The 144,179-nt window shown below is 40.7% G+C and overlaps 1 protein-coding gene and 2 long non-coding RNA genes across 3 annotated transcripts; 1 reads left to right on the plus strand and 2 right to left on the minus strand.

The window, feature by feature from the left end:
• The first annotated feature begins 21,253 nt into the window (after positions 1 to 21,253).
• LOC109261160 (uncharacterized) lies at positions 21,254 to 38,569 on the plus strand. Its single transcript, XR_008421463.1, has 2 exons — positions 21,254 to 21,369; positions 38,246 to 38,569. It is a non-coding gene; the product is annotated as an uncharacterized LOC109261160 (long non-coding RNA).
• Positions 38,570 to 55,507: 16,938 nt separating this feature from the next.
• Positions 55,508 to 98,163, minus strand: LOC128776414 (uncharacterized). The gene is made up of 3 exons (XR_008421462.1): positions 97,799 to 98,163; positions 66,167 to 66,229; positions 55,508 to 57,286 (listed from the first exon to the last, which is right to left on the minus strand). It is a non-coding gene; the product is annotated as an uncharacterized LOC128776414 (long non-coding RNA).
• Positions 98,164 to 119,813: 21,650 nt separating this feature from the next.
• On the minus strand, positions 119,814 to 131,417 carry LOC109261159 (transport and Golgi organization protein 1 homolog). Its single transcript, XM_053900663.1, has 14 exons — positions 131,333 to 131,417; positions 131,017 to 131,094; positions 129,953 to 130,025; positions 129,650 to 129,788; positions 127,832 to 127,933; positions 127,102 to 127,162; positions 126,959 to 126,994; positions 126,808 to 126,875; positions 126,590 to 126,684; positions 125,506 to 125,588; positions 123,900 to 124,050; positions 123,226 to 123,299; positions 121,529 to 121,667; positions 119,814 to 119,985 (listed from the first exon to the last, which is right to left on the minus strand). The coding sequence occupies exons 3-14, from the start codon at positions 129,975 to 129,977 to the stop codon at positions 119,969 to 119,971; spliced, it is 990 nt and encodes a 329-aa protein (XP_053756638.1). The 5' UTR covers positions 129,978 to 130,025; positions 131,017 to 131,094; positions 131,333 to 131,417; the 3' UTR covers positions 119,814 to 119,968.
• Between the last annotated feature and the right edge of the window lie 12,762 nt (positions 131,418 to 144,179).

A 144,179-nucleotide genomic window follows, 5' to 3' on the forward strand; every position in this document is an offset into this window, starting at 1 on the left:
CAAAATAGTTGTCCCATAAGGCAGTGAGATTTAAGAGATTTTGGTTTATTTCCCTACAGTCTTATGTTTTCCTACATGCATTCTGTCTTCTGTAGTTCATCTGTGGCCTCAGATGAACATTTTAGTGTGAGGCTGCATCTGTGAGTCTATATGTAATGGAAAATGATTGTCTTCAGATCTCTGAATATACACATTCTCATAATTTTCTTTTCTTTGGTAGGTCCTGGATTTTAATAGAAGTCCCTGGGCTGAGGTGTTAACAGTCTTCATTTAATGAATTTCCATGAACATCTTTTTTTTTTTTGATGATCATTGCGTGGAGATATCATCTTAATTGAAACTGTGAGAAGGGTGAGTGGACACTTCCCAGACATTTTGCAGATGCTTTATGTATTTAATGTCTTCTTCTCATCATGTTGTTCAAAACAAATATTTTTTCACAGATGACACAGCTGAGGTTCTGTGTAGGGGCCACTGAGAACTGGTATTAGGGCTGAGCCAGCAAGAACACAGGCAAAGCCTCAGAATATTGTGAGAGAAATTTGAGGAGATGGAAAGCTATGGTCCGGGTGATGACAGGGGTGCAGCAGGGGCGGCTTCTGGCCAACCCTCAACTGTAGGTTGACCCAGGGTGAAGGCCAGTGCAGGTACTCAGCTGATCTAGATCCTGCCTCCACTTTATTGTCACTGATGGATATGAACTTGGGAAGACAAACATTTCCATAAGACCAAGTTAAATTTCCCATATCTCCAGGACTTTTTTTTCACAAATATCCAGATCCTTCAGAAAACCCAAGGAGATAATAACCTTTTTAGGTGATTACCTTGGTGCACTTTGACAAAAATGATATTTCACAGGTGAACACAGCCTTGTGCACTGAGAGTGATCCCACACAGCAGCTCCATGTGGACCTCATGCTCCCTGCTGAGGCTATGACCAGGAATGGCCTGCAACTATGTCTCACTGACCCCAGCACCCTCTGCACCTCCTCAGACTCTGCTTACTGTCCTCACTTCCCTTTTATTCCTGTGTGATTCAGATTTCCCCCTTTCCTTCACTGGTGCTTTCATTATGGTGATCACAAGGTCTGTGTCATATAATGCATGTGCCCCATTTCACACAGGACACCTGAGGCACCTAAAGTTAGGAGTGTACCTCATCCTTCACAGAGCCCACAACATTGTCTGTAAAATACACACCAGTATCTCTGATACCTCTGCCTTTGTTTAACATCCTCTTTCTTTTTGACAAGAGAAACCTATAGCTTACCGCATTACAGGGAAATGACACAGCCCATTGTATGTAAGTCCTGAGAAACTTGAGATATGGTACAGTGTCCTTAGCCAGGTTTGCAGGTGGATTGCCAAGACTCAGAACCATCTCTACATCATTCCCACCAAGTCTTTCATGAAGAAGATGCATGTGCTTTACCAGTCACTCATCCAGGTCAGGTCATCTTACCAAATGGAGTAGGCAGAGGAGCTGGTGGAGGAGGGGGAGGTGGCCCACAGCCCATGGCTGGTAATGAAGGGCGGTCCATGTGGTAGGACATGCAAGGCGATTGTGGGTATACATGGCTCTCTTGTATACAAATGGCCCACAGAACAGAAATTAAAGGTATAACGTTTCAGAGGCTGTGTCATCCCCCTCTTTCTGAATAGTAGGGTTAGGATTGTATTGTTTTAGTAAAGTATATAGAGGCTTAGCTTTAAGAGAGAAGTTAGGAATCCAGTTTTGACAGTAGACAGTCCATGAAAGCTTTGTAATTGGCCCTTAGTTTTAGGCGGTGAGAAACTGAGGATGCCTTGATCTGCCTGGATCTGGATGTGGGCCTTGTTCTGAGAACAGGTGAGCTAAATAACCTGAGTTTGAGCAAACTGCAATTTTTCTTTGGAGACTTTATGGGCCTTTGAAAGCCAAAAGTTTTCACAGGTGGATGCTGTCTTCCTCTGAAGAGGCACGAGGGGGGAAGCAGAGAAGCAAATCATCTACACGTTGTAACAAAGTACAGCCTGCAGAACACTTTCCATCATCCAAACCTTAAAGGCTTGTGAGAAATATGAAGCACTCTGTGAATCCCAGGGAGGTTACAGTCCAGGTGTATTATCATTCTCTACAAGTGAAGGCAAAAAGATACTGGCTATACTTATCACCTGGAATGCTAAAAACCATACCACATATATCAAGTACAGTGAAAACTTTTGCTTTCAGTGGGAGTGGATGTTGGTAGAGTAGAAGGTTTGGGAAGAAGGGGATATCGAGGGATAACAGTGCTCTTTATTGCTTGGAGGTCCTGGACAAAGTACTATCCTCCGCAGTTGAATTTTCTCACAGGTATTACAGAGGTGTTACATGGACTACTGAAGGGGATGATGAGGCCATGAGCCTTGTAACATTCTATCATGGTGTTGATGCCTTCAAGGCCTTCTTAATTTATAGGGTATTGATTAATTCTAGGGAGAAGTTTTGCAGGATTGATTTGAATCTTGACAGGAGGTACACTGTGGATTCTGCCAAGATCAGTTGAAGATTTTGCCCATAAAGAGGATGGTAGCTGATCCAATAGGAATAAATGATCAGTACCTCCAGACTCAGCTATAGTGCCAGCAGAGACAAGGCATAGAAAAGGTGCCAAAAGATCATTTATTTCCCCTTTTTGCTATTTTGGTTACTGTTGTCAAATTCTAGAATTATTTTTCCCTTTTGGGCAAAAGAAGTTCCAGCATGATATTTTTCTGAGAAATCTCTGTCCAGTTAATAAATAGTGGCCAAAGAACTAAGAAGAATAGGGTGTGTGTCTCTCAGAGGGCCTGGATCAAAGGGAATAGGTTCATAGACAGGAACCTGTTGAGATTTAATAGATCCCCACTGATTGAACTATTTTTGTACTCTGAGGCTGGGGCTGCTTTATAGCCCTGGGGTTAGTTCCAGCTTCATTAAAGACAGAGATATATTCATTCCCAATCTGGAGAGTAGTTTCTCCAAACAGATTAAGAGGGAGACTTGGGAAGTGCTCACTTGTTCCTTGGAATCCCACCATTGGGAATTGGGAGTAAATTGCAAAGGTTGGCAAGAGGGCTGAAGGGCCTTGAAGCTCTTAAATTTATAACCATCTTTTTTGCAGTGTCCTAGTTCTTGCAGTAACAGCAGGAACTAGGCTTCTAGTTTTAGGGGGCCTTTATGTACTGGAGTTGAGCACTGAAAATTTAGCAGTCCTTCCACTAGGTGAGTCATCTAGGGTCTGGGCAAACTGGTTGTTCAGGTTAATTAAACCTGGAGTGGATATAGTTTCCCATTCCATCTTGGTCCTTTTAACTAAAAGGGAAAGATCCCAGACTAGCACATTAATAAACATAGATCTAAAGGAGGAGCAGAGTTTGCATTAAGGACAATTTGGAGTCAAAAGTGATAATCATGAACAGATTCATGAGGCTTTTTTTGTATAAGACTGAATTTTGTTCCAACCTTCAGGCTTAGGAAAAGCCATTAAAATTGCTCATTGGAGGGGCATCTGGGTGGCTGTCGGTTAAGTGTCCAACTCTTGATTTTGGTTCAGGTCATCTCACGTTTGTGGGATCAAGCCCCACATTGAGCCCTGTGCTGAGAGCACAGAGCCTGCTTGGGATTCTCTGTCTCCCTCTCTCTTCCCCTCCTCCAGTCACACACTCTCTCTCTCTAATAAAAAAAATTAAAAAATTAATAAAAGCATTTCTCAACAAAGAATTCCAGGAAGTTTTTGAGGATCTTGCCAAAAGATAGCAGTCCTGTTTCTCTAAATCTTTTTTTTTTTTTTTTTCCTTCCTGGCCTTCACTGGTATTTATTTTTCTCTACTTGTATCAAAGCAGCATGACATTCTCAGTGTTGAGGGTGGTACAGGGAGGGAAGGGAGTTTCTTTTGTTTTTTGTTTTTTGTTTTTTTAATTTACATCCAAGTTAGTTAGCATATGGTGCAATAATGATTTCAGGAATAGAATCCAGTGATTCATCCCCTACATGTAACACCCAGTGATCATCCCAACATGTGTCCTCCTTAATGCTCCTTGCCCATTTAGCCCATCCCCCAATCTAAAACCCCTTCAGCAACCCTCAGTTTCTTCTCTGTATTTAAGAGTCTCTTATGGTTGGCCCCCCTCACTGTTTTTATATTATTTTTGCTTCTCTTCCCTTATGTTCATCTGTTTTGTATCTTAAATTCCATATGAGTGAAGACATACGATATTTGTCTTTTTCTGACTAATTTCACTTAGCATAATACACTATAGTTCTATCCACATTGTTTCAAATGGTAAGATTTCATTCTTTTTGATCACCAAGTAATATTCCATTGTATATATATACCACATCTTCTTTATCCATTCATTGGTTAATGGACTTTTGGGCTCTTTCCATACCTTGGCTATTGTTGATGCTTCTATAAACATTGGGGTGCATGTGCCCCTTGCAAACAGCACACCTGTATTCTTTAAATAAATACCTAGTAGTGGAATTGCTGGGTCATAGGGTAGTTCTATTTTTAATTTGTTGAGGAACCTCCATACTGTTTTCCAGAGTGGCTGCACCAGTTTGCATTCCCACCAGCAGTGCAAAGGGGTTCCCTTTTCTCCACATACTTGCCAACATCTGTTACTGCCTGAGTTAATTTTAGCCATTTTGATAGGTGTGAGGGGGTATCTCATTGTGGTTTTGATTTGTATTTCACTGATGATGAGTGATGTTGAGCATTTTTTCATGTGTCTGTTAGCCATGTGGATGTCTTCTTTGGAAAAGTGTCTATTCATGTCTTTTGCCCATTTCTTCAATGGATTATTTGTTATTTGGGTGTTGAGTTTGATAAGTTCTTTATGGATATTGGATACTAACCCTTTATCTGATATGTCATTTGCAAATATCTTCTACCATTCATCAATTGCCTTTTAGTTTTGCTGATTGTTTCCTTAGCCATGTAGAAGGTTTTTATATTGTTGAGGTCCCAATAGTTCATTTTTGGTTTTGTTTCCCTTGCCTCCAGAGACATGTCAAGTAAGAAGTTGCTGTGGCCAAGGTCAAAGAGGTTTTTGACTGCTTTCTCTTCTAGGATTTTGATGGCTTCCTGTCTTACGTTTACATCTTTCATCCATTTTGAGTTGTTTTTTTTTTTTCCTGTGGTGTAAGAAAGTGGTCCAGTTTCATCTTTTGCATGTTGCTGTCCAATTTTTTCAACACCATTTGCTGAAGAGACTTTTTTCCGTTGGATACTCTTTCCTGCTTTGCCAAAGATTAGTTGGCCATATGTTTGTGGGTCCATTTCTGGGTTCTCCATTCTGCTCCACTGATCTTTGTGTCTGCTTGTGTGCCAGTACCATCCTGTCTTGATGATTACAGCTTTGTAATATATCTTGAAGTCCAGAATTGTGGTACCTCCACTCTTGTTTTTTTTTTTTTTTTTTTTTCAGGATTGCTTTGGCTATTTGGGGTCTTTTCTGGTTCCATACAAATTGTAGGATTGTTCTAGCTCTGTTAAGAATGCTGGTGTTATTTTGATAGGGATTGCATTGAATATATTTCTTTGGGTAATATCAACATTTTAACAATATTTGCTCTTCTAATCCATGAGCATGGAATATTTTTCCTTTGTGTGTGTGTGTGTGTGTGTGTGTGTGTGTGTGTCTTCTTTAATTTCTTTCATAAGCTTTCTATAGTTTTCAGTGTATAGGTTTTTCACACCTTTGGTTAGGTTTATCCCTAGGGATTTAATGGTTTTTGGTGCAATTGTAAATGGGATCGATTCCTTGATTTCTCTTTCTGTTGCTTCATTATTGGTGTATAGAAATCCAACCGATTTCTGTGCATTGATTTTATATCCTACGACTTTGCTGAATTCATGGATCAGTTCTAGCAGTTTTTTTTGGTGGAATCTTTTGGATTTTCCACATAAAGTATCATATCGACTGAAAAGACTGAAATTTTAACTTCCTCCTTGCTGATTTGGATGCCTTTTATTTCTTTGTGTTGTCTAATTGCTGAGGCTAGGATTTCCAACACTATGCCGAATAACAGTGGTGAGCGTGGACATCCTTGTCATGTTCCTGACCTTAGGGGGAAAGGCCTCAGTTTTTCCTCATTGAGGATGATATTTATAAGTGGGTCTTTTGTGTCTTGCTTTTATGATCTTGAGGTATGATCCTTCTATCCCTTCTTTCTTGAGGGTTTTTATCAAGAAAGGATGCTGTATTTTGTCAGATGCTTTCTCTGCATCTATTGACAGGATCATGTTTTATTCTTTGTTTTATTAATGTGATGTATCACATAGATTGATTTGCAGATATTGAACCCTGCATCCCAGGTATAAATCCCACGTGATCGTGGTGAATAATTCTTTTAATGTATTGTTGGATCTGGTTGGCTAGTATCTTGTTGAGAATTTTTGCATCCATGTTCATCAGGGAAATTGGTCTGTAGTTCTCCTTTTAAGTTGGATCTTTGTCTGGTTTCGGAATCACGGTAATTCTGACCTCGTAGAATGAGTTTGGTAGCTTGCCTTCCATTTCTACTTTTTGGAAAAGCTTCAAAAAAATAGGTGTTAACCTTTATTTAAATATTTGATACAGTTCCCCTGGAAAGCCATCCGGCCCTGGACTCTCTCTCTCTCTCTCTCTCTCTCTCTCTTTTTTTTTTTTTATTAATAATCCACTTTCTTCACTGGTGATGGGTCTGTTCATATTTTCTGTTTCTTCCTGTTTCACTTTTGGTAGCTTGTATGTTTCTAGGAATTTCTCCATTTCTTCCAGATTGCCCAATTAAATGGCATATAATTGCTCATAATATTCTCTTAAGATTGTTTTTTTATTTCTGCAGTGTTGGTGGTGATCTCTCCTCTTTCATTCTTGATTTTATTTATTTGGGTCCTTTCCTTTTTTCTTTTTCATCGATATGGCTAGGGGTTTATCAATTTTGTTAATTCTTTCAAAGAACCAGCTCCTGGTTTCATTGATCTGTTCTGTTTTCTTGATTTTGATATCGTTGATGTCTGTTCTAATCTTTATTATTTCCCTTCTTCTGCCTGTTTTGGGCTTTATTTTCTGTTCTTTCTCCAGGTCTTTAAGGTGTAAGGTTAGGTTGTGTATTCAAGACCTTTCTTCCTTCTTTAGGAAGGCCTGGATTGCTATATACTTTCATGACTGCCTTAGCTACATCCCAGAGGTTTTGGGCTGTCGTGTTATCATTTTCATTGGCTTCCATGTGCTTTTTAATTTCCTTTTTAATTTCTTGGTTAGCCCATTTATTCTTTAGTAGGATGTTCTTTAATCCAAGTATTTGTGGTCTTTCCAAATTTTATCTTGTGGTTGATTTTGAGATTCATAGCATTGTGATCTGAAATTATGCACACTATGATCTTGATCGTTTTGTACTTATTGAGGGCTTATTTGTGACTCAGTATGTGTTCTGTTCTGGAGAATGTTCCATATGCAGTCAAGAAGAATGTATATTCTTCTGCTTTAGGAAGAAATGTTCTGAATATATCTGTTAAGTCCATCTGGTCCAGTGCGTCATTCACAGGCACTGTTTCCTTGTTGATTTTCTGTTTAGATTATCTGTCCATTGCTGTAAGTGGGGTGTTGAAGTCCTCTACTATCATGGTATTATTATCAAAGAATTTCTTATGTTTGTGATTCATTGATTTATGTATTTGGGTGCTTCATGTTGGGGGCATATATGTTTACATTTGTGAGTTCTTCTTGGTGGGCAAACCCCTTAATTATGATATAATGCCCTTCTTCATCCCTTGCTATCGTCTTTATTTTAAAATATAGTTTATCTGATATCAGTATGGCTACTCTGGCTTTCTTTTGGTGACCATTAGCATGATAGATCATTCTCCCTTCCCTTACTTTCAATCTGAGGTGTCTTTCGGTGTAAAATGGGTCTCTTTTAAACACCATATAGATGGATCTTGTTTTCTTATCCATTCTCATACCCCACGTCTTTTGATTGGAGCATTTAGTCCATTGACATTTAGAATGAGTACTAAAATATATGAATTTAATGCCATTGTGTAGAGTTGGAGTTTCTGGTGGTGTTCTCTGGTCCTTTCTTGTCTTTGTTGCTTTTGGTCTTTTTTGTTTTGTTTCACCTTTTCTCCCCTCAGAGAGTCCCCCTTAATATTTCTTGCAAGGCTGGTTTAGTGGTCACAAACTCCTTCAGTTTTTGTTTGTCTGTGAAACACTATTTCTCCTTTATTTTGAATGATAGCCTTGCTGGATAAAGAATTCTTGGCTGCATATTTTTCAGTTCACATTGATTATATTCTGCCACTCTTTTCTGGCCTGCCAAATTTCTGTGTATAGGTCTGCTGCCAACCTGATCTGTCTTCCCTTGTAGGTTAAGGACTTTTTTCCCTTGTTGCTTTCATACTTCTTCCTTTCCTGTGTATTTTCTGAATTTGACTATGATATGCCTTGTTGATGGTCGGTCTTTGTTGAATCTAATGGGAGTTTTCTTTGCTTCTTGGATTTTGATGTCTGTGTCTTTCCCCAGGTTAGGAAAGTTTTCCACTATAATTTTCTCACATAAACCTTTTACCACTTTTTCTCTCTCTTCATCTTCTGGGACTCCTTGATTCAGAAGTTATTCTTTTTTTTTTTTTTTTTTAACTCACTGAGTTCTCTACTTCTTATTTTGTGCTCTTCTGCCTTTGTTTCCCTATTTTTTCTGCTTAATTATTCTCCAAAAATTTTGCTGATATATTGCTGATTTACTGCTCTGCTTTGTCCATTTTTTCTGCTGTGGCATCCATTCAAGATTGCATGTCAGTTATAGTAGTTTTAATTTCATCCTAATTAGATTTTACTCCCTTTATCTCTGCAGGAAGGGAAAGGGATTCTATTTTTTTCTCAACCCATGCTGGTATTCTTATTATTCTGGTTCTAAATTCTAGTTCAGACATCTTGCCATATCTGTGTTGATTAAACCCTGGCTGTTATTTCTTCCTGTTCTTTCTTTTGGGTTGAATTCCTTCACTTTGTCATTTTGGAGGAAGGAAAAAAAATAATAAATTAAATTTAAAAATTAAAAAAAAAACAAAAATCAAGTAAAGGTAGCCAGATCCTAGGTGTGTTTTGGTCTGGTGGTTGAAAGAAGCTTGATAGAATAGAGAAAAAAGGAAATAAATGAAAAAAATAAAAAAAATAAAAAAGGTAAAAAAAAGTTTAAAAATTAAAAACAAATGTATACGATAAAGTAGAATAAAATGAAATGAAGAAAATGAAAGAGAATAAAGATATTTACAAAAAAATTTAAAAACGTAAGAAGAATCAGTTTTTTTAAAAAGGAAAATAAAAACAATTTTTTTCCTTTGTGTATGCAAGAAAAAGAAAAGAAAGGAGAAAAAGAAAAAAAAAATCAAATAGATGAACCAGCACACAGAATGAAATCCTAATCAAGTTACATCCAGTTTCCCCTAGAACTCAAACTATGAAGCAATCTATAGTCCATACTCTTTAAGCAGGCAGAGAGATTTTTGGTAGTTCTCTAGGGCATGTGCTTAGAGGGTACAGTTGGGAAGGGCTTGTTATAATGGCTCCATTCTCCACTAGGTGGTGCTGTTTAACTTACTTGGGTGGATTGTTGTGAGTGCATGTATGCACATGCGTGGGAGCGGTGAGAGTGGCATTACCCAGCTTCCTAGTTTCTGGCACAGGAACTCTGTGTTCTCACCCACCCATATTCAAGCACGCCCTCCTTTGTCTCAGGCCTCTATCCACTCCCTGCTTCTACACTGTCCGTGTCCAAGCTGTCGGTCTGCCAGGTGGCACCTCCCTCTTGAATTTTATCTTAGATGGGGCTGTGTTTTCAAACCCCTCACTTCTGAGAAGTCAGCAGCTTGGACCTGCTCTGACCATCTGGGGAAGGATCTCGCTGAGCACTGACCAGGTGCTAGCTTGCCCTAGAAAATGTTCATGTGATCCTTGCAGTGGCAAAGGTTCAGAGATTATGGCAAATCACAACACATAGCTGGCACCAGGTTTCACTGCACTCTGGCATCTTTGTTCTAATACCAGCAAACATGGCTGCTCTCTGGGGTCTGCTGAGACCATTGCCTTTGAGGAGGCTATATGATCTCTACCAAATACCCTCCAAGCAGGGGAACCGCTTCTCCCCATGTGGCCCACAGACTCCTCAGACCTTGCTGTCTGCTCATGGGGATTCACCTTTCCCACCAGAGCATCGCCAGGTATTGAGTTCTGGAATTTCCAGCTCTGTGCTCCCCTATTTATAGAGTCCTAATGGGATAGAAACCCTTTCCTTTCTCTCTATCAATGGTTTTGGGGAACATATTTCTTGTTCAGTCCCTCATGGGTGTTTCCACTCTTTCTTTCCAACTGCTTTTGGGGAGTGTTTTTCCTGTACTTTCCCAGTGCACCACACTCTCCCCCAGTTTTTCTGTCCTCTCTCCTCCAAAATAGCTCCCTACCCTCCACAGCTTCTCTCTCCCCCACTTCACCTCTCTGCAGTGCATATCTGCCAAATTCTGTGGCTCAAATTATGCACATTGTTGTGTTAATCCTCAGATCAATTTTCTAGGTGTGCACAATGGTTTGGTGCTGATCTAGATGCATTTCAGGGATGAGAGAAGCTGAGAACTTCCATGCTGCTCTGCTGTCTTGGCCCCACCCAAAGAAGTTTCTCTGTTTCTCTAAATCTTGTTCAGGATGTTCCCAGTGGGTGAATTTCTTGCTATATTTGGCCTAGCTCTCAGTAACAAGCATGTGAACCAATGTTAAAAATCTGAGAAACCAGGTTGGTAAGTTGGAATGAATATGTTAAATTCTTCAGCAAACATATAGGGGTCCTCAGTCATTTTAGGAAATGATTTAACTCTGACTCGAAATTCAGCTTTAGTATTTAGTCATAAAATACTTGGGGTCTGTTTATTTTGATGAATTCCCAATAGTTTATATTTGCTTTTGATTCCTTTTCCTTAGGAGATGTATCTAGAAAAATGTTGCTGTAACTGATGTCAGAGAATTACTGACTGTTTACTTCTAGGATTCGTATGGATTTAGGGCTTTAATCAATTTTGAGTTAATTTTTGTGTATAGTGTTAGAAAGAGTCCAATTTAATTCTTTTAGATGTAGCTGTCTAGTTTTCCCAGCAGAATATATTGAAAAGACTGTCTTTTCCCTATTGTATATCCTTGTCTCCTTTGCTATAGATTAACTGATCATCTATATGTGGGTTTATTTCCAGAGTCTCTGTTCTGTTCCACTGATCTATGTATATGTTTTTGATCTAGTGCCATGATGTTTTGATTACTACAGCTTTATAGTGTATCTTCAAATCTGAGATTGTGCTATTTCCAGCTTTGTTTTTCTTTCTCATTATTGCTTTGCCTATTTGAGGTCTTTGGTTGTTCCATACATATTTTAGGATTATTCTAGTTTTGCAAAAAAAAAAATACTTTTGTTATTGAGATAGGGACTGCATTCAATCTATAGACTGTTTTGGGTAATATGGACATCCCAACAATGCTAATTATTCCAATACAGGAGCATGGAATATCATTCCATTTGTGTTATCTTCAATTTCATTAGTGTTTTATAGTTTTCAGAATACAGGTCTTTCACCTCTCATAAAGAGCTTTTGCACAGAAAAGGATACCATCAGCAAAGAGCACAACCTACTGAATGGGAGAAGGTATTTGCAAATCACATATCTGATAGGAGTTAATATCTAAACTATAAAAAGAACTCATACAACTCAACACCAAAAAAAACAAAATAGTGCAAAAAAATGGACATTTCTAAAAGACATTTTTCCAAAGAAGTCATACAGATGGCCAGTAGACACATGCAAAGATAAGATGCTCAACATCACTTATCATCAGGGAAATGCAAATCAAACTGTAATGTGATATTACCTCATGCCTGTTAGAATGGCTAAAATCAAGAACACAAAAAACAAGTGTTGGTGAGGATGTGGGCAAAGAAGAACCTCATGCACTGTTGTTGGGAATGTGAATTGGTACAGCCACTGGGGATAACAGTATGGTATTTACACAAAAAATTAAAAATAGAAATATCATATGGCCCAATACTACTACTATTGATATTTACAGGGAAAAGGAAAACACTAACTAGAAAAGATACACACACCCTTATGTTTATTGCAGCACTTTTTACAATAGCCAAGATATGAAACCGATCTTAGTGCCCATTAGTAGATGAATGGATAAGGAAAAAGTGGTATACGTTTATGATGGAATATCATACAGCTTTGAAAAGCATGAGATCATGCCATGTGAGGCAACATAGAAGAACCCAGAGGGCATTATCCTAAGTGAAATAAGTCATGCCCAGAAGGACAAATACCATATGATTCCACTCATAAATGGAATCTTAAAAAAATGAATAGGAAAATAAGCAGAATCAGAACTATAAATATAGAGAATAAAAGGATGGTTATTGGACAGCTGAGGGGGGGGATACAAAATGGAAGAAGGGGAGAGGGAGATACAGGCCTCCAGGTGTGAATTGAGTAAGTCATGGGAATAAAAAGCAAAGCATAAGGAATACAGTCAGTGATACTGTAATGGTGATATAATGGGACAGGTGGTAGCTATGTGGTAGAGCCTCTCCCTAAGGAATGTGGTGGAGGCCTTCTCAGAACAAAGGAAGGCAATGTGACCCAGTGAACTCCCAGACACATATGCATAGCTCTGACAGGACTCTGTAACTTGGACTGGGTCCAATCAGACTATATGTGTCACCGTATATGGGAGACAAAGAAAGAGAAATTGCATAAAAGGCTACACCCCACTGCACTCAGGGCTCAGTTTTCTAGGTATGAACCCTTTGAGCCTATGCAAGCACGATGAATAAAGTTGCTTCCTGGACAAAGAAAGCCTCAGTGTCCCATCTCTCTGTGTGAGAATCCTGCTATATTTCTTGGGGGCTTGCTTCAGGGATTTGGGGATGGTGCATTTCCACCTCCTTTGTTGCTGGGGTATGAACCTTGGAGCACCAGAAGAAGTGACCTCACCTGGCACCAGCAGACCACTTGATCTGTAGGAGACTAGCCCCTCCCAGCACACTGGGGCCAGGGCCCCAGATGCACAATGGAACCTGGTGAGGCCCAGGAACCAATTCAGGGAATATCACTGGTCAGACTGGTAAAAACCCAGGTTTGTTTTGGTAGACCTTCCCCTAAGCAGAAGAAGGGGAGCCTGACCACCACCCAGAGTTGCCTGAGTAGTTCCATAAGGAATAAGAAATCAAGCCATAACTCTAAGGTGCTGGATATCAGGTTGGAGTCACTCTATGACTGTGTGTGAATGAGATGGACAGTGGAAAGGTTCCGACCTGACCAAGGGGCTGAAGCAGGTGTTCAATCCCAATCTACGGTTCCATGGTGAGTGACTTCATACAGCTTAAGGTGGCATCAGACTTCCTCGTGAGTCTTATCCCGGTCAGGGCTTGATACTGGACCTATCAATGCTAAGAGGCACCTGAAATATCTCCTAGAGGATGGAGATTCCTGGCCTCCTGAGGGAGGTATTCAGTCAGTACTATCTTAAAGTTAGATCTATATTGGGAAAGAGAAGGTAAATGGTCAAAATTTCCTCATGTAGATTTGTAAGTTAGGTGCCAACCTTCTGGCCCTTTTAGGGGGCCAAGAAAAGCAAGTTCTTCCAGACTTTCCCCTTGAGAGCTCTTCTCAGGAAAAGCCACCTGTTAGACCCTCATGTCCTCCTTATCCAGGATTGTCAGAGATGAAAAGTTTCAGGTTACCAAAGCTCTTGATATCTGTGTTAACAATTACTCATGAAAACCTTGAGACACACGAAATTAACCATCATTTCAAGTCATCCCTTTGCTAACAAATTGCAACAGAGAAAACAGGAGCTTCTTTGACCTTTAGCAAATGTTGGTAAACTTTCACATTTCATGCTGACAATTCAAAATATATGTCTATCTTAATTAAACCAACAAACTTAAATTAGTTTAAATATTGAGTATGTTCCACCTTTTAAGTATGACACTTAAAAGTCAACCAATTTGTTCCCCATTGTCAATTTGTACCTGGGACACTGGTGAGGAATCTGAAGTGGGCAGTGTAAGTCCAAGGGCGTGCTCTTTGACCTTTGATAGTAAAGGAAGCAGGAGGAGCCAATGGTGCCAGAGGCACTGAGGATGGTACAGGAACCAGATGTGCAGGCAGTACCCAAGGTGGTGCAGAAACAGGAGGAGGGGGAGGGGAAGGCAGGGATGGGAGGTCATCTTTCTGCTGCCTGGAAGGCTGGAGGCAGGTAAAAGCCCAGAGGGCAGAGAAAGAGCTTTTCTGGTCCTAAAGCCTGTTATTTCAGACAGATGACCAGATGCGTGTTTTTTCCCCACACTCAAGGGGAATTGGGCAGTACATATCTGGACAGTGAAGACAGGGAACTTCCCTGAAACAAAAGGAGTTTTGGCAGCTGCTTGGGAATATTAATTTTTTTTAAATTTTTTAATGTTTATTATTTGAGAGAGACAGAGACAGAGAGCAAGCAAGGGAGGGGCAGAGAGAGAGGGAGACACAGAATTAGAAGCAGGCTCTAGGCTCTGAGCTGCCAGCCAGAGCCTGATGTAGGGCTCAAACAGACGAACTGTGAACTGCGAGATCATGACCTGAGCTGAAGTTGGCCATTTAACTGAGCCACCCAGGCGCCCCAGGAATATTCTTTAAAGTCCCTGTCCCAAGGTAGATTCACCAGAGACAATTGGCTCCAATTATAGCCATTAACCTGGGAAGTGAATGAAGGAGAAACTCCCACATACAGCTAGAGGAACCTGAGCCTATAAGGAGGAACAAAGAGTGTCACCATCCCCTTTGTTAGGGATGGCCTGTGTTTCCTCAAGCAAGATGGATTTATTCAGAGGAGTCCTGTTTAAACAATCATCCAGTATATCAGGAGGGAGTTTATCAGCCTGGTTAGTGGCCAAATATATTCATCAAGAGGCCCTTAGATCAGGGTCCTGATTGGGGGCCATTCAGGCCTGGACAGAGGGTACCTCAGTCCATTTGCCCTGTTCCTGCAGAAGAGATCTAATGGAAAAGCTATACTTAAGCTTAATGTCCCATTAATGGGCCATTTTCCCTCATATCCTAAGGAATAATGAGACCTTGCAGTGTTACAAAAGACCAGCCAAAGGAGAGTCCCTGGGAACCAAAGAAGCAGCCTAGAGAAGATCCATTACCAAAAATCCACACCATCACCCCTACCCCCAACTCCTGGGTGGCGTCCCACACAGGGTATGTCTTTGACACTAGGAACCTGTGACATACCATAGTTTTCATTTGGGTTCCCTCTTGGGTTGTGGATTCTGTGGGACTGGACAAATTTTTGATGACATATATCTACCATTATAGTATCATACCTACTAGTTTCATTGCCCTAAATATCCTCTGTGCTGCACCTATTCATCCCTCCCCCTCCCTCTCCCCTAAGCCCTGACAGCCACTGACCTTTTTACTGTCTCCATTATCTTGCCTTTTCTAGAATGTCATATAGTTGGAATAATAGTGTATGTAGCCTTCTAAGATTTGCTTCTTCCACCTAATAACATCTGTTTAGGTTTTTCTCCATGTCTTTTCATAGCTTGATACCTTATTTCATTATAGCCCTGAATAATATTCCATTGTCTGAATGTACCACGGTTTTCTTATCCATTCACCTACTGATGAATACCTTGGTTACTTCCTACTGTTGGAAATTATTATTAAAGCCACTCTAAATATCAGGGTTTTGTGGGTAAAAGTTTTCAACTTTTTGGATAAATACCGAGGAGCACAATTAATGGATCATAGGCTAAGAGTTTTGTAAGAATCACCCAACTGTCTCCAAAGTGGCTGTACCATTTTGCATTCCCTCCAGGAATGAGTGAGTTTCTGTTCCACATCCACAACATTTTGTATAGTGAGCATTCTAGATTCTGGCCATTCTAACTGGTGTACTGGTATCTCACTGTTGTTTTAATTTTCATCTACCTTGTGACATATGATGTAGAACATGTTTTCATATGCTTATTTTCTATGTGTATATCTTTCTGTTGTGGCATCTGTTAGTCATTGCCCTATTTTTCAATCAGGTTGCTTGTTTTCTTACTGTTGAGTTTGAAGAGTACTTAGCATATTTTAGGTAACAGTCCTTTACAAGTGTGTCCTTTACAAATATTTTCTACCAGTCTGTGGCTTCTCTTTTTGTTCTTTTGATGAAGATTACTTCTTATTTGTTTTTGCTCCTTAATATTTTATTTGAAGCATTACAGGCCAAAACATAATACTAGGTTTGAGAAAAGAAAGCAAAACTGAGAATTTGCCCTGAAAACATCTGATGTACTTTAGCTTACTCTGTATAACAGTAAAGCTATAGATGCAACTATGTGATCATTCCTGGCATAAACACATACTGAGTCGAGTGTTGATGTAGGGGAGTTTGGATGCAAATTGTCTGATAAAAAATATATGTCAACTATAAATATGTTTTGAAATCCATTCCTAATTGTACAATACTATCATAAAAATGGTTCCTTTTTAAAAAAATTTTTTTGAGAGTGTGCATGAGCAGGGGGGAGAAGCAGAGCCAGAGGTAGAGAGAATCCCAAGCATGCTCTATGCCCAGTATGGAGTCCAGTGCGGGTCTTGATCCCATGACCCTGGGATCATGACCTGAGCCGAAATCAAGTCAGATGCTCAACCAAATGAGCCACTCAAGCAACCCCAAAATGGTTCTTGTTTAATGAAAAATATTTGAGAGCTTCAAAAATTTTCTCAGGGTGCTGAATCTCTTCATTATCTTTTTTTCTTAGAGGGCTTGTCACATCATTCCTCCTGTTCATTTTCTGTCTCTCAGATGTTTCTGATCTAACTCTCTGACACACTCCTTTGTCATTTTATGAGTGATTTTAATACTTTCCAGCATCAGTGCTCTTAGCATCTTGAAATCTTACACCTCATAGACCATTGACAGCAGAGGCCAGCATCAAGAATGTTGCAAGGAGGGTGAGGAATAGCCACTTGAATGAAATAGAGAGGAATACTCAAGAACATTACCAAAGGACAAACCCTTCTAAGGAAATGGTTAGTGTGTTTTCAGTTGTACAAGGTTTAGTTGGACCCTGGTGGAAGCATGACTTTGTCATTGCATTTATGTAGAGGTTACATGTGGGTTTAGAAAATGTGTGTGTTTCTCTGCTGACACATGACAAAGCCATCACAGTGATCAATGGTACATGCAGCAGGTTCCTTAGGAAACATCATTGTGTTGGTGGCCAGTGGTAGTTCACTCAGCATCATTCTACCCCTGGATCCTAATGAGGATCCGGATGATCCCTTCCCCATGGTTCAGTCAGAACCAACTGACGGTTTTAGGGATAAGATGAAATCTTCTGACCCCCCACAGCACCAGAGCCATGGTAGTTGCTGCTTCCTTCCCTTCTGAGATGGGCAAGGCCTGTCAGTACTTCTCTACTCACCTCTGAGGAGGAAGCCTGTTTGAGGGAGCAAGGGAGGATCTCATCAGCCCTCTTTGCTGCATAACATGTGGAATCAGCACCTGACCCTCCTTCTAAGTCATTGCCTTTTTGTTCTCTACTATAAGGGGCTTTCAGAATCATTAGTGGTCATTCTGAAGGGCATACCAAGTGGGAGAGGGCCTGGGGAGCCGACGAGGTGGCTGGGGGTGTCCTGAGCATCTTGATTTGGTAGGTGGTTCCACAGATGAATGCACATGTACAAATTTCATTGAGCCGTTTTACAGTATTGTGCAAATTAAATAGTGTATTTTATAAACTCAATTAAAAATATCATTTTAAAGTAATTTTGATAAGAAGAAAGAGTACTTAAAAGCAAGTGCTTCTAGCAGTGATGGTTGTAGAACCTTATGAATATACTGAAATCCACCATGATAAATTTCATGGTGTGCAAATATCTTTTTCTTTTCTTTTCTAAAAAAAAAAAAATAACTGAAGTTGAAAATATCTACATAAAAGTGCTCAATGAATTATCCTATGGTGGGTAAATATCTCAATGAAAATAACCAACCCAGAGTGAGTCTGTGATCCTTACAAGTTGTTCAGCTTGTCTGGAGCCTAAGATTATTCATCTTAAATTCAGCTTGTTGTCTTACTGTGACAGAGAAGGGGGAACAGATGTTGGATGACAATTATCATCTTGGCTCTAAATGGTCTGGAAGGTCTAGACCAAGGCCATCTCTCAGTGACCCCTGACAGTAGTGTGTGCATGACCCTTCTGAGAGTTTCTCTGGTGCAAACTGTTCCCCCTCCCAGGATACCCCCCATCACCTGGTGAAGTCCCATTTATCCTTCAGATGTCAGGGGAAGTAGGACTTCTTTAGGGGAGGTACCCTTGTTCTCCTAAAATAAGTAATTTCCTTCTAAAATGTATCTTTATGGCCTTATTTGGTCCTTCCCTTAATAACACTTATTCCAGTTTCTGGCTATATACTTACTACACGGTTATTAGACCAAAATTTTTTTTTTTTTTTTTTTGCTCTGCTATATCTGAGACCCATGAAGCTGGGCTGCATGTTCTGGCTCACCATGATGTACTTGCTTAGAAGAGAATAGGCTTATTCATCCATTAGTATTCATGGAGTGAATGAATGAATGAGTGAATGAATCAGAAACTTGGATACAGACAGGGATGCACAGGACCTTTTGCATGTTCCTTCCGTTGTTCCTTAGCACACATGGAAACTATGTCTTGGAGCTCTAGTTCAGAGTATCTCCACATTGACATTTTAGAAAATACTTCAAAGTATAAGAAATGTTGACTTTGTTCATGGCTGTGTGTGCCACCTGGCTACACGTTGGAGCGAGGCATATTTTTTTTAAGTTTACTGATTTATTTTGTGAGTGTGGAGAGGGGCACAGAGAGAGGGGGACAGAGAATCCCACGCAGACCCCATGCTCAGCATGGAACCTGATGTGGGGCTTGATCTCATGAATGTTGAAATCATGACCTGACCTGAAATCAAGAGTTGGATGCTCAATGGACTGAGCCACCCAGGCGCCCCTAGAGTGAGGCATATTAATTAACCTAAAAACTCAAGTTGAGGCAGTAATATAATAGGACATGTAGGAGGCAGTCTTCAACTTCAGATCAGAAGATTTTATTGACTTTGTTACAATTACAGTCCATGTGCCAAAAGAAATGCAGCCTGAATATTAGAATGAAACAGGTGATTATTCAACCCTGAGGCCTCAACACTAGCTGATGACATGGGACAAATTACTTCACCATTTGAGTCTATGTTACATTAGAAAAACTGGGGAAGTAACTGTGTGCTTTCTAATCCTTTATGAAGTGTAAGAGTCATGATGTGTGGAAATGACTCTGCACCTTGCACACAGTAACAGCTTAATCTGTGGTAACCTTCTTACTGTTATGAGAATGTGATTTACTGAGAGCAGGGACCCTGTTTGTTCTCTACAAGGTCCCTAAGACCTTGAATCATGTCTGACACATAGCAGGCACTTAACATTTGTTGAATGAATATTTGGCAGTCTTGGAGAGAAGGCAGAAGGAGGAATGGGACATATTTGTAAAATAGAATGATTTTTCTAGAAAAAGTTTACATTATCTTACAGCACCCCATTTCCATGTATATTTAGACAGTAGAGGGTCTTTTCTTCTTTTTCTTAAAACATGCTCATATAATGGGGAATAGGATGCAGAATTTGCCTGAAAGTTTCAGATGAAGCACCATAGCTCAGGGAGGACTAAACATGTACCCTCTTCCCTGACCAGAGGCAGTGAGATAAGAAACTCTGGGGAGCATGTGACTGTTGTATTTTATTTTTTAAAAATGATTATTTGTTTTTGAGAGAGAGGGAGACAGGGATAAAGTCAGAGTGCGAGTGGAGGAGAGACAGAAAGAGAGGGAGACCCAGAATCTGAAGCAGGCTCCAGGTTCTGAGCTGTAAGCACAGAGCCCAACACGGGGCTCAAACTCATGAACTGCGAGATTATGACCTGAGATAAAGTCGGATCCTTAACCCACTGAGCCACCCAGGTGTCCTGTGACTGTCATATTTCTTATATGGAGTGTCCATTTTTCATGGTTGGGGCCCAAAACAGAGGCAGGTGACAGGTATCTGGGCTCCCTGAGACAGTTATCCTACATACCAAAGGAAGATATGACTCTTCAAAATATGACACTTGAAGACCTGGGTCACCCAGACCTGCCAGCTGCTCAAAAACCAAGAAGGAGTCATTGATCCTCCAGGTACTGAATTGGGCTGATGAGGTCGAGCATGCCCTGGTGGAACATCCAGCAGTGGCTGAATCGGCTGTGGTGAGCAGGCCGGACCCAATTCGAAGGGAGGTAAGGAGGAGGACACAGAGGTCATTGTGTCTGTGTGTGAGCACCTGGAAGGCAGATGCAGGAAAAACATTTTCCAGGCCATATCTCCCCAACCTCCCACTTAGGGTGGAGGGAGGGCAGAATGCATGTGCATGTGCATTTACACTGTGTGGTCACCAGAGGGCACTGTGGCCCCAGCTATGTGTGACAGAAAATGATGCTTGTGAATGCTGCTCCTACTGCTGCTGCCAATAATTTCCTATTGATGAGCCCTTTTTATGTGACAGGTTATTTCCCCCTCACAACAGCCTAATTCATTAAGGATTCTGATACCCTTTTTTTAATAGTGAAGAAGCATAAAGAGATTAAATGACTTTCTTGATCACAAAGCCCTTAAGTGGTGGAGGTGGAATGGGAATCTGAGAGATCTGGCTTTAGAGCATGCATTCATTGATTCAACAAGTGTGTGTTGAGTACCTAGTATGTTTAAGGCCCTGTTCCCTGTAATAGGGACATAAATAACTTAAAAATGGTTAATTACCAACATTTATTTCATGCCCACAGAACTCTATCTACAATAATAGTAAAAATGGTAATAATAATGATAGGAATACAAATAATTTAAACTGGCTTCACATTTTACATGCATTATCTCAATGAATCTTGACATAAATGCAATGAGGGGTGAAGCTATGCTATCCCCATGTCACAGAGAAGGAAATGGAGGCTGAGAGGTTATTTTCTAAGGCAAAGAGTGGAAATTGGAAGTATGGAAACTGGTCCTGTTTTTTTTCCAAAGGCCCAACTCTCAACTTGTTTTTCCATTTATTTAATAAACATTTACTTTTTAAACTACGCAGTTGTTTGCCACTCACCCTGAGCCTCACTCTGGTTCTTCATTGCAGGTGATGAAGGCATTTATTGTCCTGACCCCGGAATTCCTCTCCCATGACCAGGACCAGCTCACCCAGGAGCTGCAGCAGTATGTGAAGTCAGTGACAGCCCCATATAAGTACCCGAGGAAGGTGAGTGAGGGCAGATGGATGGGATGTGCTCCCCTCCACTGGTTCCTGGGGCTCTGCTCGGGTGGCTGGGGTGAAGCTTATGTAGCCAATGGAATAAACATTTTCCTATGCAGAAGAAGCAATTCAACTTAGGGATTTGGAAGAATCAACTCAATCAGATGGAACCTCTGTCCTATGTCAGAAACATGGCTGACATGTCATCATAAAGAAAAAGATGAAACACATTCTCAGAGATATCAAGAAGATTATTTGTAAGGAGTTAAGATGGCAGAGCACCATGGAGATCCTGAGCTTGCCTTATCCCTGAAACACAGCTAGATCAGCATGAAACCATTTTAAACACCTAGGAAATTGACCTGAGGACCGACAACAATCAACATAACTTGAGCCACAGTGTTCAGCAGGTACATGGTGCAGAGAGGTGAACTGGGGGAGAGAAAAGACAGGGAGGGTAGGGAGATGTTTTTGCAGAGAGAGGACAGAGAAAGAGAAAGGGGGAAAGTGTGGTGCATTGGAATTTTGCAAGAAAAGCACTCCCCTGAAAGTAGCTGGAAAGAAAGGGAGAGAAAGAATAAAAATGCTCACAGGGGACTGAACAAGAAATCAATTCCCCAAAACCTTTGACAGGAAGAAAGGAGAGGGTTTCAATATCACCAGGATTCTATGAACAGTGGAGTGCAGAGTCTGAAGTTTTGTAACTCAGTGCCTGGCTGTGCTCTGGTGAGGAAGTAAGGCGACTCCCCACGAGCAGGGAGTGGGGCCTGAGAGGTCCATGGGCCACATGTGGAGAAGCGATTCCCCTGCTTGGAGTGCACTTGGTAGAGGCCATATGGCCTCCCCTCAGAGATCTTATGTGGACCCCAGAGAGCAGCCACATTTGCTGGTATTGGGACAAAGACACCAGAGTGAAACCTGGAACCAGCTGTGTTTTGTGACTTGCCATAACCTCTGAACCTCTGCTGCTGCACGATCACACACATGTTTTCTGGACAAGCCTTCCCCTGGCCGCTGCTCACTGAGACCCTCCCCCAGTGAGTCAGTGCTTGTCCAAGCCCAGCTGTCTCTGAAGTGTGGGGTTTTGAAACACAACCCCATCTGAGATAAAACTCTGGAGGAAGGTGCTGCTTGGCAGGCAGGCAGTGTGGACAGGAAAGGGTAGAGGTGGGGAGCAGACAGAGGCCGGAGACAATGAAGAGGTGCTTGATCGCAAGTTGGTGAGAGTGTGAAGTTCTTGTGCCAGAGATTAGGGAGCTGGGTGAAGCCATTTCCACTTCTCCCATGCACGTACATGCGTACACCCACACCAATAAGCTATAGTGGAGAACAAAGCCATTATACCACGCATTGCCCAACTGCCCCTTCAGGCACATCCCCTAGTAGACCAGCACAAGTCACTTCACTTGCTTAGTGTATGGACTATAGAGGGCTTCATAGTTTCAGTTCTAGGTGAAACTGGATGTAACTTCATTCAGGTTTTATTCTGTTTCCTGGTTCATTTATTTGTACATTTTCTTCTGTTTTGGCTTAAAATACAGACTTTTTTCTTCCTTTCTTTGGAAACAGAAAGGGAAAAACTTATTTTTGGTTTATTTTTTTATTTTTGACTTTTTACGATCTTTTATTCTATTTCACTTATTTTATTTTATTCTAATTACATACATTTTAATTTTTGCTTTTTTTTCTTTTCTTTCATACTTTTCTCTATTCTAGCAAGCTTCTGTCAACAAGCCAACCAAAACGCATCTAGGATATAGCATCCTTTATTTGAATTATTTTTTATTTTACTAATTTTTTTCTTCCTCTAAAATAACAAGATGAAGGATTCACCCCAAAAGAAAGAACAGGAAGAAATGATAGTCAGGGGTTTAATCAACACAGATATAAGCAAGATGTCTGAACTAGAATTTAGAACCATGACAATAGGAGTTCTACCTGGGGTGGAAAAAAGCATAAAATCTGTTTTTGAAGAGATAAATAAAATCTAGTCAGGATGAAATTAAAAATGCTGTAACTGACATGCAGTATTGAATGGATGTCACAACGACAAGGATGAATGAAGCAGAGCAGTGAATCAACAAAATAGAAGATAAATTTATGGAGAATAATGAAGCTGAGAAAAGGAGGCAAACAGGCAAAAGAGCATGCTACAAGAAGTAGTCTCAAAAAACAAAAAAAGGAATAACATCTGAAAAATAGGAGTCCCAGAAGATGAAGAGAGAGAAAAAGGGACAGAAAGTTGATGTGAACAAATTATAGTGGAAAACTTTCATAATCTGGAGAATGGCACAGGCATCAAAATCCAAAAAGCACAGAGAACTCCCATTAGATTCAACAAAAAACGACCACACCAAGGCATATCATAGTCAAATTCAGAAAATACACAGACAAGGGAAGAATTATGAAGGCAGCAAGAGAAAAAATGTCTTTAACATACAAGGGAAGACAGATCAGGTTTGCAGCAGACCTGTAAACTGAAACTTGGCAGGCCAGAAAGGAGTCACAGGATATTCTATGTGCTGAATGAGAGAAATATGCAGCCAAGAATTCTTTATCCAGCAAGGCTGTCATTCAAAATAAAAGGAGAGATAAAAGAGTTTCCCAGACATTCAAAAACAAAAGGAGTTCATGACCACTAAACCAGCCCTGCAAGAAATTTTAAGGGGGACTCTGGAGAAAAGAAAAAAAAAAAGAAAGAAAAAAAAGTAAAGACCAAAAGCAACAAACATTAGAAAGGACCAGAGAACATCACCAGAAATACCATATCTATAGGCACCACAATGGTACAAAATTCATCATTCAGTACTCAATCTAAATGTATGGACTGAACACTCCAATCAAAAGACATAGGACAGCACAGTGGCTAAGAAAACAAGTTCCATCTATATGCTGCTTACAAGAGACTCATTGTAGACCTAAAGATGCATGCAAATTGAAAGTAAGGGGATGGAGAATCATGCTATCATGCTAATGGTCATCAAAAGAAAGCCAGAGTAGCCATACTTATATCAGGCAAACTAGATTTTAAAATAAAGACTGTAACAATAGATTAGAAAGGGCATTATATCATAATTAAGGGGTCTATCCACCAAGAAGATCTAACAATTGTAAACATGTATGCCCCCAACATTAAAGAACTCAAATATATAGATCACTTAATCACAGACATAGGAAGGAAGAAAGGTCTCAAATACAAAACTTAACCACACACCTAAAGGAGCTGGAAAATATCAAATAAAGGCCAAATATGCAGAGGAAGGGAAATAATAAGATTAGGGCAGAAATCGATATCAAAATTAAAACAAAAACAGTAGAACAGTTCAATAAAACCAGAAGCCCGTCCTTTGAAATAATTAATAAAATTGATAACCCCCTAGCCAGAGTGATCAAAAAGAAAAAAGAAAGGACCCAAATAATTAAAATCATGAATAAAAGAGGAGATATCACGGCCAACATTGTAGAAATACAAACAGTAAGAAGAGCACGATGAGCAATTAAATGCCAACAGATTAGCCAATCAGGAAGAAATGGACAAATTTCTAGAAACATATAAACTACCAAAGCTGAAACAGGAGGAAATAGAAACTTTGAAGAGATCCAAAACCACTAAAGTAATTGAATCAGTAATCAAAAATCTCCCAACAAAGAGTCCAGGGCCAGATGACTTTCCAGAGAAATTCTACCAAACATTTAAAGAAGAGTTACCACCTATTGTTTTGAAGCTGTTCCAACAAATAGAAATGGATGGAAAACTTCCAAACTCATTTTATGAGGACAGTCTTACCTTTGTCCAAAAACCAGACAAATACTGCACTACAAAGGAGACCAATGTCCCTGGTGAACCTGGATGCAAAAATTCTCAACAAGATACTAGCCAACTGGATCAAGCAGTACTTTAAGAGAATTATTCACCACAATCAAATGGGATTTATTCCTAGGATGTAGGGCTGGTTCAGTATCCACAAATTAACCATTGTGATTCATCACATTAATAAAAGGACACGAACCACATGATCCTCTCAGTATAGGTAGAAAAAGCATGTGACAAAATACGGCGTCCTTTCTTGATAAAAACCCTCAAGAAAGGAGGGATAGAAGGACCTTACCTCAAGATCATAAAGGCCATATAAGAAAGACCCACAGCTAATATCATCCTCAATGGGGAAAAACTGAGAGCTTTCCCCCTAAGGTCCAGAATCAGACAAGGATGCCCATTCTCACACAAATATTCAACATAGTATTGGAGGTCCTAGCCTTAGCAATAAGACAATACAAAGAAATAAAAGGCATCCAAATGAGCAAGGAGGAAGTCAAACTTTCACTGTTCATAGATGACATAATACTTTATGTGGAAAAGCCAAAAACCTCCACCAAAAACTGCTAGAACTGCTACATGAATTCAGCCAAGTCGCAGGATACAAAATCAGTGTACAGAAGTCAGTTGCATTTTTATACACCAATAATGAAGCAGCATAAAGAGAAATCAAGGAATATATCCCACTTATAATTGCACCAAAACCCATAAAATACCTAGGGATAAACCTAACCAAAGGGGTGAAAAATTTCTAAACTGGAAAGTATAAAAAGTGTATGAAAGAAATTGAAGAAGACACAGAAAAGATGGAAAAACATTCATGCTCCTGGATTGGAAGAACAGATATTGTTAAAATGTCAATACTACCTAAAGCAATCTACATATTCAATGCAATTCCTATAAAAATAACACCAGCATTCCTCACAGAGCTAAAACAAACAATCCTAAAGAAAACCAAGTCTGGAGGCATCACAATTCCAGATTTCAAGATGTGTTACAAAGTTGTAATCATCAAGACAGTATGGTACTGGCACAAAACCAGACACTTAGATCACTGAAACAGAATAGAGAACCCAAAAATGGACTCACAAATGTATGGCCAACTAATCTTTTTTTTTTGCTGAAGATATTCTTTTTTTTTCAATATATGAAATTTATTGTCAAATTGGTTTCCATACAACACCATGCTCATCCCAAAAGGTGCCCTCCTCAATACCCATCACCCACCCTCCCCTCCCTCCCACCCCCCATCAACCCTCAGTTTGTTCTCAGTTTTTAAGAGTCTCTTATGCTTTGGCTCTCTCCCACTCTAACCTCTTTTTTTTTCTTCCCCTCCCCCATGGGTTTCTGTTAAGTTTCTCAGGATCCACATAAGAGTGAAAACGTATGGTATCTGTCTTTCTCTGTATGGCTTATTTCACTTAGCATCACACTCTCCAGTTCCATCCACATTGCTACAAAGGGCCATATTTCATTCTTTCTCATTGCCACGTAGTACTCCATTGTATATATAAACCACAATTTCTTTCTTTTTTTTTTTTTTCAAATTCATAAGTTATTTTATTTTTTTTCAATATATGAAATTTATTGTCAAATTGGTTTCCATACAACACCCAGTGCTCATCCCAAAAGGTGCCCTCCTCAATACCCATCACCCACCCTCCCCTCCCTCCCTCCGCCCATCAACCCTCAGTTTGTTCTCAGTTTTTAAGAGTCTCTTACGCTTTGGCTCTCTCCCACTCTAACCTCTTTTTTTTTTTTCCTTCCCCTCCCCCATGGGTTTCTGTTAAGTTTCTCAGGATCCACATAAGAGTGAAAACATATGGTATCTATCTTTCTCTGTATGGCTTATTTCACTTAGCATCACACTTTCCAATTCCATCCACGTTGCTACAAAAGGCCATATTTCATTCTTTCTCATTGCCACGTAGTATTCCATTGTGTATATAAACCACAATTTCTTTTTTTTTTAATTTTAATTTTTATTTTTTTTCAATATATGAAATTTATTGTCAAATTGGTTTCCATACAACACCCAGTGCTCATCCCAAAAGGTGCCCTCCTCAATACCCATCACCCACCCTCCCCTCCCTCCCACCCCCCATCAACCCTCAGTTTGTTCTCAGTTTTCAACAGTCTCCTATGCTTTGGCTCTCTCCCACTCTAACCTCTTTTTTTTTTCCTTCCCCTCCCCCATGGGTCTCCGTTAAGTTTCTCAGGATCCACATAAGAGTGAAACCATATGGTATCTGTCTTTCTCTGTATGGCTTATTTCACTTAGCATCACACTCTCCAGTTCCATCCACGTTGGTACAAAAGGCCATATTTCATTCTTTCTCATTACCACGTAGCTTTCCATTGTGTATATAAACCACAATTTCTTTATCCATTCATCAGTTGATGGACATTTAGGCTCTTTCCATGATTTGGCTATTGTTGAGAGTGCTGCTATAAACACTGGGGTACAAGTGCCCCTATGCATCAGGACTCCTGTATCCCTTGGGTAAATTCCTAGCAGTGCTGTTGCTGGGTCATAGGGTAGGTCTACTTTTAATTTTCTGAGGAACCTCCACACTGCTTTCCAGAGTGGCTGCACCAATTCGCATTCCCACCAACAGTGCAAGAGGGTTCCCGTTTCTCCACATCCTCTCCAGCATCTATAGTCTCCTGATTTGTTCATTTTGGCCACTCTGACTGGCGTGAGGTGATATCTGAGTGTGGTTTTGATTTGTATTTCCCTGATGAGGAGTGACGTTGAACATCTTTTCATGTGCCTGTTGGCCATCGGGATGTCTTCTTTAGAGAAGTGTCTATTCATGTTTTCTGCCCATTTCTTCACTGGGTTATTTGTTTTTCGAGTGTGGAGTTTGGTGAGCTCTTTATAGATTTTGGATAGTAGCCCTTTGTCCGATAGGTCATTTGCAAATATCTTTTCCCATTCCGTTGGTTGCCTTTTAGTTTTGTTGGTTGTTTCCTTTGCTGTGAAGAAGCTTTTTGTCTTAATAAGGTCACAGTAATTCATTTTTGCTTTTAATTCCCTTGCCTTTGGGGTTGTGTCGAGTAAGAGATTGCTACAGCTGAAGTCAGAGAGGTCTTTTCCTGGTTTCTCCTCTAGGGTTTTGATGGTTTCCTGTCTCACATTCAGGTCCTTTATCCATTTTGAGTTTATTTTTGTGAATGGTGTGAGAAAGTGGTCTAGTTTCAACCTTCTGCATGTTGCTGTCCAGTTCTCCCAGCACCATTTGTTAAAGAGACTGTCTTTTTTCCATTGGATGTTCTTTCCTGCTTTGTCAAAGATGAGTTGGCCATACGTTTGTGGGTCTAGTTCTGGGGTTTCTATTCTATTCCATTGGTCCATGTGTCTGTTTTTGTGCCAATACCACGCTGTCTTGATGATGACAGGTTTGTAGTAGAGGCTAAAGTCTGGGATTGTGATGCCTCCTGCTTTGGTCTTCTTCTTCAAAATTACTTTGGCTATTCGGGGCCTTTTGTGGTTTCATATGAATTTTAGGATTGCTTGTTCTAGTTTCGAGAAGAATGCTGGTGCAATTTTGATTGGGATTGCATTGAATGTGTAGATAGCTTTGGGTAGTATTGACATTTTGACAATATTTATTCTTCCAATCCATGAGCAGGGAATGTCTTTCCATTTCTTTATATCTTCTTCAATTACCCTCATAAGCTTTCTATAGTTTTCAGCATACAGATCTTTTACATTTTTGGTTAGATTTATTCCTAGGTATTTTATGCTTCTTGGTGCAATTGTGAATGGGATCAGTTTCTTTATTTGTCTTTCTGTTGCTTCATTGTTAGTGTATAAGAATGCAACTGATTTCTGTACATTGATTTTGTATCCTGCAACTTTGCTGAATTCATGGATCAGTTCTAGCAGACTTTTGGTGGAGTCTATAGGGTTTTCCACGTATAATATCATGTCATCTGCAAAAAGCGAAAGCTTGACTTCATCTTTGCCAATTTTGATGCCTTTGATTTCCTTTTGTTGTCTGATTGCTGATGCTAGAACTTCCAACACTATGTTAAACAACAGCGGTGAGAGTGGGCATCCCTGTCGTGTGCCTGATCTCAGGGAAAAAGCTCTCAGTGTTTCCCCATTGAGGATGATGTTAGCTGTGGGCTTTTCATAAATGGCTTTTATGATGTTTAAGTATGTTCCTTCTATCCGACTTTCTTAAGGGTTTTTATTAAGAAAGGGTGCTGGATTTTGTCAAAGGCCTTTTCTGCATCGATTGACAGGATCATATGGTTCATCGCTTTTTTTTTATTAATGTGATGTATCACGTTGATTGATTTGCGAATGTTGAACCAGCCCTGCATCCCAGGAATGAATCCCACTTGATCATGGTGCATAATTCTTTTTATATGCTGTTGAATTCGATTTGCTAGTATCTTATTGAGAATTTTTGCATCCATATTCATCAGGGATATTGACCTGTAGTTCTCTTTTTTTTACTGGGTCTCTGTCTGGTTTAGGAATCAAAGTAATACTGGCTTCATAGAATGAGTCTGGAAGTTTTCCTTCCCTTTCTATTTCTTGGAATAGCTTGAGAAGGATAGGCATTATCTCTGCTATCAACGTCTGGTAGAACTCCCCTGGGAAGCCATCTGGTCCTGGACTCTTATTTGTTGGGAGATTTTTGATAACCGATTCAATTTCTTTGCTGGTTATGGGTCTGTTCAAGCTTTCTATTTCCTCCTGATTGAGTTTTGGAAGCGTGTGGGTGTTTAGGAATTTGTCCATTTCTTCCAGGTTGTCCAATTTGTTGGCATATAATTTTTCATAGTATTCCCTGATAATTGTTTGTATCTCTGAGGGATTGGTTGTAATAATTCCATTTTCATTCATGATTTTATCTATTTGGGTCATCTCCCTTTTTCTTTTTGAGAAGCCTGGCTAGAGGTTTGTCAATTTTGTTTATTTTTTCAAAAAACCAACTCTTGGTTTCATTGATCTGCTCTACCGTTTTTTTAGATTCTATATTGAGCCACAATTTCTTTATCCATTCATCATTTGATGGACATGTAGGCTCTTTCCATAATTTGGCTTGTTGAGAGTGCTGGTATAAACATTGGGGTACAAGTGCCCCTATGCATCAGGACTCCTGTATCCCTTGGGTAAATTCCTAGCAGTGCTGTTACTGGGTCATAGGGTAGGTCTATTTTTAATTTTTTGAGGAACCTCCACACTGTTTTCCAGAGTGGCTGCACCAATTTGCATTCCCACCAACAGTGCAAGAGGGTTCCCGTTTCTCCACATCCTCTCCAGCATCTATAGTCTCCTGATTTGTTCATTTTGGCTACTCTGACTGGCATGAGGTGATATCTGAGTGTGGTTTTGATTTGTATTTCCCTGATGAGGAGCGACATTGAGCATCTTTTCATGTGCCTGTTGGCCATCGAGATGTCTTCTTTAGAGAAGTGTCTATTCATATTTTCTGCCCATTTCTTCACTGGGTTATTGTTTTTTCGAGTGTGGAGTTTGGTGATTTCTTTATAGATTTTGGATAGTAGCCCTTTGTCCGATATGTCATTTGCAAATATCTTTTCCCATTCCGTTGGTTGCCTTTTAGTTTTGTTGGTTGTTTCCTTTGCTGTGAAGAAGCTTTTTCTCTTCATAAGGTCCCAGTAATTCATTTTTGCTTTTAATTCCCTTGCCTTTGGGGATGTGTCAAGTAAGAGATTGCTACGGCTGAGGTCAGAGAGGTCTTTTCCTGGTTTCTTCTCTAGGGTTTTGATGGTTTCCTGTGTCACATTCAGGTCCTTTATCCATTTTGAGTTTATTTTTGTGAATGGTGTGAGAAAGTGGTCTAGTTTCAACCTTCTGCATGTTGCTGTCCAGTTCTCCCAGCACCATTTGTTAAAGAGACTGTCTTTTTTCCATTGGATGTTCTTTCCTGCTTTGTCAAAGATGAGTTGGCCATACGTTTGTGGGTCTAGTTCTGGGGTTTCTATTCTATTCCATTGGTCTATGTGTCTGTTTTGTGCCAATACCACGCTGTCTTGATGATGACAGGTTTGTAGTAGAGGCTAAAGTCTGGGATTGTGATGACTCCTGCTTTGGTCTTCTTCTTCAAAATTACTTTGGCTCTTCAGGGCCTATTGTGGTTCCATAAGAATTTAAGGATTGCTTGTTCTAGCTTTGAGAAGAATGCTGGTGTAGTTTTGATTGGGATTGCATTGAATGTGTAGATAGCTTTGGGTAGTATTGACACGGAATTCAGCACGGAATCTTTTTCCATTTCTTTATATCTTTTTCAATTTCCTTCATAAGCTTTCTGTAGTTTTCAGCATACAGATCTTTTACATTTTTGGTTAGATTTATTCCTAGGTATTTTATGCTTGTTGGTGCAATTGCGAATGGGATCAGTTTCTTTATTTGTCTTTCTGTTGCTTCATTATTAGCGTATAAGAATGCAACTGATTTCTGTATATTGATTTTGTATCCTGCAACTTTGCTGAATTCATGGATCAGTTCTAGCAGACTTTTGGTGGAGTCTATTGGATTTTCCATGTATAATATCATGTCATCTGCAAAAAGCGAAAGCTTGACTTCATCTTTGCCAATTTTGATGCCTTTGATTTCCTTTTGTTGTCTGATTGCTGATGCTAGAACTTCCAACACTATGTTAAACAACAGCGGTGAGAGTGGACATCCCTGTCGTGTTCCTGATCTCAGGGAAAAAGCTCTCAGTTTTTCCCCATTGAGGGTGATGTTAGCTGTGGGCTTTTCATAAATGGCTTTTATGATGTTTAAGTATGTTCCTTCTATTCCGACTTTCTTGAGAGTTTTTATTAAGAAAGGTTGCTGAATTTTGTCAAATGCCTTTTCTGCATCGATTGGCAGGATCATATGGTTCTTATCTTTTCTTTTATTAATGTGATGTATCACGTTGATTGATTTGCGAATGTTGAACCAGCCCTGCATCCCAGGAATGAATCCCACTTGATCATGGTGAATAATTCTTTTCACATGCTGTTGAATTCGATTTTCTAGTATCTTATTGAGAATTTTTGCATCCATATTCATCAGGGATATTGGCCTGTAGTTCTCTTTTTTTACTGGGTCTCTGGTTTAGGAATCAAAGTAATGTTGGCTTCATAGAATGAGTCTGGAAGTTTTCCTTCCCTTTCAATTTTTTGGAAAAGCTTGAGAAGGATAGGTATTATCTCTGCTTTAAACGTCTGGTAGAACTTCCCTGGGAAGCCATCTGGTCCTGGACTCTTATTCGTTGGGAGATTTTTGAGGACTGATTCAATTTCTTTGCTGGTTATGGGTCTGTTCAAGCTTTCTATTTCCTCCTGATTGAGTTTTGGAAGCGTGTGGGTGTTTAGGAATTTGTCCATTTCTTCCAGGTTGTCCAGTTTGTTGGCATATAATTTTTCCTAGTATTCCCTGATAATTGCTTGTATCTCTGAGGGATTGGTTGTAATAATTCCATTTTCATTCATGATTTTATCTATTTGGGTCATCTTCCTTTTCTTTTTGAGAAGCCTGGCTAGAGGTTTATCAGTTTTGTTTATTTTTTCAAAAAACCAACTCTTGGTTTTGTTGATCTGCTCTACAGTTTTTTTAGATTCTATATTGTCTATTTCTGCTCTGATCTTTATTATTTCTCTTCTTCTGCTGGGTTTAGGCTGTCTTTGCTGCTCTGCTTCTATTTCCTTTAGGTGTGGAATTAGATTTTGTATTTGGGATTTTTCTTGTTTCTTGAGATAGGCCTGGATTGCAACGTATTTTCCTCTCAGTACTGCCTTTGCTGCATCCCAAAGCATTTGGATTGTTGTATTTTCATTTTCATTTGTTTCCATATATTTTTAAATTTCTTCTCTAATTGCCTGGTTGACCCCTTCATTCTTTAGTAGGGTGTTCTTTAACCTCCATGCTTTTGGAGGTTTTCCAGTCTTTTTCCTGTGGTTGATTTCAAGCTTCATATCATTGTGGTCTGAAAGTATGCATGGTATGATGTCAATTCTTGTATACTTATGAAGGGCTGTTTTGTGACCCAGTATGTGATCTATCTTGGAGAATGTTCTTTGTGCACTCGAGGAGAAAGTATATTCTGTTGCTTTGGGATGCAGAGTTCTAAATATATCTGTCAAGTCCATCTGATCCAATGTATCATTCAGGGCCCTTGTTTCTTTATTGACCGTGTGTCTAGATGATCTATCCATTTCTGTAAGTGGAGTGTTAAAGTCCCCTGCAATTACCACATTCTTATCAATAAGGTTGCTTATGTTTGTAATTGTATTATATATTTGGGGGCTCCTGTATTCGGTGCATAGACATTTAGAATTGTTAGCTCTTCCTGATGGATAGACCCTGTGATTATTATATAATGCCCTTCTTCATCTCTTGTTACAGCCTTTAATTTAAAGTCTACTTTGTCTGATATAAGTGTGGCTACTCCAGCTTTCTTTTGACTTCCAGTGGCATGATAAATAGTTCTCCATCCCTTCACTCTCAATCTAAAGATGTCCTCAGGGCTAAAATGAGTCTCTTGTAGACAGCAAATAGATGGGTCTTGTTTTTTTATCCATTCTGATACCCTGTTTCTTTTGGTTGTCAAATTTAGTCCATTTACTTTCAGTGTTATTATAGAAAGATATGGGTTTAGAGTCATTGTGATGTCTGTAGGTTTCATGCTTGTAGCGATGTCTCTGGTACTTTGTCTCACAGGATCCCCCTTAGGATCTCTTGTGGGGCTGGTTTAGTGGTGACGAATTCCTTCAGTTTTTGTTTGTTTGGGAAGACCTTTATCTCTCCTTCTATTCTAAATGACAGACTTGCTGGATAAAAGATTCTTAGCTGCATATTTTTTTCTGTTCATCACATTGAATATCTCCTGCCGTTCTTTTCTGGCCTGCCAAGTTTCAGTAGAGAGATCGGTCACGAGTCTTATAGGTCTCTCTTTATATGTTAGAGCACGTTTATCCCTAGCTGCTTTCAGAATTTTCTCTTTATCCTTGTATTTTGCCAATTTCACTACGATATGTCATGCAGAAGATTGATTCAAGTTATGTCTGAAGGGAGTTCTCTGTGCCTCTTGGATTTCAATGCCTTTTTCCTTCCCCAGATCAGGGAAGTTCTCAGCTATTATTTCTTCAAGTACATCTTCAGCACCTTTCCCTCTCTCTTCCTCCTCTGGAATACTAATTATGCGTAGATTATTTCTCTTTAGTGCATCACTTAGTTCTCTAATTTTCCCCTCATACTCCTGGATTTTTTTATCTCTCTCTTTCTCAGCTTCTTCTTTTTCCATAATTTTATCTTCTAGTTCACCTATTCTCCCCTCTGCCTCTTCATTCCGACCTGTGGTCATCTCCATTTTATTTTGCAGCTCATTAATAGCATTTTTGAGCTCCTCCTGGCTGTTCCTTAGTCCCTTGATCTCTGTAGCAATAGATTCTCTGCTGTCCTTTATACTGTTTTCAAGCCCAGCGATTAATTTTATGACTATTATTCTAAATTCACTTTCTGTTATATTGTTTAAATCCTTTTTGATCAGTTCATTAGCTGTCATTATTTTGGGATGTTTTTTTGAGGGGAATTCTTCTGTTTCGTCATTTTGGATAGTCCCTGGAGTGGTGCAGAACTGCAGGGCACTTCCCCTGTGCTGTCTTCAATAACTTGCGTTGGTGGGCCGGGCTGCAGTCAGACCTGATGTCTGCCCCCAGCCCACTGCTGGGGCCACAGTCAGACTGGTGTGTGCCTTCTCTTTCCCTCTCCTAGGGGTCGGATTCACTGTGGGGTGGCATAGCCCATCTTGGTTACTTGCGTACTGCCAGTCTTGTGGTGCCGTGGACCTGGAGTATTAGCTGGGGTGGATTGGCAAGGTGCACAGGGGCAGGAGGGGCAGGCTCAGCTCGCTTTTCCTTTGGAGATCCACTTCGGGAGGGGCCCTGCAGCACCAGGAGGGAGTCAGACCCGCCGGAGGGATGAATCCACAGAAGCATAGCATTGGGTGTTTGCACGGTGCAAGCAAGTTTCCTGGCAAGAACTGGTTCCCTTTGGGATTTTGCCTGGGGGATGGGCGAGGGAGATGGCGCTGGCGAGCGCCTTTGTTCCCCACCAAGCTGTGCTTTGTTGTCCGGGGCTCAAAAACTCTCCCTCCCGTTGTCCTCCAGCCCTCCCGTTCTCTGAGCCGAGCTGTTAACTTATAACCTTCCAGATGTTAAGTCCCGCTTGCTGTCAGAACACACTCCGTCTGGCCCCTCTGCTTTTGCCAGCCAGACTTGGGGGCTCTGCTTTGCCGGCGGGCTGCCCCTCCGCCCTGGCTCCCTCCTGTCAGTCCATGTAGCGTGCACCACCTCTCTGCCCTTCCTACCCTCTTCCGTGGGCCTCTCGTCTATGCTTGGCTCTGGAGAATCCATTCTGCTAGTCTTCTGGCGATTTTCTGGGTTATTTAGGCAAGTGTGAGTGAAATCTAAGTGATCCGCAGGATGCGGTGAGCTCAGTGTCCTCCTACACTGCCATCTTCCCAGAAGCCCCTGGCTAACTAATCTTTAACAAAGCAAGAAAGATTATGTAATGGAAAAGACAGTCTCTTCAGCAAATGGTACTGGAAAAACTGGACAACGACCGGCAGATGACTGAACATGGACTACTTTCCTACCCCATATACAAAAGTAAACTCAAAATGGATGAAAGACCTAAACGTAAGGCAGGAAGCCATGAAAATCCTAGAGGGGAAAACCGACAACAATCTCTTTGACCTGCAGCAGCTTTTTACTTGTCATGTCTCTGGAGGCAAGGGAAACAAAACAAAAATGAACTCTTGGGACCTCATCAAGATTAAAAGTTTCTGCACAGCAGAGGAAACAATCAGCAAAACTAAAAGGCAACCAATGGATTGGGAGGAGATATTTCCAAATGACATATCCAATAAAGGGTTAGTGTCCAAAATTCATATAGAACTTGTCAAACTCAACACCTAAAAAGCAAATAATCCAGTGAGGAAATGGTCAAAAGACATGAAAGACACTTTTCCAAAAAAGACATCCAGATGCCTAACAGACACATGAAAATATGCTTAACATGACTCATCATGAGGGAAATACAAATGAAAATTACAATGAGATACTCCTTCACATCTGTCAGATAAAATTAACAACTCAGGCAATAACAGATGTTGTCAAGGATGCAGGGAAAGACGAACCCTTTTGCACTGCTTGTGGGAAGGCATACTGGTGCAGCCACCCTGGAAAAGAGTATGAATGTTCCTCAAAAAACTAAAAAAACAGAACTACAGTATGACTCAGCAATTCACTACTAGGTATTTATCCAAAGGGTACAGGAGGGCTGATTCAAAGGGGAACATGACCCCAGTGTTTATAGCAGCACTATCAACAATAGCCAAAGTATGAAAAGAGCCCAAATGTCTATTGACTGATGAATGGATAAATTAGATGTGGTGTGTGTGTGTGTGTGTGTGTGTGTGTGTGTGTATGTGTGTGTGTATGTGTGTGTATAATGGAATATTACTCATCAAAAAGAATGAAATATTGCCACTCGCAACAACGTAGATGAAACTACAGTGTATTATGCTAAATTAAGTCAGGGAAAGGCAAATATCATATGATTTCACTCATATGTGGAATTTAAGAAACAGAACATGTGAACATAAGGGAAGCAAAAATAATATAAAAACAGAGAGGGAGACAAACCATAAGAGACTTTTAAATACAGAGAACAGAGGGCCACTGGTGGGATGTTGGTGTAGGGATGGGCAAAATGACGAGGGACATTAAAGAGGACATTTTGGGGATGATCCTTGGGTGTTATATGTAAGTGATGAATCACTAAATTCTATTCCTGAAATTTAAAAGATTAGATTATTTGTAATCTTTCAAAATTTGAAAAAAATTGAAATCAACAACTGCCACACCTTTTAAAAACATTGTTTGTAATAAGATATACATTCTAAATTGTAACCCAGTACATATATAGATGCAGAGCAAACAAAAGTTAACAAATATTTACTCTAGCACACAATACATTTTAATAGTTTTTATTTACTTCATTTGTTTTCAGTGCCATATGCAACCTATGGAAATGTCCAGCAATAGAGAAGTGATTGAATTATTAATGGTATTTAATGTTGTCCTATAATTTAAAAAGACGATGCAGATCTTTTTGTTTGCAACATAAAAATATCACAACAATATCTTATTAAGAGTAAAAAGTAAGGTGTGAGTGAATAGACATAATATTATCCTATTTGCTGAAAAACAGTTTGAAAGGATACTTATGCCACAGGCTTAATGTCTCCTTCTTTTGTAATAGTTGCTGCATTTTCAGACTGTTTGCAATCTAGACATATGCCATACAGCTAATATTTATTGACATTGACTATATGTACCAGGTCCTGGACTCAAAGATTTACATTTTTATTATTTGATTTAATCCTCTTCAAACCTGAGATGGTGTAACCATCCATTTTATGGAGCAGAAATGGAGGTTCAGAGACTTCAAGTAAATTGTCTGAGGTTGGAGTTGATAAAAGGATGGAGTTGAAATTCAAACCCACGTGTATCTAACAATAGAGTTCATACTTTGAATGTTAGGCTATGCTGCCTCATAGAGAGGAGAACGGAGGATGCATACCAGTTAGGATGGGCTAGATGTTATTGTGGGTAACAAATAGCCCAAAGTCTTAACAACTTATAATAAAGGAAGTATCTTCCTTGCTCATGCCACATGTCCACCATGGTCCCCCTGGGACCAGGATAAAAGAGCACCCACCATAGCTAACTACCAGGTGACATAAGAGATGGACAGAGAGGTGGCCAGATGCAGTTGTTCCCAAGTGTTGTGTTCGAGGTGGCACACTTTACTCCCACTCACATTTCCTGGTCAGAGCATATCACAGGGCTGCATCCAGCTTAGTGGGTAAGAGGACAATGTGACATTCTTCATAGAGCCTAGCGAGGCCACCACATGGTACCAGCCTGTCTGGGGACTGCTCAGGGGCAAAGGAGGGGCATGGGTCATTGGTAGGAAATGATAGCAGGACTAAGTCAGGATAGGTTTGCTTCATCCTCAACCAGGTGGAATTTGTCCCAGAGTTCCCCAAAGTCATAACTGTTAAGATTAAAGAAGTGAACTTCAGAAAAAGGAGTTTGGTCAGATGTAATCAGCAAAACACTCAGAAACCACTCTGTAATCTTGACCAAATCCCTGGCTGCCTCAGTTTCCCCACTATGGAGAGGGTGAGGAGGGGAATGTAGAGCACTGTTTTGCAAGAGTGTCAGGACTTCCCATGTTCTAGCATTTTTGTTCTCTTAAATTAATATGTTATTGTCTTCCCTCCACATCCCTGGGTAAGTGCTCCAAATGTGGTCTGGTAATAAAACATTGACATCAACATCCGAGGCGACCTTGTGTTGTGCTTTTATTCTGTGAATAAACTGGCACTAAATGCTATCCCTCCATAATTCTTCCCAAGTTCCATTAGAGAAAACTCTGGTGCCAGGGGCCCTGGGTGACTCCTTATGCCCATTCAACAACTAGGACACAGAGGTCAGGGGGACATTCCTATGGCCCCAGGTGTCCATCTCTGTCTGGCTTGACCATGCCCTGCTGAGGATGAGGCCAGGGCCAGAGCTAGTAAGGTGGCCGGGGAAGGGGGAAAGGGCCGAGGGCAGCCCACTGTGGTGATTCCACTTGCTCGAAAGACCATGGCTCCCTGCTCCATCCACCATTCCATGGATCTGCTGCCACTGCCTCTGAATGCTGCGGCTGCTGCTGCTGCTTCCTGGCCCTAGCCTGCACCAGCACAGATGAGTGAGTGAAGGATCTGCCCTTTGGGGACTCAGGAGTCCTGCAGGACTCCTCCAGCTCTTTTCCGGGGTGCCCATTCCTGCATTCCTTCCATGGGGCCCAGGAGTTCTGTTTCCCCAGCCTTGCCTTGGGGCCCCCACTCACTCACCCTTCCCAGGGCCTAGGTATCTCTCAGCCTCACCAGGGTCTAGGAGCCCTCCCCACACTTTATAACCTCCTCCTGCCATCTGCAGCCTTCCCAGCTGCTGGCCTGTGGTCCTGTGAGCTGCCCTTCACTCCATCCATCCTTGGAGACCGAGATGGCATCCGAAGTGGGGGGCACTGGAGGATGGGAGAAAAATGGGCAGAGGGAGCTGAGCCTGAGGGTGGGGGAAGCACATATTGTCTTTTGCTCACCCACCCCAGGATCGCCCTTGAAGGGTTCCCTTTGCAGCTACTTCTGAGGTGCACAGACACACACATGCACAGAGGAAAAAACAGACACCACAAGCACACACAGGCATGGATACACAGATATGGAACACAGGCATGGAACCACCCACAGTGTCATCTGGGACTCAGGTATGGGGCCCATGGACAGGCTCACACACAGACTCGCACTGCAGACATAGCCAGTGTCACCCTGAGTGGAACACACACACACACACACACACACACACACACACTCAGGGTCACATGAATCAGCCCCATAAAGCAAACTCTACAAATAGTAGACACACACAGAAAACACACACACATACCCACAGGTATGATCAAGAACACCCAAAGGGGTCTCAAATTCACACATACAATCAATACACACACAAACACGAAACACAGATACACAGAGATGCTCCCACAGGGACTCATGTACCTGAGACACACAGATAATACAGTCACAGACACAGATTTGCACAGTGGATGTATGTTCATTCAGAGACACAGACATAGATACATGCATACAGATAAACACAAGAGTAAAACATGAAAACAACCAAGAAACAGGAAACTCTTGTTGATAGTCAATATACTCACAGAAACAGAAAGAACTCAGACTCACAGGTGCATAATGCAGGTTTATACCCACACACTCCACAATAACTCTAGCGCTCCAATGAAGGCCAGCACAGGCAGATGGAATGCACAGACCCTGGCATGACCTGTCCCATCGAAGTTGTCATGGAAGGGGGTGTTTTCCTGGTTCCAACCCTGTGCTGGGCATCTGCCCCATGCCAATGGCGCATGGAGGGTTGTACCCAGGCCTGGATTCCAGAAAATGGCCAGGGTAGGATGGCCATGAGGACAGGGGCAAAGGGTAGGGACAGGGTACACTTGGGGTGTTTCATGGGGCCAGGTCAAGTGAGGGACACAGGCGAGCCTCCTCAGGACCCCTCCTCCTGTTTCTCTACCACCTGGGGTGCAGCCTGCATATTAGACTCATATACCATCCTTGGTGCCTCTGACACCACCAGCTCCTTCTATCCTTGCGGTCAAGGAGCAAACAGCACCCGCTTGGACTTACACCACCTACTTCAAGTTTGCAGCTGCAGCCCCAGGTAAAATTTGACAATGGGGAACAAAATAATTTACTTTTTAGTGGCTCCACGTGGCATATATTTGGTATTTAAACTACATTTGTTGCTTTAATTCAGATGAACATGTCTTTGGAGTTGTCAGCATCAAATAGAAAACTTTTATTCTTCCAAGGTGTGCAGAAGGTCAAATCAGCTTGTGTTATTTCTGTTGCAATTTATTAGCAAAATGCTGACTTAAAATGATTCTTAATTTTGTCTGTCTCAAAGTTTTCTTGTGTAATTGTTAAGATAGGTTCAAAGTCTTCAACGTAAAAGGTTGCTTAAATGATAAATAGAATTGAACTCATTGGCCATCGAGGCCTTTTCCAAATGGGACTGAGTGCTGAAGCATTGATTACTGAATGTAGATTTGTGTTTTTGGCTTCTTATTGCGGAGAAGCCGAGGATATTTGGGTCTGTTGGAAATATGCTTTGTGCTTTATTAAGAGACCGTACTATGGAGGGGTACCTGGGTGGCTCAGTTGGTTAAGCGCCCAACTTCAGCTCAGGTCACAATCTCGCAGTTTGTGAGTTCGAATTCCTAGTCAGGCTCTGTGCTGACAGCTCAGAGCCTGGAGCCTGTTTCAGATTCTGTGTCTCCCTCTCTCTCTGCCCTTCCCCTGCTCCTGCTCACACTCTCTCTTTCTCTGTCTCTGTCAAAAATAAATAAACATTTAAAAATTTTGTTAAAAATACTTTACTATGGAAAACATGTTTTTGTACTTATAAAATGTAATTACAAATTTTAGATCTAGAAGAATTCTGGTATAACAGTTCACAATTGGTTACTACTCAGTTTTCACTGGAGTCTTAGGTTTCTAAGAGTTAAAATTCTTCTGCTAAATGTAATTAAGACTGAAGGGGGTGGGGTGGGGTGGGGCGCCTGGGTGGCTGTTGGTTGAGCATCCGACTTCAGGTCAGGTCATGATCTCACAGTTCGTGAATTCAAGCCCCGCGTCGGGCTCTGTGCTAACGGCTCAGAGCCTGGAGCCTGCTTCAGATTCTGTGTCTCCCTCTCTCTCTGCCCCATCCCCACTCATGCTCTGTCTCCCTCTGTCTTAAAAATAAATAAAACATTAAAAAATTTTTTTTAAAAGACTGACAGAAATAATGAAAGTAACTCTGCATGTAAAAAAGTAAGAGACGTGTAGAAAGATGTGAGGAATGGGAATACATTTTTGTTAAGGTAAAAGAAAGTAATTTTCTCCTAAAATGAGATTGGTTGTTTGGAAAGAAATGGCTTGAGACAAAATCTGAATGCAATAGAAAGTTGTAGAAGGTTTGTGAAGGGAAGACTTTGGACAGGAATTTTATATGTGGTCAGGATGGACTAAGATTGAAATGAATGGATTTTATTTATTTTGCATTTGAGAGAGAGTGTGTGTGCACACATGGGGGAGGGGCAGAGAGTGAATCTCAAGCAGGCTCCACACCCAGTGCATAGCCTGACTCAGGGTTCAATTCCATGACCTGAGCCAGAATCAAGAGTGGGATGCTCAACCAACTGAGCTACCCAGGCACCCCAAAATGAATGGATTTTAAAGGTACACTGTTAGAAGACTGAAATTCCACTTCCTCTCTTCTAAAAAAACACAACGTTTTCTTGGATTGCTAGTTTGCACTTGATAAGAAAATGTAAACAAAGTTTTTTTCTCTTTTCTTTTCCTTGCCCAGAAAACCAAAGTTTCTACATCTTGTCTTTATCAGGTCTTTGGTTTCTTAAGAAAGTTAAAACTTCACAATGTTGGGGCGCTTGGGTGGCTCAGTCGGTTAAGTGGCCGACTTCGGCTCAGGTCATGATCTCGCGGTCCGTGAGTTCAAGCCCCGCGTCGGGCTCTGTGCTGACAGCCCAGAGCCTGGAGCCTGTTTCAGATTCTGTGTCTCCCTCTCTCTGACCCTCCCCCATTCATGCTCTGTCTCTCTCTGTCTCAAAAATAAAATAAATATTAAAAAAAAAACAAAAAACAAAAAACAAAAAAACTTCACAATGTTAAAGGAGCTAAGTTTTACTAACAAGTATATTACACTATCTATTTGCCTTTGTAAATTTGGTTAAATAAATAATTAAATTTTAAGTTTTATAATGATCCACAATCCTATTTAGGCATGAACTTTAAAACTTTCCCAAGATTTGAATTGTAAATGAAGTCTTTCTGAGCAATCAGCACAAACAAATAATGACAAACCTTAGGTTGTACTGCTTGGGTAAATGCTATAACTGTTCATATAGAGATAGATATAGATATGAAATTCCTGAAGTTTTAATATCACTCAATATTTTGATTATCGAAGTATTCTGTGTCACAGAAATAACTGAATTTTCTTGTCGATTGCATTACGGTCTTTTGTCATTTGCAAAATGAGTTTCATCTTAAAGCAGATTCATAAAAAGGACTTTTTAAAAAAAAACAAATGCATGTTTTTGATATCTTTAAAATCATAAAACTGGGGCACTGGGTGACTCAGTCAGTTAAGCATCTGACTCTTGGTTTCGGCTCTGGTCATGATCTCACAGTTCCTGAGACTGAGCCCTATGTTGGGCTCTGCAGTTAAAGCATGGAGCCTGATTGGGATTCTCCCTCTCTCTCTCTGCCCCTTCCCCATTCGTGCTTTCTCTCTCTCTCTCAAACAAATAAGTAAACTTAAAAAAGTCATAAAGCTGAAATGGGTAAGAATTTCCAAAACTAATGAAAAGCTACAAACTGAACAAGAATTAGTAACGTGGAACTAAATGAACTGAAGAAGATGATTATAGTTTTTGTGAATCTTGTTTGAAACACTGTTTGTTTTCTGATGTTTGCTCTTCCAGATTAAGGAAAACTTTCTTTTAAGATGATTCTCTATAACTTACACACATGGTAAGACATTATTTTGTGAATAAATTGAAGCATCTAACTTACCTCACTAGCTGAACCTTCTGAAATTCAAAAGCTCTCAGTGAATACTCTTTCTTTCAAGGTCAATAAGAATCTTTTCTCCTTGTAACAGCACACTATTGGAAATAGTGATTATTTTACCAAAACTTTGACTGGAATTTCATATTTCAGAGAGACATACATAGATTCAGATATGACCATACAGCTTTAAGGAACTATCATTGGTTTTATGAAACATAAGCCAAGGGACACTGGGGTGGCACAGTCAGTTAAGTGTCCAACTTCAGCCCAGGTCATGATCTCACAGTTTGTGAGCTGGAGCCCCACATCAGACTCTGCACTGACAGCACAGAGCCTGCTAAGATCTTCTGTTTCCCTCTCTCTCTGACCCTCTCCGACTCATCCCTCCCATCTCTTTCTCTCAAAAATAAATAAACATTTTAAAAAATGAAACTTTGCTTACAGATACCTTGCTGATACCTTGCTTACAGATTTCCCAGCAGCCTTACCAGATGAGTAAAGAATATCACTTCCTGGCTGGTGCAGGAACCTCAGGATATTTGGGTGACCTTGAGAAGAGGAATTCACTACATCTACAGGTACGGCAGGCATGTCTGATGGCAAGTATTTGGCTTGGACTCTGGCCTAGAGCAGCTACTAAAAGTTCAATCAAGATTCTTTATAAAAATTCCAGCAAAGTTAATTTGTAAAGATCTATATGATCAGTCACTATTCTTGCTGAGCTCATGTAAATAATTAGTCCAAGTTTGTTAAAACTGAACTTGTTTTTCAAATGAATTAGTCTTGATTTGGCTATCTCTGGAATTAGGGTGATTTTAGAGAGAAAATTATGTTTCTTTGCAGGTGTTAAATTCTGGTTCTAATTGTCTTTGAATGTGTTTTGCCTAAGCTAGACAACTTGAGGTAAACTTCAGAGAAATTGCCACAGTAACTCGTACAGAGATTCTTCTTGCTTGTTATTCTATGGGGATAAAAACAGGACTCCATGGGCATATGATTATTTGAATAGCTGGAAAATGCGATCGATTCCCCTGCTATGGTAAACTCAGCCATCACCTTGACCAATTCTGTATGTCTGTGATGATAAAACCAGTGTGTGTCCCAGTCCATTGCTTAACTATGCTTGTGGAGATAATGGATGGCCCACTTCCCTTATGCCTGGATTGGATGATGCACTTGGGGATGCCCTTACCTTCTGAGACAAGTTTTTTCCCACTTGCTGCTGATTACTCATAATTAGGATATTGTTAAAGTTAGACATCAAACAAAGAGGGCTTCTTGATGGTTTTATCCCTTAGCCATATTTGCCCCAGGGGCCACCTCTTTTGATATGAAATTGCAAATAGAGGCTTTAGCCAAGCATAAACTAGCGATCTTTAAACAAACCAAGTTCAGTTTAAAAAGTGGCCCTCCAAAACCGAATGGCCCTTGATATTCTGACTACAGCCCAAGGAGGCACCTATGCTTCATTAAAGCAGAGTGCTCTGTATGTACGCCAGATTATCACACAAATATGACAGGGTTACCAACTGACATGTATACTCAAATTAAGGCTCTACAAAATACTTCCCTCTCTTTCAAGGACTGATTAAGCTCCTGGTTCACAGGAGGAATGTGGTCAACTATTAAGGGTCTCTTTGTTGGACTTCTCATTCTTATAGCCATACCAATCCCCATATGTTGCCTTTCCCAAAGTTTTCTTGGTGTCAAGACTCCATTACTACAATAACTTCATGTTGACAGATGGTCCTTACCACCCACAGAGATACTTCTTTAATGTCCACATTGGATTTCACTGCCTCCACTTTTCCTAACTCTGCTATACATTCCTGACTAATCAATGTTGAGTCATTAGGTAGGGATATCTTTAGGTCTCTATTTAGCAGGAAGATGCTACAGAAGATGAGGCCTTCCACCTTCAACAACCTTAAAGATTTAAGGGTCAGAATTGTTCAGGGGGCAAGTGGGTGCTTGGGTCTCTCAGTCAGTTAAGCCTCTGACCCTTGATTTCAGCTCAGGTCATGATCCCATGGTTTGTGGGTTCAACCCCACATCGGGCTTAGCAATATGAGAGTAGATGGTGCTTGGGATTCTCTCTCTTTCCCTCTCTCTCTGCCGCTCCCTTGCTCACTCTCTCTGTCTCTCAAAATAAAGAAACTTAAAAAATTGTTCAGGGTGGAAAATGAGGAGAACAAAGGTAAGAGAATCATAGTCAAAGTTAAATTTTCTCACAATTTTCAGCCCACTAATAAATACTTGAGACATGCAGAGTGTGACCCTGCTCAAGGCACTCATGGCTGCCTTAATGTTGATATTTTGCTAGAGACTGAAAGCAACCCTGTCTTCACGACAGCCAGACCTCCAGGATCCCATGAGTCGTCTTTAACATACACAGATCCCTTTAGAGACTTAGGTTATCTCTAACCTAACCAAATTTAAAAGTATACAATCAATCACTCCTCACCTTCCCAGTGCAGCTCTTTCTGCCAACTGGTCCTGTCCTCATGCTATAATTAAAACACCTGTTTGCACCATAAAACATCACAAGAATTCATTCATGACCATTGGGCTCGATGATCCTGCATCACAAGGAGATGGTGATGTTAATGTGAACAGGTGCTCAGGACATGGGTTCCTCTTGTCCTCAGCAGTTATGGACACAGGCATGGACATGAAAAGAAACCATTGTACTGAAGGAGACCAGCCCAGGGTTACACAGCTGGTAAGCAGCATAGCTGTATTTCAAGCTCTAGGCTCTTGGCCTTGCCCCCAGAGGCCACAAAGGACTCCCCCAATGGGAAGCTGACACTGGCTTTAGGAACACTACCTCGCTCCCCTCCATGAATGATCTAATTTGTTAGAGGCCCCCAATCTCTGTTCACTGCTCCTTCTTTCCCTGATCCCTGCTCCAGTTATAATTGGGGTGACCCTTGCCACCTGCTAGGCCCTCCCTGCCCAGAGCATCTGGTGCTGCCAACAATCTGGGTATTGTCCCAGGGTCCCCAGGAGAGAAGTTGATGACCTATTTCTCTTAAAATGTCCCCATTCCTGCAGATCTCAGGAGATCCCACGAGAGTCAGCTTGGATTATTCCCCCCGTGGGGTTCATAATGTAAAGTCCAACCTAATGGGTAGGAGGTTCACATTGATAAGTGACAGATCGACCACTATTTGAGGTATTAAAATGTCTAGGTCAATTAGAGATGATGTGGGGACCAGACAATTTTCTCACACCAATATTTCAGGATATTCCAGGTCTGGAGACATGTTTGATTACAATTTTATCATGCTTATATCATTCAGTCAAATATAACTCTTCTTCTTTGGGATTTCTTTATTCATATTTATAGAGGTGCTTCTCAATTACTAAACATATGGGTATTTCTAGTGAGCATTTTAACAGTGATATCTAGCACATTATATTACCAAAAGATGCTCTGTGTATTTCATTCCTCTGGAATTTATTGAAATTTCCCTATGGCCAAAATAAGTAGAGTGAATTTTTGTTACAGAATCCTATATGCCTAAAGTTAATGCATCCTCCACGGTGTTATATGTAGATGTGGACATATATATGGATATAGCTGTGGGGTTCAGATGGTTCCTATCAAGATCTGTGTTTTATGGATGTTCTGTCTGCTTTGAGCTATTTAGAGAGGGTTGACAACTTTCACTCTGCTTATGTATTTCATTGGAGTTCTGAACGGAAGGAGAGAGCTCCCAGAAGAGAGGACAGGGACCTGGGTTGGGAGGGACAAGAAACTAAAAGGTCTGCCAGTGTTCCAAAGAGCAACTGTTGTTGGGATGGCACGTGGTGGTACACCAGGTGAGAAGTCATGTTGGGTATCTGTTTTGATCTACCAGGTGCGAAGGCAGCTGATTGGGTGAGAGAGAGTATAAAGGTTCTAGGCTGTTAAGGCAACATTCAGACAGTTGAAGGTTTGAAGATAGATGGATCCTCCTCTGCTCCACCTACTACTTGTGTCCTGCTCACCTAGTGATTTGTCGACCTGCTGACCAACTAACCTGTCTAAACCCCCCTCCCTCCACTCTAGTACTTGATCTGATGTGGGTACTGTCCCTGAGTCCCTTCTTCTCCTGACACACCCCTTCCCCAATTCCACACTTTCTTAAATATCACCCCCAACCCCAATTACCACCCCGCCCCCATTCCTACCCCTACATCCTCCCTGGTGCCCCAGCGCCCCCTGAAATGACCAGGACATGAAGATGTAGAGGCTGTTTGTCTGTCTACTCATGCTCTGGTGTCCCAGTTACTCAAACACAAATGTGAGTAAACATGGAACATCAGTGGATTCTTCCATTCTTCCTTCCTATAAGGTTCATTCACACTGTGGTTAAACAACTATTTTTTCATGGGGTTCTTGATGGGAACTTCAGAAGAACTTCAATTCTTCCTGAAGACTGAGGACCACAGGACAGATTTCTCCACCAGCTTAAAGTAGTTGTGGCCACAACTGTCCACATCCATTTCTGGGTCCTGTCTGTGCTCCTTGGTCCAAAAAGATCAGCACTGACAGGATGGAAACCTGAAAACAGTATGTTTACAGTGTCAAAAGGGAAGGATTTATAAAGACACTAAAAGCCACTGAGATCTTAGTCTTAAATAGGGGCTTATATGATGTTTGAATTATATCTCATTAAAATTGTTTTCAAAAAGGTCAGAAACTCTTCTTTAATAGGAACCATGGGTATTAGATTGGCTCTTGGAAGCCCTGTCAAGATCCTGATTCAAGCCTTGTGCGTTTAGGGTCCATCTTAGATGTAATTTGTTTTCCTATCAGCACATTGTTCATATTTGTGAAGTTTGGTAGCCCTGGGAACAGTGTTTCTGAAGCATTAGTGTTTGTACTAAAGGGTTAAAAAGCGAAATGTCCTTTGTGCTCTGTGCTTCCTGGTTTGTTGACTTTTAAGAACTTCTGATCATCCCATTCTTTCTGGTTTTGGAGGCTGCCCCCAGGGAGCTCTGAGAAGCCCAGCAGAAACTAGCTGAATCTTGCTGGGACATTTACAATAGGAAAATACCTAGGAGTGATATTATCAGGAAGTGCAGGATTTGTCCTTTCTTTAGCCAATTATGTACTGAGCGTTGATTTACCCAAAGCAAAAAGTTTCTGAATGTCCTTAGGATTGTCCGAATATGAAGATGTGGATTCCAGTGTGAATGTTTAACTTACTCATGAAAGAGCAAACCTGTGGGGCACCTAGGTAGCTCAGTGTGTTAAGTGTGTGACTCTTAATTTTGGCTCACGTCATGATCTCATGGTTTGTGAGATTGAGTTCCATTGGGCTTTTCACTGACATCTCAGAGACTGCTTGGGACTCTTTATCTCCCTCTCTCTCTCTGCCCCTCTCCAACGTGCATGGTCCCTCTTTCTCTCAAAATATATAAACATTTTTTAAAACATCAAAAACTGTACCCCCAGGGGAGAGAGACAGGGAATAAGCATAGAAGTAAGTAGACTTCTTTTGATTGACAGGCACCAGATTCGTAGAGCTGGATCTGGAAAGCCTCAGTAGTCAGGAACAACCCTTGTATTGAGGCAGACTCATCCCCCCATGAATACCTCTAGTCAAAATAGATTCTATTCTGTTTCTTTTCAGACCACAAAGGAGGAAATTTCTTGGTCGTCTTTATTAGAATTTTCCTCCTCTACTTGGGCTGCATCTCATAGATCAGTTCAGCTCTCTTTCCCTACCTCATTTCTGAGTTTTGCAATAACTAACTTGTCGTGTATTTCCTATCTGCACCTGGTCATGACCATTGTCTTTGAGAACCTAGTTATGAGACTAGATAGCAACATGCAGAAAAATGAAACTGGACCACTTTCTTACACCATACACAAAAATAAACTCAACATGGATGAAATACCTAAATGTGAGACAGGAAACCATCAAAACCCTAGAGGAAAAAGCAGGAAAAAATCTCTTTGACCTCAGCCACAGCAATTTCTTACCTGACACATCTCCAAAGGCAAGGGAATTAAAAGCAAAAATGAACTATTGGGACCTCATCAAGATAAAAATCTTCTGCACTGCAAAGGGAACAGTCAACAAAACTAAAAGGCAACCAATGGAATGGGAGAAGATATTTACAAATGACATATCAGAAAAAGGGTTAGAATCCAAAACCCATAAAGAACTTACCAAACTTAACACCCAAAAAACAAATAACCCAGTGAAGAAATGGGCAGAAGACATGAATAGACTCTTTGCCAAAGAAGACATCCAGATGGCCAACTGACACATGAAAAAATGCTCCACATCACTCATAATCAGGGAAATACAAATCAAAACCACACTGAGATATCGTCTTATGCTGGTCAGAGTGGCTAAAATGAACAAATCAGGAGACTATAGATGCTAGCGAGGATGTGGAGAAACTGGAACCCTCTTGCACTGTTGGTGGGAATGCAAACTGGTGCAACTACTCTGGAAAACAGTGTGAAGTTTCCTCAAAAAATTAAAAATAGACCTACCCTATGACCCAGCAATAGCACTGCTAGGAATTTACCCAAGGGATACAGGAGTGCTGATGCATAGGGGCACATGTACCTAATGTTTATAGCAGCACTTTCAACAACAGCCAAATTATGGAAAAAGCCTAAATGTCCATCAATTAATGAATGGATAAAGAAGATGTGGTTTATATATACAATGGAATACTAATACTACTTGGCAATGAGAAAGAATGAAATCTGGCCATTTGCAGCAACATGGATGGAACTGGAGGGTATTATGCTAAGTGAAATAAGTCAGAGAAAGACATATCATATGTTTTCACTCATATGTGAGATCTTGAGAAACTTGTCAGAAGACCATGGGGGAGGGGAAGGGGAAAAAGTTACAGAGAGGGAAGGAGGCAAACCATAAGAGACTCTTGAATACACAGAACATACTGAGGGTTGATGGGTGGGGGAGAGGGGAAAGTGGGTGATGGGCATTGAGGAGGGCATTTTTTGGGATGAACACTGGTTCTTGTATGGAAGCCAATTTGACAATAATATTTTTTTAAAAGAAATATTAGCTGTCATTTCTGTTGTTTGTGCTTTAGCTCTATGCATATTTTATTCTTTTTTCTCATTTGATGGCTTTTATTTAACTGATGGTAGTCTGGAAAAAATCATGGCATCTGATGTGCTCTGTGTGTGAATTCAGCAAACATCCAACTCCGTGTAAGATTTAAGAAGAGCTTTTTAGAGAATAAAAGAGGCATATGTTAACACAAAGGTTTTGCTCATCCTGCCTGCCTTCCTTCCTACCTTCATTCCTTCTCTCCCTCCCTCCCCCATCCCTCATCTCCCTCCCTCCCCCATCCCTCATCTCCCTCCCTTTTTTTTTTTAAACGCTTCTTTATTTTTGAGACAGAGAGAGACAGAGCATGAATGGGGGAGGGTCAGAGAGAGGGAGACACAGAATCCAAAACAGGCTCCAGGCTCCGAGCTGTCAGTACAGAACCCGACATGGGCCCGAACTCATGGACCACGAGATCATGACCTGAGCTGAAGTCAGCCGCTTAACCAACTGAGCCACCCAGGCACCCCAGTTCCTTCTTTCTTTATTTCAGGATTTAAAAATAATCCTAGTTCCAAACTTCAGTGTGGATACCAGGTTAAAAAAAAAGACCAGGGAAATGACCATTTAGTGCATTTTTTAAATGTATTATCAATTGTCAAAATTGAATAGGTTGAATGTTCATTTAATGTAAACAGATTTTTGGGTCAAAAATAAGCTATTTATATTGTACTCTTTAACAGAAATTGTGAAGTATCATGAATTAAACAGGAAATTCTAACTTTTTTAAGTTTTTAATCCTGTGAGTTCATTATGCAAAATAAAATGATTATTGTAATTTCATTGGATTACTGTTTTGGTATTTACCAGGAATTATAGGTTTTTACTAATAATTTGTTTTGATGGCAAACTTAATTTGGTTTTTCCTCTCTTAGAGCCTTGAGAAAATCGAGGTAAGAATTTAAGCTTTAGTTTCTTCGTGATATTTTCTCAGTACTAGTGTTTGATGTGGGTTTTTTTATGTTTATTTTGAGCGAGAGAGAGTGCAAGCGGGGGAGGGACAGAGAGAGGGAGACACAGAGTCTGAAGTGGGCTCCAGGATCCCAGCTGTCACCACAGAGCCCAATGTGAGGGTAGAACCCACGAACCGCGAGACCATGACCTGAGCCAAAGTTGGGACACTCGGCCAACTGAGCCACGTAGGCACCACTTGATGTGCATTTTAATTCAACTAGGGATAAATATGGTGACTTTTGATGTCTAAATGACTTGTTAACTCTTAAAAAATCTTTCTCTTTCCTGTTTGGAGCCTAAGTGACAATGTGGAGGGAGTTAACCATCCCTTAATATAAGAGATCAGGAGGAGGAACACATCACCAGAGTAGAGGGAATGAAATGAGTGTAATTTTACATAGAAATGGTTAGTAAACAAGGCTGAAGTTTGGAGTTAGTACTTTGCCATGATCTGGCTCTTGGTGAAATGTGAAGATGAAAAAACACTCTTTGAGTCTATCAAGTGGCTTAAGCTTAGAGAAGAAGCCAGATATTGCCAGGCAGGGTGTGTTTCACAAGGGAGTTTAAACCAAGGTTTTGAGTCTGAGGTGGAGGGAGCTGTTAATGCCAGGGAAGAATGAGAAGTGAATATGATGCAAATGGGGGCAATGTATTCTGTATGGGCTCCATAGAATGTGGTGTTTCCTTGGTGCTGTTGAGAGCCAGGGTGGCTGCCTGACATTCAGCAAGCCCTCAAAGCCTGGTGTTCATCACTGTGAATGCAGTAGTGGTAGCGGTGAGAAGAGTGAACTCAGGGCATGAGAGCTCTCACAATGGGCCAACAGAAGTTTGCATTTTGGGGCCAGATGAGAGAATTAATCCCTATTAGAGGAGTCTGTTCTAGAGCTTACATGTGTTATCCACCTGTAATTGGGTGCTTCATGTGTGTTGAATAATATTCCTGTAAGGTTGGAGGGTAACATTCTCATGTTGGGATGAAAAAAGTTCGTCTTCTACGAATTGTCATTAATCCGGATCCTCCAGCCACTAAGTTTAAAGCTGAGATTGTACCCGTATGTTTGATTCCAAAGACCTTGTCCTCCAGGGCCCCCAGCCTCCGGTTCATGAAAGGCAATCTGTGAGCAGCAGGAAGTCATCCAAGGCCTTTGGGTAGTCAATCAGTCAGCAGTTTGAGATTTCCTTGTGTGGAATTCCAAATAGCACCTGGGGGTGTAAGTGGCTCAAACCAAGACTGAATGATGGTTTTGTTTTTGTTCCTTTATTTTCAGGGACTTATTTAAGTACCTAATAACTGGAGGAGAGAAATGTAAGTTGATAGGATTTGATTTTTCTGTTTCATCTCTGGTGGTGACATAAGTATTTAAAGTGATTGAATTTTCCAAGAAGGGTGATTCTAGATGCGAGAGAAATTAGGAGAAGATATTTTATGCGTTTCGCCATTTTGGACAATATTTTAAATAGGAATCTCATTGGAATAAGGTTTTCTTAGGTTTAAAATCTTGCTAAAACTTGATTTCTTTGGGAAATCAAGCTTTACTAATAATTTGTTTTGATGGCAAACTTAATTTTGGGATAGTTTTGGGATAGCTTTGGGAAAGCTAAAATGTTAGTTACACCCATCTGTCAGATCATGTGTCTGTGTTGCTAATACACTGGGATTATTCGATGTCACTGGTTTGGTAACAACCTTAGAAAATGTTTTATCTCCTTTTAGTTTAGTTTACAGTGAATAACTGAGAAAACCAATATTTTTTAAGAAAGAAAATAGAGAACTTTACTTGCTGAGGAAATATCCATTTGGAAACAGAAGGTAGCATTGCCCTTTCAAATATTTTTTTGTGATTTCATTTCGGTTATTTCCACTCTGGTAGTTCATCCTACTGACCTATTTCATGTGTTCAATAAACAGTCCCAATTGAAGACAAGCTTCACAAATGTAAAGAGCTACCTCTTTATTTGTGAAAGGAGTCACACATTAGAAGATAGGTTTATCTAGCAGTATGGTTTTTTTTTTTTTTTTAATTCTGAATCTTTTTTCGTGTTTTATAGAAAAATGAATTAAGGAAAGGTCTTCAGGAAACTAAGAGAGAAACTAAGTTTCTCTCTGATGAAGCTCTTAAGTTGAAGGTAATAATCTCTTCTTTGCCTGGACTGTGTTCTAAAAACACAAGTAAAATTAATGAACTATTATTACTCATTCAACATATTTTGTTGAAGGAGAACATCAAGAAGCTGAGCACTTTAATGAAATATTTTTAAAAATTGGCGTTTATTTATTTTTTGAGAGACAGCTAGAGACAGAGCACAAGCAGGGAAGGGAGCACAGAGAGACAGAAACACAGAATCCAAAACAGGCTCCAGGCTCTGAACTATCAGCACAGAGTCCAAGGCAGGGCTTGAACTCACAAACCATGAGATCACGACATAAGCTGAAGTTGGACGCTTAACCACCTGAGCCACCCAGGTGCCCACTTTAATGAAATTTTAAATGACACCCTTCAAACTGCACGTGCTACCTTGCAATCTCAGAGAAAGAAATGTCAAGAATCAGGAAATGATAAGAGATGGCTGCTGAGTTTTACTGTAACTTGGCTTTGGAGGCTTTTTGTTCATTGGGTAGGGTGAGCACAGCATATTTGCTTGCTGTTTACCAGAGTAAAGACCGGGCCTCTGGGAACCAAACCTCTTTCTGAACAGTGCGCTGGAATTTCACTAGGAGCACCATGATGAGTTTTGCTATTTCAAAGACTAGGAAGTATCTTTTATTTTCACAACTAGGTAATTATCACATCATTCAGCTCTGCCCTATAAGATAGTAGAAAGTCCCCAAATATAGTTGAGAGATAAAGGGTGTTAGCCAAAGTGTATAATCCTTTCCCTTTAAAAAAATTTTTTTAATTCTTTTTTATTAATTTTTTTTAATTTTAGAGAGGGCATGCAAGTAGGGGAAAGGGGCAGAGAGAAAGAGAATCTTAAGCAGGATCCACACTCAGCATGGAGGCCAACACAGGTCTTGATCCCATGATCCTGGAATCATGACCTGATCCAAAATCAAGAGTCTGATGCTCAACTGACTGAGCTACCCAGGTGCCCCATGGTCTCTTTCTCTCTTAATGCTGAACAGTGAATTTTCAATGAGAATAGAGGAATATATATATATATATACACACACCACTAAGAGCCATGTATAAGCTGTTGTACATGAACTATTTTCCACCATTTTTGTCTTCTAGTTATATTTATGCCTCAAGGTCTTTGTTTATTGTGGTGTACAATCCTTTTGTGTTAGGTACACTCAAATTGTTGTGGAATCATTGTTTCTTGAAAGTCTTTTCTCATATATGTCTTAACCAAAAGATGCAAATGGTGAATTTGATGATGTAGAGCTAAGAGCCTTTAGGTCCAGTAACTGTCAACTGGAAGGTATATTGTCTGTTGGGGAGAAATCCCCATATGATGACAATGACTTTGCATTGGGAAGGGAAAGAATAGCTTCCTGCCGTCATGGTTCTTGCCCTTTTTTTTGTCACACCAAAATCAAGACTCAGGTCATGTACACACTTACAAAGAAAACCCATTTTTTTTTTTTACAGAAAATAAAAAGGCCCTGGAAGACAAGTGTAATGTGTTGAGGTCTGTGAAAGCAACCAAGGAAGCAAAAGTCAAACAGCTGAAGGAGAAAGCAGGCATCCTTGAAGAATTCTATGGACAAAAGTGGCTACAGAAGAGTAAGATGATCATGTGATAACTGTCATAAGTACCGTTGTATGAATGAATGTGGCAGCCAGTAGAGATACTTGTTTTGGAACTGGGTCCAGAGTCTTTTTGCCAAATGCATTCAGTAGAATTGTGCCTTTCCTTCCTACCTTGTTTTCTGTAACCTGCATTTTCCTTTCTGTTGTCCTGAGTGCTTGTCACACATTGTGTCATGTATTTGGGGCAGAAGAGGGAAGGTACCAGCATTAATAACATTGATACCTGGATCTGCTCTGGATCCATCCACATTGTCCTATAGGTTTCAATCCCATCACGTTGTTTTGTCATCAATTAGGTCATTTGTGTTCAGGACCAGACATGGGTCAAAAGTGTAGAGGGAAAAAATGGAATTATCTTGCTGCAGAAACAACAGTAATTTCTTCCTGGAAAGTGGGTAGGGGCGCCAGCAGTACTGGATCCCTGCATCCATTCTGCCAGTGAGATTGTTCACTACAGGCCCAATCCCTAAGAAAGCCTAGTTATTTCCTGTCCCCTGATTTTTAAGTGTAACTCCTCTGGGTCTTGACCAAAGCCTGCAGCTTCACTAGGGCTCATCTTTGCTGGCCGACCCTGAACTAAGGTCGTGTTTCATTCTAAGTCTATGCCCCTAAAGTTGTTCAGCTTCAATGCAGTTCATTTGTAAGCCTCCCAAATCATCGATGAAACCTAGGGAGATTGGCTCCAACTGCCAGGCTGGCTTTGTCATGGGCTTCCTTCTTCTCTCTCTTGGTCTTGTGTGTCTTCATGAGGTTGATAGAAATTTGGTGCATTCATTCACATATTTCCTCCTTTGTACAGTATTTCCATTCATTCTCAGGCAGAGATCGGGGCCTTTAGAGTCCCTCATTCATAATGGGAAATGAGCTCTTCGTTCTCTTCCCTGGAGACTCGGCTGTGTGTTATTCCTTCCCACACCTGAGGTGAGGGATGCTCTGTCTCATTGGCATCTTGTTTTTATTAATTTGTAAGCTCTTTTTGGGAGTGGGTACAGAGCCCTGACCACCTTTCTTCCTTCACTCCCTTACAACAGAGCCACTATATTACAACCACTCCAGAAAGCATTTGCTGAAGGACTGCCTCAGAGGCCAGAAGGAAATGCATGTGCCTTTCTCTGTCTAGGGCTTTTGTGTCAGTTTCTAAGAGACTTTCAGTTTTGCATGTGATTCTTGAGTACATCAAGTGCCAAGTAGAAACCCTTTAAATCAACTACACAAACAAAATAGTCTGATGGTAACACGGCAAACCAGCCTTTTAAGGCATTTCCCTTTGCTGTCTTCACTATCAATGGAATCAGTCTTGTTAAAGTAGATTGACTGTATGAAGTTGATAGTTTTCCATCTGAAATCTGTTTCCTCTCCAGAAAACAGACTATATATAAACCCAGACTATATGACAGTTCATATCAGGTTATACTTCAGGAGACGTTGCTGCTCTAAGATTGGCCTTTTCCTCCACCAAGATATATGAAGGTGGAGGCAGGGGTTGTACTCCTAACCCCTAGCAATGTCAGGGAGTGAGCTGCAATGCTGGTGAAGCCATATCCTGGAAGGTCTCTTTCAGGGTGATTGTGTCAGGGTACAACTTTTGGACTGAGAATCAGGGCTCCACATGGAGGTGTAAGACTAGTGATGATCTCTTGCTTCATCCTAATGGGTACAGTTGGTCATAGTTTGTGACATTGCTGAAATGAGGCTTCACCATCTCAAACAAAAGACCAACTCTTGGAAGGCACAGAGTGCAACGTTATTTGATGACTTTATGATGAAGGAGTAGAAGCAGAGAACTAGAAAGACAGTTCTGATAGCAAAGACATGGCAGCAGACAGACGTTGAATTTTCTTTAACTTAAATGGGGTGTTCATTTCTCTGATTGTGTTGTCAGTCTGTGCATTTACGGGAGAGATGGGGAAAGGGATATTTGCCTTCAAGAGTGCTGGGAGGTAAAAAGGCAGAATTTCTGGACCTTGGCTCCTGGACTATGTATATATTTTTCCTATCTTAGGAAGCTTAAAATGACACAGTGTGAACTGGCGGCAAAGAAGAATCAGCTGGCAGCTGCAGGGAAAATTTGAAAAAAACTACAGAAGAAAACAAGTACAAGTGAGTTCAGCTACTAATTACCAGCAGCACATGAAAACTCTGCTCATTTTTTGTTTTTAACCTTTTTACAATGTTTAGACCCAACATAGTAATATAAACACAAATTCAGAGGACATAGGCATAGAGTATTAGCAGACTAAAAAAAAGGTAAGTTTTAGAAAGAACAAAACAATTACGTTTCTAAACATTTGTGGATCTCAAGCAATGGCCAGACTGTATAGAAATTTCATCAATGCTAACGTTCCTGGGGGGTTGGTGTCAAGTGTCATAATCTATAGGAAAGCAGTGTGTCGTAGGATGTATCATACCCATCAACATGGTGGTGACATTTAATGGCCCTGGTCTTTGCAACCCTAGGAAACATGGTGACGATATAAGTTAAAGAATAGAGCTTTATGATGAAAGACACTTGTCATGTGATGAATTAGGAAAAGATTGAAAATGGGAAGGAATTCTATGAACTCTGAACCCTATGGGCATGGAATAATGAGTAAGGAAAGGATGGAACAATAGCTTTGATCCTACTGTACATTTATAACCATGTAAAGAGTGTTTCATGTGTAAGAATAAATTATATCAGGGGACAGATATGAGGCTGATGGAAACATGGACAGATTATGTATAATCCTAACCAATATCGGGCCTTATTTGATGAAAGCAATTGTAACTCACAGGCAACAAATTGAACAAACAAGAGAACAGCTGCAACAGGCAGAGCTCACCTTCAGACATCAGGGAACCTGAGTTCTGCCTGATGTATTGAACCCTTAGCACCTCATGCGGGTGAGTGTAGTGGCCCTTGGAATCCCTAAACATGGGCTTTTCATTGTTGGCTTTTTCAGATCGCAGTTTATGAGAAGAATGCTCAGGACAACTGGGTGTTTTCTTTTTTCCTCCTCTGTCTCTTTGGTGCACAGTCTGGCACAACTGAAGGTGGGTATGTTTTTCTCCCCCATATCAAGATTCAAGTCTGGGAGAGGGAGATGACAGAGCAGAGCAGGGAGGTCACCTACTTGAAATACAGGTATGGTAGTTTGACTTGTGTTTTTATGGATGTTTCCAGGGATGATGCCTGAGCTGTTATCTAGTAGAGTACGTGGTGTTGCAACTCTTATAGAAGTCCATTCTTTTTCTTTATCCAAGACTGGATGTGATGGAAGGAAAGAGGCTGCCTGTGGGATGCCCGAGGCAGAAACCAGTGCCTGGAAGACTGCCGTGCAGCCTGTTCCTGTGGGTGATCATCATGTGGCCTGAAAAGAATCACAAGCACTAAGTACAGAAGGTGGTCTGAAGGGGTGACAGAAGGGTGTTCTCCTCTGTGTCTCAGACAGTGGGGCACCTGTCCCTGTGATTGGTGGAGCTCATGTCCCTCCCCTGTGACCCTCCCACCTCCTCCAGCATTCCCGTCTATAAAGTGATGAGCCTGGAGGGGTGACAGGACATGGGCCTAATACCCCTTTCCCACCTTGACTCAATGTGAAGACCTTATTTTAGTTTGAGGAGAAGGTCATTTATTTGATTTTTTTAACATTCTTTATTTTTATTTTCTTGTGAACCATAGCCCTACATTCCTAAATTCAAGTTCCATATAGCTTAGTACTCTGATGTTATCAGTGCAAGTCTGCAGCATCACTACTAAATTCCCATAGTTTTCATTTTATGATTAGTATATTAGTCTAAATACATTTCTATTCAGAAATAGTTATATAATAACTGTTCACATGTGGAAGGCACCTTATACATAAGTGGAAAGATTGAACAATCCACATGGAACCTAAAGAAACTTACCCATCTTCAGGATTCATTGATGATATACACCAAATCAGTATTCTCATTTTTATTAAATTTATTTATTTTGAGATAGGCAGAGAGAGAGAATCCCAAGCAGGCTCCACTCTGTCAGTGAGGAGCCCAATCCTGGGCCCAAACTCAAAAGCTGTGAGATCATGAGCTGAGCAGAAATCAAGAGTTGGATGCTTAACCGAATGAGCCACTCAGGCATCCTCATACTTATTCTTAATCTGTAATGAAATAGTGATTTCCCATGATGTAAACTGAGAAATTTCTGTTTTACTGATGAATTCTAAATTACTAGTTGAGCCTGACCTGTCCACAGTTATTTGATTAATTATGAAAAACATGAACCAGGGCACCATGGGGTCTGCATTAAGGTGAGGGGATGGTTCTCCCCCTTATCCTTGGGGGTCACCAGAGGCACGTGGGATACCCCTTGCCTCTGGTCAGGGACCTGAGTGTAGGGAAAAGTTTAAGACATGTGAGGAATGAGATGAGGACTTAATTCCGCACAGTCCACTAAAATCAGAATAAACCTCTATCCCTTCTAGGGAGGGCCTTTAGCAGATTCAGAAACTGGTGCAACCTCTGTGAGTTACAGCAGTTGTGACTGTACCAAGAATGAGGACAAGGACAGGTAAGTGCCAGGGCCATTCTCCATTGTAACTCTTTTGGGAAACCCTCATCTTTCTGTACAGACGCTCTCCTGGCCTTGTGTGATATGTCTGCTTGTTATTTGTTTTCCAAATGCACACTCTTATCCCAGGAGCTACAGCTTCTCTACTTTCATCTTTTTTATGGTAAGTTTAGAAGCCCAAAGTGCTTAGAGGCTGAGTACCTTAAGGCTTTTCCATGTGTTTCTGGAAATTACCAGAGGAGGATGACCCCACACTCCAAACAGAAGTCTCCTGACCTGGGTGACCCCTTTCAGACCTCAACTCTGCGGGAACAGTGTGGCTGCTGTGTCTTTCTTGATTCTGGCTAGATTAACCTGTTAGAAAGTCTGCCATATTGTTTAAAATTCAAAAGTGCAAAACAACATTGTTACTACTACAACTTTATATTTTGTGCCCTATGCAATTTAGAGTGGTCTTAGACAAAGTCAATGTCATCACTCATCAACTTCCTGTCTTTGTTGGTAAATGAGTTGTCTGGAATCCTTCCAGCTATACCTTAGGTAAAAAGTCTGAACGTTGTGTCCTTTGACTGTGTTCATATGAGCACTTTCTGGTTGTGTCCCCAGTCACTGTTAGAGCTGATACAGTCTCATGACACATCCCAGGAGTTTAATACTAGAAATCAAAACACATTTGCAATAAATCTGTTATGTGAATTTCTACCTCTTTTTTCTGTTGGACATAATTACTCTGTGCCCTATAGTAATGCTTAAAATCAGAATTCCCTATGAATTAAGATGAACAAATCTGAGCTTTGTAGTCATTCACAAGTAACTTGCTCCTCACAGAAGACTCTCATTCCCCTGCAAGATTCCAGGCATCCTCCACTCCTCATAGGTCTCAGAGGCCTTTGACAACACTTCAAGAGGGAAGACCCCTTTCTCAGGGAGAGGAGCAGAGGGGGCAAATTGAAGGGCTGGCTGCCGAACTTTTCCCCAGGAGTGGCTGTGATTCCATGAGCAGAATATGAGCCATTTATTTAAACTCATTGTTTTGTGTTCTTAATATACAAAAAAACAGCACTGGAATTACCGTAGAGGAGGGATACAGGGTGAAGCTGGACATAATGGCTGCCTGTCTGGAGAATGCTACTTCATTAGTCTGTAATTACTTCTGTTAGTCCTCTAGGATGGGACCCTTGCCATTTTACTTTTGCAGACAGGACAGTCATGTGTGATAACAGTAGTTTAACTTCTTGCATCTACCACCCCAAGCTGTAGGTGGTACCCAGTGGTAGGGATAAAGTTTTCAGGTACTGATGCTACGCTCCTGGATCTTGGTGGCAGAGAAGGTGGCAGGTGCTGACACCTTCTTCTCTGGGTTTCAGCTGCTTTAGGTACTGGTTTTCTTCTCTGGCATATGCACATAGCTGTCACTTCTGTTCTGCAGGGCAGCATGGGTCCATGGAGACCTCCTCCATTAACTGGAAGATTCTGCATGTCCTACCCTAGAGGTAGCCCCATGGACTATTAGGCACATCCACCTCCTGAAGCTTAGTGGCCCTGTCGATCCCCTGAACCCCTCCACCTGCAACACTTGGTAAGATGATCGGAACAGTATGAGTTGACTTGTGAAGTACACTCATCTTATTTTTGTTGGGTCTTTGGTCAAGGTGCAGAGTTGGTACCACAGATCATTGCAATGCAAGGGAAATGTGTGTGCTGCCATTACCACATTCCTCAAGTGTCTCATGATTGACATATCATCTTTGTCATTTCCCCCACCATGTATTGGTACAGGTGTCTCTTGTGGAGAAGGAATGGGGCTGTATGCAGAAAAGCAGACACAGCAGTTCAGCAGAAATGCTCTGCACACAGTCCACGTGCTGGGATCTGTGAGGCATGAGGCTCAGCCAAACGTATCCATCTAGTCGCACTCCCCAGACATCCATAGTTGTCATCTGAATCAGGGCTTTTAGGAGTCTTCATTAAGTTATAAGGGGTAAGTTCTTCTTGGGGATCACCTGAGGCATGCAGGATACTCTCTGCATGTGATTTGCAATCTGACTGGGCCAAAGAGTTTAAGTTGTCTGAGGAATGAGGGGATTTTTTGTTTGTTCGTTCGTTTTTAAACCTCCATCCCTTCTAGGGCCTTTAGCAGATCCAGAAGCAGGTGTCACTCCCGAGAGTGACAACAACACTGACTCTACCAAAACTGCCAAGACGCACAAGGTAAATGTTATGGCCATTTTCAGTTTTAAGTCTTTTGGGACACCCACATCTTTTTGTATAGCACGCACTCCTGCCATTGTCTCTAGTTTGTGGGTCATATCATATGTCTGCTTGTTTTTTTTTTTAATTTTCCAAATGCACAGCCTTTACCCAGAAGTCCACAGGCTTCCCTGTTTTCCACCTGGAATTGCTTTGTGGTAACTTTAGAAGCTAACCGTGCTTAGGGGTAAGGACCTTAGGGCTTTTCCAATGTGTTCCTGGAATAAATCAAGGAGGATGATACCACACTCCACTTGGAAGTCTTCTAGCTTGTCTCATTTTTTCTGGACCTCCTCAGTGTGGAATCATTGCTCTTGCTGTTTCTTCCTTTCCTGTTTCTATCAAGGGTTTTAATGTATTCAGAAAAATCGGTGGATATCCTTAAAATTTGAAATGGCGAACAGCCTTCACTCCAACTTACATTTTTGTATGTGTCATTTAGAGTGGTCTTAAACAAAGTAAATTTCATACCCATCAACATTCAATAGTTTTTTGGTAAACATGCTGTCCAGAATTCCTTCAGGTGTGTCCTGGGTATAAATACTCTGAACTATATAGGAGGTGACATATTTGTTGTAGAAAACATGCACTGAAACTTGTGAAGAAAAAAAATCCAAAATTACCTGTATGGCAAGTCCCCACTGTGTCCTTCATTTGTGTTCACATAAGCAGGTTCTTTTGTGTCCTTTGTCACAGGTACAGCTAAAACACAGAAATTTACACCAGAAATAAAGTGCATTTTGTTATTTAGAATTTCACCTCATTTTTCCAGAGGAGACAATTACCCTGCAAATTGTACTATACTTAAGCTGAGAAGTACCTCTGAATTAAAAAAAAATTAGCTGAACCCAACTAACATGTATAGGTTACCTGTTTCTCTAAGAACATGCTTTTCCAGGTCCTCTGCAGGACCTCAGGACTCCCATCACCCCATGTGTCTCTGTGTCCATGGACAGCACTTCCAGAGAGAATATCCCATTGTCAGGAAAGAAGCAGATAGGGAACAGGCAGGGGCTTAGAGGCAGAGCTTTGAGCCACAAGGGCTATGATTCCATGTGTGGAGACTGGGATTGTCATTCCTTCTCACTTTGTCTGTTCTTAACATACAAATAAGCAGCTCCTGTGGTGGAGGGGGACGAGGGGTAGAGGGTGATCCTGGACTTAGATGCCTTCCTAACTGGAATATGCTACTTTGTTAATTTGGTATTAAGTCCATCGATCTTCTAGGAAAAGAACCCTTGCTATTTCTACATTTCCAGACATGTGGGGACACTAGTTTATCCCAATAACATCCATTCCTTACCCCAAGGCTGTAAGCAGAACCCAAAGTATGGTTAGAGATTTTGGCACTGATGCTGCCCTCTTGGAACCTGGTGGTGGGGAAGCTCGCAGAAGATGAATGCTGCTTTGGGTTTCTGCTTTTGGCGCTGTGTTCTGTCCTATGAACACAGCATTCATTTCTGTTCTGCAGGCCATTATGTATTCAAGAGGGCCTTGTCCTGTCCCTGGATTGCCTTGCAGGCCCTACCCCATGGACTGCTCTTCATCACCAGTCACGGGCTATATGGGTCACCTCCACCAGCTCCTCCTACTCCACTTGGTAAGATGACCTGACCTGGATGAGTGACTGGTAAAGCACATGCATCTTCTTCGTGAAAGACTTGGTGGGAATGATGTAATGATGGTTCTGAGTCTTGGCAATCCAACTCCAAACGTGGCTGAGGACATTGTAACATATCTCAAGTTTCGCAGGACATACATATAATGGGCTATGTCATTTCCCTGTAATGTGGTGAGCTATAGGTTTCTCTTGTCAAAAAGAAAGAAGATTTTTACACAAAGGCAGACATATCAGCAGTACTAGTGTGCATTTTGGAGACACAATGTTTTGGGTTCTGTAAAGAATGGGGTGCACCACTAACTTTTAGTGCTCACGCGTCCTTTGTGAAAGAGGGATACGTGCATTAAGGGACACAGACCTTGTGATCAGCATAATGGAAGCATCAGTGAAGGATCCAGTGCAGAAATAGGGGAAACTTGAATCACACAGGAATACAAGGGAAATTGTGAATAGAAAGCAGAGTTTGAGGAGGTGCAGAGGGGAGGGTGCTGGGGTCAGTGAGATGCAGTTGGAGGTCATTCCTGGGCACAGCCTGAGCAGGGAGCATGGGGTCCACACAGACCTGCTATGTGGGGTCATTCTCAGTGCACAATGCAGTGTTCATCACTGAAATGTCAGTGTTGCCAAAGTGAACCTTGGTAATTATCTAAAAAGATTGCTGTCTCCCTGGGTTTTCTGAATGTTCTGGACTTTGTGGGAAAATTGCCCTGGAGATATGGGAAATTTAACTTGGTCTTATGGAAATGCTTGTCTGCCCAAGTTCATATCCCTCAATGACAATAAAGTGGAGACAGGATCCAGATCAGCTGAGTACCTGCACTGGCCTTCACCCTGGGTCAACCTACAGTTGAGGGTTGGCCAGAAGCCGCCCCTGCTGCACCCCTGTCATCACCCGGACTACAGCTTTCCATCTCCTCAAATTTCTCTCACAATATTCTGAGGCTTTGCCTGTGTTCTTGCTGGCTCAGCCCTAATACCAGTTCTCAGTGGCCCCTACACAGAACCTCCGCTGTGTCATCTGTGAAAAAATATTTGTTTTGAACAACATGATGAGATAAAGCATCTGCAAAATGTCTGGGAAGTGTCCACTCACCCTTCTCACAGTTTCAATTAAGATGATATCTCCACACAATGATCATCAAAAAAAAAAAAAAGATGTTCATGGAAATTCATTAAATGAAGACTGTTAACACCTCAGCCCAGGGACTTCTATTAAAATCCAGGACCTACCAAAGAAAAGAAAATTATGAGAATGTGTATATTCAGAGATCTGAAGACAATCATTTTCCATTACATATAGACTCACAGATGCAGCCTCACACTAAAATGTTCATCTGAGGCCACAGATGAACTACAGAAGACAGAATGCATGTAGGAAAACATAAGACTGTAGGGAAATAAACCAAAATCTCTTAAATCTCACTGCCTTATGGGACAACTATTTTGAAATTTGAAGAGGACTGTGCAAGGTGACAGACTATGGTGATTATATATTTTAAAAAAGTATCATTTCTGCCTGAATGCTTTCCCTACCCATCCTGCCCCCTCCACTTTGTCTTTCCTAGTGTCCCCTAATACACCTTTCACCGTTCTGTCTCTGTCAGCATCCGCTTCTAGGAGGACCTACTGTCACTCTCCATCAGTGCACACAGTGGGGTTCTTGTACACACAGGTAACAAATTGGCAAAAATGCCAGTGATGGTGGATAGTAGCAAGATCACCCTTTGTGTGGGGAGCCCGAGAGAGTTTTCTGGGGTGGTGGGAACTTCCTATATCTAGATTTATGGAGGTGCTTATGCTCATTTATTGTGGAAATATGTACCGACTCCCTGGTGCCTCATGGTCAAATAGACAGGTATCTTTCCCTAGCATATGGCTGATTTCTAATGGTGGGTAAGGATGAGGGACCAGCAGTGACTGTGGGAGAGGAGTGAGGAGGCCACACATGGAGTCGGACCCTCGCCCAGGGTGCCAGCTCTCCCCATACCGCACCATGTGTAGGAGGGCTCTGAAGAGCAGAGATTTCTTGATCAGTCCCATGAACTCCATAATCCTCCTGCAGATTCCTCACTGAGGGATGGCCAGGGCAGAGGCCAGCAGCTGGAGGACACCCTGATCATGGCTGGAATGGATCAGTGGACCTGGGGGACTGAGTTATGGAAAGGGAAAGGCAGAAGGTAGGGACAGGGAGTTTGAGAGACAAAGAAGAGAAAAGAAGGGAACTTTTATACCGACTTCAGCTACATTTCTGTGTGAACAAAAGGGGATTCTTGTCTCCAAGGGTGGGGAAGAGGACTGGCAAAAAGACAGAGTGACATTCTCAGCTCAAGTGCCCAGGATATCTGCCTTGCTCTTGAATACCTAACACAAGAAGCCCATGCTTTCTGTCATCATTGGAACTGCAGCTCATACCATTTAGTGAAAATCCAATTATGAAGCCCTCATCATTAAAGTAGTGCAACAAAATTATGTGAAGAGACACAGAGATACAATACAAGATAAAGCCCAACGGTAGACCGAATGCAGTACTTACAGGAATATAGACTATCAGAAAAGGAGGTATCCCAAAGCAGGCATTCAGACACCTGGGCAATACCTGAAAACATAAAAAAATGTAGTCGTTTCCTCAAAATAAACATTAACGTTGGACACAAAGGAATCCAAAGGAGTTTGTACTACTAAATCAGTAGTGATTTAAGGATTAGAGAGATTTCATGGTGCTATACCCATGAGATCAAGTCTCATCAAATTATACCCTTTAATTTGAAGCTATTTGTTATATGTAAATTAAGCCTCATTAAAGATAGTTTCAAAACATAAAATACTAGAAAAAACTGTGGGAAAATTCCTTTCTAATCCTGAAGTCCATGGGTGATAGGAGTCTCTCTGACCATGTCTCAAAAATCCAAAAAAAAAATAAGACGTTTAAAAAATTAATAGTAGCAGAGTAGGAGGACCCTGAGCTCACCCTGTCCCATGTTTTCAACTACATAACATCCACATCCAAGTCCATAAACCAGAGAGCGATCCAAACACTGGCAGAACAAACTCCACAATAAATAGTGAGACGCTGCATCTGAAAGGTTAAGAAGGTCAGAAAGGTGGAGGACGAATGCCTGCAGAGAGGGCAGAGAAACTGAGTCCTCACACCAGGGAGCTCACACAAGGAAGACTAATCCCCTACCAGAGGGGCTGAATTCCTTGAGCTTGGATCCTGGAGCTTTGGTGGTCAGCTGACTCAGCACTGGGTGATCCAGGAGGATGAGTGATAGCCAGGTCCTTGCCTGTGTAGAGAGGCAATGTAAACATGGTAGTTTACACAATGCCAGAGGCAACAGGAGACAGATATGTTCATGCTGATTTCTGAGTGGTTGGGGGACTTCTCCAGAAAAGAGGGATGCTCACAGGCATCATTCTTTCCCCGCCCCCAACCAAGAAACACAGAAGCACCTACCATGGGTTGGGCTGCACAGACACTTGCTACTGAACCCACTAGCAGTGTGCCAATCCCAAGAGTTCTCTGGGGGACTCACTCACTCCGAGGCTGCTGGCCTCAGCGCTGGGCTCAGGACAAACTTTGTTAAATCCACATGGGCACCCGGTCTGGTCTGCTGCATGCAAAGCTGCCACTGCACGCTGTGCACATCTGCACTGCACCGAGCTGTGCACCCCCTGCTGCCCTCATATGTCTCACCCAGCCATGTGTCCCCAGCCACCAGCACACTCTGTGAATAGCCTTGAGCCCCTGGCTGCCCTGGTGCATAGACACTAGCCACCAACGGACAGCTACAGATTTGTCAACAGAATCTTGGCAAGCCAGAAGTGAGTGACATGACATATTCAAAGTGCTAGATAGAATGTCAGCAGCAAAGAATACTCTATCCAGTAAGGCTATCATTCAGAATAGGAGACCAAGAGTTTCCTAAGCAAAAACTAAAGGAGTTTGTACTACTAAATCAGTCCAGCAAGAAATATTAAGAGGGATTCTTTGAGTGGAGAGACCAAAAGTGACAATAGAGAGGTAGAAAACACAAATCCAGTAAAAATGAATATTTCTGTAAAAAATCAGTCAAGGAACTCACAAAAATGGATATAAAATACAACATGTACCAAAACATAGGGAGGAGAAAATAATGGGTTCAAAGGTAAATGACCATCAACTTAAGACAAACTACTAAACACAAAGAAATTATGCGAAAACTTAATGGTAACCATATATCTAAAACCACTCATAAATATGCAAAGAATAAGGAGAAAGAAATCAAGATATATCACTAAAGAAAATCAGCAAAACATGAAAGAGAGAAAGACAAAGGATCGAGAAAAACACGAGAAACCACAACAAAACAGGTAATAAAATGGCAATACATACATACATATCAATAATTACTTTGAATGTAAATGGAATGAATGCTCCAATCAAAAGACATAGGGTGTAAAAATGGATGAAAAAACAAAGCAGATTTATATGCTGCCTACAAGTGACCCATTTTAGACCTGAAGACACCTACAGAATGAAAGTGAGAGGATGGAGAAACATCACGCAAATGAATGTAAAAAGAAAGCTGGGGTAGCAATTCTTTTATCAGAGAAAATAGACTTTAAAACAAAGAACGTAATGAGACAAAGGACAAAACCACATAACACTAAAGGGTACAATCCAATAAGAAGATATAACAATGGTAAATATATAGGAACCCAACATAGGAACACCTAAACACATAAAAGTTAACAACATAAAGGAACTAATTGGAAAATAAGACTTTCACACCCCACTTACACAATGGACACATCATCTAAACAGAAAATCAACAAGGAAACGATGTCTTTGAATGACATAGGGGAATAGATATATTTGACAGATATGTTTAGGACATTCCAGTGTAACACAGGAGAACATACATTCTTTTCAAGTGCACATGGAATAGATAGATCACATATTGGGCTCCAAAACAAACCTTAACAAATTCAAGCAGACTGAAATGACACCATGAATATTTTCAGACCACAATGCTATGAAACTAGAAATCAACCACAAGAAAAATTCTGGGAAGACCACAAATACATGGAGGTTAAATAACATACTACTAAACAATGAATGGGTCAACCAGAAAATCAAAGAAGAAATTTTAAAAATACATGGAAACAAATGAAAATGAAAATGAAAAAAACAATGGTCCAAAAACATATGGAATGTAGGAAAGTGGTTCTAAGAGGCTATTTCAGAACAATACAGGGCCTACACCAAGAAGGGAGAAAAATCTCAACTAAACAACTGAACCTTACACCTAAAGGAGCTAGGGAAAGAACAACAAACAAAACCTAAAATGGCAGAAGGAAGGAAATAAGATTAGGGCTGAAATAAATGACATAGAAACTAAACAAACAACAGAAAAGATCAATGAGAGCAGGAGCTGGTTCACTGTGAAAAAAAAAAAACCAAACATTGACAAACCTCTAGCTAGACTTCTCCATAAGAAAAGAGAAAGGATTCAAATAAAATCACAAGTGAGAGAGGAGAAATCACAACCAACACCACAGAAATACAAGCAATCATAATATAATATAATGAAAAATTGTATGTCAACAATTTGGACAATTTAGGAGAAACAGATAAATTCCTAGAAACATGTAAATTACATAAACTGAAACAGAAAGAAATAGAAAACATGAACAGAACAATAGCCAGCAAAGAAATTGAGTCAGTAATAAAAAAAAAAACAAAAAACAAAAAAACCTCTCAACAATCAAAACTCTAGGACCAGATGACTTCACAGGTGAATTCCACCACGCAGCTAATAAAGAGTTAATACCTAATCTTCTTAGGCTATTCCAAAATATAAAAAAGGATGGAAAACGTCCAAATTTATCCTATGAGGCCAGCATTGCCCTGATACCAAAACCAGATAAAGAACCACTAAAAAAGAGAACTCCAGGCCAATATCCCTGACAAACATGGATGCAAAATTATCAATAAAATACTGTCTACCAAATTCAAAAATACCTTAAAAAAATCATTCGCCACAATTAAGTGGGATTTATTCCCAAGCTTCAAGCATGGTCCAATATTTGCTAATCAATGAATGTGATATATGATATCACCAGGAGAAAGGATAAGAACCATATGATTGGGTTTCCTGGTGGCTCATTCCTTGAAGCGTCTGACATTGGCTCAAGTCATGACCATATGGTTCGTGAGTTCAAGCCCTATGTTGGGCTCTCTGCTGAAAGCTCAGAGCCTGGAGCCTGCTTCAAATTCTGTGTCTCCTTCTGTCTCCCCCCCCGTCTCCCACTCACGTTATTCATTTCTGTCTCTCAAAAATGAATAATCACTTACAAAAAGAGCCATATGATCATTTCAATACATGCAGAAAGAAGCATTTGACAAAGTGCAATATCCATTCATTATTAAAACCAAAAAAAAGTAGGTTTAGAGGGAACATACATCAACATAACAAAGGTTATCTATGAAAACCACACAGTTAACATCATCCTTAATGGGGAAAATCTGAGAGCTTTCCCTCTAAGGTGAGGAACAAGACAAGGATGTCTATTCTCACCACTTTTATTACACATAGTACTGGAAGTCCAAGCCACAGCAATAAGACTTACATACATACATACATACATACATACACACACACATACACACATGGAATCAAAATCAGGAAGAAGAAAAACTTTCACACTTTGCAGATTACATGACACTATATACAGAAAACCTTAGAGTCACCCAATAACTGCTAGAACTGATAAATGAATTCAGCAATGTCACAGGATACAAAATCATTGTATAGAAATCTGTTTAATTTTTACACAATAATGAAGCAGTGGAAAGAGAAATTAAGAAAACAGTCCCATATTCAATTGCACACCAAATAATAAGGTACCTATGAATAAATCTAACCAAAGAGGTGAGAGACCTATACTCTGAAAACTATACAACACTGATGAAAGAAATTCAAGATGACACAAAGAAATGGAAGGACATTCCATGTTCATGGATTGGAAATACAAATATTGTGAAAATGTCTATACTTCCCAAAGAGATTGACCCAATTAATGCAATCTCCATCACAATATCAACAGCATTTTCCACAGAACTAGTACAATCCTAACATTTGTATGGAACCACAAAAGACCCCAATCTTCAGAATAAACATCCTTTATGTGAAGTGATAATTATGGATGGCATTATGCTTCTGGATCTCCTCTCCAAAACACATTAATGCTGGTCTAATAATTTGAAACAAACATTAGACATAATCCAACCAAGGATCATTCTACAAAATGCATTCTACAAAAGTACCCTCAAAGCTTTGCAGATGATGAAAACTATGGAAAACCTAAAAATCGTCATGGCCAAGTGGAGCCTAAGGAGACAGGATGACTGAATGTAATGTGCTATCTGAGATGAGTCTGGAACAGAAGAGGTTGAAACCTAAGAAATATGAGTAAAAATATAAACGTTAGTTAATACCTCTTCTGGATATTGATTGTGGTAATGTACCAACTGATATGACATCGATAGTCAGAAAACAGTCTGATGTGTGTGGAGACTCAGTACTATCTTACCAATTTTTTTGGTAACTAGAAACCCATAATGAATGAAAAGATTATTAGTAATATTAGTAATCATGGTTTTATTTTTTCAACACATGATATTATAATAGTCTTAGTATTAGTTACTAGTGATTAACATTTACCTATTCTTATTGTTCTCACTGTTGTTTAAATAATAGCACTCATGTTATAGAAAACCGAATGCACAATGTTATACAATTCATAGAAACATCTATTTTACATATTTTAAGATAATAACATAGGTACATAACACTGTAAGGCTAAGACCCAGAAGTATAAGAGGGAAAGACAACACTTTAGGAAGAGGTGACTTGGAAAGGGTGCTTCTGTGCCTAGGTGATGGCTCAGCAGCCTGGCTGGGGGTCAAAAGGCCAGCGGTAACTTAGACTCACAAGTATCTTAGTAACTTAGATCAAAGTAACTTAGACCGACAAAGATCTTAGAGTCAAAGAGTTGATCTCCACCTATGATTAGAAGGTCATAGCAATAGATGGCTAAAATGTTATTTAGGGCTTTATTTTTAACAAAAAAAAATGGATGTGTAAAAATTTGGGTTTGGAACGTTAAGAAAAAGCATAGGCCCATGATGGAGACACTTACATTAAGGCCCCATGTCACCAAACCTAGTTTCATTCCTCCAGGAATGTAACCTTTAACCAGTTAACAGAATTTCCTAGTCAGGGCTAGAAATCTTACTGATAGACGCCTTCCATTCTCCTTAGGGAGGTAAATATGCCTAATAATGTATTCCTTGTCACTAAATTTTAAAAAATTTTAATTTTTTTAAAGTTTATTTATTTTGAGAGAGACACAGAGAAAGAGAGCACATGCAAGGGAGGGGAAGGGAGAGAGGGACAGAAGAATCCCATACCCACAAGATCGGTATCAAGAGTCAGACACTTAACTGAGCCACCCAGGCATCCCAAGAATGTGGAGATTTAGAGGTTAGCAGGCTTGGCTGAGATACAGTCCTGAGGTCACTGCCCTACTCCTGGAGAGAAGGCAGCAAACAACTTGCAGGTAGATGGCATGGAAACAGTGATCTCTACAACACCTGGAGCACACAATGGGGAGACAGGGTTCATAAAGATGCCTCTCTAGGGATGAGAGCTTGATGGCACCATTTCCCTCCTCTGCCCCCCAGCATAAACACAGAGCCACCTGCTGGAAACAATGCGCTACCCACACTGGCTACCTAACCTGCTTACACCAGGGAGGAGCCAAGATGGCGGAACAGCATGGAAGATTTTTGTGTATCTCGCATCCGTGAAATACAGCCAGACCAACACTAAACCATCCTACACACCTAGAAAACTGATTTGAGGATTAACACAACAATCTGCACAACCTGAACCATAGAATTCAGCAGGTACATGATGCGGAGAGGTGAATTTGGGGAGGGAGAAGCCGTGAAAGGTAGGGAACCACTTTTGCGGATGGAGAGAGGATAGAGACTGGGGAGGGGGGGAGAATATGGGAAAAGCACCCCTCCCCAAAAGCAGCTGGAGAGAAAGTAGAAAATTGGAAACAGCCGCAGGAACTAAACTAAAATGGGAGAAAGGAGAAAGGAGAGGGTTTAAATTCCATTAAGACTGTAAACAAGGGGAGCGCAAAGGCTGCAACTCCGCAGCTCGATATCTGGCGGTGCTCTGGTGGGAAGGGCAAATCCCCAGGAACAGAGTGGTGTCCGGGAGGTTCTCAGACCACATGGGGAAAAGCAGTTCCACTGCTGCAAGGGCATTTGGTACAGACTGTTGAAGGCACCTGGTCCCAGCAGACCCCAGAAAATGGCCACATTCGCTGGTGCTGGAACAAGGTCATTAAGGGTGAAGCCTGGTGCCAGATGTGTATTGTGATTTTCCATAATCCCTGAAATGCTGCTGCTACACTGTCTCACGAACTTTTTCTGGGACAGACTGGCACCTGGCAGCAGCAGGGTCCAGCAAGCATCCCTGGGTGCAGCCAACATTTGGCCATTGCTCATTTGGCTATTGCTCATTCGGCCATTGCTCATTCGGCCATTGCTTGGTGAGACCCTCCCAGGAGGGGCAGAACGGGTCAGAGCCGCAGTCCTTCAGAAGTAAGGGGCTGGGGAAAACAGCTGCATCTGAGACAAAACTCGAGAGAGAGGTACTGCCTGGGTCTTGATCATGGCAGGGAGTGAATGAAAGCTGAAGACAGAGGACGGGTTCATGATTGCTGATCTGGGAGAACACACAGGGTAGCTGCGTGGCGCCATTTTTACCGCTCCCACGCATGCGCATAGGCACCTACAAGCACTGCAACAATCCACCCCAGTAGGCTAGCAGAGCCATCTAATGGAGAGTGGAGCTGTTACACTGAGCCCTGCCCACTGGGCCCACTTTGCTCTTCAAGAACACAAGTCTCACTGCCAGTTTAATTTATGGACTATAAAGGGCTACGTAGACTGACTGCTAGGGGAAAATGAAGCAATTTCAGTCCTACTTCAATCTTTTAGCAGGTTCATCTATTCAATTTTCTTTTTTTTCTTTTTTCTTTTTTTTCTCTTTTACAATTCTTTTATTTTTCTTGAATAAAGAGAAAAAAATAATTCTTATTTTCAATATTTATTAAAAATATTTTTCTTTGATTTTTATTACTATATTTTTTACTTTTGTGTAAATTTTTTCAAATTCTACTTTACTTCCATCATTTTATTTTAGTCTACGTCACTGTATTCGCCTTTTCAAATTTTCAATTTCTTTTTTTCTCTTTTTTGTTTCTTTTCTTATTCTTGAATGCAGAAAGAGAAAAACTTCATTTTTACTTTCAATTTCTATTAAAGTATTTTTATTTAATTTTTATTACTGTATTTTTTGCTTTTATGTAAATTATTTCAAATTCTATTTTACTTCCATCTGTGTATTTTAGTCTACTACAGTGTATTCACTTTTTCAAATTTTCAAACGATTTTTTTAATCTTTTTTCTCGTTTTTTTTCTTACATACAGAAAAAGAAAAATTCATATTTATTTATTTTTTAAATTTTTTTTAACATTTATTTATTTTTGAGACAGAGAGAGCATGAACAGGGGAGGGTCAGAGAAAGAGGGAGACACAGAATCTGAAACAGGCTCCAATCTCTGAGCTGTCAGCACAGAGCCCGACGCAGGGCTCAAACGCACGGACCGCGAGATCATGACCTGAGCCGGTCGGATGCTTAACTGACTGAGCCACCCAGGTGCCCCAAAATATTCGTATTTATTTTTAATTTTTATTAAAAACATTTTTAATTTTTTCCTACTATATTCTTTACTTGTGTATATATTTTTTCAAATTCTATTTAACCCCCATCATCTCATTTTAGTCTACCTCAGTGTATTCATTTTTTCAAATTCTCAATTTTCTTTTTTTTCCTTTTTCTCTCCCCCCCCCCTTTTTTTATTCTCTAACCTGTCAAACCACTTTCTTTTTTTTATTATTTTTTTAACGCTTATTTATTTTTGAGACAGAGAGAGACAGAGCATGAATGGGGGAGGGTCAGAGAGAGAGGGAGACACAGAATCGGAAGCAGGCTCCAGGCTCCGAGCTGTCAGCACAGAGCCCGATGTGGGGCTCGAACTCGTGAACCACAAGATCATGACCCGAGCCGAAGTCGGACACTCAACCGACGGAGTCACCCAGGCGCCCCACCACTTTCAACACTTAGACCAAAACACACCTAGGATCTAGCATCATATATTCGATTTGTGTGTGTGGCATGTGTAATTTTTCATTTTAATATTTTTTTAATTTTAGTATTTTTTAATTTCGATTTTTCTACCTCATTAATTCCTTTTCTCCCTTCAAAATGACAAAACTAAGGAATTCACCCCAAAAGAAAGAGCACAAAGAAACGACAGCCAGGGATTTAACCAACACTGATACAAGCAAGATGTCTGAACCAGAATTTAGAGTTACAATAATAAGAATACGAACTAGAGTAGAAAACAGATTAAAATCCCTTTCTGCAGAGATAAAAAAAAGTAAAAACTAGAATGAAATTAAAAATGCTATAACTGAGCTGCAATCATGGATGGATGCAGTGGCGGCAAGGATGGATGAGGCAGAACAGAGAATCAGTGATATAGAGGACAAACTTATAGAGAATAACGAAGCAGAAAAAAGAGGGAGATTAAGGCAAAAGAGCATAATTTAAGAATTAGAGTAATCAGTGACTCATTAAAAGGGAACAATATCAGAATCATAGGGGTCCCAGAAGAGGAAGAGAGAGAAATAGGGATAGAAGGGTTATGTGAGCAAATCAGAGCAGAAAACCTTCCTAACCTGGGGAAAGACACAGACATCAAAATCCAGGAAGCACAGAGGACCCCCATTAGATTCAACAAAAACTGACCATCAACAAGGCATATCATAGTCAAATTCACAAAATACTCAGGCAAGGAGAGAGTCATGAAAGCAACAAGGGAAAAAAGTCCTTAACCTACAAGGGAAGACAGATCAGGCTTGCAGCAGACCTATCCACAGAAACCTGGCGGGCCAGAAAGGAGTGGCAGGATATATTCAGTGTGCTGAATCAGAAAAATATGCAGCCAAGAATTCTTTATCCAGCAAGGCTGTCATTCAAAATAGAAGGAGATTAAAAATTTCCCAGACAAACAAAAATTAAAGGAGTTTGTGAGCACTAAACCAGTCCTGCAAGAAATTTTAAGGGGGACTTTCTGAGGGGAGAAAAGATGAAAAAAAAAAAAAAATATATATATATATATATATATATATAGAGAGAGAGAGAGAGAGAGAGAGAGGAAACCAAAAGCAACAAAGATGAGAAAGGACCAGAGAACACCACCAGAAACTCCAACTCTACAAACATCATATGGCAATAAATTCATATCTTTCAGTACTCACTCTAAATGTCAATGGACTCAATGGTCCAATCAAAAGACACAGGGGAACAGAATGGACAAGAAAACAAGATCCATCTACATGCTGTCTTCAAGAGACCCACTTTAGACCTAAAGACACCTTCAAATTGAAAGTAAGGGGATGGGGAGCCATCTATCATGCTAATGGTCAACAAAAGAAAGCTAGAATAACCATATTCTATCAGACAATCTAGACTTTAAAATAAAGCTTGTATCAAGAGATGAAGAAGGGCATTATATCATACTCATGGGGTTTATCCACCAAGAAGACCTAACAATTGTAAACATTTATGCATCAAATGTGAGAGCACTCAAATATATAAATACATTAATCACAAACATAAAGAAACTCATCGATAGTAATACCATAAAAGTAGGAGACTTCAACACCCCACTCACAACACTGGACAGATCATCTAATCAAAAAATCAACAAGGAAACAATGGCTTTGAATGACACATTGGACCAGATGGACTTAACAGATATATTCAGAACATTTCATCCTAAAGCAGCAGAATATACATTCTTCTCCAGTGCACATGGAATGTTCTCCAGAATAAACCATATACTGGGACACAAATCAGCCCTAAGTAACTACAAAAAGATCCAGATTGTACCATGCATATTTTCAGACCACAGCACTATGAAACTCGAAATCAACGACAAGAAAAAATTTGGAAAGGTAACAAATACTTGGAGACTGAAGAACATCCTACTAAAGAATGAATGGGCTAACCAAGCAGTTAAGGAGGAAATTAAAAAGTATATGGAAGTCAATAAAAATGATAATACCACATCCCAAAACGTCTGGGATGCAGCAAAGGCAGTCATAAGAGGAAAGTATATAGCAATCCAGGCCTTCCTAAAGAAGGAAGAAAGATCTCAGATACACAACCTAACCTTACGCCTTAAGGAGCTGCAAAAAGAACAGCAAATAAAACCCCCAAACAGCAGAATACAGGAAATAATAAAGATTAGAGCAGAAATTAACGTTATCAAAACCAAAAAAACAGGGGCGCCTGGGTGGCTCAGTTGGTTGAGCGTCTGACTTCGGCTCAGGTCATGATCTCACAGCTTGTGAGATCGAGCACCACATTGGGCTCTGTGCTGAAAGCTCAGAGCCTGGAGCCGGCTTCAGATTCTGTGTCTCCATCTCTCTCTGTCCCTAACCCACTCACATTCTGTCTCTGTCTCTCTCAAAAATAAAAATAAACATTAAACAAAATTTTAGAAACCAAAAGAACAGAAGAGATCGATGAAACCAGAAGCTGATTCTTTGAAAGAATTAACCAAATTGATAAACCACTAGCCAGCTTGATCAACAAGAAAAAGGAAAGGACCCAAATATATAAAATCAAGAATGAAAGAGGAGAGATCACAACCAACACAGCAGAAATAAAAACAATAATAAGAGAATAATATGAGCAATTATATGCCAATAAAATTGGCAGTCTGGAAGAAATGGACAAATTCCTAGAAACATATACACTACCAACACTGAAACAGGAAGAAATAGAAAATTTGTACAGACCCATAACCAGTTAGGAAATCGAATTAGTAATCAAAAATCTGCCAAAAAACAAGAGTCCAGGGCCAGATGGCTTTCCAGGGGAATTCTACCAAACATTTAAGGAAGAGTTGACACCTATTCTCTTGAAGCTGTTCCAAAAAGTAGAAATGGAAGGAAAACTTCCAAACGTTTTCTATGAGGCCAGGATTACCTTGATTCCAAAACCAGACAGAGACCCCACTAAAAAGGAGAACTATGGACTGTTTTACCTAACGAACATGGATGCAAAAATCCTCAACAAGGTATTACCCAACCAGATGCAACAATACGTTAAAAAAATTATTCACCATGACAAGTGGGATTTATACCTGGGATGCACGGCTGGTTCAATATCTGCAAAGCAATTAACGTGATTCATCACATCAATAAAAGAGAGGACAAGAACCATATGATCCTCTCAATAGATGCAGAGAAAGCATTAACAAAATACAGCATCCTTTCTTGATAAAAACCCTCAAGTAGGGATAGAAGGATCATACCTCGAGATCATAAAGGCCAAATATGAACGACCCAATGCTAATATAATCCTCAATGGGGAAAAACTGACAGCTTTCCCCCTAAGGACAGGAACAAGACAGGGATTTCCACTCTTGCCACTGTTATTCAACATAGTATTGGAAGTCTTAGCCTCTGCAATCAGACAACATAAAGAAATAAAAGACAACCAAATCAGCCAGGAGGAGGTCGAACTTTCACTCTTTGAAGATGACATGATACTCTATATGGAAAGCCCAAAAGATTCCACCAAAAAACTGCTCTAACAGATCCATGAATTCAGCAAAGTTGCAGGAAATAAAATCAATGCACAGAAATCGGTTGCATTCCTATTCACCAACAATGAAGCAACAGAAAGAGAAATCAAGGAATTAATCCCATTTACAGTTGCACCAAAAACCATAAAATACCTAGGAATAAATCTAACCAAAGAGGTGAAAAACCTGTACACTGAAAACTATAAAAAGCTTATGAAAGAAAGTGAAGAAGACACAAAAAAATGGAAAAAGATTCCATGCTCCTGGATAGGAAGAACAAATATTGTTAACATGTCAACACTACCCAAAGCAATGTCCATATTCAATGCAATCCCTATCAAAGTAACACCAGCATTCTTCACAGAGCTAGAACAAATAATCCTAAAATTTGTATGGAACCAGAAAAGACCCCAAATGGCCAAAGCAATCTTGAAAAAGAAAACCAGAGGAGGAGGCATCACCATCCCGGACTTCAAGCTATACTACAAAGCTGTAGTCATCGAGACAGTATGGTACTGGCACAAGAACACTCAAATAAATGGAACAGAATAGAGAACCCAGAAATGGACCCACAAACGTATGGCCAACTAATCTTTGACGAAGCAGGAAAGAATATCCAATGAAATAAAGACAGTCTCTTCAGCAAGTGGTGCTGGGAAACCTGGACAGCAACATGCAAAAGAATGAACCTGGACGACTTTCTTACACCATACACAAAAATAAACTCAAAATGGATGAGAGACCTAAATGGAAGACAGGAAGCCATCAAAATCCTTGAGGAGAAAGCAGGCAAAAACCTCTTTGATTTTGGCCACAGCAACTTCTTCCTCAACACGTCTCTGGAGGCAAGGGAAACAAAAGCAAATATGAACTACTGGGACCTCATCAAAATAAAAAGCTTCTGCACAGCAAAGGAAACAATTAGGAAACTAAAAGGCAACTGACAGAATGGGAGAAGATATTTGCAAATGATATATAAGATAAAGGGTCAGTATCCAAAATCTATAAAGAACTTATCAAACTCAACACCCCCCCAAAAACCCCAAATAATCCAGTGAAGAAATGGGCAAAAGACATGAATAGACACTTCTCCAAAGAAGACATCCAGATAGCTAACCGACACATGAAAAAATGTTCAACATCACTCCTCATCAAGGAAATACAAATCAAAACCACAATTTGATACCACCTCACACCTGTCAGAATGGCTCACATTAACAACTCAGGCAACAAAAGATGTTGGCGAGGATGCAGAGAAAGAGGATCTCTTTTGCAATGTTGGTGGGAATGCAAGCTGGTGCAGCCACTCTGGAAAATGGTATGGAGGTTCCTCAAGAAATTAAAAATACAACTACCCTACAACCCAGCATTTGCACTACTAGGTATTTATCCAAGGGATACAAGTGTGCTGTTTCGAAGGGACACATACACCCCCATGTTTATAGCAGCATTATCAACAATAGCCCAAGTATGGAAAGAGCCCAAATGTCCATTGACAGATGAATATGGATAAAGAAGAAGTGAGATATATATATATATATATATATATCTGGAGTGTGTATATATATATATATATATATGGAGTATTACTCGGCAATCAAAAAGAATGAAATTTTGCCATTTGCAACTATGTGGATGGAGCTGGAGGGTATTATGCTAAGTGAAATTAGAGAAAGACAAATATCATATGACTTCACTCATATGAGGATTGTAAGAGACAAAACAGAGGAACATAAGGGAAGGGAAACAAAAATAATATAAAAACAGGGAGGGAACAAAACAGAAGAGACTCATAAATATGGAGAACAAACAGGTTACTGGAGGGGTTGTGGGAGGGAGGCTAGGCTAAATGGGTAAGGGGCACTAAGGAATCTACTCCTGAAATCATTGTTGTACTATATGCTAACTAATGTGGATGTAAATTTTTTAAAAAATTAAATTAAAAATATAAATAAACAAATAAATAAACAAACAAATAAATAAATAAATAAATAAAATGCCAAAAAACCCCAAATACAGGTAAAAACTTAATGCTCTCTAGAGAAGGAAGGGATTGTAGTACTAAAATGGCAGCAAAGGAGGAGAAAGAAGCCTGAGTGATCTAGCAGAGGCATGGAAGGAGGCAGCACTGAAGAGTAATATGGGCACAATTATGTGGTAAATGTCTTTATCCAAGATGTGCTAGAGGAAGGGCACCCTCAAGAGGGGTCAGAGGACAAAAAATTACATCCTGATGCTATGGAAGAGATGGTCTCAAGAGAAGGACAAATCCAGAAGGACAGAAAAACTGTGGAAAACCAGGAAGAAGATACTTTGTCAATTTATCAACCGATCTATTTATCAACCAATCTTTCTGTTATCTATCCATATAAAAGAGATCATATGACATATTATAACTTGCTTTTCTCCATTACATGTGTATTAGAAGACTTCTCATTTTTAACAAATATATTTCTATGCCATCATCAATCTTAGTGACAAAATGTATGAATATAATTTTCTTTATCCCGTACTTACTTTTATGTATTTAGACTGCTTCTTTCTTTTAAATTTTATAACTGATAAATGCCTCAAGTATTTTTTGAATGAATACACTGAATGCTACAATAAAAATTCATTATATTAATTTTGGCACATTTGTTTACTTATTTCCTTATGAAGGTGGAGTGCTTAGGCAACTAGTATTCATACTTCTTAATTGCAGCACTTACAATAAGTAAAAACCCATTTATCAATTTGTTCTGGGTTTCAATGTGTGGATGACAATTGAGTTGAGTACATTGCTTAATTGGCAGACAAGATCACATTCAGAACATCTGGGGTACATTTGTAAACATACCAGCAGGATTTAACTCCTAAAAATTTCATCTGGTCTATGTATTTAAAGTAAGGTAAAATTGCCATTCTTTAAACAGTTATGAATAGAGGCCTAAAGTAGGTTTATTTTTATTTATAGTTTTAGATATGAAATATAGACCTGATATATAAATTGAACAGAGGTTAAAAGCTAAATTGATCTGCATTAAAAGGTTAGCAAATCATGTTCAAATACAGACCAGCTGTTCTAGACCTACTGCCCAACTATCATCCTTAGAACTCCTTTCACTGAAATTTTGAGTTTACTCTTCTCTTTCTTAGAGCCTGTATTTTTTGTCTGGTTGTGACAGTAACAATTTCAGAAACAGTGCATATCAAGTAACCTTGCTGAGTGCTCGTGTGTTTGAAAATGTTTTTATCTGGCCTTTGTTCTTGATAATAGTTTAACTGGATATATAATTGAAGATTCAAAATAACTCTGATCTTTAAGACATGGTTTTATTGTATTCTACCATTAAAGCATTGTTCATAAGAAAAAGAAAAGAGAGAAGTATACAATAATACAGACCTTCCTAAAAAGGAAGAAAAGCATCAAATACACAACATATCCCTACACCTAAAGGAGCTGGAAAAAGAACAGCAAATAAAGCCCAAACAGAAGAAGAAGGGAAATAATAAAGATTAGGGCAGATGTCAAGGATATCGAAATAAAAAAAATCAGTAGAACAGATCAACAAAACGAGGAGCTTGTTCTTTGAAAGAATTAACAACATTCATAAACCCCTAGCCAGCTTGATCAAAAAGAAAAAGGGAAGGACCCAAATCAATAAAATCATGAATGAAAGAGGAGAAATCACAACCAACACTGCAGAGATACAAACAATAATAGAGAAATTATATGCCAACAAATTGAGCCATCTGGAAGAAATGGACAAATTTCTAGAAACATATAAACTACCAAAAATGAAACAGGAAGAAACAGAATATGTGAACAGAGCCAAAACCACTAAATAAATGGAATCAGTAATCAAAAATCTCCCAACAACCAAGAGTCCAGGGCCAGGTGGCTTTCCAGGGGAATTCTACCAAAAATTTAAGAAGAGTTAACACCTACTCTCTTTTTAAAGTTTTTATTTAATTTGATTTTTTTTAATTTACATCCAAGTTAGTTAACATATATAGTTAACACCTATTCTTTTGAAGCTCTCCCAAAAATAGAAATGGAAGGAACACTTACAAACTCATTCTATGAGGCCAGGATTGCCTTGAGTCCAAAACTGGACAAAGACCACACTAAAACGGAGACCTACAGAGCAGTTTCCCTGATGAAACTGGATGCAGAATTTCTCAACAATGAATTAGCAAACTGAGTCCAAAAATACATAAAAATAATTATGAGGGGCACCTGGGTGGCTCAGTTGTTTAAGCGTCTGACTTTGGCTTAGTTCATGATCTTCTGGTCTGTGAGTTCGAGCTCCATGTCAGACTCTGTGCTGACAGCTGACACTCTCAAGCCAGCTTACAATTCTGTGTCTCCCTCTCTTTCTCTACCCTCCCCCTCTTGCACTCTCTCTCTCTTTCAAAAATAAACATTAAATATATATATATATATAAACTATATATATATATATAAATATATATATATAAACTATATATATATTAATATATATATATCATATATATGTATATATATTAGTATATATGATATATATATATATATATATATATATATATATATATATATATGATATATATATAAACTATTCACCACAATGAAGTCACATTGGTTCCTGGGATGCAAGGCTGTTTCCATATCTGTAAATCAATTCATGTGATACATCACATTAATAAAAGAAAGGATAAAACCACATGATCCTCTCGATAGTTGCAGGAAAAGCATTTGACAAAATACAGCATCCTTTCTTGATTAAAAAAAACACACATCAAGATAGGAGGGATAGAAGGATCATGCCACAACATCATAATGTCCACATATGAAAGTCCCACAGCTAATATCATCTTCAATGGGGAAAACATGAGACCTTCCTCCAGAGATAAAAAACATGACAGGGATGTCCACGCTCACCACTGTTATTCCACATACTGTTGAAAGTCCTAACCTAAGCAGTCAGAAAACAAAAAGCAAAAAAAGGCATCCAAATCGGCAAGGAGGAAGTCAAACTTTCACACTTGGTAGACTAGAAACTCGCATGGAAAACCCAAAAGGCACCACCAGAATACTTCTAGAACTGATACAGGAATTCAGGAAAGTCTCAGGTTATATAAAATCAACGTATAGAAATTGGTTGCATTTCTATGCACCGATGATGAAGGAGGAAAAAGAAAAATCAAGGAATCGATCCCATTTACAATTGCAGTGAAAACCATAAAATATATAGGGATAAACCTAACCAAAGAGGTCAAAGATCAATACACTAAGAATAATAGAAAGCTTATGAAAGAAATTAAAGAAGACACAAAGAAATGGAAAAACTTGAGATTATAGGTAGGAAGATGGCAGCGTAGGAGAACTCTGGCCTCACCTCGTCCTGCTGATCACATAGATTCCACCCACATCTGCCTAAATAACCTAGAAAACCGCCAGAAGACTAGCAGAAGGGACTCTCTGGAGCCAAGTGTAGACAAGAGGCCCACGGAAGAGGGTAGGAAGGGTGGAGAGGCAGCGCGTGCTACACGGACAAGCAGGAGGGAGCCTGGGAGGTGGAGGGGCAGACTGCCCTGCAAGACAGAGCCCCTGAAGTCTGGCTTGCAAAAGCAGAGGGGCTGGACTGCGTGAGTTCTGACAGCCAGTGGGACTTAACATGTGGAATGTTAAAGGTCAACAGGTCTGCTCTCAGAGAGCAGGGAGGGTGGAAGGGCACTGGGAGGGAGAGTTGCTGAGCCTTGGAGGACAGAGTTCAGCTTGGTGGGGAACAAAGGCACTGGCAAGCTCCATATCCCTTTCCCATCCCCCAGCCGAAATCCCAAAGGGAACCAGTTCCCATCACCAAACTTGCTTCCACTGTGCAAACACCCAACGCTGTACTTCTGTGGATCCATCCGTCTGATGGGTCTGCCTCCATCCCGGTATTACAGGGCCCTTACCGCAGGGGACCACCTATGGCAAAGTGAGCTAAGCCTGGCTCCCCCACCCCTGTGCACCTTGCGGATCCACCCCGGCTAATACGCCAGATCCCATCAAAGCAGCACCACAAGCCTGGCGGTGTGCAAGTAGCCCAGACAGGGGCCACACCACTCCACAGTGAGTCCTGCTCCTGGGAGAAGGGAAGATAAGGTACACACCAGTCTGACTGTGGCCCCATTGGTGGGCTGGGGACAGACATCAGGTCTGACTGCGGTCCTGCCCACCAACACAAGTTACACCAGACAGCACAGGGGAAGTGCCCTGCAGTTCCACGCCACCCCAGGGACTATCCAAAATGACGAAGCAGAAGAATTCTCCTCAAAAGAAACTCCAGGAAGTAGCGACAGCTAACGAATTGATCAAAAAAGATTTAAGCAATAAAACGGAACAAGAATTTAGAAGAATAGTCATAAAATTAATCGCTGGACTTGAAAAAAGCATAGAGGACAGCAGAGAATCTATTGCTACAGAGATCAAGGGACTAAGCAATAGTCAGGGGGAGCCAAAAAATACTATAAATGAGGTGCAAAATAAAATGGAGGTGACCACAGCTCGGATTGAAGAGGCAGAGGAGAGAATAGGTGAATTAGAAGATAAAATTATGGAAAAAGAGGAGCTGAGAAAAAGAGAGATAAAAAAATCCAGGAGTAGGAGGGCAGAATTAGAGAACTAAGTGATGCAATCAAATGGAACAACATCCGTATAATAGGAGTTCCAGAAGAGGAAGAGAGAGAGAAAGGGGCTGAAGGTGTACTTAAACAAATCACAGCTGAGAACTTCCCTAATCTGGGGAAGGAAAAAGGCATTGAAATCCAAGAGGCACAGACAACTCCCTTCAGACGTAACTTGAATCAATCTTTTGCATGATGTATCATAGTGAAACTGGCAAAATACAAGGATGAAGAGAAAATTCTGAAAGCAGCTAGGGATAAACAGGCCCTAACATGTAAAGGGAGACCCATAAGACTAGTGGCAGACCTATCTACTGAAACTTGGCAGGCCAGAAAGGAATGCCAGGAAATATTCAATGTGATGAACAGAAAAAAATATGCAGCTGAGAATCCTTTATCCAGCAAGTCTGTCATTCAGAATAGAAGGAGAGATAAAGGTATTCCCAAACAAACAAAAACTGAAGGAATTCGTCACCACTAACCAGCCCTACATGAGATCCTAAGGGGGATTCTGTGAGTGAAATGTTGCAAGGACCACAAAGTACCAGAGACCTCACTACAAGCATGAAACCTACAGACATCATAATGACTCTAAATACCTATCGTTCAATAATAACACCGAATGTAAATGGACTAAATGCTCCAACCAAAAGACATAGGGTATCAGCATGGATAAGAAAACAAAACCCATCTATTTGCTGTCCACAAGAGACTCATTTTAGACCTGAGGACACCTTCAGATTGAAAGTGAGGGGATGGAGAACTATCTATCATGCTAGTCAAAAGAAGTCAAAAGAAAGCTGGAGTCGCCATACTTGTATCAGACAAACTAGACTTTAAATTAAAGGCTGTAACAAGAGATGAAGAAGGGCATTACATAATAATTAAAGGGTATACCCACAGGAGGAGCTAACAATTACAAATGTCTATGTGCCGAATATAAGAACCCCCAAATATATAAAACAATCACAAACATAAGCCACCTTATTGATAAGAATGTGGTAATTGCAGGGGACTTTAATACTCCACTTGCAACAATGGATCGATCATCTAGACACAGGATCAATAAAGAAACAAGGGCCCTGAATGATACATTGGATCAGATGGACTTGACAGATAGATTTAGAACTCTGCATCCCAAAGCAACAGAATATACTTTCTTCTCGAGTGCACATGGAACATTTTCCAAGAGAGATCGCATACTGCGTCACAAGACAGCCCTTCATAAGTATAAAGAACTGATATCATACCATCCACACTTTCAGATCACAATGCTATGAAGCCTGAAATCAACCACAGGAAAAAGTCTGGAAAACCTCCAAAAGCATGGAGGTTAAAGAACACTCTACTAAAGAATCAATGGGTCAACCAGGCAATTAGAGAAGAAATTAAAAAATATATGGAAACAAATGAAAATACAACAACCCAAACGCTTTGGGATGCAGCGAAGACAGTCCTGAGAGGAAAATACATTGCAATCCAGGCCTATCTCAAGAAACAAGAAAAATCCCAAATACAAAATCTAATGCCACACCTAAAGGAAATAGAAGCAGAACAGCAAAGACATATCAAACCCAGCAGAAGAAGAGAAATAATAACTTTCAGAGCAGAAATAAACAACATATAATCTAAAATAAACTGTAGAGCAGATCAATGAAACCAAGAGTTGGCGTTTTGAAATATAAACAAAATTGATAGGCCTCTAGCCAGGCTTTTCAAAAAGAAAAGGGAGATGACCCAAATAGATAAAATCATGAATGAAAATGGAATTATTACAACCAATCCCTCAGAAATACAAGCAATTATCAGGGAATCCTAGGAAAAATTATATGCCAACAAACTGGGCAACCTGAAAGAAATGGACAAATTCCTAAGCACCCACACACTTCCAAAACTCAAACAGGAAGAAATAGAAAACTTGAACAGACCCACAAGCAGCAAAGAAATTGAATCAGTTATCAAAAATCTCCCAACAAATAAGAGTCCAGGACCAGATGGCTTCCCAGGGGAATTCTACCAGACATTTAAAGCACAGATAATACCTATCCTTCTCAAGCTGTTCCAAAAAAAAAAGAAAGGGAAGGAAAACTTCCAGACTCATTCTATGAAGCCAGCATTACTTTGATTCCTAAACCAGACAGAGACCCAGTAAAAAAAGAGAACTACAGGCCAATATCCCTGATGAATATGGATGCAGAAATTCTCAACAAGATACTGGCAAATCGAATTCAACAGCATATGAAAAGAATTATTCACCATGATCAAGTGGGATTCATTCCTGGGCTGCAGGGCTGGTTGAACATTCACAAATCAATCAATGTGATACATCACATTAATAAAAGAAAAGAACGATGTAATCCTGTCGATTGATGCAGAAAAGCATTTGACAAAATTCAGCATCCTTTCTTAATAAAAACCCTTGAGAAAGTCGGGATAGAAGGAACATACTTAAACATCATAAAAATCATTTATGAAAAGGCCACAGCTAATATCTTCCTCAATGGGGAAAAACTGAGAGCTTTCCCCCTGAGATGAGGAACACGACAAGGATGTCCATTCTCACCACGGTGTTTAACATAGCGTTGGAAGTTCTAGCATCAGCAATCAGATGACAAAAGGAAAGCAAAGGCATCAAAATTGGCAAACATGAAGAAGTCAAGCTTTCTTTCACTTTTGCAGATGACATGATATTATACATGGAAAACCCTATAGACTCCACCAAAAGTCTGCTAGAACTGACACATGAATTCAGCAAAGTCACAGGATATAAAATTAACATACAGAAATCAGTTGCATTCTTATACACTAATAATGAAGCAACAGAAAGAGAAATAAAGAAACTGATCCCGTTCACAATTGCACCAAGTAGCATAAAATACCTAGGAATAAACCTAACCAAAGATGTAAAAGATCTGTATGCTGAAAACTACAGAAAGCTTAGGAAGGAAATTGAAGAAGATATAAAGAAATGGAAAAACATTCTGTGCTCATGGGTTGGAAGAATAAATATTGTCAAAATGTCAATACTACCCAAAGCCATCTACACATTCAAGGCAATCCCAATCAAAATTACACCAGCATTCTTCTCGAAGCTAGAACAAGTAATCCTAAAATTTGTATGGAACCACAAAAGACCCCGAATAGCCAAAGTAATATTGAAGAAGAAGACCAAAGCGGGAGGCATCACAATCCCAGATTTTAGCCTCTACTACAAAGCTGTCATCATCAAGACAGCATGGTATTAGCACAAAAACAGACACATAGACCAATGGAATAGAATAGAAACCCCAGAATTAGACCCACAAAAGTATGGCCAACTAACCTTTGACAAAGCAGAAATGAATATCCAATGGAAAAAAGACAGTCTCTTTAACAAATGGTGCTAGGAGAACTGGACAGCAACATGTAATGCAGAAGGATGAAACTAGACCATTTTCTTACACCATTCACAAAAATAAACTCAAAATGGACAAAGGACCTGAATGTGAGACAGGAAACCATCAAAACCCTAGAGGAAAAAGCAGGAAAAAACCTCTCTGACCTCAGCCGCAGCAGTTTCTTACTTGACACATCCCCAACGGCAAGGGAATTAAAAGCAAAAATGAACTACTGGGACCTCATGAAGATAAAAAGCTTCTGCACTGCAAAGGAAACAATCAACAAAACTAAAAGGCAACTGACGGAATGGGAAAAGATATTTGCAAATGACATATTGGACAATGGGCTAGTATCCAAAATCTATAAGGAGCTCACCAAACTCCACACCTGAAAAACAAATAATCCAGTGAAGGAATGAGCAGAAAACATGAATAGACACTTCTCTAAAGAAGACATCCCGATGGCCAACAGGCACATGAAAAGATGCTCAACGTCGCTCCTTATCAGGGAAATACAAATTAAAACCACACTGAGATACCACCTCACTCCAGTCATAGTGGCTAAAATGAACAAATCAGGAGACTATAGACGCTGGTGAGGATGTGGAGAAATGGGAACCCTCTTGCACTGTTGGTGGGAAAGCAAACTGGTGCAGCCACTCTGGAAAACAGTGTGGAGGTTCCTCAAAAAATTAAAAATAGATCTACCCTATGACCCAGCAATAGCACTGCTAGGAATTCACCCAAGGGATGCAGGAGTGCTGATGTATAGGGGCACTTGTACCCCAACGTTTATAGCAGCACTTTCAACAATAGCCAAATGATGGAAAGAGCCTAAATGTCCATCAACTGACAAATGGATAAAGAAATTGTGGTTTATACACACAACGGAGTACTACGTGGCAATGATACAGAATGAAATATGGCCTTTTGTAGCAACATGGATGGAACTGGAGAGTGTTATGCTAAGTGAAATAAGTCATACAGAGAAAGACAGATAGCATACTTTTTCACTCTTATGTGGATCCTGAGAAACTTAACAGAAGACCATGGGGGAGGGGATGAAAACAAAAAGGTTAGAGAGGGAGGGAGCCAAACCATAAGAGACTCTTAAAAACTGAGAATAAACTGAGGGTTGATGAGGGGTGGGAGGGAGGAGAGGGTGGGTGATGGGTATTGAGGAGGGTACCTGTTGGGATGAGCACAGGGTGTTGTATGGAAACCAATTTGACAATAAATTTCATATTAAAAAAAAAGAAATGGAAAAACTTTTAATGCTCATGGAATAGAAAGGCAAATATTGTTAAAATCTCAATACTACTCACAGCAAGCTACACATTCAATGCAATCACTATCAAAATAACACCAGAATTCTTCACAGAGCTAGAACTACAATCCTAAAATTTGTATGTATTGCAAAGACCCCGAATAGCCAAAGGAATGTTGAAAAAGAAAAACAAACTTGGAAATATCACAATTCTGGACTTTTTGGTCTATTACAGAGCTGTAATCATCAAGATAGTATGGTACTGTCACAAAAACAGACACACAGATCAATGGAACAGAATAGAGAACCCAGAAATGGACCTTCAAACATATGGACAACTGTTGGCAATAAGCTTTGAAACACCCTGGACTTACACCAATGGTTTAACAAGGCATAAAGAATTACAAAGCCATAGGATGCTCACACCCAAGTTTGGGTAAACAAGATTAGGTAAATAAGTATGGGGAAGGCAGAGCCGAAGCCCCAGTATAGAGAGGGCAGGGCAAAGGCCCCAATATAGAACATAGGTACATAAAATAAATAAGATTAGGTGTTCAGGGCAGAAGCGCCCCCCACCCCCAAAGTTACACTATAGCAGAAAACTGCTTTCACAGGAAGAAAGGACTAAATTAGGTAAAAAGGTAACTGGGGTTATAGACCACTGCTCTGTGGGTGATGCTGCCGAGATGGGAGCTGATTAACAAAAGAAAAGGTGCCTTGTTAACCCTGAGGTTATTTTCTCTGTTTCATCCCCTAGGCTAGCTAAGATAAACAGAGGTGGTGCCTCACATCTGCTGTCAACAATAATCCACCCGGCTGCGTGGGCCAGGATTTTGTTTTCTATTAACCCCAACCCCTAATCCCGAATATCTTCAAGACCCCCTTTCCCTCACGCCCATGAGTTAATGTTCACAGTTTCATTGTCTCTTTGTGCATGTCCATCACCATGTTTATAAGCCGTCTGATCCTAATAAAAACAGGGCAAGGACCCTTATTCGGGGCTCTTGTCTTTTCCTGGACATTAGCCATCTTCTGCATTTTAATCCTGCATCTGCTTTCTTGCTGGCCAAGAGAGAACTTTAGACAGATCTATGACAGACAACTAATCTTTGACAAAGGAGGAAATAATATTCAATGGAAAAAGAGTCTCTTCAGCAAATTGAACTGGGAAAACTGGACAGCCACAAGGAGAAGAAGGAACCTGGACCATGTTCTTACACCATACACAAAAGTAAACTCAACATGGATAAAAGATCTAAATGTAAGACAGGAAACCATTAAAATCCTAGAGGAGAAAATAGGCAACAACCTCTTTGACCCCTGCCACAGCAACTCCTTACTTGACATGTCTCCAGAAGCAAGGGAAATAAAGGTAAAAATGAACTCTTGGGACCTCATCAAGATAAAAAACTTCAGCACAGCACAGAACACAATCAGCAAAACTAAAAGGCAACCAACAGAATAAGAGAAGATATGTGCAAATGACATATCAGATAAAGGGTTAGTATCCCAATAAAGAACTTATCAAACTCAACACCCAAAACCAAATAATCCCATGAAGAAATGGGAAAAAGACGAGAATAGGTACTTTTCCAAAAAAGACATCCAAGTGGCTGACACATGAAAAGATGCCCAACCTCACTCATCATCAGTGAAATACAAATCAAAACCACAATGAGATACCCCTCACACCTCTAAGAATGGCTAAGATTAACAACTCAGGAAACAACAGATATTGGCAAGAATGCAGAGAAAGGGAACCCTTTTGGACTGCTGGTGGCAATGAGAATTGGCGCAGCCACTCTGGAAAATTGAAGGAGATTCAGTAAAAAATTTAAAAAATAAAAATAAACTAAAAATGGAACTACCCTATGACCCAGCAATTGCACTACTAGGTATTTATCCAAAGGATACACAAATGCTGACTCACGGGGGCATATGCATTCCAATGTTTATAGTAGTATTATCAACAATAGCTAAGTTATGCAAAGAGCCCAAATGACCAGCAACTGATCAATGGATAAAGAAGATGTGGTATGTGTATATACAAAAGAATATTACTCCGCAATCAAAAAGAATGAAATCTTGCCATTTGCAGCAATGTGGATGGAAATAGACTGTATTATGCTAAGTGAAAGAAGTCAGAGAAAGGCAAATATACAATTGCTCTCACCTGTGGAATTTAAGAAACAAAACTGACAAACATAGTGGAAGGGAAGCAAAAATAAGACACAAACAGAGAGTCAAACGAGAAGAGACTCTTCAATACAGAGAACAAACTGAGGGTTGCTGAGGTTTATTGAATAGGGTGATGGGCTACATGGGTGCTGGGCATTAGGGAGGGCACTTGGAATGAGCATTGGGTATTTTATGTAATTGACAGATCACTAAATTCTACTCCTGAAACAGTGTTACATTATATGTTAAGTAACTTGATTTAAATTAAAAAAAATATATATTTAAAATAAATAAATAAATGTAATAACATATAAAAGAAGAGAATATTTAAATGGGACTCTTTGAGTGGAAAGGAAAGACCAAAAGTGATACAGCTAAGAAAGGATCAGAGAAAACATCAAGAAAAAGTGGTAAAACAAATGATAAAATGGTACTAAATATATACCTATCAATAATTACTCTGAACGTAAATGGACAAATGCTCCAATCAAAAGACATCAGATAGGGTGTCAGAATGGACCAAAAAAGAAAAAAAGAAACAAACAAACACATACCTATCTATATGATGTCTATAGAGGCTTATTTTGGACCTAAAGTCACCTGCAGATTTAAAGTGAGGGCATAAAGAAACATTTATCATGCCAATAATGTCATAGAAAAGCCAGTAGCAATATTTCATTCAGACAAAACAGACTTTCAACTCAAGACTGTACTTTTGTACGATTTGGGTAAATACCTAAAAGTGAAATTGCATGCACCCCAATGTTTATAGCAGCATTATCAACAAGAGCCAAACTATGGATAGAGCCCAAATATCCAACAACTGATGAAGGAGAAAGAAGTTGTGGTGTGTGTGCGCGCATGTGTGTGTATGCACATGCACGCACACACGTGCACACACAATGGAATATTACTCAGCCATCAAAAAGAATGAAATCTTGCCATTTGCAATGATGTGGATGGAGCTAGAATTCATCATGCTATGCAAAATAAGTCAATCAGAGAAAGACAAATAAATGATTTCACTTGTGGAATTTAAGAAACAAAAAAGATGGAAACATGGGAAGGGGGCAGGAAAAGAGCAGAGTGGAAAACAAACCACAAGAGACTCTTAATTATGGAGAACAACTTGAGGGTTGATGGAGGGAGATGGGTATCAAGGAGAGCACTTGTTGTGAGGAGCACTAGGCGTTGTATGTAAGTGATGAATCACTGAATTCTACTCCTGAAACCAATATTGCACCATATGTCAATAAAACTTAAATTAAAAAAATAAGTAAAACACTAGCAAGAGATGAAGATGGACACTATCTCATAATAAAGGGGACAAACAATAAGAGCCAACAATTGTAAACTTTATGCAACCAACATGCAAGCACCAAATATATAAAACAATTGACAACAAACATAAAGGAACTCATTTATAATAACCTAATAGTAGGGGACCTTAACACCCACTCATATCAATGGACAGATCCTCTAAACCGAAAATCAACAAGGAAACAATGGCTTTGAATGACACACTGGACCAGACCAACTGAACACATATATTCAGAACACTCCATACTAAAATAGCAGAATACACATTTTTTTCAAGTGCACATGGGACAGTCTCCAGAATCGATCACATACTAGGTCACAAATCAGGCCTCAACAAGTACACAAAGACGAGCTTAGACCAAGCATGTTTTCTGACCCAAAGCTAGGAAACTTGAAGTCAACCACTAACTAACTAACTAACTAACTAACTAACTAACTAACTAACTAACTAACTAAAGGGGTTGCCTGGGTGGATCAGTCAATTCAGTGTCCGACTTCAACTCAGGTCATGATCTCACGGTTCATGAGTTCAAGCCCTGCATAGGGCTCTGTGCTGACAGCACACACCCTGGAGCCTACTTTGGTTTCTGTGTCTCCCTCTCTCTCTGCCCCTTCTCTGCTCGCACTGTCTCTCTCATGTCTCTCAAAAATGAATAAACGTTAAAAAAATTTTTTTAAAGACCACAAATAATGGGGGTTAAACAACATGCTACTAAACAAGAATAGGTCAACCAAGACCTCAATCAGAAAACACATTGAAACAAATGAAAATGAAAATGCAGTGGTACAAATCTTTGAAATGCAGCAAAAGCAGTCCTAAGAGGAAAGTATAGAGCAATAAAAGCCTACCTTAAAAATAAAAATCTCAAATAATCCAAACTTATAACTAAAGGAATGAGAAAAAAGAACAATCCAAGCCTAAAGACAGCAGAAGGAAGGAAATAATAAAGATTAAAACAGAAATAAGTGAAATAGAAACTAAAAAAACAAAAAAAACAAAAACAAAAACAAAAACACTAGACCAGATCAATGAAGCCAGGAGCTGGTTCTTTGAAAACATTAATAAAATTGATAACCTCATAGCCAGACTTATCAAAAAGAAGAAAGGACTCAAATAAATAAAATCACAAATAAGGGAGGAGAAATAACAACTGAGACCACAGAAATACAGTTAGAAGAGAATATTATGAAAAACTATATGCAAAAAATTTGGACATTCTGAGAGAAATGGATAGATTCCTAGAAACACATGAACTACCAAAACTGAAATAGGAAGATACAGAAAATCTTAAAGTAGAAAGAAATTGAATCAGTAATAAGAAATATCTCTCCCAACACAAGAGTTCAGGGCCAGATGGATTCACTGATGAATTCTACCAAACATTTAAGGAAGAGGTAATATTCTCAAACTATTCCAAAAAATAGAAAAGTTAGGAAAACTTACAAATTCATGCTATGAGGCCTGCATACCCTGATACCAAAACAAATAAAGACTCCACTAAAAAAGAAAACTGCAGGGGCGCCTGGGTGGCTCAGCTGGTTGAGTGTCCAACTCTTAATTTCGGGATGGTCATTATCTTGCGGTTCATGCATTTGGGCCCCACACTGGACCCTGTGCTCACAGTGCAGAGCCTACTCAGGATTCTCACTCTCTATCTCTGCCCCTCCCTCACTTTTGTGTTCTCTCTCTCTCTCTCTCTCTCTCTCTCTCTCTCTCTAAGGAAATAAACAATTAAAAATATGTTTAAAAAATGTTTTTAAGAAAACTACAGGCCAATACCCTGATGAACATGTATGCAGAAATTCTCATTAAAAAAACTTCAAGTTAAATTCAACAATACATTAATAGCATCATTCACCAAAATCAAGTGGGATATATTCCTGGACTGCAAGGGTGGTTCCACATTCACAGACCAATCAACGTGATGCACCTCATTAATAGAAGTAAGAATAAGAACCATATGATGCCGTCAACAGATGCAGTAAAAGCACCTGACAAAATGTCACATCCATTCATAAAAACCCTCAGCAAAGTAGACTGAGACTCAACATACCTGCACATAATAAAGTCTATCTATGAAAAACCCACAGCTAATGTCAGCTTCAATGGGGAAAAACTGAAAGCTTTTCCTCTAAGGTCAGCAACAAGTCAGGGATGTCCCCTCTTACCACTGTTATTCCACACAGTACTGGAAGTCCTAGCCATAGCAATCAGACAACAAAAAGAAATAAAATGCATCCAAATCGGCAAGGAAGAAGTAGAACTTTCGCTATATGTAGATGACATGATGCTCTATACAAAAAACATGAAAGACTCCCATAAAAACTGAACTGATATACGAATTCAGCAAGGGACAATATACAAAAATCAATGTACAGAAATCTATTACATTTCTATAGACCAATCATGAGCTAACAGAAAGAGAAATTAAGGAATCTATCCCATTGACAAGTGCATCAAATACCATAAGAAACTAGGAATAAACCTAACCATATCAAATACCATAAGATACTAGGAATAAACCTAACCATAGAGGTGAAAGACCAGTACTCTAAAGGCTATGAAACACTGATGAAAGAAATGGAAGATGACACAGAGAAATGGAAATACATTCCATGCTCATGGATGGGAAGAACAAATACTGTTAAAATGTCTACACTACCCAAAACAATCTACACCTTTAATGAAATCCCTAGCAAACTAACAAAACATTTGTCACAGAACTAGAACAAATAATCCCCAAATTTGTATGGAACTACACAAGACCCCAAATAGCCAAAACAAACTTGAAGAAGAAAAGCAAAGCTGGTGGCATCGCAATTCCAGACTTTAGGTTATATTACGAAGCTGTACAGATCAGAATAGTATGGTACTGGCAAAAACAAAACAAAACAAAGCAAAACAAAACAGACACATAGATCAATAGAATGGAAACCTAGAAATGAACTTACACCTGTATGGTCAATTAATCCTCAATAAAGCAGGAAATAATATTCAATGGAAAAAAAGATAGTCTTGGGGCACATGGGTGGCTCACTCACTGAAGCGTCTGATTGTGGATTCAGCTCAGGTCATGATCTCAGGGTTCTTGAGTTTGAACCCTGTGTCATGCTCTGTGCTGGCAGTGCAGAGCCTGCTTGGGATTCTCTCTCTCCATTTCTCTCCCCCGCTCCTCTGCATGTTCTGTCTCTCTCTCTCTCAAAAATAAATAAAGAAACTTTAAAAAAGTCTCCTCAACATATGGTTTTGGAAAAACCAGACAGCAACCTGCAAACACAAAACAAAACAAAACAAAAACAACAATGGACCGCTTTCTTACAACATACACAAAAATAAATCCAATATGGATAAAGACCTATGTGTGAAACCTGAAACCATAAAAATCCCAGAGGATAACACAGGCAGTATCTTATTTGACATTGACTGTACAAAATTCTTTGTAGATATATCTCCTGAGGTGAGGTAAACACAAGCAAAAATAATGGGACTTCATAAAAATTAAAAGCTTCTGTCACCAAGGAAACAATCAACAAAACTAAAATGCAACCTACAGAATGATAATTGCAAAACATCTGATAAAGGGTTAGTATCCAAAATATATAAAGTTATACACCACCCAAAAAATGAGAAATCCAATTAAAAACGGGCAGAAGACATGAATAGCCATTTTCCCAAAGAAGACATACAGACAGCCTAGAGACACATGAAAAGATGCTCAACAACACTGATCTTCAGGGAAATACAACTCAAAAGTACAATCTGTCAGAATGACATCCGTCAGAATGACTAAAATCAATGAATGATGAAACAACAGGTGTTGCCAAGGAAGTGGGAAAAGAGGAACCCTCTTGCACTGTTGGCAGGAATGCAAACTAGTGCAGCCACTCTGGAAAACATTATGGAGATTCCTCCAAAAAGTGAAAATGAAAAATGAAACTACCTTACCATCCAGCAGTTTCACTAAGAGGTATTTACACAAAGAATACAAAAATAATACTTCAAAGGGGTACATGCACCCTGATGTTTATAAGAATATTTTCTACAACAGCCACACTATGGAAACTGCCCAAGTATCCATCAACTGATGAATAAATTGAGATGTAGTATATGGAATGGAATATTATTCAGCCGTAAAAAATGAAATCTTGTCATTTGCAACAAGGTGGATGGAACGAGGGAATGTTATGCTGGGTAAAATAAACCTGTCAGAGAAAGACAAATACCACGATTTCACTAACACATGGAAACGAAACAAAACAAAGGGGGAAAAAGGAGACAGTGACAGACTCTCAACTAGGAAACAAACTGAGGGTTTCCACAGTGGGGTGGGGGATGGGTGAGACAGGTGATGGGGATTAAGAAGTGCACTTGGGATGAGCACTAGGTGATGTGTGGGAAGTGTTGCTCTATATTGGACACCTGAAACTAATACTACACTGCATCTTTACTAACTGGAACTTAAATTGAAAAATAACGTAAGGTTTATTATACCTAGCTACCAGGTTTTCTCTAGTTTCCAATTACTTCACCATGTTGGGAAAATAACCATTAAATTTTTAAAAAGCACATATGATGTGGGGGACAGTTTGTGCCCTTACCTCGGTCTCTGGTTCCAGCAGGACGTGGAAAGTGGGTCCCAGCTCATTCTTCTAGAAGGTCCTGAGACTGAGCATTTCACGTATTCACATCCCAACTGAATGCAGCTTCCCTTTCTTCTGAATTTGTCAGGATTTCTCCCCGGAAACAAGCCTGAACCTGGAACAAACCATCCACTGCATCTATGCTGTTGTGGGGCCCCTCAATCCGCGGATCCTTTAGTAAAATGCGTCTTGTTCAAATACCGTCAGGGAAAGTGAGGAAGGAAACATGGGAACAGCCCAGAAAATGCAAGAGACTGTGCTGCTCACCAACCAGTGCGCCCAGGGAAGCCACCCAGCGCCCCCTCCTCAGCACTCAGCGCAACAAGGCAGCTTCTCTCTGGCGACTCAGGAGATGCCAAGTTGCTGCATAGCTACCAAGGTCTCCCCTGGGGCGGGCGGTGGAACCTGCTGGAAACGCAGCTCTGAGTCTCTGTCCTGAGGCAGCAGCAGAGGCCCTGAGTCCTCTGGAGGCAACCAAAGCCTTTGCTTTTCTAAGGGGACCCTGGATCAGAAAAGCCCCTAGCGCGCCCTAGTCCGGCCCCTCCGGATTTGTGGTGCTCGCGCGTCCTCTGCTGGTCATCCTAGGGATTCCTGCAATTCTCAAGGCCATGGCCACTCAGCTGGAGGCACTGAAGGTGCTCTGGGCAGCTGAGCCTGTTCAGCTTGGGAAGGGTCTTAGTGACAGGGCCTCGGACACAAAGAAATCTTTTCCTTCTCCTTTCTTGTGAGTGAAGAATGAAACTGAATTTATTAATGTAATGACATCATTTCTAATGCTTTAAGCAATGATCACAGAAAAATACACTACTAATTTACATATGCTGAACAACAGGTAATTAATTGTGTTTACCACCAAAATACTTAGGTTAGATAAAAAAATTTATACCTTTGAGAGAGAGATACCGGCTTCCCGCTATGGAATGAACAAGTCATACAGATACAAGGGACAGACTATGGAACATAGTCAAACCTGTAATAATAGTGTTGCATGCTTTCACATGATAGATAGCTACACTTGTGGTTAAGTACAACATAATTTATAGACATATGGAATCACTAGGATGTATGCCTAAAACTAATACAACAAATGTGTAATATTGTAATATTTCAATGTGAAATATTCAAATGTGAAATTGTAATATTTCAATTAAAAATTGATATCCTTAGCATCACACTCTTATGTGGATCCTGAGAAACATAACAGAAACCCATGGGGGAGGGGAAGGAAAAAAAAAAAAAAAAAGAGGTTAGAGTGGGAGAGAGCCAAAGCATAAGAGACTGTTAAAAACTGAGAACAAACTGAGGGTTGACGGGGGGTGGGAGGGAGGGCAGGGTGGGTGATGGGTATTGAGGAGGGCACCTTTTGGGATGAGCACTGGGTGTTGTATGGAAACCAATTTGACAGTAAATTTCATATATTAAAAAATAAAAAAAATATATATATATATAAAGTAAAAAAAAAAATAAAAAAAAATAAAAATTGATATCCTTTATACTGTTTTTAATTTCTCCCGCTTTGCCATTAAAAAGTCATTCCTGGGGCGCCTGGGTGGCGCAGTCGGTTAAGCGTCCGACTTCAGCCAGGTCACGATCTCACGGTCCGTGAGTTCGAGCCCCGCGTCGGGCTCTGGGCTGACGGCTCGGAGCCTGGAGCCTGTTTCCGATTCTGTGTCTCCCTCTCTCTCTGCCCCTCCCCCGTTCATGCTCTGTCTCTCTCTGTCCCAAAAATAAATTTAAAAAAGAAAAAAAAAAAAAGTCATTCCTGGGGTGCCTGGATGGCTTAGTCAGTTAGTATGTGACTTCAGTTCGGGTCATGATCTTGCAGTCAATGAGTTCGAGCCCCATATCAGGCTCTGTGCTGACAGCTCAGAGCCTGGAGCCTGCCTCAGATTCTGTGTCTCCCTCTCTCTCCACCCTCCACTGCTTAAGATTTGTCTCTCTCAGGGTGCCTGGGTGGCTCAGTTGAGTGCCCAACTTCAGCTCAGGTCATGATCTCAAGGTTTGTGGGTTTGAACCCTGCATCGGGCTCTGTGCTAACAGCTCAGAGCCTGGAGCCTGCTTCGGATTCTGTGTCTCCTTCTCTCTCTATACCCTCCCCCACTTGTGCTCTATCTCTCTGTCTCTCAAAAATAAATAAATGTAAAAAAATATTTTTTAAAAAAAGATGTCTCTCTCTTAAAAATAAATAATATTAAAAAAATTTTTAAATCATTCCTAATTTAGAATATGTGAAATTCCATTTATACCAGATTCTCTAACATCACCATCTTGATGTTGACAGCTTATCTTAAAAGTCACTAATAATATCTTTAACGACACATATGTGACAAGGTCAGAATGCAACTTACAGGGAGCTATACATCTGTTATGAATTTACTGCATGTATCCTGGCTAATATTTTCAAAGAAGTGTGCTTTAGGGATGCAGATGAATGAAATAATGTCCATCAGTCAATTTCCTATAGGACCATTATGCCTTTAATTACTAATTGCCATCTCTTCATAATGAAAAGAAAGCTGCGAGAAGAAAATGTCTTGTAATTTGATGTAAGAGGAGACTATGGTGTTTAAAAGGGTTCACTTACTATTTGGCATCCTCAGACAGGAGAATAGCAACCCACTATCTTGACGCACATTTCAATTTCCAGAGGGAGAATATGGACCTTATTGTCAAATACTTTTTATCCACATCAGCAGTCCACCTCTGCCAGGTCCAGGCTGCAGGACCTGGGGGCAGCACAATGCTTGATGCCTGGGTTCAGAACATGAGGAAGGCCAGCTGGTGTGGGGGGAATGCAGCAGGGCCTGGGGCAGTGAGGGAGATGGCTCAGGGTCACCTCCCTACAGGGCAGGCTTGAGTTTACCTGTCAAAGAGCAGCACACTTTCCCTCAAGACATCCCTCTCCATGAAAGAATCTGAGGCTGAGCCCCACAATTTCAGGAGAAATGACGCATACCCATCATTTCAAATGCAATGGCCTCTGCAGAACTTGGCCCCAGGGAAGGTGGAGTTTTGGACTCATAGAACTCTGATGCCCATGATACCACTCTTTTCTGCCCCAACACTCACAGCCACCTAATACATCCCCTCTTCCCTAGCCCATGTCACCCGTCCAAATACCTGGACCAGCTCCCTGCTTTCCTCCTTGCAATTCCTTTGTCTGTTCTCTTCTAAGCCTGTCTCTCTGTTTCTTCCTTTCACTTTCTAGGACTAGCCCAATTCCCCCCATCACTCATTCAGTGTCTCTTTCCCTGGCTAACTCTGTCTCCACCTCTCACCAGGCCCTCAGGCTATCAGCTCTGTGCATGCAGCCCTGTCCAGGAACACAGGTCACTCCTGTCTCTCCCTCTGTCATGTTTTGTCCCAGGCTCTGATCACAATGGAGGAGAATCCCCTGTACAGCGGCTACTCATGTTGGCATTTGCTGTAGCAATGCTGGCAGCATGTGGACAGTCAGACATTAACCCTTGGTGGCCCAGCCATGACCCAAAAGCTGCTGGATGGCTGGCTGCTTCCCTAAACTGGGAGCAGAAAGGGCCTTACAGGGTTCAGGGTCCCTGGGGGTAAAGTGGAATGGACTGGCAGATGTAGAAGGAGCCATATGCTTACACCCAACTCTCCTGGGTGCTGTGGAAGGAACCAATCTCATACCATTGACCTCTGCCCTGCCCATCCCTCAATAAGGAAACAGGGGGAGGTTTATGGGACATCATGTGACTCACTTGAAAACTGCTGCCATTGGCTCCCTTGGAGGCCACCTGGATTGGTGCTATTGGGGGAAGCTGGTAAGGTGGACAAGGGCACAAGAGCTGGATTAATACAGGGCCTCCTTGCTGCTCTCCTGAATCCATTCCTCAATATCAGAATAGACCCTTGTCTGGAGACAGATACCTGCCCTGGTTATCAACACAAACCCCATAAACTAGCAGGCGCCATGTGCTCATGAGTATCTATATACAAAATTAACAGCTACCACCAGAGCTCCCTATAGGATGTGTCCAACTCCTCAGATGGAACTATGGGTCCCTTCTAGGCAATACAACCCCAAAGGATGATCTATCTTCTTCCACCAATACTATACATTCTACGGGGACCCCAGAGTGTACACTTGATGGAAGAATGAGTGTCAATCTTCTGGGAAGCAGACACTGACACAAAGACACAACTGTGACAAGTGTATTATGGGACACTAGGAAGGACACCGGAGGGGACAGGGTGGACAAGGAAAACATTCAGACCAAGGGGCAGATCAGACACCATCTCTAAATATATAGTCACCACAGCTGGTTTGTAATGGTTCAGTGTCCTCTTCAAATTTCAAACTGTCCTCTGTCAAAGATATTTTGAGTTATTGCAATGGGATCTTCTGTTCATTTTGTCTTCTACAATACATCTGTGGCCTTGGATGAACACTTAATTGTGTGTCTGCATCTGTGTGTCTATCTGTAATGGAAGAGGAGTGTCTTCAGATCATAAATACAGATCCCTGAATGTACACATTCTCATACTTTTCTCTTCCTTCTTTGTAAAGTAGGACCTGAATTTTAAGAGAAAAAACACAGGGGTCTTTGCCATATCATTTGAAACAGGGACTGCCAATCTCCCAGCCTCAGTCACTATACCCTTAGTTTAAGGAAACTGAATGAACGTCTCTAGATGACCTTCTGTGTGCAGATACATTCATTTACACACTGAGAAAGGTGAGTGCCCACTCATCCCATGTATTTTACAAATTCCTTATGTGCTTATAATCTCTTCATCACACTGATCTCAGACCAACGTGGTCCCTGCTTCTCAGATAACAAAGCTGAGGCTCTGAGATGGCCCCACTGAAAGCTGGTATTAAGGCTGAGGCAGCAGGAACACAGGCAGGCCTCAGGATATTGTGAGGGAAGTTTCGGAGATGCAAACCTTCAGGCAGGGTGGTGACAGCAGATGCAGTGGTGTGGTGATAGGAGTCCAGCAGGGGCTGTGCTTGGTCAACCCTGAATTGCGCGCTAAGAGTCTGACTCAGCCTAAAGGCCAAGGAAGCCACAGAGCTGATCTACAGCCTTTCTTCACATTTAGTCTCACAGAGGCACGCAAACATAGGCAGACAAGCATCCCATAAGAACCAAGTTAAACTACAAATCTCCAGGGCATTCTTTCACACATATCCAGAACCTTCAGAAAACCAAGGGAAACAACAGTCTTTATTTAGATAATGAACTAGGTGCACTTTGGCCACAATGACATTTGAGAGATGATAACTACATGAACTGTACTTGAACCCATGCAGCAGCTCTGCAGACCTCACGCTGCCCTCATGTTCCCTGCCCAGCCTGTGGGCCCCACCAGAAATGGCCTCCAATTCCCTCTCACTGAGTTCAACACCCTCCCCCCTGCATCATCTCAGCTCTTCCTTCTCGTCCACAGCCTCCAATTCATACCCATGAAATTCATGTCTCCGGCTCTTGTACTTGAAGACCCATTACTGGAGCTTCCACTATTGTAGCTCAGAAGCTCCATGTGATTTAATGCATGGGACTCTCTCCCTGTTATGACACCTGAAGCCCCTGATGGTAGGGGTGTGCCTCATCTCTCACAGAGCCAGGAACATGGACTCCATACAAGGCACATCTGCAGAACTGATATGTCTGCTTTTTTATAAAAAGACTCTTTCCTTCTCCTCAAGAGACACCTGCAGCCCAGCTCAGTCAGGGAAAATGACACAGCCCAACATATGTATGTCCCGAGAAACTTGAGGAATCTTAACAGTGTCCTCAGCCAGCCCTATCCTTGCATTGCAAAGCCTGTGAGGCCATCTCTACCCCTTCTCAAAGACTCAACAAGACGGAAGCTGAACACGTTGAACAAGTCAACTCTACTGTTCAGATCATCTAACAAATAGTCGAGGTGGAGGTGGAGAGTCCTGTCCCAGAGAACACCAGGGGGCTAGAGGTGGCTCATAGAGCCCATGAATGGTGATAAAGGGGGGACTGTGGGGAAGGGCCTGCAGGGTGGTCCTGGTAAATGAGGAGGTCCTCTTGCATCCATAGAGACCTACAGAACAGAAGGCACTGGTATATTGGTATGATAGACAGAAGCAGAACGCCCACAGGAGCTGAAACCCAATGAAGCAGATGTCAGCACCTGGCTCCTTGTTCATTCACAGGTTTTAGGAGAACAGAGCATCAGTACCAGAAAACTCTACCTTCATATGAGGTCCCACCTACAGCTTGAAGGTACCAGATGCCATGAGGAGAAACTATGGTCACCACACATCACTGCCCATGTTTACAAATGCAGAAAGCCAAGGCATCCTATTCTAGAAGATTGATGTTAGTCTAATAAAGGAGCATATTCCATAGAGGCAGGCATCTATGTCCAGGATCCCTATGGTGTCCTCTTCCACCACATCTGCAGACTTTTTATCTGCACATTGAGAACAGACAGAACATGAAGGAATGAAAAGCCCAGCACACAGAGATTCAGAGTCACCCCAGGGTCAAAGCTCAGCCTGCCAGCCCATGCCTGTCCTTGCTCTGTTTCCGCCCCTGCCAAAGGCATCTTCTCTGCAAGGCCACCGAGACCTCTGAGGAGATGGGGATTTATGGAGTCCTGCAGGGGGACTGGAAATGTGTTTTCCAAGAGGAACACGTTACCTGTACACACTCATTGGACTCAGGTATGTTTATCTTGATTCACAGGTAATTCTGATTTTAAGTACAATATGAGTTGCAGAGCTATTTTGTCCCATTGTACAAGGGAGGTGGAAATTCTACATGAAAGAAGTAACAGAAACATGTCTCGATTTCAGGTGTAAAACTCCCATAAGGTATCATGAGACAAAGTACCAGTCACAACAGCTCCCGGGATACAAGAGAACCTGCTCATAGAAACACAACTGAAGGACTCTGTGAGGTACTGGCCCTGCAGGTAATCACCGATTCTCTCCCTTCATGACTGCAGTTCCGACATACATTTTCGAGTACATGTGCCGCTTCTGATAATTCAGTGTTTCCACCTACTGGACAACTGGAGAAATTCTCTATCGCACATTGACCAACACAGAAGGACCAGTAATGAATTCTGAAATTTACCTAAGAACAGTCAGCACTGCACAAAGCACACAATACAAAGTTGGAAAGAGTTTTCATCTTTTCCAGTCACGAGGCTCATAGCAGACATTCTGAACAAGTTCATCACCTACACTGAAACAGGAAAAAATGAAAATAGTAACAATAATCCCACGTAAAGAAGGTGCGGAAGGAGTCAGCCACGCCAGAAGACTTGAGTGTGGAGTGAAGTGTCATCCTCCTCAAGTTACTTCCACAAACACAAAGTGAGAGCCACGTGGCCCTCAGCCTCCACGCACCTGTGGCTTCCAGAGGCACCAGCTAACATGATGATCTTAAACTGGAGAAGCCTGGAGGCTTGTGAGGAAGAATTAAATAAAATAGTAAAGATACCATAGGACATAGAAAACCAGACCAGGCCAGATAAAAGTTTCCAGAAATCATTACAACTGAAAAGGGCAACAGATTTCACTTTGTCTTTCTCTGGATCCTTGGTAGAGACACAACTGATGTTCCCCTTGGGAGCTGCACCACACCCTGGGTCTCATAAAGGCTGGAGGTGGATGGAGGTTGATTCTGACTTGCACAGACTTCGTGGAAGGAAAACAAACCGTCCGCAACATGTTTCATTATATTCAACTCTTTCCAACTCTCGGGTCCCTTACCAGGGGCAGAGGGTTTTTCAGGTGACTCGGGTGACCCTTGAGGACAAGAGGGAGATCTGACCCTGTCCCTTGAGGTCGGTTCCACAGGGCCCTGGTTCAGGTGTTTTTATAACTAATCCAGCAGCTGTGAACAGCTCAGGTCTCAACTAGCTAGAAATAAAGTTAGGGGTGTGTCTCATCCCTCAGAGAGCCCAGCGCATGGTCTCTGTACAAGCCACATTGTAAGGAGTGCTATGTCTGTCAGCCTGTATAAGGCCTCTTTCCTTCTCTATAAGAGACACAGGCTGCCCAGCTCACTATGTAGAAATGACAGCCCATTTCATACATGTCTTGAGAAACTTGAAGAATGTTACAATGTCCTCAGTCAGGCTGACCTGAAAGCCCTGTGGTGACATCACTGCATCTTCTCCAGACACTCAACAAGAAAAAAGATGAAACGTGTTTTATAAGTCAACTCATAGTGTTCAGATCATCTTACCAGGTGCAGGTGCAGGTGGAGGTGGAGGTGGAGGTGGAGGTGGAGGTGGAGGTGGAGGTGGAGGTGGAGAGTGAGATCCAAGAGGCCACCAGGGTGGAGAAGGTGGTTGTGGCCCAGAGCCCATGATGGTGATAAAGGACAACCCATGGGGTATGGAATGGAGGGCCCTTCTGGGAAAGGAGGAAATATTCTTGTAGCCACATTGACCTTGCTTGACAGAAATTAAATTTCTGAGATGTGTTTAGGGTAAAAGGTCAAAAATCCAACACCAACACCAACACTAACATAGCTGAACCCCAATGAAGCAGGAACAATACTTGTCTCCTTCTCCTCCATCTGGTTTCAACAGGGCAGTATCAGTGCCACAAAACCCCACCCTTCCCATTGGGCCTCACCGAGAGCTTCTAGGAGTTTGAGGAGACAAGGCACTACATTGCTGGCAGCGTGCATAGTACTGGCTGTGTCTGAACATGTAGGGAAGGAAGTGGCCGGTCCTAGAGGATCAGAGAGAGAATTCCAGACTACTAAAGAAAGTCTGTTCCACATTCCCAGGCATCTATTTCCAGGACTACTCTCCACTCAGCCCTTCACCACCTCAACAGCTCCGTCTTGGCATAATAAGAGCCGAAATAATGAGGAAGAATTATGGTTTCGTATCATTCATTTACATCTTTAATCCATTTCAAGTTAATTCTTGTGAGTGGTTTAGCATAAGGTTCTAAGCTTTATTCTTATACATGTAAATATCCAATTTTCCCAGCACCAGTTATTCAAGACACCTCTTTTCTCCACTGTGTAATCTTGACTCCCTTGTCAAATACTACTTGACCGTGTTTGCATGGGTTTAGTTTGGGCTCTCAATTTCTGTTCCATTGTCCTGTGTGTGTGCTTACGCCAGTGACATAACTGATTAATGTTATAATGCAGCTTGAAATCAAGAAGTGTGATCTTCCTGTTTTGTTCTTTCTTGCTTTGGGTACTTGGGGTGTTTTTGTCGTTCCAAATACATTTTAGGATATGTTTCTCTAATTGTGTAAACATTGCACTGGAGTCTTGGTAGAGATTGCATCGAATCTCTAGATGGCTTTGGATAGTATGGACATTTTATCCATATTAACTCCTCCAAAAGATGAACATGGGATCGCTTTTCACTGACTTGTGTGTTCTTCCATTTCTTTCATCCAAATTGAATTTCTTCCATTTCTCCACACACGTTTTATAGTTTTCTGTAGAGAGATCTTTCACTTCCTAGGCTAAATTTATTCCTATATATTTTATTGTTTTTTGATGCTATTTAAAATGTTGTTGTTTACTTCTTTTTAGATAATTTGGTGTTAGTGTATAGGAATGCTACAGAATTTAGTATGGCAATGTTCTAGTTTGCAACTTTACTGAATTTCTTGCTTTTTATTTCATTCTTTTACCTTATTTTAAAAAATCATTTTATCTGGGAATGCTGACACACTATGTTACATTAGTTTCGAGTGTACAACGTAGTGATTGGACAAGTGTATACATTCTGATATGCTAACACAGATGTAGCTATCATCTGTCACCATACATGGCTATTCCAGTACCATTCACTATGTTCCCTATGCTGTATCTTCTACCTGTGATTTGTTCATTCCATAACCAGAAGCCTGCATCACCCAATCCCCTTCACATATCTAGGGCATATGTGCCTGATCTTAGAGGAAAATCTTTCACCATTTCACTGTTGAGTATGATGTTAGCTGTGGGCTTCTCATACATGGACTTTCTTATGTTGAGATAGGTTTCTTCTACACTGAATTTTTAAAGAGTTTTCTTTTTAGCACAAATGGATACCAAATTTTCTCAAATCTTTTTTCTCTGTCTATTGACATGGTCATATGAGTTTTCTTTTTAATTTTTAAAATTTATCTATTTATTTTTGGTTTAAATTTTTACACTATTTAGTATTTACTTTTTCAAGCTTTTATTTAAATTCTAGTTGGTTAACATACAGTGTCATATTAGTTTCAGTATAGAATTTAGTGATTCATCACTTACATACAACACCCAGTGTTCCTCACTAGTGCCCTCCTTAGCCCATCCATCCATTTAACCCATTCCCCTGCCGCCTCCCTTCTAGTAACCCTCAGTTTGCTATTTATAGTTAAGAGTCTGGTTTCTGGTTGATTTTTCTTTCATTCAATTATGTGAGGTGTCACATGTATTGATTTGCATATTCGGAAACATCCTTCCTTTACAGGGAAAAAAACCCTTCATCACAGTAAATGATCCTTTTAATGTGCTGCTGAATTTGATTTGTCTGTATATTATTGAGAATTTTTCATCTATATTCATCACAGGGATACTGGCCTATAGTTTTCTGTTCAGGTAGCATCCTTTTCTGGCTTCCTAACACGGTAATTCCCAGTTTCATGAAATGGGTTTGGTGGTGTTCATTCTTCTTTAATTGGTAAGAGGACTGCTGTTAGATTCTTCTACAAACGTTCGGTCAAATTCACCAGTGAATCCACCTGGGCTTTTCTTCACTGGGAGAGTTTTGATTGCTGATTCAATTTACTTGTATTGGTTATCTTCTTGTATTGGTACAGTCTTCCATTAATTGGTCTGTTCAGACCTTCTATTTCTTCCTGATTCAGTCTTCGTAGGTTGTGTGTTTCTAAGAACCTATCCATTTCTTCTAGGTATAGTCGGTTTGCTGGCATATAATTTCACCACAGTCGCCTCTTTGTCTCCTTTAATATTTCTGTGGTATCAGATGTAATGTCTTCTCTTTCATTTATAATTTTTTTGATTTGGGTCCTCTCTCTGTTTTAGCATAGTCTATATACAGTCTTGTCAATTTTGTTTAACTTTTCAGAAAACCCACTGTTGGTTTTCTTCATATTTTCTATTGATTTCATGGTCTCAGTTTCATTTGTCCACTTTCATATGTATTACTTTCTCCATTGTGAGAACATTGAACTTAGATTGTTGTGTGTTTTTTTTCTAGTTCTTTGAAGTTAATGTTAGTTTGTTCGTTTGAGCCCCAAATCTCTCCTCCACACATGAAAATCCAGTGACTCATCAGAGAACCTTCAATAGGTCTTTCCTGTCCTATCTCTGATTGTCAGAACTCTGAGAAAAAGAACCAGAAAACTTATTTGAAGACCTAATAGATGAAAACTTTCCTAATGCAGGGAAGGAAACAGATCCAGAAGCAGGAGGCACAAAGAACCCCCAATACATTCAATAGAAGCAGATCCACACCAGGTCATATCGTAATTAAAAAGCAAAATGTAGTGAAAAAGGACAATTTTAACAGCAGGAAAACAAAAGATGACAGCTACCTACAAGGGAAACACCATAAGGTTATCACTGGATTTTTTCAGAAGAAACTTTTAAATCAGAAGTGAGTAGCATGGTATCTTAACGGTGCTGAATGGAAAACTTCTGCAGCCAAGGAGATTCGTCTATCCAGCGCACTATCATTCAGATGGAAGGAGAGATCAAGAGTTTCCCAAATAAAAACTAAGGGAATTCACAACCAACAAACCACCCCTGCAAGCAATGTTAAAGGGGACTCTTTGAGTGGAAAAGAAACACCTAAAGTGACAGTATTAAAGTGCGAAACACAAAAGCAATGAAAATGAGAATTTCTGTAAAAAAATCAGTCAAGATACTCACGATATAAAAGGCTGTGTAATATGATACACAGGGATATGATATCTACAACACAGGGAGGAGAGCAGTAAGAACTGCTTCAAACTTAACCATCAACTTAATATAGACTTTTATACACAGAAGTGGTTATATACAAACTTATATACCACAAATCAAATATCACTAACACATATGCAGAAAATAAAGAGAAAAAATTCCAAATGTACTAATAAAGAAACCCAGCAAACCATCAAAGAGAGAAAGAGAACAAAGGATCAGAAAGATTCAGAAACAACCAAAGTCAAGTACTAAAATGATAGCAAGTACATATCTATCAATTACTTTGAATGGAAACAGACTAAATGCTCAAATCAAAGGCACTGGGTGACAGATAGGGGCATCTGGTTGGCTCAATTGCTTGAGACTTTGACACTTGATTTTGGCTCAGGCTATGATCCCAGGATCATGGGACTGAGCCCCATGTTGGGCTCTGCACTGAGCATGGAACCTGCTTAAGATTCATTGTCATTGTCATTGTCATTGTCATTCTCTCTCTCTCTCTCACTCTCTCTCTTCTCCCCACTCCTATGCCTTCCCATGCCTGTGCTTTCTCTCTTAATAATAAAAGGCACTGGGTGGTAGAATGAATAAAAATATAGGACCCATCTATCTTTTACCTACAAGAGACAAATTATACAACCAAAGATACCTACAAATAGAAAGCAATGGGATGGAGAAACATTTACCATGCAAATGGGTATCAAAAGAAAACTGCAGCAGCAATACCTGTATCAGATAAAACAGATTGAAAAATAAAACCTTAACAAGAGACAAAGAAGGACATTATAATAATAAAAGGTACAATCCAACAAAAAGAACAATTGTAAACATATATGCACTCAATGTGGGGGCATCCAAATACATAAAACAGTCAAAAACATAGTAGGGCACTTTAACACCCCAATTACATCAATGGAGAGATCATTCAATCAGAAAATCAACAAGTAAGTAGTGACTTTGAATGATACACTGGACCAGATGGACTTAACAGATAAATTTAGGACATTCCATCCTAAAACAGCACAATACACATTCTTTTCAGGTGTACATGGAACATTCCCCACACTAGATAAAATATGTCATAAAACAAGACAAAACAAATTCAAAAAGATCCACGTCATACCATGTTCTTTTCATACCACAATGCCATGAAAGTATAAGTTTACAAAAAGAAAAAAAAATCTAGAGAAAGCACAAAAACACGGAAGTTAAATAACATGCTCCTAAACAATCAATGGGTCAACCAAGAAATCAAAGAAGAAATCCAAAAGGACATGGAAACAAATGAAAATGAAAACACAACAATCCAAACTTTTGTAAAGCAGCGAAAGTGGTTCTAACAGGGAAATTTACAGCAATACAGGTCTGCCTCAGGAAAAAAAAAAACAAAAAAAAACCAAAACTCAAGTATACTACCTAATCTCATAACAATAAAAGCTAGACAAAGGACAACAAACAAAACCCCCAAACAGCAGAATGAAGAAAATGATTAAAAGCGGAGGAGAAATAAATGATATAGAAATTAAAAACACAGTAGAATAAAATAAATGAAATTAGGAGCTGCTTCCATGAGAAGATCAATAAAATTGATAACCCTAGCCAGACTAATCAGAAAAGGAAAAAGAAAGGACTCATATAAATAACCATCACAGAGAAGAACAACCAACACCATGAAATACAAACAATTTTAAGAGAATATTGTGAAAAACTATATGCCAACAAACTGGACAAACTGGAATATATGGATCAATTCCTAGAAACATGAAACCTACCAAAACTGAAGCAGGATGAAATCGAAAATGTGAACAGATTATTTGCTAGCAAGGAGACCGACTCAGTAATCAAAAAACACTTAACAGACAACAGACCAGGACTGGAGGACTTCACAGGCAAATTCTATCAAACATCTAAAGAAAAGTTGATGCTTATACTTGTCAAACTACTCCAGAAAACAGAACAGGAAGGAAAAGACCCAAATTCATTCTATGAGACCAGCATTACCCTGTTCCAAAACCAGGTATAAAGACACCATGAAAAAACAAAACTACAGGCCCATATTGTTCATGCACACAGATGCAAAAGTCCTCAACCAAGATTTAGCAAACACAATCCAACAACACATTTGAAAAATCGTCCATCAGCATCAAGTGGGATAACTTGCAGAATGCAAGGGTAGTTTTATATTAAAAAAAATCAATCAAACTGCTATGGCACAGTAATAAGTGAAAGGATAAAATACATATCATTTCTACAGACACAGAAAAATTATTTGATAAAGTACAACACCCATTCATTATTAAAACTCTGTAAAAGCAGGTTTAGAGGGAACATACCTCAGCTTAATATAGTCTACCTATGTAAACCCACAGCAGACATCGTACTCAGTGGAGAAAACTGAGAACTTTCCTCCAAGGTCAGTAACAAGACAATGAGGTCCACTTTCACTGCTTGTATTCACCAGAGTACTGGCAGTCCTATCTAAAGCACCTAGCCAACAAAAAGAAATAAAAGGAATCCACACTGGGAAGGAAGAAGTACAATCTCACCACATGCAGATGACGTGATACTCTATATAGAAAATTCACAAGAGTCCACAAAAAAAACTACCAAAAATGATACCTGAATTCAGTAACGTCACAAGACAGAAAATCAGTGTGCAGAAATCAGTAGCATTTGCATAAAATAATAATAAAACACTAAAAGGGTATTAAGGAAACAATCCCAATTACATTTACACAATAAAATAATAAGATACTTAGGAATAAACCTAAGCAATAAGTGCAACACCTTTACTCTGACCACTGTGAAACCCTAATGAGAGAAAATGAAGACAACATAAATAAATGGAAAGGCATTCCATGCTCATGCACAGAAAGAGGCAGGGGCGCCTGGGTGGCTCAGTCAGTTAAGCTTCCAACTTCAGCTCAGGTCATGATGTCACGTGTGTGGGTTTGAGGTCCACGTTGGGCTCTGTGCTGACAGCTCAGAGCCTGGAGCCTGCTTGGGATTCTGTGTCTTCCTCTCTCTCTGACCCTCCCCCACTCACGCTCTGTCACTGTCTCTCAAAAATAAATAAAACGTTACAAAAATTTTTAAAACTTGGGGGCACCTGGCTGGCTCTGTTGGTTAAGTGTCCGACTTCAGCTCGGGTCATGATCTCACAGTTCCTGCATTCGAGCCCCACAACAGGTCATGTGCTGACAGCTCAGAGCCTGGAGCCTGCTTGGGATTCTGTCTCCATCTCTTTCGGCCCCTCCCCAACTCACGCTCTGTCTCTCTCTCAAAAATAAACAAACATTAAAAAATGTTTTAAGTAAATAAATAAATAAGCAAGAACCAATACTTTTGAAATATCTACACTACCCAAAGGAATCTACAGATTTCATGCAATCTCTATCACAGTACCCACAGCATTTTTCACACAACTAAAACAAAAATCCTAAATATATATGGAACCAGCAAAGATCCCAAATTACCAAAGAAGCTTTGAAAAACAAAAGCAAAGCTGGAGGGATCACAATTCAAGACTTCAAGTTCTAGTGCGAAGTAGTAGGCAGTAAAACAGTATGGTCCTGGCACAAAAATAAACACATATGTTGAGGGAACAGAATAAATTATCCAGAAATAAACCTTAATTTTATGTTCAATTCATCTTCAACAAAGCAGGAAGGAATATCCAATGGGAAAACTCAGGCTCTTCAACAAATGGTGCTGGAAAAACTGGTCAGCTATAAGCAAAAGAATAACATTGTACCACTTTCTTACACTATACAGAAAAATAAATTCAAATGGATTAAGGACCTAATGTGAGACATGAATCCAGAAAAATCCCAGAACAGAGAACAGGAAGTAATGTCTCTGGTAACTACCATCGCAACATTTTTCTAGATATGTCCCCTGAAGCAAGGGATATAAAAGCAAAAATAAACTATTGGAACTACACCAAAATAAAAAGCTTCTGCATAGCAAAAGAAACAATCAATAAAAACTAAAAGGAAGCCTACTGAATGGGAGAAGATATTTGCAAACGACATATCCAAAAAAGGGTTAGTATCCCAAATATACAAAGAGTGCAAATAAACCCACACAAAAATATCCAATTAAAAAGTGAGCAGAAGAAATGAACAGATCTCTTTTTTTTTTTTAATTTTTTTTTTTAATGTTTATTTATTTTTGAGACAGAGAGAGACAGAGCATGAACGGGGGAGGGTCACAGAGAGAAGGAGACACAGAATCTGAAACAGGCTCCAGGCTCTGAGCTGTCAGCACAGAGCCTGACGCGGGGCTTGAACCCATGAACCGTGAGACCATGACCTGAGGCGAAGCCGGACGCTTAACCGACTGAGCCACCCAGGCGCCCCAGATCTCTCTTTAAAGAAGATACAGAGATGGCCAATAGACACATGACAGCAGAAGACGTCAATGAAACAAGAAGCTCATAGTTTGAAAGAATAAACAAAATCGATGCACCTTTAGCCAGACTCATCCCCCTTCCCCTCAAAAGAGGACTCAACTAAAAGCAGAAATGAAAGAGGATAAATCATGACAGACATCACAGAAATATAAAGGATAACAGAATTTCATGAAAAATTATATGCCAACAAAATGGACAACCTAGAAGAAATGCATCAATTTCTAGAAACATCACATCTAAAAGTGAACCTGAAAGAAATAGAAAATTTGAACAGACTGATGAATAGCAATCCAATTCAACCAGTAATCAACAAACTCCCAAAAAACAAAAGGCCAGGATCAGATGGCTTCAGAGCTGAATCCTTTCAACCATTTAAAGAGTTAATACCTATTCTTAAAATATTCCAAACTATGAGAGTGGAAGGCAAGTTTCCAAATTCATTCTATGATGCCATCATTACCCTGATACCAAGCCAGATAAAGATATTACAAAACAATAACAAAACAACAGGCCAATATCTATGATGAACATAGATACAGTAATTGTCAAGAAAATATTTGTAACCCAAATCCAACAATGCATTTAAAAAGTCATTCACCTCAGGTGCTTGAGTGGCTCAGTCAGTTAAGCATCTGGCTCTTGGTTTGGGCTCAGGTCATGCTTTCACAGGTCTGGAGATCAAGCCCCTCGTTGGGCTCTGTGCTGAAAGAAAAATACCATATGACTTCGCTTCTACATGGAAGTTTGGAAGCAAAACAAAGAAACAAATTGGAGAGAAGCAGACAGACAAAAAACAGGCTCTTAAATATAGAGAGGAAACTGGCGCTTACCAGAGGTGGGTGTCGGGATGGGTGAAAAATAGGGGAAGGAGATTAAGAATAAACTTATGGTGAGGAGCAGGGAGTCATATAAGAATTGTTAAATCATTATATTATACACCTTGAAGAAAATATAACCCGATGTTAACTACATCGGGTTAAAAAATTAATATAATTGAATGTTAAAAATTAATATAAAATGGAAAGACTCTTACAGCAATAGAAGATAAAAGATTTAGTTTTATAATCTTGGAATAAAAAGTGATATACTTAGCTTATGAAATCATTAATAAATTGGAAAAATGGGACATTGTCATAAAATTGCTCATAAACAGATACATAATTGAGTAACTACGGCAGGCATATAAAAACTGTTTGCCATTCTTTCCCCCGAAATGGTTATTCCCTGGCATCTTTCTCAGAAAATAACCCTAATTTCACATGCAAAAATTCTACATTTATGAATTCAATATGCAAATCTTATAATTTTACATTTAGGATATAAATTTTTCTTTCAAATTCAATTATATGTGGGATTTTCTCATTTTTAAAACATCTAATATGCATACACATAAGATATCAAATGAAGAAATCAACTATAATGAAATGAAATCATACTGGTGCACAGAGATTCCATTTTTTATGGAACTACTCAAGGTGGGATGGTATTGTCAACTGGCTGGAAAAAGTTAACAGACACCTACAAAAACAAATCGTGAAGTTACAGAAAGCTGCATGCTCATCACAACGTCTGTCTTCTTTCTTACAGGGACAGAAAGGAGCCTTGAAACTATGTGTGGTGAATGTAAAACTCAGTCAGGTCTACGAATATCTGAATGAGAAATGAGCAAAACAGAAAAAAATTTTAAAAAGTGGAAATGTATCAAACAGGGGATATAAGCATCAATTTTACTAAAGACAAAATAACATCAGGCGTTTTCTTCTAAAACTGACTCACAGTGTTTGCTTAGTACAATCTTGCCTACACTGAGAAGTGGTCTTGCTACCTTCTTTGACCAGTAGTAGTCACAGGGGGATCCTGTGAATGAGCTTTTAGTAAAAACTGCTATCAATTTAAAAGTATTTCAGATTTGCATGAGTTTCTGAGAAATTAGAAAACATGCCAAATCTCAACTGAAAAGGAAATAAGGTAACGAGTATGTTTTTAAGGTATTATTGATGAGATTTCTTCCAATGAAGACAAGAAAGGATAATTGTAACAGATTCTGTTGCAGGAATAATACTGAATATTCAAATAACGGGAGGTTCATGACACAATCTAAGTGTCAGGTTTTCAGTTGTTTTCAACGACTACAACATTGTTGGAAAAAACTCCCACTGAAAATTAATAAAAGCATGTATGATGTGGAGGGCACATTGTGCTTTTACCTCGGTCTCTGGTTCCAGCAGGACTCGGAAAGTGGGTCTCAGCTCATTCTTCTAGAAGGTCCTGAGAGTCAACATTTCCTGTCTTCACTACCCAACTGAATGCTGCTCCCATTCCTCCAAATTTGTGTCAGGATTTCTCCCCCCAAAACAAGCCTGAATCTGGAACAAACCAACCCCAGCATCCCTCACGTGGCATTGCAGGACCCCCTGATCCACGGATCCTTGACTGAAAAACATCTTGTTCAAATATCGGCAGGGAAAACGAGGAACAAACCATGGAACAGCCCAGAAAATGCAAGCGGCTGAGCAGCTCACTGACCATCAGGTGCCTCTGGGGAAGCTACCCAGCGCCGCTCCTCGGTACTCACCCCACCGCTGAGGAGACGCCAAGTTGCTGCGAAGCGTCCGGGGTCTCCCCGAGGCCGGCGGCGGAACCTGCTGGAAACCCAGCTCTGGCTCTTTGCTCACAGTCACAGGCACTGGGTCCTCAGAAGCAACGGGAACCTTTCCTGCTCTGAGCCGCCCAGGATCAGAAAAGCCTAATTGGGCGCCTTCTCCGGCCTTCGCTGAGCGCGCAAGGAACCGGCCCCTCCCTGTTCGCGGTGCGTGCGCGCCCTCTGCTGGCCTCCGTGGGAATTCCTGCAATGCTCAAGGCCATGGCCGCTCAGCTGAAAGTATTGAGGGTGCAGCTGGTCCAGTTAAGCCTGTTCTCCAGATTAGAATGGGTCTGAGTCACAGGGCCTGGGACCCAAAAAGAATCTTTTCCTTCTCCTGTTTAGTGAGTGAAAAACGAAACCGAATTTATTAATGTAATAATTTGTAACGCTTTAAGCAACATTCAAAGAAATACAGACTACAAATTTACACATGCTGAACTACAGGTAATAGTGTTTACCACCAAAATACTTGGGTTAAATAAAAAATTGCCACCTTTGAGAAAGAGACACCTGCTTCTAGCTATGGAATGAATATGTCATTGAGATACAAGGTACAGCCTATGGAATATAGTCAATCCTATAATAAAGTGTTGCATGCTTTCACATGATAGCTACACTTGTGTAGGTATATGGAGAGCATAACGTATAGACACGGAATCACTATGATGTATACCTGAAACTAATACAACATGATGTGTCCACTATATTTCAATAAAAAATTGACAATATTTTAAATTTTCCTTCATTAAAAAAATTATTTCTAATAAGAACATATGAAATTCCATTTATACCACATTCTCTAATGTCACCATCTTGACGTTGAGAGCTTATTTTTCAAGTTGTCAATAATATGTTTGATGACACAAATGTGACAAGGTCAGAATGCATACCTAGAGGGAGTTACGCATCTGTTATAAATTTCCTGCCTGTATATGGGTAATATTTTCAATGAAAGGTGCTTCAGGGATGAAGACAGACGAAATAATTTCCATGACACTCAGATAATTGTGCCTTCGAATAGTAAATGGCATCTCTTCACAATCAGAGGAAGGCTGGGTGAAGAAATAGGTTTCTCCTTTCATGTGAGAGAAGGCTGTGGTGGTTTAAACTGCTCGCTTACAATCCAGAATCCTGAGACCAGCAGTAGATGTAAGAATAGCAACCCCCTATCATGTTGCACATAAGTAGTGCTAGAAGGAGAATATGGACCTTATTCTCAAATACTTTTGGTTGAGATCAATAATCCATCTGTGCCAGTTCCAGGCTATAGGCTCTGGGGGCAGCACAATGCCTGACGCCTGGCTGTGGAACATAAGGAAGGTCATGCTGGAGCAGTGGGGAATGGAGCAGGGACTGGGGGAAGTGGCGGAGACAGATCATGGTTACCTCCCCATGGGGCACACTCTGGACTTTACCTGCTAATGAACTGCATGCTCTCCCTCAAGCCATTTCTCTCCATGACCGTTCCTGAGACTGGGCCCCAACACGCCAGGCAAAATGAGGGGGACCCATCTTCCCAGGGGCAATGGCCTCGACACAGCTTGCCCCAGTGAGGTTGGAGCCTTGAACTCAGGGAACTGTAATGCCCAGGTGTCCTACCCTTTCTGCCTCCAACCCTAAGAGCATCTTCGCAGAGCCCCTTTTGCGTGGCCTATAGCCCCCTCCGCACACTGTGACCAGCTCCGTCCTTTCCTCTGTGCCTCATTTCTGTCTTTGCTTCTCCCTACCCCTGTCTCCCTCTGTTTCTTTCTCTCACTCTCTAGGACTTGCCCAATTCCCCCACCACTCACTGTCTCTTTTCCTGCCTGTCTCTTTCTCTGCCTCTCCCCAGGCCTTGTGCCTTCTGTTCTGTGCAGCCCTGTCCAGGGATCAGGGCACCACATATCTGTGTCCCCCTCTCTCCTGTCATGTTTTAAGCCCAGGCCCTGATCACAGTGGATGAAAATCCTCTTTACAGAAGCTGCTCATAATGATGTTTACTGCAGCATTGCTGTTCCCAGACACTCCCGGGAAGCATGTGGACAGCCAGACCTTGACCCCTTGGTGGCCCAGCCATGATCCCAACGATGCTGGAGGGCTGGTTACCTCCACAACCTGGGAGAAAGGAGGGCCCTGCAGGTGTCAGGGGCTCTGGAGAAGAATGCATGGCGTTTGAGGATCTGGAAAGAGCCAGATGCTTACAACCAACTCCTCCATGGTGGTGAGGAAGGAACGGGTAGCATGTCATGGACCTCTGCCCTGCCCATCCCTCACTAAGGAAACAGTGGGAGGAGGGGAGCCTGGGTGGCTCAGTCAGTTAAGCGTCTGACGTCGGCTCAGATTTGATCTCGTGAGTCGTGAGTTTGAGCCTCTGGTCGGGTTCTGGGCTGACAGCTCAGCGCCTGGAGCCTGCTTTGGATTCTATGTCTCCCTCTCTCCCTCTCTGCCCCTCCCTTGCTTGTGCTCTGTATTTCTCTCTCGTTCAAAAAAGTAAACAAACATTGCAAAAATTAGAAGAAAAAAAGAAAGCACTGGGAGCGATATGGGACATCATAAGACTCACCCCGAAAACTACTACCACTAGTCTACCTCAGCTCCCACCTGGATTAGTGCTACTGTGAGGTAGCTTGTAGGTGGGAAAAGTCCCCAACACCTGGATTAATGCAGGGTTTCCTCATTGTTCTACCAGAGACACTGCTGACCCCTCATCCATTTCTTGCAATCAGAAATCAGCCACTCCCTGGGGACTGATGGCTGTCTTGCTGATCACCACACACCACTGTGACTAGCAGGTGCCGTGTGCTTGTGAGTCGCTACTGAGGAGTGAACACAACCATCACCAGATCTACATGAAGGTTGTGTCCACCACCCCAGAAGGATCCAGGGGGACATGTGCAGTCAATACCATCCAAATAATGACTTGTCTTCTGCCCCTATTACTGTAGATTCGACCTGTTTGTGACAGTGTATACAGGAGTCACACTGTGTGCATCGAAATAGAATGACCGTAGGTCCTCCTGGAAGCAGACACTGACACAGAGGCAGAACTATGATGGCTTTATTACAGGAAACGAGGACAGACAAAATGGAGGGGACAGGAATGGTCAGGGAAAGGATTCATTCCAATACGCGTATCAGACAACTTTTCTAAATATATCACATCGCCACAGCCTACTGGTCACAGTTTAGGGTCCTCTTCAAACTTCAAGTTGTCCTGAAAGGCAAAGAGATTTTGGGTTATAGCAATGGGATCTTCTGTTCTCCTCTATGCATTTTGTCCTTGAAAATATACCTTGGATGAACACTTAATTGTGTGGCTGCATCTGTGTGTCTACCGGTAATGGAAGATGATTGTCTTCAGGTCTTAGATATAGATCCCTGAATGCACACTTTCTCAGAGTTATCTTTTCCTCCTGTGTGAAGTAGGATCTGGATTCTAATAGGGAAAACACAGGGGTCTTTGCTGTATCTTCTGAAACAGGGATTGCCAATCTCTCAGCCTCAGGCAGTATACTCTTAGTTTAATGGAATTGAATGAACATCTCTTGATGAGCTTCTGTGTGGAAATACATTCATTTACACACTGAGGAGGGTGAGTGCCCACTCATCCCATTTATTTTATAAATTCCTTATGTGGTCGTCACCTCTTCATCATACTGATCTCAGAACCCAACCCTATCCCTGTTTCTCAGACAACAAAGCTGAGGTTCTGAGATGGCTCCCCTGGGAGCTGGTATTAGGGATGAGACAGCAGGAACACAGGCAAAGCCTCAGGATATTGTGAGGGAAGTTTCGGAGATGCAAACTTGCAGGCAGGGTGACGACAGCAGATGCAGGTGTGTGGTGACAGGAGTCCAGCAGGGGCGGCCTCTGGTCAACCCTGAATCCCCACTAAGAGTGACTCAGGCTGAAGGCCAAGGAAGACGCTCAGCTGATCTACAACCTGTCTTCACCTTTAGTCTCACTGAGACACACAAACTTAGGCATTTCCTAAGACCAAGTTTAATTTCCCAAACCTCCAGCACATTCTTGCATACATGTCCAGACCTTTCAGAAAACCAAGGGAAATAACAAACTGTATTTAGATTATGAACTATGTGCACTGCGGTAAAGTTGACATTTTGGAGATGATGACCGCATTGTACACTGTGCTTGCACCCATGAAGCAGTTCTTTGCAGATCTCTTGCTGTCCTCAAGCTCCCTGCCCAGGCTGTGGGCCCTGCCAGGAATGGCTTCCAACTCCAACCTACTTTCCCCAACACCCTCTCCTCCACACCTCCTCAAACTCTGCTTACCTTCCACAACTTTCCTTCTATTCCTGTGTGATTCAAGTTTCCCCCATTCCTTCACTGGTGCTTCCATTATGGTGATCACAGGGTCTGTGTCATATAACGCATGTGCCCCATTTCACACAGGACACCTGAGGCACCTAAATTTAGGGGTGCACCTCATCCTTCACAGAACCCACAACATTGTGTCTGTAAAAAACACACCAGTACCTCTGATACCTCTGCCTTTGTGTAAACATCCTCTTTCTTTTTGACAAGAGAAACCTATAGCTTACCGCATTACAGGGAAATGACACAGCCCTTTGTATGTAAGTCCTGAGAAACTTGAGATATGGGAAAGTGTCCTCAGCCAGGTTTGCAGGTGGGTTGCCAAGACTCAGAACCATCATTACGTCATTCCCACCAAGTCTTTCATGAAGAAGATGCATGTGCTTTACCAGTCACTCATCCAGGTCAGGTCATCTTACCAAATGGAGTAGGTGGAGGAGCTGGTGGAGGAGGGGGAGGTGGCCCACAGCCCATGGCTGGTAATGAAGGGCGGTCCATGTGGTAGGGCCTGCAAGGCCATCCTGGGAAAGGACCAGGCCCTCTTGCATCCATAATGGCCTGCAGAACAGAAAAGAATGCGGTGTTCATAGGACAGAACAGAGCATCAACACCAGCAAAAAGTGGAAACCCAAAGAAGCAGTGCTCATCTCCGGCCAGCTTTCCCCCCACCAGGTTCCAAGAGGGCAGCATCAGCACCAGGGAGCCTCTATCCATACTTTGGCTTCCACTTACAGCTTTTGGGGTGGGTAATGGATGCTATGGGGATAAACTAGTGTCCTCACATGTCTGCAAATGTAGAACAGCAAAGGCTCTTGTCCTAGTGGATATATGGTGTGAATGCCAAATTAACAAAATAGCATATTCCCAATAGGAAGGCATCTGAGTCCAAGATCACCCGCCACCTCTCATCCCCCTCCACCACAGAGGCTGCTTATTTGTAAGTGAAGAACCTCTGAATGGGAAGGAATGACAATCCCGGTCTCCACACATGGAATCATAGCCCTCGTGGCTCAAAGCTCTGCCTCTAAGCCCCCGCCTGTGCCCAATCTGCTTCTCTCCCGACAATGGGGTCTTCTGCTCTCTAGAAGTGCTATCCACAGGCACAGAGACACATAGAGGGGTGGGGATCCTGAGGTCCTGAAAAACATCTGGATGCATATTCTTAGAGAACCATGCTACTTATCTATACATGTTAGTTAAGCTTAGCTAATTTATTTTAATTCAGAAGTACTTCTCAGTTTAAGTACAGTACAATTTGCAAGGTAATTGTGTTCTCTAGAAAAAATGAGCTGAAATTCTAAATAACAGAATTATCACAAATGCACATTTGTTTCTGCTGTAAATGCCCATGTTCCACCTGTAAGAGTGACCCAGGACACAAGAGAACCTGCTCATGGGAACACAAATAAAGGACACAGTGGGGAATTACAATGCAGGTAATTATGGATTTTCTCTTCTTCACCACTCATGTTCCAGTGCATGTTTTCTAGGACAAATATGTCACAAAAAGAGTTCAGAGTATTTATACCCAGGGCACACCTGAAGGGATTCTGGACAGCACATTCACAAAAAAAAAAAAAAAAAAAAAAAAAAAAGGCTGAAGGGTGATGGGTATGAAATTTAGTTTGTCTAAGACCACTCTAAATGACACATACAAAAATATAAGTTGGAGTGAAGGCAGTTTGCATTTTCGAACCATAAGGATAACCTTAGATTTTGTGAACACGTTAATCCCCTAGACAGAAACAGGAAAGGAAGAAAGAGCAAGAGCAATGATTCCACATTGAGGAGGTCCAGGGAATATGAGGCATGCCAGGAGACTTCCAGGTGGAGTGTGGGGTCATCCTACTTGGGTTATTTCCAGGAACACACTGGAAAAGTCCTAAGGTCCTCACCTCTAAATACGTTTGGCTTCTAAACTTACTATAAGGAGTTGAGAGGCAGAAAATAGACAAGCCCATAGACACTTGGGTTAAGGTTATGCATTTGGAAAATAAGAAAAACAAGCAGATGTATCATACAACACACAAAACAGACACAGTGCCAGGAGAGAGCACTGAACAGAAAAATGAGAGTTTCCCAGAAGAGTTTTACTGAAAATGGCCACGGTGTTTACTGTATCCTTCTTGGCCCTTTTAGAGTCTGTGTTGTTCTCACTCACAGGAGCAACTTCTGGATCTGCAAAAGGCCCTAGAAGGGATGGAGGTTTATTCTGATTTGAGGAGATTGTGCAGAGATTAAAAAAACAAACCCTCCCCTCATTCCTCAAGCATCTTAAACTCTTTGGCCCAGTCAGATCCCAAGTCACATACAGAGGGTAGCCCCACATGCTTCAGGTGATCCCAAGGCAAAGGGGAGAACCACCCCTAAACCTTGATGAAGACCCATAAACGCCCTGGCTCAGGTGTTTTCATAACTCATCAAACAACTACGGATGGCTGGTGGCTCACCTGGACAGATACACATTAGGCTGAGCCTCATGCCTCCCATAGCCCAGCACATGGACTGTGTATAGCACACATCTGCTGAAGCCCTATGTCTGCTTTTGTGTCTACAGCCCCATTCCATCTCCACAAGAGACACCTGTACCAACACAGCGTGTGGGAAATGACACAAAGATGATATGTTGATCAAGAGAAACTCAAGGAATGTGGTTATGGCGGCAAACGCTTTTCCCTCGCATTGCAATGGTTTGTGGTACCACCTCTGCACCTTGTCCAAGACTCAACAACAACAACAATTAGATGAAGGTGCTTTGCAAGTCAAATCATACTGCTCAGATCATCTTACCACACGGTGTAGGTAGAGAGGTCCGGGGTGGTCCCCAGGGCCACCAAGGTTCAGGAGGTGGACATGCCCTATAGCCCATGGGGGGACCTCTAGGGTAGGGTGTGCAGAATCTTCCAGTTAACAGAGGAGGTCCCCATGGATCCACGCTGCCCTGCAGAAGAGAAGTGACAGCTATGTGCATATAGCAGACAAGACAACCAATACCAAAAACAGCTGAAACCCACAGAAGAATATGTCAGCACCTGCCAACTTCTCAGCCACCAGGATCCAAGGGAGTAGCATCAGTACCTGAAAACCCCATCTCTCCCACTGGGTACCGCCTACAGCTTAGGCAAATAAATGCTGGAGGTTAAACTACGGTCACCACATGTCCCTGCCCATGGCTTAGAATGTAGAACAAAATGATCTCATTTTAGAGGAATCAAAGAAGTAATTCCAATCTAATGAAGTAGCATATTCCAGACAGTCAGACATCTATGTCCAGGATCACCCTGCATCCCTCCACTACAGTGACTATAGAAGCTCTGGTTTTGGCATATTCCAAACACAAAAAAAAAATTGAGTGCAAATAAACACCTGATTCTCTGCACACGAAATCACAGCTACTACTGGCGAAAAGTTCTTCCTGCCGGCTCCTTATTTTGTCCCCTCTGCTTCCCTCCCTACGAAAGGGGTCTTCCCTCTCTGGAACTGCTGTCAAAGGCCACAACACCACTGGGGAGTTGGGGACGCCTGGAGTCTTGCAGGGGAACTGAGAAAGTGTTTGCTGTGAGGAACATATTACTTATCAACGACTACTAAGCCCACATGTGTTTACCTGAATTCATAAGGAATTCTGATTTTGAGCACAGTACAAGACACAGAGTAATATATACCCTATGGAAAAAAAGAGGTTGAAATTCCTGTAACAGAATTAATGCAAATGTGTTTTGATTTTGGTGTAAATTTCCATGGATGTGTCATGAGTGATGGTATCAGCTCTAACGCTGATTGGAGACAAACAGAACCTGCTCCTATGAACACAACTGAAGGACCTCGTGTTCAGAATATTTTTACCTAAGATACATTTTAAAGGATTCCCAACAGTTCATTTACCAACAAAGACGTGAAGGTGGTGAAGGTGGTGAGTTATGACAATGACTTTGTGCATTCTAAGTTGTACAAGGCACACAATGTAAAGATAGAGGGAAGTCTTTCCGCATTTCCAATTAACAAATAGCTTTAACATGTTAATCACATGACCATTAAGAGGAAAACAACAACAACACTGATCCCACAGAGAGGCGGTATAGTAGTAGTCAACAAGCCTAGAGACTTTAGTATGGAGTGCAGTGTATCTCCCTGGTGTTATCTCCAGAACACATGAGAAAAGCCATAGGTCCCTCAACCTCTAAGTTCCTTTGGCTACTAACCGTTCCAGAAAACGATGACAGGCTGCAAAGAGAGGAGCCTGTAGACTCTTGGGTTAAGGCTGTGCATTTGGAAAACAGAAACAGGCAGACATATCACACAACACACAAGAAAAGGGAAAAGGCCATAGAGACTGCTGTACTGCAAAAGAGGGTTTCCCAACAGACTTACAACTGAAAATGGCCCCAGCATTTACCTTGTCCTTTTCTGCATTTTTGGTAGAGTGTTTGTTGTTGTGACTTACTGGAGCGACACCAGCTTCTGGATGGGCTAAAGGCTCTAGAAGGGATAGAGGTTTATTCCGATTTTAATAGGCTGTGCAGAATTCAAACAAACACCACATTTTGTGACATCTTAAACTTTTCTCCACGCTTCAGACCATGAGGAGAGGCAGAGAGTAACCCACAAAGCCTTAGGTGACCCCAAAGATAAAGGGAGATCCATCCCATCTTGTTAATGAAGAAACCATAGGGCCCTGGTTCGTGTTCTTCATAATTAGTCAAATAACTTGCAACAGGTCAGTTCAAATAGAAATCTGGAATGCGTCACCAAAATAGCCATTTCTCAATGTACATTAGGGGTAATAACTCACCATCTCATTACAGATAAGAATAAAAATGAGAGTACTGATTGGGATAACATCAAAAAACCCTCCACAGAAGAGCATGGGTGTGTTTCTTCTGGCTCCAGGCGAATTGTTCAATCTTCCAGCTTATCTATAAGCTGCCTTCCACATGTGAGCAGGTATTATGTAACTATTTCCGAATAGAAATATACTTGACTGATATTATACTAATGAGAAAAGTAAAACTGTGGGAATTTAGCACTGAAGCTTCACACTTGCACTGATAGCATCAGGGGACTAAGCTATATGGAACCTGAACTTAGGAATGTAGGAAATATGGTTCAGAAAAAATAAGACAAAAATAAAGGAACATAAAAAATAGTAAATAAATGACCTTCTCCCCCCAAAAACTAAAATAAAATTGAGTCAAGGTAGGAAGAAGGAGGAGGCCTATGTGCCATGTGACATGATGGCATGTCACCCCTCCAGACTCATCTCTTTAGTTAGGGGATGCTGGAGGAGGCGGGAGGGTCTGCAGTTGGGGGAGGGGCATAAGCTCCACAAGTCACAGGGACAAGTGCCCCACTGCCTGGGGCACCCTCCTATCACCCCTTCAGACAACCTGATGTCCTTAGTGCTTGTGATTCTTTCCAGGCCCCAGGAACAGGCTGCACAGAACAAATTAGGTTGCTGCCCATCACCATGTGCTCCTTACCTCTCCTTGGAGGGTTCTGGGTCTGTGGTCTTCCAGGCATTGGTTTCTGCCTCATGTATCCCTCAAGCAGCCTCTTTCCTTCCATCATGTCCAGTCTTGGATACAGAAAAAGAATGGACTTCCATAAGAGTTGCAACACCACGTCCTCTACAAGACACTAAACAGCACAACTGTCATCCCTCGACACACCATTAAAAACACATGTCAAGATCACCCACCTGTGTTTCAAGTGGGCCGCCTCCCTCCTCTCCTTCGCCATCTCCCTCTCCCAGATCTGAGTCTTGATCTGGGGGAGAAAAACACATCCACCTTCAGTCATGCCAGACTGTGCACCAAAGAGACAGAGGAGGAAAAAAAGAAAACACTTACCCAGTTGTGCTGAGCATTCTCCTCATAAACTGCGATCTGAAAAAGCCAACAACGAAAAGCCCGTGTTTAGGGATTCCAAGGGCCACTACACTCACCAGCATGAGGTGCTAAGGGTTTAATACGTCACGCAGAATTCAAGTTACCTGGTGTCTGAAGGTGAGCTCTTTCTGTCGCAGCTGTTCTCGTGTTTGTTCAATTTGTCGCCTGTGAGTTACAATTGCGTTCGTCAAATAAGGCCTAATATTGCGCAGGATTTTAAATGATCTGCCCATGTTCCCATCAACTTCATATCCATCTCCTAATACAATTTATCCTTACACATGAAACACTTTTCACATAATTATAAATGTACAGTAGGACCAAAGTGATTGTCCCATCCTTTCCTTACTCATTATCCCCTGCCTACAGAGTTCAGAGTTTGTAGAATTCCTTCCCATTTTCAATCTTTCATCATATGACAAGTGCCTTTCATCATAAAGCTCTATTCTCCTTTAACTTTGTACTCACCATGTTTCCCAGGGTTGCAAAGACCAAGGCCATCAAATGGCACTACCATGTTGATGGGTATGATTTCATCTTATAACAAACTGCTTTCCTATAGATTATGACATGTGACACCACCCCTCAGGAATGTTGGCATGGATGAAGTTTCCACATGGTCAGGCCAGCACTGGAGATGTGGAAATGTTTAGTAACTTAACTGTTTTACTCTTTCTAATAGTTATCTTTTTCTATCTGTTAATTCCCTATAGATACGTCCTCTGAATTTGCGTTTGTATACTACGTTCATGGAGTCCACCCATTGTACCAAGGTTCAAACTAAGAAATGAACAGGGGTTTCATGAGCCTCTGCTGATTAGTATCTGAACTCACTTGCACTTGTGTATTTCCTCTGTAGCTATTTTCAGATTTTCTTCTGCAGTTGCCATCTGATTCTTCACTGCAGCTAGTTCACAGTCCATCGTATCCAGCTTTCTAGGATGAGAAAGATATATACATAGTCCAGGAGCCAAGGTCCAGAAATTCTGCCTTTTAACTTCCCAGCTCTCTTGAAGGCCTAGATTCAAATATGCCTACACTGTCCTCCCATTGATGCACAGACTGACAACACAATCAGAGAAATGAAGACCCCATTTAAGGTCAAAGAAAAATCAACCCCTGTCTGCTGCCAAGTCACCTGCAATCAGAGCGGTCTTTCGAGTTCTCTGCTTCTACTCCTTCATCATAAAGTCATCAAATAACATTGCACTTTGTGCCTTCCTAGAGTTGGTCTTTTGTTCGAGATGGTGAAGGCTCATTTCAGTTCAACGTGAAAAACTATGCCTGACCGGCTATACCCATTAGGATGAAGCAGGGGATCATCATTGCCTTATACCTCCATGGGGCAATGCACTGAGTCTCAGTCCAAAAGTTGTACCCGGACACAGACACTCAGTATGGAAGATAGCCTTCCAGGATATGGTTTCACCAGCATTGCAAATCACTCCCACACAGGAGTTACAGGAGTGTAACCCCTGCCTCTTCCTTCAAAGATCCTGGTGGAGGAAAAGGCCAATCTTAAAGTGGCAGTATCTACTGAAATATAACATGATGTGAACTGTCCCACAGTCAGGCTGTTATCTCCAGGAAATAGATTTCAGACGGAAAACTATCAACTTCATGGAGTCAATCCAGTCTTTAACAAGACGGAGTTTATTGATAGTGAAGGCAGCAAAAGGCAATGCTTCAAAAGTCTGGTTTGCTGTGCTGCCCTCAGACTACTTAGTTCATGGTGTTGCTTTAAAGGGTTTCAACTTGGCACTGGATATACTCAAGAATCACATGCAAAACTGAAAGACTCTTAGAAAATGAGCAAAAGCACTAGACGGAGAAAGGCACATGCATTTCCTTCTGGCCTCTCAGGCAGTCCTTCAGCAAATGCTTTCTGGTCTGTGGCTGTCATGTAGTGGCTCTGTTGTGAGGGGGTAAAGATAGAGAGGTGGTCAGAGCTTACAAATTAACAAAAACAAGATGTAAGTGAGACAGAGAAGCCCCCACCCCAGGTGTGAGAAGGACTAACACAAAGCTGAGTCTCAGGGAAGAGAAGGAAGAGTTTACTTTTCAATGTGAATGAGGGACTTTAAGGTCCCTGATCTCCTCCTGAGAACAAAAGAAAATACTGGACAAAAGAGGAAACATGTGAGTGGTGCACCAAATTTGTAATGAACCCATGAGACACACTTCATGCAAATCTCACTTGCAGACTGGATGAAGGCATCCAGTACTGATGGCATCCCAAACCACTGTCCATTGTGTCTACAGCAAGATAATTCCATTTTTCCCATAGATATTTTTGACCCAAGTCTGGTGCTGAACAACGATGACCTAATTCCCGGCTGATAGGACAATGTGATGGGATTGAAACCTATAGGACAATGTAAATGGATCCAGAGGGAATCCAGGTATCAATGTGATTAATGCCTTCCCTCGTCCACCCTAGGTACATGACACAACAATGTGTGGCAAGCAGTAAGGACAGAAATGAAAATGCAGGTTCCAGAAAGCAAGGTAGGAAGGGCAGGCACAATTCTACTGAATGCATTTGGCAAAAATACTCTGGATCCAATTCTAAAAGAAATACATTTACCTATACTGGCCACCACATTCCTTCATACAACAGTACCTGGGACTCTTATCACATGAACATCTTACTTTTCTATAGCCACTTTTCTTTCTTCATAGTGTTCTTCCAGGATGCCTGCTTTCTCCTTCAACTGTCTGACTTTGGCTTCCTCGACTGCTTTCGCAGACCTCAATGCATTACACTTGTCCTCCAGGGCCTTTTTACTTTCTGTCAAAAAATGAACTTTATTTTTGTGTGTGCACACGACATGAGACTTGGTTTTGGGGTGACAGGAAAAGGGCAAGTACCACGAAGGCAGGAAGCTATTCCTTCCCTTCCCAAAGCAAACCCATTGCCACCATATGGGCATTTCTCCCCAACAGACAACATACCTTCCAGTTCACAGTTAGTGGACATCACGGCTCTCAGTTCTGGATCCTCAAATTGACCGTTTGCATCTTGTGACTTTAAGACAGATGTGAAAAAAAGACATTCAAGAAATAATGACCGCATAACAATGTGAGTGTACCTAACACAGCAGGACTATGCATGGCAACAAAGAAAGATCCCAAAGCATAAATATAACCATGAGAAGGCAAAGAACATGGAATATAGTTCAAGTCAAAGAGCTCACAAATGGCTTTCTTAGGGGAATATTCACACTGAACATTGTTCAGCATTAAGGGAGGAGGGCAGTAGACAATTTGGCTATTGCCCTTCATCTCTCAACTGTCTTGGGGGATTTTCTCCATATCTTGGGAGGGCAGGGCTGAATGAGGTGGTAATTACCCAGCTATGAAAATAAAAGACACTTGCTAGTCCTTGAAATAGCAAAACTCCTCAGGGTGGTCCTAAGTGAAATTCCAGGTCCTTGTGAGGATGGAGGTTTGGCTCCCAGAGGCCCACCCTCTACTGTGGTAAACAGCAGAAGAATATGCTGTGCTCACCTCACCCAATGAACAAAAAGCCTCCAAAGCCAAGTTACAGTAAAACTCAGCAGCCAACTCATCACTTGTGGATTCTTGACATTCCTCTCTCTCTCTGATTGCAAGGTAGCAAGTGCACTTTGAAGGGTGTCATTTAAATTTTAAATCAAGTGCTCAACTTTTTTTGATGTGCTCCTTCAACAAAACATGTTGAATGAGCAATAATAATTCATTATTTTACTGGTGTTTTTAGAATGCAATCCAGGCAAAGAAGGGATTCTTACTTTCTTTTTTTTTATTTTTATTTTTTAACGTTTATTCATCTTTGAGAGACAGAAAGAGACAGAACACGAGTGGGGAAGGGGCAGAGAGAGGGAGACACACACACACAGAGAAGCAGGCTCAAGGCTCCCAGCTGTCAGCACAGAGCCCCACATAAGGCTCAAACTCAGGAACTGTGAGATCATGACCTGAGCCAAAGTCGGATTCTCAACTGACTGAGCCACCCGGGCACTCCATGGGATTCTTACTTTCAATTTAGGAGCTTCAGCAGAGTGAATGTTCCTTCTTCTCTCAGCTTCTTGAAGACGTATCTTTGATTCATTGATCTACATATAAAACATATGAAAAAGGAATCAGAATTCAAAAATAGCATCATGGTAGATAAACCTATCTCTAAATGTGTGATTCCTTTCACTAATAAAGAGGTAGTTCTTTACATTTGTGAAGCTTGTCTTGAATTGGGAGTGTTTCTACAACACATGAACTAGGTCAGTAGGATGAACTACCAGAGGTGAAATAACTGAAATAAAATCACACAAAGAATATTTGAAAGGGCAATGCTACCTTCTGTTCCCAAATGGATATTGCTTCAGCCAGCTCTCTGTTTTCTTTCTTCACTGTGTTGATCTTTTCAGTTATTTGCTGTAAATTAACTAAAAAGAGATAAAACAATTTCTAAGGTTGTTACCAAACTGGTGACATCGAATAATCCCACTGTATTAGCAGCAGAGACACATTATCTGACACGTGGGTGTAACTAACTTTTTTGCTTTCTTACTGTGCCTGAAGAAAGCAAGTTTTAGTAGCATTTTAAACCCAAGGAACCGGGGCTCCTGGGTGGCGCAGTCGGTTAAGCCTCCGACTTCAGCTCAGGTCATGATCTCGTGGTCCGTGAGTCCGAGCCCCGCGTCGGGCTCTGGGCTGATGGCTCAGAGCCTGGAGCCTGCTTCCGATTCTGTGTGTCTCCCTCTCTCTGCCCCTCCCCCGTTCATGCTCTGTCTCTCTCTGTCTCAAAAAGAAATAAACGTTAAAAAAAAATTAAAAAAAAAATAAACCCAAGGAACCTTATTTCACTGAGATCACTATACGTGTAAGCTCTAGAACACTGACTCCTCTAACAAGCACAAAGTGTAAACTTCTCTTCTATTGGCCCAGTGTGAGAGCTCTCATGCCCTGAGTTCGCTCTTCTCACCGCGACCGCTGCTGCATTCACAGTGATGAGCACCAGCCTTTGAGGGCTTACGAAGTGTCAGGCAGCCACCCTGGCTCTCAACACACAGTGCCACAGAATCACCACAGTCTATAGGGCCCATGCAGAATACAGTACCCCCATTTGCATCACGTTCACTTCTCATTCTCCCCTGGCATGAATGGCTCCCTCCACCTCAGACTCAAAACCATGGTTTAAACCTCTCTTGTGACACACACCCTGCCAGGCAATATCTGGCTTCTTCTCTAAGCTTAGGCCACTTGATAGACTCAGAGAGGGTTTTCTCATCTTCACATGTCACCAAGAGCCATGTCATGGCAAAGTACTCACTCCAAACCTCAGACTCATATCATCACTTGTTTCCTAACCATTTCTATGCAAAATTACACTCATCCTGTTCTCCTTCCTCCTATGATGTTTTCCTCCCCTGGTCTCTTAAGAGATGCCAAATCCTTCCACAGTGTCACTTAGCCTCCAAACAGGGAAGAGAAAGATTTTCAAGAGTTAACAAGTCAATTAGACATCAGAAGTCACCATATTTATCCCTAGTTAAAAAATTAAAACCCACATCAAACACCAGTACTGAAAAAAACTTACAAAGAATACTAAAACCTTAAATCTTACCTTGATATACTGGAGGCTCTATCTGAGAGAGGAAGAAACAAAATAAGTTTGAGGTCAAACATATTATTAGTAAAAACGTATTCTTTCTGATAAAATATTAAACGTAAACCAATGAAATTACAATGATCATTTTGTTCAGCATAATGAATTCATAATATTAAATATAAGCAAAAATTAGAATTTCATATTTAGTTCATGATTCCTTATAAACCATTTCTGATAAAAGCATAAAGATTCACGGCTTATTTTCACTAAAAAATAGATTTACATTCTATTCCATGAACATCAACGTATTCAATTTTGTCAGTGCATAATGCAGACAGTTTTAAAATTATATAAATAAAATATTTGTCTGATTTTTTTCTCTTGTAGTCAAACCCAATATCCACACTGAAATCCAGAACCTAGGATCATTTGAAAGTCCAAAAGAAAGAGAGAGAGAGAGAGACAGGGAGAGAGAAATAAAGAAAGAGACCCACGGGGGGGGTGGGGAGAGATGGAGGGGAGGGAAGGGAAGGGAAGGGAAGGAGGAAGGAAGGGAAGAGGAAAGAAAAGGAAAACCTTTGTAGTAAGATATGCCTCTTTCATTCTCTAGAAAGCTTTCTGAAATCGTACAGAGTTGGCTGTTCTCTGAATCAATAAACAATTACAACATGTCAGGTGCTATGATTTTCCTAGATCACTAAAAACAGAGGGTCTTCCAAAAACAAAAGCCATCAAATGAGAAAGAGAGTGGAACGTGACTAGAGAAGAAGCACAGGCAACAAAAGAAAAGATGGCTAACATTTCAAAAAAAAAAAAAAAAAGGAAAAAGTGCTCCCCGTAAGAAGGTATAAGAAAAACAAAAGGAACTTCACTCGTGTAGAGGCAGTGGTCTGAGGCAAGGGTTCAAAGCTTCCATACCTCCTTCTGGAAACGTGAACAAAAGAGAGATCACAGGTATTAGGGAGTAATGGTTGTCTGGGCAAAATTAGAAGTAATAATTTAAAGCCTGACTGCACAAGTATTTCTGTTTTCTAGGAGCCCTAAAAGAATGTCAACCATGGAAAACCATCCTGTGATGGTCTTGTGTCCACTGAAAAGTAACAACCACAAGATAGTGACTGTGGGACTAAAGGATGCTTCCCCACTCCCAGCCCCTCACTCTTTGGAAAAGTGCCTTTATAAGCCTGGCACACTACCCCTTTAGGGAGCGATACGCCTCTTTCTTGTTGGCACCATTGTATACGAGCTATCTCTAATAAACTCTACCTGCTTTGTTTCCCTTGAGTTCAGTGTTCATTCCTAGGACACTGAGACTCAAGAACCTGGTCTTGGGGATCCAATAACACCCAGACCCGAGTCATCCCCTGGTGAATTATAGCTCAGTAAAATCTAGGCCAGACTCTACTTTAACAAAAGGTAAAGACACATTTTCCTGACTTCTAGAATGCCTATCCCTACTCAAAAGTTTTAAATGGGGCTGAAGCTAGCCCCAACATCTTGCCAGGATATTGGAATATCAATGTGTTATCAAAAAGCAAGTCATAATAATGTTGTTATAGGAAAGTGTATCTATGGAGGGCAAATAGAAAACCATGGATAGTCTTTAACATCACATGTTTCCTTTCCTAAGCAGGGGAAATGGAAACAGAGATGGACTTACAAATACATAATATTTATATTTTCTTTATGAGGGGAAAGATTTCTAAATTGGCAGGAAAGAGGAAAAACAGCCATTTAGACATAAACTCATGGTATTCTGTTCTTCCTTAGAAGGCCTGCCCTCAAGAGAAACTATTTCTCCAAAACCTAATGGGGGTTTTCCTAAACACAAGCAATGCAGATGAAGGGAAATACTCAACTACAGTGCTCTTCCTCCTTCCTGTCTCACAGGGGAGTAAACTCAGCCTAAAACCTAGTCAGGTAAAGGCAAAACTTCACACTCAAGGCCTATTCACCTCAGTTTCTTTAAACAAGGATGTGACTCCCAGCTCTCAAAAACACTCACAAGGTACCCTAAAAGGAAAAGCCACATATTTTGAACACACAATGCAAGCATTAGACTCATATTTCCCATGGCAGAGATGTTGAGATAATCAGGCTGGGAATTTACAACTGCTCTGATTAATAGGAGAATAACTCTAATGGGAAAAGTGGTCAGTATGCAAGAAGAGGTGGTGAGTGTGAGCACAAAGATGATAACTCTAGGATCCAAGAGATTTTGGTTCTAGAAATCAAAAACACCATAACAGAAATAAGAAATGCCTTTGTGGATATATTAACACACACAACATAGCTGAGGAAAGACTCAACAAGCAGAAGGAAATATCGAGTAGAAACATCTGAAACAGAAACACAAAGAAAATAATTAAAAATACAACACAGAACATCCAAGACCAGGGGGACAATTACAAAAGGTGTAACATACACAAAATGGGAATACCTGGAGAAGAAGTGAAAAGAAGACACATTTGAAGTGAAAATGACCATGAGAATTTTCCAAAATTAATGATAGTCGCAAACCACAGATCCAGGAAACTAAAAGAATTCCAAGCAGGATAAATACCCCCCCCCAAAAAAAAACCCCCACCACAACAACTACAACAAAAAACTACCCCTAGACATATACTATTCAATCAACAGAAAACTGAAAACAAACAATTTGGAAGAAGGTAAGGGGAAGTGTTGAGGGCTGGAGTTACAGGGAGAAGGGAGAAATAACACCGTACCCAAGAGGAACCAGGAAAAAAAAAAATACTCAGAATTCAGAAACCATGCCATCAAGAAGAATGAAATGTTTATAGTGTTAAAAGAAAAGAACCCATCACGAGAATTCTGTGGCTACTGAAATTATCTTTCAAAACATTCTACAAAGTAAGGAAAATTATCGGACATACTGAAGTCAATAATAAAGGCTTAATTCTCCAGGGAAACATAATCCTTAATGTGCATGCATTAACAACAGAGTGTCAAAATACATGAGGGAAAAACTGATACAACTGCTAGAAGAAACAGACATACACATTATTATGGCTGAAAGAATTCAATACCCTCTATCAGTCATTGACAGGTTGAGCATACAGACATTCAAATTTAAGAACACAGTTGGACTGAACTGCATCATCAGTCACCTGGATGGCATTACCATCTATAGAACACTTCAACAGTAGACAACTACACATTCTTCTCAAACTCACATAGAACATTCACTGACATGGACCATATTCAGGGTCAGAAAATACATCTTAACTTAAAGTCAACAAAATCATAGACAATATGTTCTCAGAACACAAATGCAAGCTAGACATCAATAACAGAAAGACTGGTGGAAAACTACAAAAAAATATTAGAGATATTCTAAGAGAAGATATAGAATAGAGATAGAATAGAGATATTGTAAAAGAAGTGGGTTAAAGAAGACAATTCACAGAATTTTAAAAATATTTCCATCTACATGATAATGAACATTGGAATTATTACAATATGTGGCTGCAATGAACACAGTGCTTAAAGGAAAATTTGAAATACTGAATGCATACAAAAGGTCTAGTTAAAAATTTGTGCTTACCAAAAAAAAAAAAAACAAAAACAAACTTCTGCTTACTTATGATTACAAGCCTATCTATAAGGTACTTTAGTATACTCACAGCAAGGACAACTGTCCAGAGGTAAACCAGACATGCACAAATTGCAAGGGTGGCAGTAATAATGGTAAGCTTCCACAGAATCCCAAATACACGAGAGCCAAAAGGGAAATGGCCAGCCACAATATGGACAAGCTGAAATAATATTTGAGACAATGAGGAATATCAAAGACATTTATAATATCTGTTACAAAGAATCATCTTTACAAACCTTCAACCAGCCTCCAGGAGGTTATAAGCACATCTCTCAAATGCCTCCTCATGAAGGACAGGGCGGACACAGGGCTTACAAAGGAGCAGGGGCAAACTTGTGGGAGTGATGACTGTGTTTACTTACTATGGCGATGGCTTCATTGCTTCTTATCTATATCACATATCAACAAACTGTAATCTTTACAAAGGTCTTGTTATTATACATAAGTTATACCACACTGCAGCTGTTGGGAAAATCTAATAGGCCATCTTAGAAAATTTATAGTGCTGACAAACACACTGGAACAATTTTTAAATAGTTAGCAGAACTTAAGAATTTATCAGCCAACTTAAAATTGAAAAAAAAACAAAATAAAAAAAAATAAATGCAAACTTTTAGTAGATAAGAAGTAAATGACCTCTGTTGTACATTCGTGAAGTACCTGGATAAAATACTTTGGAACATTTCCAAAAATACACCAAAGTTTATAGAAGGATGGGAGGAAGTAACAATGAAAATGTACTAGAGGTTCAAAGGAGATTGTTATAGAGCCAGATGTTTACAGATATGGATATGACTGAGAGAGATGGGAAGCTGTTATTATAATAATATGGGATTATTCCACCAAAATAAATTCTACATTACTGTTTAGTTTCTAAAAACACGAGGTTTTCTTTTTTCTAATGTTTATTTTTGAAAGAGAAAAAGAATGGGGGAGGAACAGAGAGAGAAGGAGGCAGAGAATCCAAAGCAGTCTCCACGGTGTTAGCACACAGCCTGATGCTGGGCTCAAACTCACGAACTATGAGATCATGACCTGAGCCAGAATCAAGAGTTAGATGCTTAACTGACTGAGCTATGCAGGTGCCTCATGAGATTTTACTTTCAAGGTTTACTTTGAATCTGAATCACAGCTCAGGTTGTCAGATTTCTGAAGTAAATAAAGATTGGCATAATCAGGTGATCTTGTCTATTTTGATGAAATCTATGAGATTTTAAGTTATTTGAACACACATCTCCAAATAGCCAATACAATAAAGTCAAGTTCCTATTTCATAGTGTTGAACCTAAATCAATCAATAGCTACTGTGAAAATTACTTTCCAAAAGAATACAAAAGTCCTGAATATGCTCACCAAAACAACAGGACACATATCATTTTACTAAAACTAGGCTTACCAGTATTTTAGGAGAAAATACACTCACAATGCAATTCATACTAATTCACATACCAAACTTTAATTTTGTGCCAATAAATCTCTCTAGAAAGCAGCCTCCAAAATGTGTACCATTTGTATCTTCAGCTCTCAGGACTGAGGTCACTAAAATGTGTGCTGGTGGGAAATGTACACTGTCGTTGAGTGGCCACTGTCTAAAAGAAAGCAGGAGCTGTCCGCTCAATGATTGATCATGGGGATCAAATGCACCACAGACAGAGGCCATCTTGACACGAATGGTAAACATTCTAAGTCCTGGGCACTCTTGATACCTCTAGCAGCTATATGGAAGCTGATATCAGTAGTTAATCTTAACTAGATTAGATCCAATGGGGTCAATAACGCCAGGTTCTCACAGACGATGGCCATGACTAGGTGGAGGTGGGAAATGCAAGACAAGTTAGTTTATGGACGAATTCAGAGATGAGGGAGGGAGAGAGAGCTGAACTGATCTGTGAGATACATTCTAGGTAGAGGGGGGAATTTCCAATAAACAGAACCAAGAAATTTCCTCCTTCATAGACTCAAAAGAAATAGAATAGATTCTGTTTTGACTGGAGGTATTCACGTAGGAGGATTCTTCCTCAATTTAGGTTGTTCCTGACTTGGGACTTTGTAGATCCCTCTCTAAGAATCTGGTGCGTGCTAATCTAAAGAAATCTACTTCTCTCTATGGGTGTTCCCTGTCTCTCTGTCTCAGGCTCCTGGAAGTACAGGTTTTTCTTTTTAATGATAGAATGAAACATTCACACTGGGAACCAGGTATTTCTTTATAGTTGGACAATCGTAAGGACATTCGAGACCTTTTTTGGTTTGAGTACCTCGACACTCTGCACATATTTGGCTAAAGAAAGGACAAGAATTCATTCACTTCCTGATCACTTCACTCATAGTGATTGTCCTATTATAAATGTCCAAGCAGGGTGAGGCCACTTCATTGATGTTGAGCTCTAATCAACCTGTTTGAACACACAATTCTTGGCAGCAGCCTCCAAGACCAGAGGGAGAGGGCTGATTCACAAGATCCTAAAAGCGAACAAACCAGAAAGCACAGAGCACAAAGGACATTTCACTTTTTAACTCTCTAGTACCAACACCAATGCTTCAGATACCACTGTTCCCAGGGCTACCAAACTTCACAAATATGAACAATGCGCTGATAGGAAAACAAACTACATATAAGATGGTCTATAAACTTACAAAGCTTGGAGCAGGATCTTGACAGGACTTCCAGGAGCCAGTCTAATGCTATGAAATACTATTAATACTATTAAATAGTGCCTATTAAATGTTTCTGACATTTTTAGAAACAGTTTTAATGAGGTATAATTCAAACATCATACAGGCCCCTTATTTAAGACAAAGATCTCAGTGGCTTTTAGTATCTTCACAGGTCCTTCTTTCTTGACACTATGAAGCTCAGGTTTCCATCCTGTCAATGCTACTCTTTTTGTACCAAGTGGCCCAGACAGGATCCACAACTTGATGTGGACAGTTGTGGCCAGAACAAGCTGGTCAAGAAACCTTGGCCCTGAGGTCCTCGGTTTTCACAAAGAACCGAGTTCTCATCAAGGATTCTATGAAAAAGCTGTTTTTTAACCACAGTCTGGAAAAAGAAAGAAAGAAAGAAAGAAAGAAAGAAAGAAAGAAAGAAAGAAAGAAAGAAGAAACCACTGATATAGGATGTGTACTCACATTCGTGTTTGGGAAACCGGGATACTCAAGTAAGAAGATACAGAAAAACAGCGTCTGAACCATTATGTCCTAGTCCTTTCAGGGGGAGCTGGGGCGCCAGAGACGAGGTGCAGATGGAGGTGGAGAGGAGGTGGGGGTGGGAGGGGAAGGGAGGGGGTGGGAAAGGGGGCGGAGTGGTAACTGAGGTTGGGGTGGGATTTAAATAGGGGTGGGATTGGGGAGGGGGGTGTGTCAGGAGTAGAAAGGAGTCAGGGACAGTACCAGGAATGATCAAGTACACGAGGGGAGGGAGGAGGGTTAGAAAGGTTAGTAGGTCAACAGGTCAGTAAATCACTAGGTGAGAAAGACACAAGTAACCGGTTAAGTAAACTGTCAGGAAAAGATGGAGCAGAGAAAGATCCCTCTCCGTCCAGGTCTTCACCTGTTTGAGCGTTGCCATAGCAATCCGGATGCTGTATACCCTCTCTCCACCAATCAGAGGCCTGAGCCCCTGATAGATCACAATGGACACCCCGCGTGACCGCATTTTTCAAAAGCCCCTGCCCATTACGTACGTTTTCGGGGACATGTGTGTCCATATGGGAGTGTCTATGTATATCTGGGTTTTGTATGTGTGTATACTAGTTATGCATGTGAATTTGCTGCCCCTTTGGGTCTTCCTGATTGTATCTGTGTGTGTGCGTGTGTGCGTGTGTGCGTGTGTGTGTGTGTGTGTGTGTGTGTGTTTTCCTCAGGGTGTCATTGGCCATGTCTACAGTGTGGGTCTGTGTGTGGGTCTGTCCGTAAGCCTCATACCTGAGTTCCCAGGTGAGGCTGGTGTGATTCTGTACTTGTGGTGTCTGTTTATTTCCCTGTGAGTGTGGGTGTCTATGAACCTCAGAAATGAGCTGCCACAGAGGGGACTCCCCAGAGGTGACCCCCAGAGATGGGTGGATATGAGACAATCTATCTCTTCAATAGATACAGTTGGGAAAACTGTATATCCATGTGCAAAAGAATGAAAGTGAACCCTTCCCTTACACGATACACAACAATCTACTTAAAATGGCTTAAAGACTTAAATGTAAAACTGAAACCATCACACTTCTAGAAAAAACGAAAGAGGAAATTTGGCACCAAAAGCATAAGCAACAAAAGGAAAAATGAACAATTGGGACCACATGGAACTAAAAAGCACAGGAAAGGAAAGGGAAGGAAAGCATCAACAAAATAAAAAAGCAACCTACAGAATGGAAGAATATATTTGCAGACCATATCCAAGAAAGGGTTAATATCCAAACTATATAAGGAGCTCATGTGAATAGTTTAATCTTAAAAATAAAACTGCCAGTTATGTTACCAGAAAAAAAAAAATTGGCTTATTCAGCAATCGCAGAGAACTGCCACTCGGGACAAATAAGCTATCGCAAGTCTGGAGAACAAAGGAGAGGAACACTTTTATAGACAAAGGGAGAAGTCAGGAGGGCTATGGTATATTAAAAGTCATTGGAGTAAACTAGGAGATCCAAGTAGAGTGGCTTTTCATTGCTTAAGTTGTGACAGTCTCTCATTGGCTGGGCTGTCATCAGGGAAGAAGAAAGACCTTTCTTCCTCTTGCTGGGGTAGGAAAGCAGTAGCTGAAGTAGTATCAGTTTACAAGGTGTGTCTCCTTCTGGCGGGTCTGCAATAAATGATACGTAGTAGAGCCTCTGAGCTTCCCCCTTCTGGCCCCCTGACTCCATTTTATTTTATTTTTTCTCTAAGTTTTTATTTTCTTTCCATTCGTTTCAAGTATACAATATAGTAATTCAACACTTCCATTTTAAATAAAGTTTCCTTTTATACTTTTCACAAACTCAATAGCAAAGAAACCATATAACATGGTTAAAAAGTGGGCAAGGACACGAATAGACATTTTTCCAAAGAAGAGTACAAAAGGCTAACAGGTATATGAAAAGACGCTCAACATCACTAATTATCAGGGAAATGCAAACCAAAACCACAATGAGCTATTACTTCACACCTGTTTATTAGGATGGTTATTCTCCAAAAGTCAAGAGATAACAAATGTGGGCAAGGATGTGGAGGAAAATCGAACCCTTGAGCACTATTGTCGGGAATATAAATTGGTACAGCCATTATGGAAAACAGTTTGGAGGTTTTAAAAAATTTAAAAATAGAAATATCATATGATTCACCAATCCCACTTCTGGACATATGTCACTATCTCAATGAGAAATCTGTACTCCCATGTTCATTGCAATATTATTCAGTCGCCAAGATATGGAAACAACTTAAGAAAAATGGCTTATACGTTTAGTGGAATATTATCCAGCCATACAAAAGGAAGAAATTCTACCATTTGTGACAACATGAGCGAACCTGGAGGATGTTATGCTGAGTGAAATAAGTCAGACACAAAAAGACAGATATTGTATGATCTCTCTCACATGTGAAACTTCATTTAAAAGAAAAAGTTAAACTTGTAGAGACAGAGTTGAAGGGTCTCAGAGGCTGGGGGATAGGCAAAAGGGGAAGATATTGATCAAAATGTACAAACTTTCCATTATAAGATGCACAAGTTCTAGAGACCTAGTGTATAGCACCGAGACTGTAGTTAATAATACCATATTGTATACTTGAAATTTACTATTAGAACAGATCTCCAGTGTTCTAACAATACCAGAGAAAAGAAAAGTATGTATGGTGGTGATGGATATGTTAACTACTTTGGTTGTGGTTATCATTGCACAATGTATGCATATATCAGCACATCACATTGTACATCTTCTTAAATACAGAAAATTTTTATTCCTCAAAAATAAATAAATAAAAACCAAAATAAAGAGATAAATAAATAAAATTCCAATGTGTGCAAATAACTTCGTATAATGCCTGAAGCATAGTGACAGCCAGCAGAGATACAAGAGGACTAGGACATAGGTATGTAAATGTTATTTCAATATGCCTGGAACAAAAAGGTGAGGAGAGAATACAGGCTTATTTTAAGAGATGAAGCTGGAGAAATAACAAAGCCTGTTTCTGCAGGACCTTGCAAACCAGTTAAGAACTTTGTGCTTTTTCCTGAAAGTACTGAGAAGCCATTAAAGAATTTTAAGTAGTCACTGACTGATTGCTGAGCTTTCATTTTTAAAAGATCACTCTGATCAGAGGTGGAGAATGAATTGACGTGAAATGGAAGTGGGAGGTAGTAAAAGTAAACAGGCCAATTTTAAGGCTGTGCATGAGATGATGGTGGCCTATGTTAGCTGCATGAGAATGGAAATAGTGGGAAGATTCAGCAATTGTTTCCAGACATAGACCTGAGAGGTCTTGATGATGCGATATTGGGCTTGGGGGAGAGGGAGAGGTCTAATGGATCAGATGCTACAATGGGATTGAGAAGGTCAAGAACAGCTTTCCTTGAGCTATGAAAAGGTGACCTTGGTGGGAATGATACAAATGAGAGGTGAAGGCCAGAACTCAGATGACCATATGTTGAGGAGAGGGTGGGAAGTGAAGAGTGGAGTCAAGATTATTGACTTGATATCAACTATACTGTTTGTTGCCACCTAACATCCATTCCCACTTTCTTTCTCATAGTGAGATAATTCCTGACTTTTAGTTGGCTACACGATTTTGTAGAACAAGACTATAAATTACCATGAAATTTTAACTTATGGTCAACAGAATGCAAATGGAAGTGATGTGTGCTATGGGCAATGGCATTAAGAGAAAGTGTATGCTCTCCCCTCCCCATTTTCCTTCCCTGCTGGCTGCCAACAGAGCTGATGTGCTTAGTCATTTTTGACCTTGTGGGTAAGGAAAGACAGAGCAACAATACTGAATCCTGGGTACTTGACACCATGGGGTAATCATTCCAGTGTTGAACTTATACCTAGACTGTTACATGAAAGAGAAATACATATTTTGTTGAAGCCACAGTTATTTACAGCCCCTGTTAGAGCAGCCCAAACTATATCCAAACTTACAGAATTTGGTACTAGAAGTGAGTGGCTGAGAGTTTAGAACCCAAAATGAGTGGATATGTTTGGTGGGCAGGCATTAGGTGAAGATGAACAGATATTAAAGCCTGAAAGTTTGGTGACTCTTTTTATGTTGTGACAAAACACTAAGCTATTGTCTACAGTCATTCTCATGGCAGAGCACATGCCATCAAAACCTGAAACTCAAGGAGAAATTAATAGAAACATTTGGAATATTGGTGTGTGTTGGATACATTTTGCCACTTTCACCAGCAACGTGCCACAAATAGATCTCAGGATAGGGTCAGCCAGCCTGCCAGCATCTATGTAAGGGAATACAGCTCTTCTAAGGGAGCTCTTTCTGCCTGTAGACAACAATCCAGTTTGGTGGAGAGCAGAGTGACTGGTGCCTCCAAGAACTGAAAGAGGCAAAAACTTCTGCACCCCAAACTGAAGCAATTATAAGTGGCTTTCAAGAGATAGCCTGAGCAGGACAGGACGCCCAAGCCTTTCTCAGTCATGTCCCCAATACGACTGACTTACAGAAAATTGGGCAAGTCATCTTTTCAGAAGACCCTGTCCACTTCAAATGTTGAGCACTCTTGGGAGATTCTTTCTGAGAATCAGGACTGGCATTAGTTGAAACTCATTGGTACTGTCATGCCAGTCATTTAAACATTAAAATATTTCCTTATCAGTTGAGGCATACTCACTGACCCCAATATCCCAGACATCCTGGCCTTTCTTCAAGATCTACCCACTCAAGGGTGGTGTCCAACAAATAGGAGCCTCCTGTAGCCAATGTTCATGCTGATTAATATCAAATATTTTGGATATCATCATGCCTAGAATGGACTCAGGGGACCTTACCCCACACTCAGA

Source organism: Panthera pardus, unplaced genomic scaffold (genome assembly GCF_024362965.1).
Source record: "Panthera pardus isolate Hobbes unplaced genomic scaffold, ASM2436296v1 HiC_scaffold_127, whole genome shotgun sequence".
In the NCBI taxonomy this organism is placed as follows: domain Eukaryota; kingdom Metazoa; phylum Chordata; class Mammalia; order Carnivora; family Felidae; genus Panthera; species Panthera pardus.

Excerpts from the sequence above, each read along its gene's own strand:
- LOC109261159 (XM_053900663.1), bottom strand. The coding sequence starts at position 129,977 with ATGTCCACTAACTGTGAACTGGAAG. Across the intron at positions 126,995-127,101 it reads AGCTCACCTTCAGACACCAG|ATCGCAGTTTATGAGGAGAA; the intron begins GTAACTTGAATT and ends TGGCTTTTTCAG. Across the intron at positions 123,300-123,899 it reads CTCTCTACCTACACCGTGTG|GGCCTTTTGCAGATCCAGAA; the intron begins GTAAGATGATCT and ends CATCCCTTCTAG.